Below are 125897 nucleotides of genomic sequence, written 5' to 3'. Positions count from 1 at the left end.
GGGCGCTGCCCAGACACACAGCGAGAGATAATCCCTGCCCCATAGAGTTTACAGTTCAAGATTCAGACAATGTAAACAGCTACACACATGCTTATCACTAAGTGTGTGCTTAACTGTTTGCAAGATCACAATCCCAATAATAAAATGGCTCGATAATTAAAATGAGTAATAAAATGCCAGATTCAATAAGCCAAAAGTGAAAGTGGGGTGCAGTGGGAACCTCGCTGATATCCCAAAAACCATCTTAACACTTTTGTAAAAGAAGTTCAACCCTCGCCACCGTAGAATGTCTGAGAACGAACAATGAAGGGACTCCACCAATAAGCCACATAATCATTCGCTGCTCACCATCACAGCCTCTGAATTGCAGAACAATCCCAACTTTAACATTCTCCCCTAACATTTCAGTGCTGCCCGCTTGCCTGATTTTATCGTGCACCTCAAGATAGCTGGTGTTTTTCTGAAAAGCCCCAGCTCCTGGAATCATGTGAGCAGCTCAGGTTTTTTATTTTAATAAACAGTAAGTTTTTACCTTTCACAGTTATGGAGAAAGACTTAAAAACCTGACCCCTAGAGGCTCAGAAATCAGAAAAAGAACCCATGATTTAGTTTGTTTGGTTCCCCACCCCACCCCCCAACAAAAGATTTCTCAAGATTTTTTTTTTTTTTTTTTTTTACAATAACCTTGTCATTTTGCGGGGCCTGACTCGTTATTTTTAAAAGCATGGGGTTGGCATTAACAAAATTTGCAAACACAGACACAAAAGTCACAGTTACAAATGACTAGGAGATGATGTAGTCCCAATCTTCATTTAGGGGGCAATTGCCAAAATCTCCCTATCATTTGTCCTTTGAGTGGCTGTGTATATTTTAGGGGGCAGTGGTAGCTGAAGGTGGGGTAAGTGAGATGGGGAAACAGCACAGAAGCAGGATTATATGGCAGTGGAAATTAGCTGGATCTGTTGACAGGTTTCTGAGCTTCGGGGATCTCAACTGGGGTAGAAATTCCTTTTGTAAGAACAGGCCGGAGGTGACAGGTGGAGCAGATCTGCCACCAGCTGACTGTGCGGCCTCTGAATGTAAACTCTTTTGGGCAGGGACTCCCTCTCGCTCTGTGTCTGTGCGGCGCCCAGCACAAAACCCTGGATCTCAGCTAGGGCAGAGTCTGTGTCTGTACTTCTTGTCCTATGTTCGGCGGTCATGGAGAACAATGGATTTCCATTATGTTATCGTTATCGGATTGCCATTAGCAGGACATTAACTCTCCCGCTGCAGGGTTTAAGCCATTAGTCTCTCTCTGAGAGATCTAGAATCTATTATAAATCAGGATGAAAACTCATGTGGGTTCTTCCCCTGTGGCAGCTGGTACTGGCCACTGTCAGAGACAGGGAGACTGGAGGGACCTCAGGTCTGATCCAGTCTGGCAATTCCTATGTTCCTAAATTCTAGCAGAGTACAAAGAACAATAAGTATCTAGGCAGCCATCATAAGTCTCCTTAATAAGCTAATACACAAGTTCCAACCCCAGTGATATTTTGCTTAACGGTCAGCATCTTAGAGTGCTAAGTTTCTATCAGCAATAATGCCCTAATAACACTGTATGCATGCAGGGGTTTGGACTAGATGACCTCTCGAGGTCCCTTCCTGTCCTACGATTCTATGTATATTATGGCAGCACAGCAAATGGGTCAAATTAGGCTGGGGAACCCATTCTGTTGGGAGCCGGCTGCACATACAGTGAGATGCAGTCCTTGAGCCAAAGAATGTACCATCTAAAGAGACAAGGTGCTCAAAAGGAGGCTCATTTTGTAAGTGAAGGGACTTTAACCATCTCCTCTCTTCGGAGTTGAAGAGCATGATATGTGTGATCAGGGCATGGTTTAGGGGTCTCCTGCCTAGTGGCCCCAGTTCAGGTGGGGTTGGGACACCTGGGCCCTCCCACTCCACCAGGTTCTGACCCAGGGCTCTGAGAGACCGGTTTGGCTGTGCACCCATCTCTGTCTGGCCTCAGCCTTCAGCCAGCTTCCGTGGATCTCTTCTTACCTCAGTCCATATCCTACCTAGCCCCTGCCTGGGTCTGAGGGAGGTGTCACCTTCAGAGCTTCTAGTCACTGGATGTAGTCGGCTGGATGCGGACTCAGCTGCGGTTCTTCCCTGGAGCTCCCAGGGAACGTCCTCCTCCCTGGCTTGCCAGCCTCAGACTGAGCTCCCTGGCTGGCTTTTAAACCCCACCTCCAACCCGAGCATGCTCGGCAAGGGTATGGGGTGGGGCCTCCTTAGCCCATAGCTGTTCATTGACCTCCTCCTGTCCAGTGAGGGGTTATACACCTTGTCACTGGATAGGCCTTTTCTATCACAATAATACAGCACGCATAGTATTTGCATTACTCACACCCTGCCTTGTGGAAAACCCCGATGTGTTCATCCTCACCACCACCACCAGGGCCATCCTCCTGCCGTCTCCCCCTCTCCCTCCGCATCCTGGCCTGCACCACGGCACGCAGCTTTTATAATGTGCTAAGTGGCGCCCACTGGGGTTCACCCATATTGATGAAGGTTTCCACCCCCTTTCCTCATTTGAACGCCCACACCCCATTACTTCTGGGGTGACCCATTTCTCATAAGCTTAAGGAAGTCGCTAACGTTTCACCCCAGCTACCAATGGTCATCCTGTGATCTCTCCTGAAGATTGTTATCCAAAGCCACACAAAAAGAAAAAGAAAGAGAAAGGAGAGGAAAAAAAGAGAAAAGCACTTCTTTGGGGGGTGTAACAGGGTGCAGACTCACCGGTGCGGCGCCTCCTGCTGGGTGTCCTGGGAATTAGCTGGTCCAGCTCAGGAGCACCCCCTGCTGGCCAGTGTCCCTCCTGCCTCAGGCCCCCGGTGCCCCTTTCCCTGGGGGTGCTGCCCCACAGCAGCACCCCTATATTCTTGGTCTCCCCTCCGAGGGGAACCCCACCCCGCCACAGTGACTACTGCCAGTCATCATCTATCCCCCTCTCACCAGGGCAAACTGCAGTCTGTAATGGCCACTCATCACTGGCAAGGGGGTTGGACCAGCTGCCTCTGCCTATTCCCAGTCTGCCCCTCTGCAGCCCCAGTACCTCCTTAGGCCTCCCTGCAAGGCCTCAGCCTGGGAGGTCACCAGGCGTGCTCCTCTCCTCTCCTCTCCTCTCCTCTCCCTAGCCTAGCCTAGCCTGCCCCTGCCCCTGCCCCTGCCCCTGCCCTTGCCCTTGCCCTTGCCCTTGCCCTTCTCTGTTGAAGGTACCCTGTGCCATCCAGGCCCATCTCAATCCAAGGCTGGAGTGAGACTGACCTGGCTCCTCACTCACAGCCCTTTTATGAGGGCCAGCTGTGCCGTGACTGAGCTGGCCACACCTGTGGCCAGCCTCCCTCAGCTGCTCTCACTCCTTTCCTAATAGGAGCGGGGTAACCGCTACAGGGGGTCAAAAACCAGCAAACATATTCAAAGAAATGAACATTTTCATGAAGATTTTGATCGAGAAAAAAAGACATTTTCTGTTCGAAAATGTTTCTGAATGAAAAAACAGCAGCACCAAGGACTTCTGTCACCAGAGCGCCTCTCAGCTGGACCTGAGAATTGGGCCGTATGTTTCCACTCGTGCATCTAAATTTCCTGTGTGGTTTCACAGTCCCGAGAAGCTGCCAGGACTTCTCGTAAAGGCTGCAGCGGGTCAGTGTCACTCTTGTGGGCACTTAGTTCTCATTTCGATCTGTTTGTCTGAAGGTGCAGCTCCGCTGAGTTTGGGGAAGATGGAGGACGACGAAGGTTACACGGTACTGAACCTCCGACCGAAGAGGGGAAACTCAGCCAGTCCGTCTCCGGATGGACGCCAAGGTATTGACGTAGAACGTCTTCAGTTTGAGACATACCGCCGTTGAGATCTGATTTTTATGCCAAAGGTTTCAAGGAGAGGACGAGTAGAAAGCATTTTCCCTGGGTATGAGAGGCCGTGTGGGCTAGATCTGGGTTCTAATCCTGGTTCTGAGACCTTGGGCATCTCCTTTCCCCCTCCGACTATTTGTCTGTCTTGCTTCCTTATTTTGTAAGCTCTTTGGGGAAGGGATGGGTCTCTTACTAGGAACGTGTACAGGGCACAGCACAATTAGGGCCCCAATTTCAGTTGGAACCTCTTGGTGTAATTATATTACTAACATAATATACAGCTGCAGTGTTCGTGATGACGGAGTTTAGGGCCACTGGTTGTGTGGACAATACTCTGGAGTAGAGAGAGGCCTTACTTGAATCTGGACTCTGGTATTGTCGGTGCTCGATGTGCAGTTATTATTCTGGTCTGAAGGCTTCCTCTTCTCAGGCAGGTTAGGTTTGCAGATTTCCAGTATTTCCCGCTGAAATAATGTGGCAGGGCTATTTTTTAAAACCTCAATATAAACGACCGTCTTACCGACCAGCCGCTGGAGCTGACAATAGTATTTCTTATTGTTATTATTTTGTCTTTGTTTTACAATAGCGCCTAGAGACGCCATCCATGATCGGTACCTTTATGCGCTAGGTGATATACAGATATATAACCAGAAACAGTCTCTCCCCTAAAGAATTTACAGCCTAAAGACAGAATTATTTTCCCTATCCAGATGGGGGGAAATGAGACATAGGAGATTCTACTTGATTCCAATCCCACGCTCATCACCGCAGTACCTGAGATTGAGTGAAGTTGCCCAGAGTGAGACAAGGAATCTTTGGCCCTGGCCAAACAAGGAATTAAACCACAATCCACAGTGTCTTAACCACAAGCCCAGGCGTCCTCTGGCAACACGCTGATTGGCTGCAGGGAGAATTTTGGAACTTATATTCAGGGCCGATGACGACATTTACTTCTGACCTAGTATCTTTCCTATTCAGACCCCTTTGCTAGAGTTAATGAATTAATGATGATGTTTCACTAAATCTTTCATTTTCCAGAGTCGCCTACAAGTCCCCGTTGTTACAAAATCGCCCTAGGAGTTTTGGGGGCCTGGTGTATCATTCTGACGTTAGCGGGGATTACAATCGGCGCCTGGGGTAAGTGTCTGGGATCCCAACCGGTTTTTAAAATTGATCAAATGCAGTCTGTTTTAGATAGATTTCTAGAGTGCTAACACCTTCACTAAGTAACAGTTTAACTAGGTTTGGCAGATTTCAATTGATTTTTATAATTTCGACAGATAATATCAACGTTTATTTTTAATCATTTTTAAAATTTTTCGCAAGCTACATTTTCACAGCTGGGAAAAATTATGGGTATTAAGCTTTTTGTATTTTTATCTATTTAAATGTTCACAGTTGTGGGAAATTATGGGGTGGTAGGACAACAGTGGGGTCAGACAACAACTATTTAATGACGGCAGACGTGATTCTAAAAGTGAAAGCTTTATAACAGTTCACACAGAAATTGTCAATATCACATGTCAAAATATACAAGTAAAATTAGATTATTATCCAAAAATATTTTTTCATTAGTTTGTGTGTATTTGGTGAAGTCAACGTTTACTGATAAAAATCAAATTCTTCCAAGCCTATGTACTACAATTTTTTCTCTAACTCAATTAATTGTGCCAGGAGCTGCACAGACACACAGCGAGAGACAGTCCCTGCCCCAGCTGAGATCAGGACCCCATTGTGCTGGGCGCTGCAGACACACAGGAAAAGACAGTCCCTGCCCCAGCTGAGATCAGGACCCCATTGTGCTGGGCGCTGCAGACACACAGGAAAAGACAGTCCCTACCCCAGCTGAGATCAGGGCCCCAGTGTGCCCGGTGCTGCACAGACACATGGAGAAAAACAGTCCCTGCCCCAAACAATTCACCATCTCGATAGACAAGAAAAACAAAGGAAGGCTCTGTACTCCCATATACAGGTGGTAAACTGAGGCACAGGTTGCACACAGAGATGCAGTGACTTGCCCACAGTCACTGATTCTGTGGCAGAACTAGGAATTGAAACCACACCTTCATCCTTCATCCACTACCTTAACCACAAGACCCACCCTACGTCAGTCAAACACTCATCAACTTCATTGGAAATTTTGCATGAATATGAGCCGCAAACTACCCTTCCTTTCTTTTTGTCCCACCAGCTTTATCCTCTCCAAACACCCAAAAGGAAAACCCGGTACACTAGCCCTTGACAGTTTCAACTGGATATTTAGGCTGGAGCTAGCAATAATCCAAGGCAGGAGAACCACAGATTCCCCCGCACTAAAATATTTAACGTCTGGTCTTCTCCCTCTGCCTTTCTGCCTAACTGACCCTGAGCCACATTGTCTGATGCTTTATTACAATCACACACTGCCAGGCAATTTCCTAACCCCAGCTCTGCTGGATGCTGCTAAGTTTTCCAGGGTCCAGCTCAGGAAGAACAGGCTGGAGCAGCAGAAAACGCATCCCTGGAGGAGCTGGTGTCTCACTTGAGGCAGCGTCTGTGTGACACACCACCCGGCAGCTCTGCAGGTAACCTCACCGCCTTCGGACGCTGGGTTGCTATGCACATTTCACACCACCGGGAAGGGTCATCAGTGGGGTTTGAATCCCAGGTCCTATAGCACAGACTTCTACTGGGTGAGCTAAAGGAGTAACTCCAATAGCTGACAGCAGTAGAAAGTTAGGACCAGTCCTATTTAACATATTCATTAATGATCTGGGAAAAAGGGTAAACAGTGAGGTGGCAAAATTTGCAGATGATACAAAATTACTAAAGATAGTTAAGACCCAGGCAAACTGCGAAGAGCTTCAAAAGGATCTCTCAAAATTGGGTGACTGGGCAACAAAATGGCAAATGAAATTTAATGTTGATAAATGCAAAGTAATGCACATTGGAAAGCATAATCCCAACTATACATATAAAATGATGGGGTCTAAATGAGCTGTTCCCACTCAAGAAAGAGATCTTGGAGTCATTGTGGACAGTTCTCTGAAAACATCCACTCAATGTGCAGCGGCAGTCAAAAAAGCAAACAGAATGCTGGGAATAATTAAGAAAGGGATAGATAATAGGACAGAAAATATCATCTTGTCTCTATATAAATTGATGGTATGCCCAGATCTTGAATACTGCGTGCAGATGTGGTCACCCAATCTCAAAAAAGATATATTGGAATTGGAAAAGATTCAGAAAAGGGCAACAAAAATTATTAGGGGTATGGAACAGTCTCTGTATGAGGAGTTTAATAAGACTGGGACTTTTCAGCTTGGAAAAGAGACAGCTAAGGGGAGATATGATTGAGGTCTATAAAATCATGACTGGTGTAGAGAAAGTAGATAAGGAAGTGTTTACTCCTCCTCACAACACAAGAACCAGGGGTCACCCAATGAAATTAATAGGCAGCAGGTTTAAAACAAACAAAAGGAAGTATTTCTTCACCCAATGCACAGTCAACCTGTGGAACTCCTTGCCAGAGGATGTTGTGAAGGCCAAGACCATAACAGGGTTCAAAAAAGAACTAGATAAATTCATGGAGGATAGGTCCATCAATGGCTATTAGCCAGGATGGGCAGGGATGGTGTCCCTAGCCTCTGTTTTCCAGAAGCTGGGAATGGAAGACAGGGGATGGATCACTGGATGATTACCTGTTCTGTTCATTCCCTCTGGGGCACCTGGCATTGGCCACTGTTGGAAAACAGGACAGTGGGCTAGATGGACCCTTGCTGTGACCTAGTAGGCCATTGTTATGTTCTTATGTTAAAGTTATTCTCCTTTCTGTGGACTCGCTATCGGAGGGGGATGCGGCACACACTTTCCTAGCACAAGGTAACGAATTTCCACTGGGAGGTTCAAAGTTCAAACCGATTCCTTGGAATATTTCTGTGGACGTTTGGCTGCGTCTAGATTTGGCACCTACACCGATTGCAGAGGTGGCAAGGTGGCGTGTCCAGCAGAAATAGGCCGTAGGCCCATAATTGTAATTTCCTCCACCAGCCCCCGTCATTTCTGCTTGGTGTGGCCTGTTAAGAGTCATAACGCATTCTTGGGGCCAGTTTTGTGGGTCAGCTGAGACATCTAGTGGTCACTCAGGATAGTTCTCAGCCTTTACTCACATTTTTCTAAATAAATCAGGAGTCCTTGTGGCACCTTAGAGACGAACACATTTATCTGGGCCTAAGCTTTCGTGGGCTAAAACCCACTTCATCAGATGCATGGAGTGGAAAAAACGAAAGCTTCGGCCCAAATAAATGTGTTAGTCTCTAAGGTGCCCCAAGGACTCCTCGTTGTTTTTGCTGATACAGACTAACACGGCTACCACGCTGAAACCTGTCACATTTTTCTGGTTTTTAGCTAGGTCCTGACCAGAAGCCCCCCTTCTATCCCATCCCTGCATCCCCCCTCTCCTCCAACTCAGCCAGTGCCCCTCAGTCCCAAACTGCAGATCCCTGCTCTCCCAGCCTGAGCTCTCCCCCCAGAATCCTCAACTCCGCTGATGAAGTCCCTGCTTTTATGTCTCTTTCCAGATGGCTCCGGGTGCAAAGTCTGCCCCCGGGACTGGCTGCCTCACAGGGACAAATGCTATTGGGTCTCTAAAGAGAGTAAGTTCTGGAGTGAGAGCTTTAAAGACTGTGAAAGGAGGAAGTCTCAGATGCTGGTGATCCAGGACAGGGAGGAGATGGTAAAGAAACTAAGCTGAGGGTTTAACTTTGCCTGGGGAGGTTTTGTTGTGGTTTACCGCGGATGTTGCTAACACAGCGGATGAGGGTGAATTTCAGAGGTGGAATATTTGGTTTAACAAGCTGGGCTAGACTATCCCATGTCGCCAAACATCCTCAACGGAAAATTCCATGCACCTGATCCCCAGCTGGTTTCAATCAGCTTATCTCCACTGCAGGCAGTAGAGACAGCCTACCGAGGAAGGGGCTTGTGGGTAAATGGGAGGGGCAGAGGACATGGTCTTGCTCCAGGCTGTTGGTCTAAAGAGCCATAGGAATATTGCACTGACTCTTCCCCCCACATGCTCCTGCTTCCACTCTCAGGAGCGAGTATGGCCTTCTGGCCTATCCCTGTGCTTTCCTCTATCCAGAGGGCTCAGAGATGGGAATCTGTTGGAGTTAAGGCTGATCCTATTGTAGTGTGTGGATGCCAGCGTACGGTGCTGTGTGAAGTCACTGCTCCACCACTGCATCCATCTACATCTTTCCAGTCCCATGGGGCTCTCAACGACATGGGCTTCCCATGGGCCATGAGGAGAACACAAGAAACCAGAGAATTATATTCACCCTGATGCATCTGTCTCACACTTGGCAGGAGTTCATACAGAACATTACTCAAGGGACAAACCTTGTTTGGATTGGACTCACCATTAAATCGCCAGAGAAGAAATGGACCTGGGTGAACACTTCCCCATTAGATCAAAGTCTGTGAGTGTTTGTAAGTGGTTACTGGTTTACATGAGGTAGGAAAGTTGTAGCTGTGTTGGTCCCAGGATTTGAGAGAGATAAGGTGGGTGAGGTAATATCTTCTACTGGACCATTTGCTGATGGTGAAAGGTCTTCTTCTAGCAATTGCTAAACTCATTCCTTTTTATGCCTCTCCCTCCCACTCATGGATGCATGAGGAATGCAACAGAGCTAGGCTAAAACTTTCTGCCAAAACTTTTTTGGGCAAAAAAAGAGAGATTCAGTGACACCAAAATGTTCTGCAAATTCATGGAGGCTCCACCTAATTGTTCATTTCAGAAAAGCAATCGATTGATCGATCCATCAAAGCATTCCATTTAGACATTTTCAAAACATTGGGGAATGGTAAATAATGAAGAGGAGAGGTCACTGATTCAGAGCGATCTAGATCGCTTGTTAAACTGGGCGCAAGCAAACAATGTGCGTTTTAGTATGGCTAAATGTAAATGTAGACATCTAGGAACAAAGAACGCAGGCCCTACTTACAGGATGGGGGACTCTATCCTGGGAAACAGGGACTCTGAAAAAGATTTGGGGGTTGTGGTGGATAATCAGCTGAATATGAGCTTGACGCTGTGGCCAAAAGAGTTAAAGTGATGCTGGGATGCATAAACGCGGATCTCAAGTAGGAGTAGAGAGGTTATTTTACCTCTGTATTTGGCACTGTGCGACAGTGGCTGGAATCCTGTATCCAGTTTTGGTGTCCACAATTCAAGTAGGATGTTGATAAATTGGAGAGGGTGCAGAGAAGAGCCACAAGAATGATTACATTATTAGAATACGTGCCTTACAGTGCTAGACTCAAAGAGCTCAATCTATTTAGCTTAACAAAGAGAAGGTTAAGGGGTGACTTGATTACTGTCTATAAGTATCTACATGGGGAACAAATATTTAATAATGGGATCTTCAATCTAGCAGAGAGAGGTATAACATGATCCTGTGGTTTGAAGCTGAACCAAGACAAATTCAGACTGGAAACAAGGGGTAAATTTTTAACAGTGAGAGTAATTAACCATTGGAACAATTTACCAAGGATCTTGGTGGATTCACCATCACTGGAAATTTTTAAATGAAGATTGGATGCTTTTCTAAAAAATCTGCTCTAGGAATTACTTTGGAGCTGGTCTCTGCCCTGTGTTATACTGGAGGTCAGACTAAATGATCACAATGGTACTTTCTGCCTGTGGTACCTATGAAAACAAAATATATCAATTTTTCGGTTTGAAATGACTTTTCATTTAAAAATTTTCTTTAACTTCATGTTTTTAAAATTGAAAAAAGGCTTAAAATGGTCAAAATCGAAACAGAACATTTTGATTTTGTCAAAATGTGTAGTTGGATCCCAACTGACTTTTTTAAATTTTATTTTACGTTTCGCCAAAAATCTCAGCAAGTTTTGGTTTCGGTCCAGCAAGAAACAAATTTTTTGTGCGTGGACTAAATTGCCAACAAACCGGAAAATCATTATTCACCCAGCACTAATTGCAGCCACATTTGGAGCCATAATCTTGACACAATCACTTGTAAGATATTTAGTGACTGAACATGGCGATATTCTGAACAAAAGAAACCCTCAACCATGCTTGTAGCTCATTCAATTGCTTCACACTGACTCCACAGACATTTTAGACTTCAGAGTGACAAACAGGCGATGCTCCTGAAATCTTCTCATATCGATAGTAATAAATCACATTTTAAATCACAGATCTTTTGCAGGTTCCCGGTAACTGGCTCTGCTGAAGGAAACAGCTGTGGGATGATCAGAAGGAGTCGGATTAATTCTGAATCTTGCAACTCTGAATTCAAGTGGATATGTCAGATGGGAGCCATCCTGCTATAAACCTGGTGGTCCCTGCTTGGAAAAAATGAAAGCTTTGTATTTTAGTATATGGGCAGTGATGAGTTTTACGAGTTGGAGTTATACATTTTAAACCCATGGCTTGATCACCACGGGGTTTTGAAAAGGGAGGAGAAAAGTTATTTCAAATATAAGTGGAGGAAATTGTTTGGGGCTTTCTTCTAGAGGGAAACTGGTCTTGTAGGGTGGGATTCAGGAGATCTGGGATGATCCTTTGTGACCTTCTTAACAGTGAGCGTGATTAACCATTGGAACAAATGACCAACGGAAGTGTTGGATTCTCCATCTTTTGATGCCTTGACTGGCTGCCCTTCTGGAAGATGTATGTTGGCCAAACACAAGTAATTGGGCTGGAGAAATTTAATGGCTTGTATTATATAGGAGGTCAGACTCCAGCAAAACATTTTAAGTTTTGTCAAATCAGCATTTTCTGGGGGAAACTCCAGTGAGTGGTAGACTGAGAGGGACTCCAGGGAAAGCAACCAGGGAGTCAATGCTCTGTAACAGAGCAAGGAAGCACCTAAAGGTAGCCCAAAAAGGATTGAGAATTGAGCCCAGAAGGTGGGCTAAAGAGGAGCCCAAAAGGAGCGGAAGAACCTTTTGTTGGCTTGAACTTTTGTTACCCAGGGAGGGGTTAAATTTGTGTAGTGACTTCGCTGCAAGACAGAGTGAAATCGCCAACACAGACCCCTGCGTAGAAGGCCAAGAAGACTTGCCTCAGAGGTGGAAACTGACTCTGAGGCAGGTTTCTCCTGCAGAGGCACACTCCACCAGAAGGGGGCATGATGGGGCAGCCATGCCCTGTGACAGCCTGTTTCTTAAAGCCCCAGCTCCTGGACTCATGTGATTATAGGATGATCTCAGCTTGAATTAAAATAAAAGCAAGTCTCTAACCCAGTGGAGGGCAACCTGCAGCCCACAGGCTGCACATGGCCCATCAGGGTAATACGCTGGCAGGCCATGAGACATTTTGTTGACATTGACCATCCGCAGGCACCGTTTCCCACAGCTCCCATTGCCCGGGAACAGAGAACTGCAGCCACTAGAAGCTGCAGCGGGAGGTGCCTGCGGATGGGCAACATCAGCAAAATGTCTCGCAGCCCGCCAGCAGATTACCCTGACGGGTCACATGTGGCCTGCGGGCTGCAGGTTGCTCACCACTACTCTAGCCCCTGTGATTGTGACATAACGCTTGAAAACAGGGGCCCCTGTAGGCTCAAAAACCAGAAGTCAAATAAAAAGAATTTTTTTTTTTTTTAAGTCTCATGGTTTTAAAATCACACACATGATTTTCAGGACTGTTTTGACTCCTGATTTGTGAACACTTGGGATTGGCGATAGTGGCTAACAGACTCTTGTGAATGCAATCCTGCTTTGTTCTTGATTATTGTATTGATTTAAAGGTCCATATGATCATTCTTTTTCAGTACTAGTAGTACTGTAGCAATGCCTCGGTCATGGACTAGGACCCCACTGTGCTAGGGGCTGTACAAACACAGCACACAAAGATGGTCCATACCCCAAAGAGCATATAAACAGAGGGTGAAATTCTGGCCCCCTTGACATTAACAGCGAAAGTCCCATTGAGCTCAGTGGGACTAGGATTTCACTCTGAACCCTACATTGATGACAACACTTCTGCTCACACTTTTGATTCAATTTTTTTATGGGCTCATAGCCTGGAATTGGTGGGGCTCAGAGATCACAGAAACGAGCAAGGTGTAATACTTAGGGCAGGGGGGTAATACGCTTCTGCTCAGCCATTACTGCCTTAATGAATAACCAAGATAAAAAACATTTCACGGAGCATATATAGGTGCGCACACACCCCCTTTCCCACCCACCACCACCCCCCAAGTAAAACCATCACAGTTCCCCCATTATATTTCACTGAAAATATCAAAATGCTTCATTTCAAAAATGTCGAAACGAAACATTTATCACAGAATCATAGAACTGGAAGGGATCTTGAGAGGTCATCAAGTCCAGTCCCCTGCACTCATGGCAGAACCAAGCACCATCTAGACCATCCCTGACAGGCGTTTGTCTAACCTGCCCTTAAAGATATCCAATGATGGAGATTCCACAACCTCCCTAGGCAATTTATTCCAGTGCTTAACCACCTGACAGCTAGGAAGTTTTTCCTAATCACCAACCTAAACCACCCTTGCTGCAATTTAAGCCCATTGCTTCTTGTCCAATCCACAGAGGTTAAGGAGAACAATTGTTCTCCCTCCTCCTTGTAACAACCTTTTAGGTATTTGAAAACTGTTATCATGTCCCCTCTCAGTCTTCTCTTCTCCCGACTAAACAAAGCCAATTTTTTTCATCTTCCCTCATAGGTCATGTTTTCCAGATCCCTAATCATCCTTGTTGTTCTTCGCTGGACTCTCTCCAATTCGTCCATATCTTTTCTGAAATTTAGATTTGTTTTGTTTAGAGTTTTTTTCTGCCCAAAACAATTCAGAGAAACCAGCCTGAATGTGGGACACGTTTCACCGTCAGCAAATCTGCATTTGTTTGCTGAAAAAAAAATTCATATAAAAAATTTCACCTAGCTCTAGTCAGGCGTTTGACTATGATGTGGGGTAGTGGAAGGCTGGTTTTGTGTATTTGCTAGTGGAAGGACAATTGCTTACTGGCTGTCCTTCAGTAGAATTCTGTGTGGATACACATTTCTATCCGCGGATATCCGCATCCGCAGATAGAAATTTGTATCCGTGCAGGGCTCTATCCATCAGTCTACAATACCCATGAAACTATCATCCCTTGACAATACACATCTCCTATGGATAATGTACATAGATAAAATACTCAAATGTATTACATTTTATTAAACAGTAGAAAAACCCCAAACCTTGCAAACCATACAGCTGTAATCCGGGCCTAAAAAAATTCCTTAAAATGCGGATAAAAGTTCAGAAGGAAGCGAAACGGTTGTTCGTGGTTTAGTCCAAGATCCTGTGAACTGGGAAACTGGACTGTAAGTGTGAGCTGACGTGGAATGAAGCAACAGAGACCGCACCGAGCCCTACGTCCAATAAAGTATTTAAAAAAATGCATCACCAATGTCATAATCACTCTCTGCTTCTCATCAGTATAGCTCACAGCACTTTACAAAGGAGGTCAGCATCGCTATCCTTATTTTACAGATGGGGAAACTGAGGCAGAGGGCAGCAAAATGACTTGCTCAAGTTTGCTCTTTAAGGGGCTTCCTTGCAGTGTCTAGTTCTTAAATTCACAAACTCCTATGGCAGTGCTCTTCAGTGTTTTTAAAGTGGGGGCCACTTTGGCAAAAAACCTTCAATGTGAGAGCCAATGTGTGGGATTCAGTGGTGAGAGCTGCAGGGCGGGGCTGGGATGAGGGATTCAGGGTGCAGGAGGGGGGTCAGGGCTGGGGCAGAGCATTGGGATGCAGGGGGGGTAAGGGCCCTGGCGGGGGGTGCAGGCTCTGAGGTGGGGCCTGGAATGAGGAGTTTGGGGCGCAGGCAGGCTGCCCAGGGGATGGGGCCAGAGGGCTTCCCCCAGCCCTCTCCCTGCCCGCAGCAGCTAGTTCCGGGGAAGGGGCCTCTTTGTCCCCATGCTGGCAGGCAGCACGAAGCTCCATGGGACAGGGCCCTCGCTCTTAGAGGGAACTTAGGGAGCCGCACTTCAGGGTCAATGGGAGCAGCCACTGGCTCCCGGGCCTTGCAATGAAGACAACTGTTCTATGGGGATTTGGCTGTGAACGGCTGGAGCTTCGTGCTGACTCATTACTCCTCGGAGCGAAAGAGTCTGTGACCGCCAGCACTCTGGGAAATTGCTCTATAGATGGCTGAAGCTTCGCTGATAATAGAATTAAACCTGTATCTAGGATTTACCTTCCTCCAAGCCCATATCAACAGTGACAATGTACCTATGCTGGAAGGAGAATATAAAGAAGAAACAAAAGCCATGTGACCTAGAAGCAGCCCAGGGCTAAGAGGCACCACACGCCTCAGTCTGATAGCACCAAGGTGCCTGAATCGGCAGGCAGCATCCCTCCGACTGAGGGAAACTGAGGCATGGCGAGGCTAAAGCCAAAGTCTTGGAACGTAGGTGCCTAAAATTAGGACAATTCTTTAGGTGTCCAGTTTCCAGAAGTGCCGAACAGCTGTAGCTCCCATGGAAGTAAAGGGTCAGTAAAGGGCTGGATAAGGTGAGGGGGGGGATGGTGCGAGAGTCATCGAGGGCAGGACAGGGAGGGGACGGGGGCTGTGTGGGTCAGAGGGGCAGCATGGGAAAGGGACAGGGGGCCACATGGGGGTCATGGAGGGTAGGACGGGAAAGGGACAGAGGAACAACATGGGCATACACAAAGGGCAGCAGCTGTGCCCCGCAGAACTTTTATCCCTGGAGATGCTGTATGGAATTGAGACCCCAGCTTGACTCTCAGATCCCAGAGGCAAGCTTCTGATGCTGGCTGCTAACAGGGGGCATGGGTGTGGGGAGGAACCCCAGCAGCATCTGTTTGCTTGTAAAATGAACCCATCTGATCTGGAGACACCAAGAGATAATAAATCAGTACTCCAAAGGTGCAGTTTTTTGCTCTTGGTTTTCAGAGTCGAACTGTGATTTAAGTCCTTCATTTCTGGCAGCCCCACTGTATGTCCGTGTTACTTTCCCTTCATCTATTACGCATACGGTTTGTTGCAGATCCAGCTTCTCTCGGTGTAGCACCTTGAAGAGCTGACAGCAGTCTCCGTCAGAAATGCGCAGTTTGCATCTCCTCTGACTTCAAACCTGGAAAGAACAGCAAGATATGGCTTGTACGCACCCCTCATGACCCTGCCTCAGTTTCCCTCCGAGGTTCCTGGAAATCAGCCACTCAGCACAAAAGTCTTTAAAACTGTATCGCCGTCTTCTTGGGGTCTAATGTATTGAACATAGTCCGGCTCCCAAAGTCAGCCTCCTTTCACCCACCACTCTAGGTTCAGGGTTTCCACAGCCCTGCTTCCTGGGACTGGGTGGTTCAAGTCGGCCTCTCCAGCCTGCAAACATACTTCCCTTTAGACCAGGGTTTCACTGCCCTCTTTCCAGGGACCAGATGCTGGCGGAGTGCTTTTTTTCCAGCAGCTCAGCCTCTGATTCACCCAAAGCCTCACCCTTATCGCCTGATTGGGTCACATGACCTCCATTTTCCCCCACCCAGGAGAGCTGGCTGCATCACTGGCGGGGTTGAGACACCCAGACACCCAGCGATTTGGCCAAAGCATTATTCTACCATGCAGGCCCCGATCACACACACAGCCCGTGGCAAAGCCAGACATGGAAACCAGACCTCCTGAGTTTCAGCTTTAAACACAGCACAGCCTGACACAACGTTCCAGATGAGCAAAGAAACTCACAGGTTGTTGAATTTGGTGCCGTTTTCCCATTTCCAGTGATGATCGGAGCCCCTCTGGAGACCAATCCATGGATCTGTGGTGCCTTTATATCGCAGCACGAAATCCTTAGGGCGATAAAGAAGCAAAGAGGAAGCTCATTATGCACACAGCATCATTCCACCCCACTCTTGTCGAAGAAGACTATCGTTCCATCACTCTATATCGCCCCATGCCGGAGCATAAAGTGGTTTGGTTTTGTGGGAAATGTCACAATGTCGCAAAGATCCGGCCTTTCTTCAGTCACTCATTTTATTCAAAGTAGTGTTGCAGGCTCTTCAGCCATGTCACCAGGATGGACAAAAGTAACCCAGCGCATCGTGCTCTCAAACTCTCCAGCAACGTGCAAAGGGGACTGTTTCCTGACCCTTGCTGGCACCACATCCAGGGCCACCCCAGAGAGCTGTGGGTTCACGGGACTGAACAAGAGCTGAGAACTTCATCACACAACACCTGATGCAACGCCAGCTGCCACGGGCACTCAGACTGGCGCAACGGTCCTTAGTGGACTCTGCGTGTTTGACGACGACTGTATGTATATATTTTAGAGCAGGGGAAAATGGAATTGCCATCCCGTGGGAAACTCTGAATTTTAGTTTTGTCCCGAATCAGGACAAAAGGTTGAAAGTTCGAAATTCTTCATGGAATGAAATATTTCATTTTGGGAAAATAGGACTGTTTCATTTCAGCCTTATCAAACTGATTCATTCTGATAATTTTCCATCAAAAACTGTTTAAATTGACAAATTCTAGCAAAATATTTCGATGAGCCAGCATTTCCCGACTGTTCTGTTTGACAATTTTTGACCTGCTCTAGTAATATGTGCTTTGCAAAATCAGTTAGTCATGAGCGTTCATCCCAAGGAGGTATTTGGATTATAAGATCTTTGCAGCAGAGCTTGTCTCTCACTGTGTGTTTGTGCAGCGCCCAGCACAGTGGGGGCCTCATCTCAGCTGGGGCAGGGACTGTCTCTCGCTGTGTGTCTGTGCAGCGCCCGGCACAACGGGGCCCTGATCTCAGCTGGGGCAGGGACTGTCTCTCGCTGTGTGTCTGGGCAGCGCCCGGGACAACGGGGCCCTGATCTCTGTGGGGGACCTCTAGACACTAATAAATAATAAGAGTTTTTCAGACAAAATAGACACTTCGGATCAACTTGCGACAGGAAGCCAAAATGCTTTTTGTAGGGAATAAGTGGCAATGACTACCATGCAGGATCCAATAACACACATAGATGGAGTTCCTCTTAAAAACTCTTTGTGGCAGCCACCATTTTTCTGCCCAGCAGCAGCCCTTGCTCAGTTTAGCTACTGCCCACCAAGGGAAGGAGTGGCTGTGTAGATTATTATGTACATGCACAAGGGAGAGGAAACTGGAACAACCTGGCTTGTTTAGCAGGCCTGAGAGGGGATTTGATTGCTCCCTATAAATACATCACAGGATAAAACACCTGGGAAGGAGAAAAAGCCACTGAAGCTCAAAGCAAATGTTGGCACAAGAACAAATGGGGACAAACTGGCCATGAATAAATTCAGGCTGGAAATTAGAAGTTGCTACCCATCAAGGGAGGGAGGCTCTGGAACAGCTGACCACTAGGAGCAGGCAAGGGCAAACACCTAACAAACTTGAAGATGGAGCTTGATAAGTTTATTAACAAACTGGGTTGCCTGTGATAGCAGGTCCTGGACTCAATAACCCTTCCTGTTTTATGTCCTTATACTGAGAGACAGCGTCCGCCCCAAGAGCTCACAGACAAGACAGACAATGGTGAGGATTATTAACCCCATTTTACAGAGTGGGAACTGAGACCCCAGAGAGATCAAGATTTTCAAATGTACCTAGTGATTTTTGGGTGCCCATCGTGAGAAGCCTTAAAAGGGCTCTGATTTTTAGAGGGCAGGAGTTTAGCAATTTCTCCAGATCAGGCCCTCTGAAACCACCTGATATTGGGCAACCAAAAATTAGTCGTCACTTTGGAAAATCTTGGCAATAGGCTTATAATGAGAACTGCCTTTCAACTTACACTTTGAGATCTCAGCCATGACGACACAGATGCCAGTTGTGAGTCGAGCTGCTGAAACGTCCATGCTATTTAGCATCTTTACCATTACAGGGACCAGAGGCTGCTATGAGCTTCACGGCTGGAACCCCGGAATGTGTCCGTCACGAGCATTCCAAACCCAGAACCCCGGAATGAGTCCGTCACTAGCATTCCAATTCCGGAACCCCAGAATTAATCAGTCACTAGCATTCCAAACCTAGAACCCTGGAATGAGTCAGTCACTATCACTGCAGTCCCAGTCTATTGAGATTGCCATATAGAACAAGAAATCAGTTTCTTCCTTACCAGGTCCTGCCAGGTGTCAATCACAGCCAGGGAGGCACCAAGGGAAGAGCAGTTATTCTTGCTGTAGATCCAGTTCCCTTCGGCCTCTGAGAAATAGTAGCACTTCCCTTGGTATCCGACCCAGCCGTCCTCACACGAGGGGACAGAAGGGCAGATTGAACACGAGGCAGCGATGGGGAGTGGGCATGACTGCTGGGTTTTAAATGCCATCACTGGAAAGGAGAAAGAAAGAAACTGATTCTCTCCTGCCCCACTTCTCTGTTCACAGAGTCACGAATCAAAATAAGTCGCCCCAGATTTAGGCTTCAAAGACTCTTCAGCGTCTGGCTGCTGGCTGGAGGGAATGTGATAGGAAAGATCAGAAGTTAAGTCGTCCCTGTGCTCGGTTTCTGGGAGATAACTGGAGCCGGTCCAGAATTATTTGACAAAACGCTTCTTCAATTGGAAAATACCAATTTGTAAAAACTGAAACTTTTCACCAAAGCCGGTCAGTTTTGTTGGGAAGGTTTCTCGGGTCCAGGGGGGAATTTCTGATTAAAACAAGAGACAGAGACACCCCAGAGTAGCCAATTGGTTAGGGCACTTTCAGGTGGTTGCTGGCCCCTTTTAAAGGGAGTCTGGGCCCCGGCTACAGGTGAGCTAAATTAAAGGGAATGAGCCTATCTAGGCAGTTAATGGACTAACAAGCACCTAGGCCTGATAAAAAGCCATCGAGGGCTCTGATGCAGGGAAGTGCTCATAGAAAGAGAAACTCTCCTAAAGAATCCAGCCCAGGATGGGAAACAAACCCCAAGAACGAGGGCTGTACAATCCCCTGAACCCAAGGGGAGAGACTTTATTTCAAGTTTCTTTGGATGTAATAAAGTAGAACAGCAGCAGGAAAATTTTGCCTCATCCTCTTTTGGACTCTGCGTGGAGTTCTCAAGGGGTCCTGAGAGACGAGAAACCGAGACAAGGTGCCTGTAAGGCCATGCCTTGCTTCTACAGGCACTGATCTGGGAGGTGGGAAACCCGGGTTCAAGTCTTTGCTCAGAATCAGGCAGAGCTAGAAGTTAAGCCTGGCACCCTACCCACCGGGCTATTGCACCAGTCTGATTGGAGAGAAGAAAAATTCTAAACACTCAACATTTCTCATGGAAATTCTATTTTGTTTCCAGGCCAGCTCTACTCATAAGTAAAATGGGAATAATAATGCTGCTTTAACTCAAAGGTGGGGGGGGGGGCAGAAGCTGGGAAGACAGGATGCAGGTTTGTAACAGTCCTGTGCAGAGAACAAATACCAAGCTAAGTAAAAGGCTGTTTACTCACCTGCCAAAGAAATGAGAATTACAGCTATGACAATGAAGACTTCAACTACAACTCTAATCCTCCACCTAAAAAATCTGATATGTGCAGATTTACCCTCTGAAAGAGAAAAAGCCATTAGTATCCAAGTATTCAGTGGAGCTAGCCATGCATCAGACTTGCCAAAAACAAGCTGCTTTAGTTTGCAGTTATAGTTACCGTACAGCATCCCCCACCTGTTTTTAAAAGGGGAATGAGAAGTTAAAGATCTAGACAGGCTTCCACTTGACACTATTTATTTTTGATCTAATCTTGATAGCTGCCAACCTCTTGCCATCTCCACTGGCTAAAGCAGGGTCTGGTTGATTTCAGACATCTTTCAGGATCCCTTAGTCAAGTGGTTGTCCAACTTTGGTCTGACAGCCCTTGCTGGTTGTCTGCAGAGAGATGCTTGGTCACATAGCACTGGCTCCTCTTCCTTGTTTCCGGCTACTAAATGACATGTGGTTAAGGCACTAGAATGGGACTCGGGACACTGGACACAATTCCCAGCTCTACTACTGAGTCCCTGTGTATCCTTGGATAAGTCACTTACTCTTTGAGATTTCGCTCCCCATCTGTAAAATAGGGATTATAATCCTCTCTTTCTTCTACCCTCGTCGGTTCAGACTGTGAGTTCTTTGGGGCAGGGACGGCGTGTTTGTGCAGAACCTGGTGCAACAGGGCCCTGATTTCAGTTGGGTCAGGGACTATCTCTTACTGTGTGTCTGTGCAGCGCCCGGCACAATGGGGCCCTGATCTCAGCTGGGGCAGGGACTGTCTCTCGCTGGGTGTCTGTGCAGCGCCCGGCACAATGGGGTTCTGATCATGACTGGGGGCTGAGTCTAGGCCCTATAATACATACTTACATTTTTATTATTATAGGCAGCTAGAAGTACAAACAAGGGATCTATTTTCAAAGCAGTGGGCACAAATAGCAGATACTGAAGCCTACGTCACTACTAACCTGCTGAAAATTAAGCATTAAAGTGTTAGCAGGATTGGGGCCTTCAGACCAAAAACAAAAGGCACAATAAGGTTTCCTTCAACCTGGACCATATACTCTATTCTCTACCAGATTTACTGGCTTAAAATAAGGCTGCAGAATTGCGCCAATTTCACTCAGCTGTGTGGTTTTAAACCAGTACAGCAAAACTAACACAAAAGGTGGTGTGACTGCTTTTATTTCAGTTTCAGAGTATCTTATTTCTTAGAATCATAGAAATGTTGGGCTGGAAGGAACCTCAAGAAGTCATCAAGTCCAGCCCCCTGCGCTGAGACAGGACCAAGTAAACCTAGACCATCCCTGATAGGTGTTTGTCCGATCTGTTCTTAAAAACCTCCAACAATGGGGATTCCCTTGGAAGTCTATTCCAGAACATAAGAATGGCCACAATGGGTCAGACCAAAGGTCCATCTAGCCCAGTGTCCTGTCTTCCCACAGTGGCCAGTGCCAGGTGCCCCAGAGGGAATGAACAGAACAGGGAATCATCAGGTGATCCATCCCCTGTCGCCCATTCCCAGCTTCTGGCAAACAGTGGCTAGGGACACCATCCCTGCCCATCCTGGCTAATAGCCATTGATGGACCTAGCCTCCATAAACATAACTACCCTAGAGTTGGAAAGTTTTTCCTCACATCGAACCTAAATCTTCCTTGCTGCAGATTAGGCCCACTTCTTCTTGTCCTGCCTTCGGTGGCCATGGAGGACAATTTATCACAGTCTTCTTTAGAACATATCTGAAGACTGTTATCAGGTCCCCTCTCAGTCTTCTTTTACAGGTCTGTTCCAGGCGCTAGTTCTAGAAGTTTAGCACAAGTGTAGCCGTTTGTGCTTTCAGCTCTGCAGATCCTTGGTTCAATCCCCGGAGTGTTGGCCAAGATAGCAGCCACCACATGTAGACAAGGCCTCAGGCTTATAAATGGGCTATAACCTTAAGCTTTGGAATTGCCTATCAAATGCCTCCATAATATCAGCAGTTGAGCTGCCCTGGATCGAGAGACGTTTCGCTATATGGGTCATATTATTAGAACAGGGGTCGGCAGCCTTCGACAAGCAGCCCATCAGGGTAATCCTGCACTGCTTCCTGCAGCTCCCACTGGCCAGGAATGACAAACCGCAGCCATTGGGAGCTGCAGGGGGCCATGCCTGCGGATGGTCAACGTAAACAAAATGTCTCGCGGCCCGCCAGCGGATTACCCTGATGGGCCACGTGCCGAAGGTTGCCGACCCCTGCACTGGAAGATAAGTCTGGCTATTCAGGTGTTCCTGGTGTTTCTGCCTAGGTTAAGTTTCAAGGGCTGTTGCTTGGAGTATCTTGGCAACAACTGGCTTTTGTTCAGTAAGAGAAGAAAATATGTCCCAGCCCCACAAAATCGGTGTAGCTCTATACCTTCAATGCAGCTATGCTAATTTACATTGCATTTAATTGCATCTATGGATCTGACCCAAAATAGCGGACCCCTCCTAACTCCATAGCCCTGTCTAGATTAGGATTTTGAGATATGACGTCAGGCCATGCCAGTTAGACTGAGCTAGCTAACCATCTCCTAAAGTTCTAATCAAGGAAAGACAACAATTTGCACTTTAACACATGCTAAGATGATGGAGCTGAAGCCTACAGGGAAGTTTAGGCTTTGACTCAATTAGCTTAGCATGTGTTAACAATACATATGTTCTATGCCACCTCTGGCTGGCTCCTGCTTCCAGGTGCATTCAGCACCTGCAGCTCACACAATGGAAGTTGTGGGTTCTCATAACCTCTGAAAAATCAGCTGTTCAAACCTTCCCAGAGACTCAGGGTCTAATCCTTTACAACACGCTTCACTCCCCATGTCCCCAGAAAGAAAGAGGAAGGAATGGCCATCCGATTACCCTTTTCAAACGAGTTGCAACGTTGCACCTTTTCAGAATGAGAATTCGTTTTCTCCATCTTTCCTCTCTGTCTGGGAAGCGAGCTGTCCGTGTGTCCCAACCAACTCTTTCACTGATATAGAATTACTCCCGATCAGCTGTGACAGTTCTGGCTTCAGGGTCTTTTCTTCCTAAGGTTTCTCCACTTGAGTCACAGTCTGCTCTGTTTTTATACCAGAGGATAAAAGAAAACAGACAAGAGTTCACTGGATGCAATTAATTTAAACTTTCAAGACAAATAAATTGAAATATTTTTGGCAGTATAGAATCATAAGGAGCTGGAAGGAACCTGAAGAGGTCATCTAGTCTAGTCCATCCCTGCATGCTGAGGCAGGAATAAGTAAACCTAGACCATCCCAATAGATGTTTGTCTAACCTATTCTTAAAAACCTGGGGATTCCACAACCTCCACTGGTAACCTATTTCAGCGCTTAACTATCATTAGAATTAGAAAGTTTATCCCAATAGACAACTGAACTCTCCCTTGCTGCAGATTGTGTCTATTATTTCTTGTCCTACCTCTGGAAGGCTTGGAGACCAATTGATCACCATCCTCCTTATAATAATCTTTTACGCATTTGAAGACTCTTAGCAAGTCCCCCCTCAGCCGTCTCTTCTCTAGACTAAACATGCCCAATTCTTTCAACATTTCCTCATGCGTCATGTTTTCTAAACCTCTGATCTTCTTTGTTGCTCTCCTCTGGATTTCTCTCCAATCTTTCTGAAAGTGCAGTGCCCCAAACTGGACATAATACTCCAGCTGAGGCCCCACCAGCGCTGAGTAGAGCGGAACAATTACCTCCCATGTCTTACGTACAACCCTCCTGTTAATACACCCCAGAACTGCATGTTGTTAATACAGCCCAGCAAGAGTCAATCTGTTGGCCGCACTGCCACAATTAGCCAAAGGAGAATTCGGGGGCTGAGTTTAAAGAAAAATGGATTTGTTCTACCAGCAACAATATTTTGTCTTCGTGAGCATTTACTAGTGCTGTTGTAATTGAGGTCGCAAACCTGTTTCCATTCTAATCACCTTTCCCTACCAATTTTCAGTCACTCGTAACTTCTGAAATATTCATCACAGGTGCTGAAATTTTCCTTTACCCCCCTGTATTTGGGAAGAAAAAGTGTGTTTTGCGCAGTGGGAGGACAGACATCTGAGTTGTTCTTTGAGGTCCAGATCTTCAAAGGTATTTAGGTGCTTAACTCATATTGATTTCAGTGGGAGTTAGTAAAAGGTTGGAAAATGGAAGCCCAAGTTAAACGGAAGTTAGGGGCCTAACCCGCTTTTGAAAATACCACTAGGCACCTATCTGCATTTGTAGGTGTCTAAATACCTTTCAAAATCTCTTGCTCATGGTGCCGGTGTCACTTTTGAAAATTTTGCTCTACCTGATTGGTCCAACGGCACACCTGGAGTTTACGGCAGAGTCAAGAAATGAACCCCAGGTCTTTTGAGTCCCAGTCCTGGCCACAAGACTCGTCTTCATCTTGTAATACCTGGCTCTTACCTTCAGAAGATCTCCAAGCACTTTGGTTTCACTACTGCCATTGTACAGAGGGGGAAACTAAGGCACTGAGAGAAGTGACTGACCTGTGGTCACGCAGCAGAGCCCGGAATAGAACCCAGGTCTTGCAAATTCCAGTCTAGTTCACTCCTCGCTAGGCCACAGTGCACCATCCCTCTCAGGCTGAACTCCTTCTTCCCAACCCAGTGTTTTCTCCTTGGGTGCTCGTTAGTACTAAGCTTACCAGTTTACCCCAACATTTCCCTATCACCGGGTTGCAATGCTGGAAATCTCCACTGCGTGTCAGCGTTACACGCAGCTATGTCTCCCTTGCCAAGCAAGAAAGCATCAGAATGTTCTGGATAGTTACATGAAATTGATAAGGCCAGTCGAATATTTTCCATCAGAACTTTTTCCCCCATAGAAACTGGATTTTTGACTAAACAAAATTACCCCCAAAATCTACAGTTGTCTAACTGTCCCCCACCCAAAACTTCCTCTCACCCAGCTCTTCTTTGGATGCTACACCAACTTTCCCACCTCATCACCCTCCCTCCCTCCCCTGCATTTCCCTCTCAGAACTCTTCTTTTCACTCCTCTGCACTCCATTCCCTGCCTTCCCCTCGGACCCCCTCCCCACTGGTCTCCTAAAATAAGAATCATAACTCACCCTGTTTCCTGCAGCATCAACTCTGAATCCAGAGGAACTGCTCCACTGGGAGAGAATTGTGCAAGCTATGTTCAGTCTCACGCTGGTAACTGGGCAAAATACCCTAATTGGGGGAGGAGTTGACATGCATGTAAACCAGCGAGAAAGCCGTGAGAGAGGATTCAACAACACAGCAACCTGCCACCAATCAGGAGTCTACTGTAGTGGTAAATGTACTCCCTTGCCCTTTCGGGAGCACAAGAGAAGGGGAATTGCCAGCCACAGAGGCTGAAACTGAAAAAGACTTTCTGAGCTTGAGCGACATTGGACTAGAAACGCTGATTGAAAACCACAGGAACCGACTACAGCTAGAGCTGGACAAATAACAGATTTTTTTGATTCGCTGGCAATTCTTAAAAAAATCGGGGGGGGATTTACAGATTCCAAGGGCAGAAGGGACCAATGTGATTATCTATTCTGACCTCCTGTAAATCCCCCCCCCGATTTTTTTAAGAACTGCCAGCGAATCAAAAAAATCCTCCACAAAGTAATTCCTTTTGTTTCAGCTCAGCTTGTTTCAACGTTGAACTTTTTTTAAACATTTGATTGACGTTCTTAAAAAAAAAGGGGGGGGGATTTTGAACCCAAAACAAACAAGTTTCAAACTAAACAAATTGAAGTGTGTCCTTTTGAAAAACTGTCAAAATGAAACTTCTGATTTGTTTTGGAATTTTTGGTCCCCACCCACCCAATTAAAACAATTCAGTGAAATCAACACAAATTCACAAAATGTTTCAGGGGCACCAAATCAGATTTGGGAATCCAGTTTGGGAATATTTTAATGAAGTCCCTCTACCTGTGGGTAAGACAGGCATTATATTTCATTTAACTATTTTAGTTAAAAACAATTTTAACAAAAACAAACCTGATTTTAAAAACCTTGAACGTTTAACTAAATTCAAAAATTCATATGCTTGTTGTGTTAAAATATTATGTTTGCTGTGGAAGAAAAAAATCCAGAATACATAACGTGGTTGTTTTAGTTAAATAAAACAATTGAAATGTCTGTCTGGTGATGTTCTCCTCCTAATACAGCCTGGCAAGAAAATCTTCCAAATAATTAATGATTAACCTGTTGAATTGGAGACAGTTCACCTCCCAATGACTTCATAAATATCTGCTTCAATTACCGTTGGTAAATGAAATAACCAAACAATCATTCATTTTCTGAGATAGCTGTAAAACTCTTCTGAAAAGTTTTCAGAATAAATCACGGTTTAAAAATGGATAGTGTGTACCTTCTAAAAATGAAACCTACATCTATCTCTGAGTTGTGAAGAATATGTATTAAGGTTATAACCACCCACAAGAATGCACTTTTATGTAGAAAACCATGATTCAATCGAGTCTTCCTGACTCGTGATTTAAATCAAATCCACCCTGGTATTTTCCAATGAAAAAAGCTGACCCTTAAAAGCACAGCTTTGTAGTTATTAGCTTATTCCGCCCCGCATCAGCAAAACAAGCTGCACCAGTAAAAGCGCCGTTTGGCTCATATAACTGCATCTATGCACCCCGAACCGACAGCTATACCGGCAAAGGTCTGTACTGTAAACATGACTCTTGTCTACACAGAAAATTTTTCCCTGTTGTATCAGTAGAGTTAAACTGATACAGATATAATTTCTGTTGCAGATTCTCTTATTCCAGAATAAGGCCTGGTGTAGTCTTCACAGGCGCCGACTTTCTTCTTTTCCGGTGGGTGCCCCGAGGCCCTGTCCCCACTCCACCCCTTCCCCCAAAGACCCACCATCGCTCTGCCTCTGCCCCTCCCCTGAGGCCCCACCGTGCCCTCCCCCCGAGTGTGCCCTGCCTAGGGATGTAACTAGTGTTTTAAAAAAGTAAATGTCTAAACTCGTAAAATTGTCCCAGTTAAACATTTAACCACTAGGCCCCACTGCTGCCCTGCGACCGGGACCCCGGCTGCCGCGCTGCGTGTCTGGGGCTCTGCTGCTGCCCTCCACCCAGGGTCCCTGCTGCCGGCTCCGCGCCCGAGGTCCCGGCTGCCGACCCCACGCCCAGGGCTCTGCTGCCGCCCCGCGCCCGGGTATTCCACTCGCTGCTGGCCCCGTGCTGGGGACTCCATCGCTGGCCCTGCACCCGGGGTACCGGCTGCCACCCCGTGCAGAGCCCTGGGGGCAGGGCTGGCATCTGGGACCCCGGGGGCAGGGCTGGCAACTGGGATCCTGGCGTGGGCAGGGAGCAGAAGCCTGGATCCATGGCGTGGGGCTGGCAGTGGAATCCCGCCGTGGAGTTTAAATGTTAACCAGAATACCTTACCGATAAGACTGATGCTTACCGGTTAACTGGCTGACTTTTATATCCCTAGCCCCACCCTCGCTTCCCACCTCCCTCCAGCGACTCCCAGCTCCCGTCCACCTCCAAACAGCTGATCGGTGGGTGGCTGTTGAGCACCCACTTTTTTTTTCCATGGGTGCTCCGGCCCCGGAGCCCCCCCAGATTCAGCGCCTATGGTACCCTTTAAACTTACAGTACGTCTACACTGCAGCGGCTACAGGAGTGCAGCTGTCACTGCAGCTGAACCTCGGTACTGTAGACGTTTCCTACAACGACACAAGGGGTTTTTCCATCAATGCAGGTAGGCCTCGCCGCCGAGAAGGGGCAGCTAGAGCGACAAGAGAACTCTTCCACCGACCTCGCCGCGTCTATAGTGACCTAACCACGCCACAAGAGGGTGTGAAATTTTATACATACAAACAACGTAACTAGCTCAACCTAATTTTTATGTGTAGAGCTGGGCCAGGACACCTTTATACCTTGCGAAGCTTGTGATGCTGTAGAAAAGAAACACGATTCCTGTTTTCACCACCGTTGCACAACTCGTGATAAATCTTATGCAAAGTACGCCACGTAAGGTATACATCCAGGCTAGGGTCCCCCACCATCACTGAAGAATGCAAGCGGGAAACTACAGTCTAAAATAGCTTTTCTATTTATCCGTTTGGTGCCAGACGTCGCGAGTCACATATCACTTCTGGAAGGCTCTGCAAGATCAGTGATCCCAAGGGATAAAAACCTGGATAGAATGTTGTAACAAAAGCCTGTGTCCTAACATGTCACCTACCTGTCTGCTATGCAAATCCAACAGTTTTAGAGGCCGCTTTGTTTGTTTAGATAAATTCCAAGAGAGATTTGTTGGCCGTGCCCTCACAGACACACAAGTCCAGGAACGGAAGAGCCAGTTGAATCCTACAGTAGACCTGAGTGAATGGATTTATTTTTTGTTGTTGTTTTGTTTTTGTTTAGGGATTGCCCCCTCTGATATCCCTTCATGTCATGTTCCAGCAGGATGGCCGCCTTCTCGTTCACTGTGTTCTCTCTCATCTATTCCTGTCTCCTTCTTTCTGTCACAGACCATGGCATTGGCAATCATGCCTAGTGATCGGAGCTGGAGTCAGTGCCAAGGGTCAGAGCTAGATTCAGGAACCAAGCAGGGGAGCAGGGCTGAAGTGTACCGGAGCAGGGCTGCAACAAAGCAGGAGCGGGGCTGGGAACGATGCAGACACAAGAGGGATCACAGGTACAGGCTTAAACATTGAGCAAATTCTGGCCTGGGGCTGCAGCTGGGTTTGTCTCCGTTCAGTCCTCCAGTGTAAACAAGGGCTTAAGAGCAGGGGTTCTCACAAGAAATTTTTTTGTGGCCTCGGAGTGCGGCCACTAACTCTTGCTGGTGGCTGCTCTGACAATTTTTCCTAAAATACTTACTTAACTTTAAGAAAAACAAATAAATATGCATATATACATGTCCAAATCATTGTAATTTATTTATGTAGGGGTTTTTTTGCAGACTCAGTAATAAAAAACGTACAGTTGTCTCTACTCTTTGCTGGACCTAAACAAAATAGAAACACGAGGAGCTTTGTACGGTCTTGTCTTTTTTCTTATTGTTTCTTTTGCTTTTTTTTGGGTTGCTTTTTTAAAAGACTTGCTAGCTAGTACGTCTGTTGTGAAAAGTGATATTAACAAACATACAAATATCACTTTTCACGGCAGACTTACTCAGTCCCGGCAAGCCCAGAGACAAATTAAGACCTGGATGGGGAAGTAGTTACGGAGGCAGTGGGGCGATGGGGCCCTGGGGGAGGCAGCAGGAGCCAGGGGTGATTGGGGAGGGTGAGCTCAGGGCCAGAGCCCGTCACCTCACAGTCAGGGAATGGAGCCCAAAGCCCCAAGGGTGGAGCCTGTCATCCACCATCCCACGGCTGAAGCCCAACCCCACCACCCCGTGGAAGATGGAGAACTCACACCGACTGTCTGCTCCTCTAGCTTTCCTGACTCCAGAGGTGGCCAGGGCCCAACCACTGCTGGAGAGGGGCTGTTGCTTTACTCTCCCCTCAGGAGGCTGTGGCCGCAAGAAAAGCCCCTGGTTTTGGGAAATGCTGGCTTAGAGAATTAATCTATCTTCCTCAACATAATTTTCTTCTCTCCACACTGGAAAGAAAAAACAGCATGTTACACTACACTTGGGCCACAACCACGTTTAAAAGTGATTTTTGCAGATGTGTGGAAGAGGGCTATCATGTTGACTTTATACTCTTCGCAATCTTGCATTGAAACAACATTTGCCTGTGGTTTGTGGTTTCAGAGTAGCCTGGATGACTCATTCTTTATCAGCACAGTAAAAAAAAAAGGGGGGGGGGGGAGAGGAAATCGAGAGAACAGTCCCCTGTTCTGAAATTTTTCTCAATCAAAAAAACTTGTTTGGTTTGTCATCTGAACGCAAGATCAGCCTTTAAACACCTGCCACTCCAATCCTGCAATGAGTTCTTTGTAGGCACACAGAAGTTTGCTGATTTCAGTGAGCGCACAGCAGCTTGCTGATTTCAGGCATGAGGGTCCGCTGAAGCACTGCAGGGTCGGAACTTAAGCAGTAAAAACAAAACGCCCACATAAGCTTCAAGAAGGCAAATGACCTTGGGGGATAAATGTCGTAATCATACAAGATTTTAGAAAGCAACCAAATCCAAACTCTACACAAATCCTTTTGCAAGACATAATACATTCCCCTTTCCATTTGGCACAAGGGGCCTGGAGGTCTCAGTTGTATTTCAAGCCATTTATCGAACCAAAGCAGCATCCCACCCACCTTCCTTTTTCCCTTCAGTTTGTTGATTTGAGAGAGTTTGTGTGTGTGTGTGTGTGAGAGAGAGAGAGAGAGCAACAGCGAGATTTTGTTTGAATGAACCCACACTTAGTGGTTTTACTAACACCAAGTGTTTAAATGAATCCACAGTTCGTGGTTTTACTTACTAACACCACGTGTTTAAAAAACATGAAAACAAACATTTGTCCTTCAGTTCATTTGGAACCACAAACTTCTCCTTCTCCCCCCTCTTCTCATTCCTCTTTCTGGGGTTTCCTTTCCCCCCCAGCACAGAGTGCTGCTCACATCTGGATTCCCTCTCTGTTCCAGCTGACGATGGGGAGGTGGCTGGGGGTTGGGAAGAGAGTTCTTTGTTGGAGGGTCCTGAGCAAGTAGAACCTGACCGTTGAGGAAAGGTTAAGAAAACTAGGCACGTTTAGTCTTGAGAAAAGAAGAAGTTTGCAAATATGTTAAGGGTTATTATAAAGAGGACGGTGATCAACTGTTCTCCATGTCCAGTGAAGGTAGGACAAGAAGGAATCGGCTTACTCGGCAGCAAGGGAGATTTAGATTGGATATTAAAAGCAATTTTCTAATTCTAAGGGTAGTTAAGCTCTGGAACAGGTTACCAAAGGAGGTTGTAGAATCCCCATCATTGGAGGTTTTTAAGACCAGGCTGGAGAAACACCTGTCAGGGATGATCAAGGTTTACCTGGTCCTGCCTCAGGCTGGGGGAATGGACTAGGTGACGTCTCAAGGTCACTTTCAGCCCTACATTTCTAAGTCACACCATGGCCCTGGCTTCAGCAGGAAAAAAGGGTTTACCACCATGTTGGCTAACGTTTGGTAAAATACGAGTGTGGACAAGACAGTTGTTGTCACACATTAACTGGTCACGCATTTCCCCCGGGGCTGTTAATGTGTGTGAAAACCACAAACTGCCCACATAGGATTTTACCATGTTAGCTAACACAATTTAAAAAAAACATGCTGTTCCATGCTCTTTACAAATTAGAGGCTGGTTATGAAATGAGTCCCTTTGACTTCCTACATGTTAGTGATTTGTGAATCAGCTGACTGGAAGTGATTCATCTTTTTTAGTGGTGCTTTTGTGGTGTAAACCAAGATTGAAATGACTGTGCTGTCTTCTAAGTGAGAAATGTTGATCATTTACAACATAGGCGCCCACTTCCCCTCTAGCCAGGGGGTGCTCGACCCTCCCCCTCCACCCCAGGCCCTGCTCCCACTCCACCCCTTCTACCAAGCCCCTGTCCCCGCTCTGCCTCTTCCAGCCTCTCCCTCCCTCCCGGAGCCTCCTGAATGCTGCAAAACAGCAGTTTGCGGTGGGCGGGAGGGGGAGGAGTTGATCAGCAGGGGCCGTGGTTGGGCAAAAGGCGCTGGGAGGAGGAGCTTGACTGTCGGTGGGTGCTGAGCACCTGCTAATTTTTCTCCACGGGTGCTCCAGAGCTGGAGCACTCACAGAGTGGGCGCATATGGTTTACAACAAAGGGCATGTCACAAGCGCCCGTGGACTCAAACGTGTATCTTAACGCTGCCTTTCTTGGTTTTCACAAGTCGGAGTTCTGCAGAACTTGATGTTCTGGGAAGGCAGCCAATAGCTTCAGCTCTGCACTAACTAAATTGTTTTTGAACTTTAATAGCCACTAGGTATTTGTAAATTGCACAGCACAAGGGAGACCCCGAGCTCAGCTGGGGTATCTGAGGTACGACCCTCAGCAGATCAGAAGTGACTACAGGGCTCTGGGAAGAAGGGTGAGCGAGTTGGGAGCGCAGGTGGTGCCCTCTTCAGTCCTTCCAGTCAAGGGTAGGGGCCTTGGCAGAGACAGATGCATCCTGGAGGTGAATATCTGGCTGTGAGGATGGTGTTGACAGGAGGGCTTCGGTTTCCTTGACCACGGGATGCTGTTCCAGGAAGAAGGACTGCTAAGCAGAGATGGGGTCTACCTATCAAGGAAGGGGAAGAGCCTATTTGGCTACAGACTGGCTAACCTGGTGAGGAGGGCTTTCAACTACGTTTGACGGGGGCAGGTGACCAAAGCCCACAAATAAGTCCAAAACATGGAGACCTGGGAGAAGGGTCAGAATCTGGGGGGGAGCATGGGCTGTTATAGCAGAAATAAAGGGGGGGGGGATCAAATCAGTATCTTAGATGTCTGTATACTAATGCGAGAAGTATGGGGAATAAGCAGGAAGAACTCAAAATGCTAGTAAATAAACACAACTATGTCATAGTTGGCATCACGGAGACCTGGTGGGATAATACGCCTGACTAGAATATTGGTATAGAACGGTACAGCTTGCTCAGGAAGGACAGGGAGGGGGAAAGGTGTTGCCTTATGTATTAAAAATGTATACACTCGGACGGAGCTTGAGAGGGAAATAAGACACAGGCTTGTTGAAAGTCTCTGGGTAAGGATAAAAGGGGTAAAAACCAAGGGTGATGTCATGGTAGGGGGTCTACTGCAGACCACCTAACCAGGAAGAAGAGATGGGTGAGGCTTTTTTTAAACAACTAACAAAATCATCCAAAGCCCAGGACTTGGTGGTGATGGGAGACTTCAACTCCCCAGACATCTGTGGGGAAAACAACACAGCAGGGCACAGATTATCCAACAAGTCCTTGGAACGTATTGGAGACAATTTTTTATTTCAGAAGGAGGAGAAAGCTACTAAGGGGGAGGCTGTTCTAGATTTGATTTTGAGAAATAGGGCGGAACTGCTTGAGAATTTGACAGTGGAAGGCAACTTGGGTGAAAGTGATCATGAAATGGTTGAGTTCCTGATTCTAAGGAATGGTAGGAGGGAGAACAGCACAATAAAGACAATGGATTTCAAGAAGGCAGACTTTAGCAAACTCAGGGAGTTGTTAGGTGAAATCCCATAGGAGGCAAGTCTAAGGGGAAAAACAATTGAAGACAGTTGGCAATTTTTCAAAGAGACATTATTAAGGACACAAGAGCAAAATATCCCACTGCGTAGGAAAGAGAGGAAGTCTGGCAAGAGACCACCCTGGCTTAACCAGGAGATCTTCAATGATCTAAAACTCAAAAAAGAGTCCTCCAAAAAGTGGAAACTTGGTCAAATTACAAAGGATGAATATAAACAAATAACACAAGTATGTAGGGGCAAAATTAGAAAACCCAAGGCACAAAACAAGATTAAACTAGCTAGAAACATAAAGGGTAACAAGAAAATATTCTACAAATACGTTAGAAGCAAGAGGAAGACCAAGGACAGAGTAGGCCCGTTACTCAATGAGGGAGGCAAGACAATAACATAAAATGTGTAAATGGCAGAGGTGCTTAATTACTTCCTTGTTTCAGTTTTCACCAAGAAGGTTGGTGGCGACTGGACATCTAACGTAGTAAATGCCAGTGAAAATGAGGTAGGATCGGAGTCTAAAATAGGAAAAGAACAAGTCAAAAATTACTTAGACAGGTTAGGTGTCTTCAAATCACCAGGGCCTTATAAAATACATCCTAGAATACTCCAGGAGGTGACTGAGGAGATATCTCAGCCATTAGCAATGATCTTTGAAAAGTCATGGAAGACGGGAGACATTCCAGAAGACTGGGAAAGGGCAAATATAATGCCCACCTATAAAAATGGAAATAAGGACAACCCGGGGAATTACAGACCAGTTAGCTTAACTTCTGTACCCAGAAAGATAATGGAGCAAATAATTAAGCAATTAATTTGCAATCACCTAGGAAGATAATAAGGTGATAAATAACAGTCAGCTTGGATTTGTCAAGAACAAATCGTGTCAAACCAACCCGATAGCTTTCTTTGACAGGGTAACAAGCCTTGTGGATGGGGGGAAGCAGTAGATGTGGTATATCTTGACTTTAGTAAGGCGTTCGATACTGTCTCGCATGACCTTCTCATTAACAAACTAGGGAAATACAACCTAGCTGGAGCTACTATAAGGTGGGTGCATAACTGGTTGGAAAACAGTTCCCAGAGAGTAATTATCAGTGGTTCACAGTCATGCTGGAAGGGCATAATGAGTGGGGTCCGGCAGGGATCGGTTCTGTTCAATATCTTTATCAATGATTTAGATAATGGCATAGAGAGTACACTTATAAAGTTTGCGGATGATACCACGCTGGGAGGGGTTGCAAGTGCTTTGGAGGATAGGATGAAAATTCAAAATGATCTGGACAAACTGGAGAAACGGTCTGAAGTAAATGGGATGAAATTCAAGAAGGACAAATGCAAAGTACTCCACTTAGGAAGGAACAATCAGTTGCACACATACAAAATGGGAAATGACTGCCTAGGAAGGAGTACTGCGGAAAGGGATCTGGGGGTCATAGGGGACCACAAACTAAATAGGAGTCAACAGTGTAACACTGTTGCAAAAAAAGCAAACATCATTCTGGGATGTATTAGCAGAATTGTTGTAAGCAAGACACAAGAAGTAATTCTTCCACTCTACTCTGTGCTGATTAGGCCTCAACTGGAGTATTGTGTCCAGTTCTGGGCACCACATTTCAGGAAAGATGTGGACAAATTGGAGAAAGTCCAGAGAAAAGCAACAAAAATTATTACAGGTCCAGAAAACATGACCTATGAGGGAAGATTGAAAAAATTGGGTTTGTTTAGTCTGGAGAAGAGAAGACTGAGAGGGGACATGACAACTGTTTTCAAGTACATAACAGGTTGTTACAAGAGGAGGGAGAAAAATTGTTCTTCTTAACCTCTGACAGGACAAGAAGCAATGAGCCTAAATTGCAGCAAGGGAGGTTTAGGTTGGACATCAGGGAAAACTTCCTGTCTGAGTGGTTAAGCACTGGAATAAATTGCCTAGGGAGCTTGTGGAATCTCCATCATTGGGGATTTTTAAGAGAAGGTTGGACAAACACTTGTCAGGGATGAATACTTAGTCCTGCCTTGAGTGCAGGGAACTGGACTAGATGACCTCTCGCGGTCCCTTCCAGTTCTATGATTCTATCTCTGTGCGCCGTCATTATATACACAGTAAATCTTCATTCACGACTCAGCACAGCTGTGTTAAAGCAGTGGTTCTCAAGCCAAGGTGCGTGTACCCCTGGGGGTACGCAGAGATCTTCCAGGGGGCACACCCACTCATCTAGCTATTTGCCTAGTTTTACAACAGGCTACATAAAAACACAAATGGAGTCAGTACCAACTAAAATTTCAGACAGACAACGACTTGTTTATACCGCTCTATGCGCTATGCACTGAAACGGACAATACATCTCTGCCAATTGATTTTTTATAATCCTCCGGTAAAAACGAAAAAGGCAGCAATTGTTGAGTAAGGGGGGCAGTATCACTTCAGCGTTTTTATGTCTGATTCGGTACGCAAGCCGTTTTACAGCGAGGTGAAACTTGTGGAGGGGTGGGGAGGGAAACACAAGACAGATCAGCCTCCGGAAAGGGGGACACGGTAGTCTGGAAAGGTTGAGAGCCGCTGTGTTAAATGACTGTGCTAAGTCATTATGCAAGGTAACCTACTTCCCCTTTCAGAGTAACAGCCGCGTTAGTCTGTATTCGCAAAAACAAAAGGAGTACTTGCGGCACCTTAGAGACTAACCAGTTTATTTGAGCATAAGCTTTCGTGAGCTACAACTCAATTCATCGGATGCATACTGTGGAAAGTGTAGAAGATCTTTTTATACACACAAAGCATGAAAAAATACCTCCCCCCACCCCACTCTCCTGCTGGTAATAGCTCATCTAAAGTGATCACTCTCCTTACAATGTGTATGATAATCAAGTTGGGCCATTTCCAGCACAAATCCAGGTTTTCTGCCCCCCCCCCTCACAAACCCACTCTCCTGTTGGTAATAGCTTATCTAAAGTGATACATTATAAGGAGAGTGATGCATCGGATGAAGTGAGCTGTAGCTCACGAAAGCTTATGCTCAAATAAATTGGTTAGTCTCTAAGGTGCCACAAGTACTCCTTTTCTTTTTGCGAATACAGACTAACACGGCTGTTACTCTGAACATTGTAAGGAGAGTGATCACTTTAGATAAGCTATTACCAACAGGAGAGTGGGTTTGGGCGGGGGGGGGGGGGGGGGAGGAGAAAACCTGGATTTGTGCTGGAAATGGCCCACCTTGATTATCATACACGTTGTAAGGAGAGTGATCACTTTACATAAGCTATTACCAGCAGGAGAGTGGGGTGGGGGGCAGAGAAAACCTTCTGTAGTGGTAATCACCCATTTTTTCATGGTTTGTGTGTATAAAACATGGTCTGTATTTTCCACAGCATGCATCCGATGAAGTGAGCTGTCGCTCACGAAAGCTTATGCTCAAATAAATTGGTTAGTCTCTAAGGTGCCACAAGTCCTCCTTTTCTTTCTGCAAATACAGACTAACACGGCTGCTACTCTGAAACCTCTGTTGAAGAATAACCTCCCTTGACCCCCCCCCTCGGGGAACCAAATCCTGCTCTGTTCACTTGGTGGGACAGAGTCAAAACGTTAAACAAAAAGTTGTTGTGGGTGCCTATGTGTTTCGTTTTTGTTGGGGGTTTTTTTTTTGTAGTCTTAGGGTGAAGCAGGCGCGGGAAGCCACAGCAGGCATCAGCCCAGGGCTGGAGGAGCATCCCGGGCTGGGGCCAGTGCGCGTCAGGCCGGCGAGCAGAGGGGAGCCAGCCCCACACAACGCGCCCAGCCAGCGCCTGCGGGGGGGGGGGCACCTGAAGTTATTTTGAACCTCCAGAGACGGAGCCGCCCATGGGTCCAGGACGAGGAGGGCGAGGAGGAGGGGGCCACCCACGGATCCACCCCCCGCCCGCCCCCCACAGCTGGCTCTGACTCGGGAGGTGAGAGGGGGGCGCTGCGCAGGCTGCACCCTGATGAGGGTGAGGGGGGGGGCTGTGCACAAGGGTGGCTCCGAGGCGCCCCGCCCGGATCCGGGGGGGGGCACTTAACACGGGGGTGCGCACGAGCTTTCGGGGGGCAGGGACACCCCGTCCACTGGGAGTGGGAGGGGGGGTCACGCTACCGGTGGGGCACAGCCGGGGGAGGCGGCAGGATGCTGATGGGGGGGCGCCGGGGCTCCTCCGACAACACGCCATCGGGGAGTGGGGGGGGTTGCGCAGCCGGAGACCCCCCCCCGATGGATCCTCACCTCGGCCACGAGGGAAACTCTGGGTAAAATGGCGGCGGCGAGACCCGAAAGTAAAAAAAAAACCAAAACCGCCTCCTCGTACGGCGAGCCGGAGGGGACACGCCGCGCCGCTCGCCCTCGCGGAACCTCCACAGCGCATGCGCGGGGGAAAGGTCCTTCCCCCCCACTGCCCCTTCGAATCGGCTTGGGGGCGCCCCGTAAAGCGGGGGGGGGGATCAAGTGCGGGGGCTGCTCATGGGGGGGGCTCCTCATGGGGGACTCTGAAGTGGAGGAGGTTAACGGGGGGGACACCCAAGGGGGGAGGGGCTGATATGGGGGGGTCAATGGGGGAATCCTAAGTGGAGAGGGTCAATGGGGGGCTGCTAATGGGGGAGTCTAAGCGGGGGGGGGCTGCTAATAGGCCTCAGCGGAGGAGTCCCCCAAAACGACGTTAGCCGCGTGAGAAGCGTTCTTCTGTCGACGTAGCGTCTACGCCGCGTGTTAAACGTTGGCGTGGCTATGTCGGTCTGGGATGTTTGGGGGGGGTCTCCCCGCCCCCCCACGCTTCTTGTCGACGTAGCTATGCCAATATCACTTTCCAGGGTCGACCCAGGCCCTGGTCCCCATGACAGAGTTAGGTCCGCTTCGCTACGGCGCTCCAGGCTGTGCAAAATGTCGTGCCCCGTGCGGTGTCGTGAAGCCGACCCGAAGCTCGCTAGGTGGATGGCAGAATTCTTCTGTCGACCCCGCGGCCACCCCTGGGAGAGGTGGATTTACTACAGAGACAGAAGAGCCCCTTCCGTCGCGATAGGAAATCTCTACGCTGCACTGAGGAAGTGTCTATGCTACAGGGCTGCAGCCGCACATCTGTAGAGTTTCAACTATAGACATACCCCAAGGCGTAGATTGCAAACTCTTGGCGGCAGGGGCTGTCTTCTTTCTTCTGTGTTTTCACAGCGCCTAGCACAGTGGGATGCTGGTCAATGATAATACAAGGAGGAGACAGCTTGGGAGAGTCTCCCTGTTTGTGAGACACCTGTCTCTATGAGCATAGGGCGGGTGGCATGTGCCTCCCTTGTATGAGTGATGGTTAGCAAGTGTAATAAAATGTTTCAGTTTCAACTTTAATTTATAGTGTAATTTATGTACTATAAAATCTGAAATTTTGAAACAAAAACATTATTTCAAAATTAAAAATTGAAACAAAAACTTGACCTCATCCCAAAGAATCATTTTGATTTTTTTTCCTAAACAAAATTTTGGTTTTTTTCCTAAACAAAATGGTCCTGCAGCACATTTTGATTTTGACAAATCAATATCATCTGATGGAAAATTCTTCCGTCGGAAAGTTTTCAACCAGCTCTGATTACTTGTATAACAATAGCCAAAGAGCCTAATCGTGGACCAGCCATCAAATAAACCAGTGCAGAGCCTTTTGTGGGCAGCTGTTTGACTTTAAAGCACCATGGGTTTAACTGAATTGTAATAATTTGTATTGTGCGATGCTGAATGTGGACAAGGCCTTTCCCTGGTAAGATAGTGGTGTAAATTGCACCAGTGCAGCAGGTTTCTTAGGAGTTTGCAAGTGTAGCTACACTAGGGCAATTGTCTCTAATGTATACAGAACAAGGAGTAATGGTCTCAAGTTGCAGTGGGGGAGGTTTAGGTTGGATATTAGGAAAAGCTATTTCACTAGGAGGGTGGTGAAGCACTGGAATGCGTTACCTATGGAGGTGGTGGAATCTCCTTCCTTAGTGGTTTTTAAGGTCAGGCTTGACAAAGCCCTGGCTGGGATGATTTAGCTGGGGATCGGTCCTGCTTTGAGCAGGGGGTTGGACTAGATGACCTCCTGAGGTCCCTTCCAACCCTGATATTCTATGATTCTACAAGGTCTTATTCTGGAATTGGCAGCTGTGACACTAGTTCAGTGTCTTAGCTCTAATCGTGGTAGGTGGCAGGCAGCCGGGGTGCTGTCAAAACAGCGTGGGAGCTGTGAGAGGGAGAGCACTGGGTTACATGCAAGACATGAACTCCCCAAGCTACTGTTAGAGTAGCATTCAGAGCCGGGGTACAACCAGGGCTGGTTGGGGCTCGACCCCTCCAGAGCCCCTGGCCACAAGGGGCTGCAGCCTCTGGTCCCTCCTCTGGCTGGGCGGCTGAGAACCCCAGACTGGGAGGAGCCCAAGGCTGATGGGGGTCACACACACACACTCGCCTCATCACATGCTTTGCACCAGAGAAACGCCCCCAATGAAATCAGCACCCTTAGGTCCCTGTCAGGAAAATTCTGATTACGCCCCTGATCCAGACCAGATTTAAACACGGTATATGATTTTCTGCTTCCTTCAAATTCCCACTGCAGTTTCTTGTGCATGTAGGCAGTTAACAGTTTATGATAAGATTAATTTTTTTTTTCCTGTAGCTATGTGCCATTAACCAGCTGCCCCAGGAATGCCTGCATTCAGTGACTGGCTGAAAAAATCCTTGTCCACAGTGTGCATCATTGTTTCTAAGATATTTTTAGATTGAAGGTGCCAATGCAATGTAAGACTTGCCCCTGCTAAAGCCCTGGCGGTTTGTTTTGGTCACCGTATGGCAATGAATGACAAAACCCAAATGTCCTGACTCTTAAATCTTGGATTTCAGGTCTTCAAATGACAGCAGTTCCTCTTCTAAACACACCTTCAGCCTGAGAGAGAGTTGAGCAGAGCCCAGTGTTCATAGACCATGCATCTCACTCAGAGACGAGAGCCTGAGAATTCTGCTGAGGACCCTCTTAATAACAATGCGGATCAAGAGAGGGCAGGAGAACCAGGTAACCAGAGCCTCGCTGCTCGGGTACAGGGTAGAGGGAGAGATAAATGTAAGACCCACCGACACTGGAAGAATAGCCATGTTTAGACACAGATCTGAAACGTGGTTGTGGCTCTTCTGTGTTATAACAAAACTCTTCTTACCAGTGGACAGGACAAACATGTTTTAGCCTAGATGTGTGGCAGGATTAGAAGAGGCCTTACGGCATGGTTAACCTGCATTTTTTTCCCCCCTCTATCCACACTCTCCATAACACAGGAGAGACGTAACCTTGTTTAAATACTGAGGTTGCCTTTTCAAAGGAGGATGCAGCATTTGCATGTGCAGTCAGGCGTATCTGATCACCCCAAACCCCTCTCCTATGTGTTGTTACCTCATTTTGTACCTAAAAAGAAAAGGAGTACTTGTGGCACCTTAGAGACTAACCAGTTTATTTGAGCATAAGCTTTCGTGAGCTACAGCTCACTTCATCGGATGCATTCAGTGGAGAATACAGTGGGGAGATTTATATACACAGAGAACATGAAACAATGGGTTTTACCATACACACTGTAAGGAGAAAAGGAGTACTTGTGGCACCTTAGAGACTAACCAGCTGCCAGGATATACTGCAGGTATGAGGTGTGCATACCGATGCAGTACGGATGCTCACAGGCGAGTTGGAAAGCACAGGCTTGCATGCCCGAGTACACAGACCCGGGTACCCTATGCAGTAGAGACATCCCCAAAGTGAACCAAATTCCTCTTTTGTATGTGCAAATGCAGAATACTGGGCTCGCAATGCCTTGGGTGGATTAACCACATCCACTTCTGTCTTTGGCCGTAAAGAGGGAAAGGAGAGGGCAAAAAAGGACACTAAACTTTCTAAACTACTACAGGCTACAAGGGGCCACAGCAATGGTTCCCTCAACCCACCCAGCAATATTGTTAACCTATCCAACTATACTCTCAGCCCAGCAGAAGCAGCTGTCCTATCTCGGGGTCTCTCCTTCTGCCCCTCCACCCCCTCGAACATGATACAGTTCTGTGGTGACCTAGAATCCTATTTTCGACGTCTCCGACTCAAGGAATATTTCCAAAATACCTCTGAACAACATAATGATCCACAGAGGCCTGCCTACCAACATTACAAAAAGAAGGATTCTAGGTGGACTCCTCCTGAAGGTCGAAACAGCAGACTGGACTTCTACATAGAGTGCTTCCGCCGACGTGCACGGGCTGAAATTGTGGAAAAGCAGCATCACTTGCCCCATAACCTCAGCCGTGCAGAACACAATGCCATCCACAGCCTCAGAAACAACTCTGACATCATAATCAAAAAGGCTGACAAAGGAGGTGCTGTTGTCATCATGAATAGGTCGGAATATGAACAAGAGGCTGCTCGGCAGCTCTCCAACACCACTTTCTACAAGCCATTACCCTCTGATCCCACTGAGAGTTACCAAAAGCATCTACAGCATTTGCTCAAGAAACTTCCTGAAAAAGCACAAGATCAAATCCGCACAGACACACCCCTGGAACCCTGACCTGGGATATTCTATCTACTACCCAAGATCCATAAACCTGGAAATCCTGGGCGCCCCATCATCTCAGGCATTGGCACCCTGACAGCAGGATTGTCCGGCTATGTAGACTCACTCCTCAGGCCCTACGCTACCAGCACTCCCAGCTACCTTCGAGACACCACTGACTTCCTGAGGAAACTACAATCCATTGGTGATCTTCCTGATAACACCATCCTGGCCACTATGGATGTAGAAGCCCTCTACACCAACATTCCACACAAAGATGGACTACAAGCCATCAAGAACACTATCCCCGATAATGTCACGGCTAACCTGGTGGCTGAACTTTGTGACTTTGTCCTTACCCATAACTATTTTACATTTGGGGACAATGTATACCTTCAGATCAGCGGCACTGCTATGGGTACCCGCATGGCCCCACAGTATGCCAACATTTTTATGGCTGATTTAGAACAACGCTTCCTCAGCTCTCGTCCCCTAACGCCCCTACTTTACTTGCGCTATATTGATGACATCTTCATCATCTGGACCCATGGAAAAGAAGCCCTTGAGGAATTCCACCATGATTTCAACAATTTCCATCCCACCATCAACCTCAGCCTGGTCCAGTCCACACAAGAGATCCACTTCCTGGACACTACAGTGCTAATAAACGATGGTCACATCAACACCACCCTATACCGGAAACCTACTGACCGCTATTCCTACCTACATGCCTCCAGCTTTCACCCTGACCACACCACACGATCCATCGTCTACAGCCAAGCTCTGCGATACAGCCGCATTTGCTCCAACCCCTCAGACAGAGACAAACACCTACAAGATCTCTATCAAGCATTCTTACAACTACAATACCCACCTGCGGAAGTGAAAAAACAGATTGATAGAGCCAGAAGAGTTCCCAGAAGTCACCTACTACAGGACAGGCCTAACAAAGAAAATAACAGAACGCCACTAGCCGTCACCTTCAGCCCCCAACTAAAACCCCTCCAACGCATTATTAAGGATCTACAACCTATCCTGAAGGATGACCCAACACTCTCACAAATCTTGGGAGAAAGGCCAGTCCTTGCCTACAGACAGCCCCCCAACCTGAAGCGAATACTCACCAACAACCACATACCACACAACAGAACCACTAACCCAGGAACCTATCCTTGCAACAAAGCCCGTTGCCAACTGTGCCCACATATCTATTCAGGGGACACCATCACAGGGCCTAACAACATCAGCCACACTATCAGAGGCTCGTTCACCTGCACATCCACCAATGTGATATATGCCATCATGTGCCAGCAATGCCCCTCTGCCATGTACATTGGTCAAACTGGACAGTCTCTACGTAAAAGAATAAATGGACACAAATCAGATGTCAAGAATTATAACATTCATAAACCAGTCGGAGAACACTTCAGTCTCTCTGGTCACGCAATCACAGACATGAGGGTCGCTATCTTAAAGCAAAAAAACTTCAAATCCAGACTCCAGCGAGAAACTGCTGAATTGGAATTCATTTGCAAATTGGATACTATTAATTTGGGCTTGAATAGAGACTGGGAGTGGCTAAGTCATTATGCAAGGTAGCCTATCTCCCCTTGTTTTTTTCCTACAAACCCCCCCCAAGACGTTCTGGTTAAACTTGGATTATTGCTGTGCACATTGTAAGATGAGCTATTGCCAGCAGGAGAGTGAGTTTGTGTGTGTGGTTTTTGGAGGGGGGTGTGGGGGGGGGGTGAGAAAACCTGGATTAGTGCCGGAAATGACCCACCTTGATTATCATGCGCATTATAAAGAGAGGTTTCAAAGAGGGATGGGCTATTACCAGCAGGAGAGTGAGTTTGTATGTGTGGGGGGGGGGGGGGGAAGGGTGAGAAAACCTGGATTTGTGCTGGAAATGGCTCTACTTGATGATCACTTTAGATAAGCTGTTACCAGCAGGAGAGTGGGGTGGGAGGAAGTTTTGTTTCATGGTCTCTGTGTGTATATAATGTCTTCTGCAGTTTCCACGATATGCTATGCATCCAATGAAGTGAGCTGTAGCTCACGAAAGCTCATGCTCAAATAAACTGGTTAGTCTCTAAGGTGCCACAAGTACTCCTTTTCTCCTTACAGTGTGTATGGTAAAACCCATTGTTTCATGTTCTCTGTGTATATAAATCTCCCCACTGTATTCTCCACTGAATGCATCCGATGAAGTGAGCTGTAGCTCACGAAAGCTTATGCTCAAATAAACTGGTTAGTCTCTAAGGTGCCACAAGTACTCCTTTTCTTTTTACGAATACAGACTAACACGGCTGTTACTCTGAAACCTGTCATTTTGTACCTGCAACTCTATGCACAGCTGTGGGAACGTTGTGGGTTATGAAGGAGGCTCACGTACATTTCTGGGCTGGAGCGTATATTGCACCTGCACATGATGATTTGGCCCTGGTGCCCTCTCCTTTCCCTCTTTACGGCCAAAGACAGAAGTGGATGTGGTTAATCCACCCAAGGCATTGCGAGCCCAGTATTCTGCATTTGCACATACAAAAGAGGAATTTGGTTCACTTTGGGGATGTCTCTACTGCATAGGGTACCCGGGTCTGTGTACTCAGGCATGCAAGCCTGTGCTTTCCAACTCGCCTGTGAGCATCCGTACTGCATCGGTATGCACACCTCATACCTGCAGTATATCCTGGCAGCTGCATCCTTACTGGGGATGCACTGACACCGGTCAGACACAGTGGCTTCTGGGGGCGCGTCCCAGGGTTCCTAGTGCCCGGCTAGCTAGAGCTGTTCTAGGGCTTGGTTCGTGGTGTATTATGGGAGAACGTCTCTGTCCATCCTGCGACACACTGGTTGATAGGCATCTTCTCTGCTTTTTTAACAAAGTAGGCGGAGCTGTGTTTCAAACCAAGTCGTCTGTGTGGCAACGGAAGGTTAAACCCAGGGCGACTGTATTTGAGCCAGCAGGTTGCTTCCAGCTCATGGGAGACAAGTGGGAAGATGGGAGACAGAAGGACAGGAACATGCAGACCCCAGGAATTGTGGGACAGCTTGTCAGACGGTCTGAACACAAGCTAGGCCATGTGAACTTGGGCTACATCAGCAGCAAAGTCGGCAGGGTTGGGTGTGCGCAATAGTGGAACGCAGGTTCATATCCGCACTGCTGGGCGAGCCAGCCAGCCCCTCTTGTGAGGCGTGTGTCTTTCGCTCACAAGAATCTTAGGTCTGGCTTGCAGCACTAGTCTCTTCAGAAAATTTTTGGGCAAATGGTGGCGTTTTTTAAACTGACACCTCCCTTGAATGCATGGCTGGCTATAGAGCAACCTAGGTGCCTTGTGTTGAAGGTGCTGTAGAGGAGGAATTTACAGGTTCATAGATTCGAAGGCCAGAAGAGATCGTTGTGATCATTTAGTCTGACCGCCTGTATAGCGTAGGCCCGAGAACTTCCCCGAAATAATGTCTAGAGCAGATCTGTTAGAAAAACGTTCAGTCTTGAGTTAAAAATGGCCAGTGATGGAGAAACTGCCATGACCCTTGGTAAATTGTTCCCATGGTTAATTACTTTCACTAGCAAAAATGTACACCTTCTTTCCAGCCTGACTTTGTCTACCGTCAACTCCCAGCCCTTGGATCGTGTTGTACCTTTCGCTGCGAGACTGAAGAGCCCGTTATTAATTATTTGTTCCCCTTGTTTACCAAGTGATCTAGATCGCTCTGAATCAGTGACCTGCCCTCTTCCTTCAGAGAGATCTGGAGCGCTTCGTAAGCTGGGGGCAAGCAAACAGTAGGTGTTTGAACACAGCACAGTGTCAGCATATACATCTGGGAACAAGGAACCCAGGCCATGCTAACTGGATGGGGGACGCTCTCCTGGGAAGCAGGAGCTCTGAAAAAGATGTGGAGGTCATGGTGGATAAACAGCTGAATGTGAGCTCGCCATGCAAGGCTGTGGCCAAAAGGGCTAGTACAATCCTGAGATGCAGAAACAAGGGAATCTCAAGTAGGAGATGAGAGGATATTTTCTCTCTCTATTTGGCACTGGTGTTTCTGGTCTATTGTGTAAATGCCTTCTAATGCAGGATAGGTGTAAATCAACATCGTCTATCAGACTGTAATGGCTGCAGTCCCTGTAATATGGAATGGGAACATTTTCCATCCTGTAGCAATTTCTCTGCTCATTAGGGACACTAGTACCAAATGTATACTGCTTCTCCTCCTAAGGGAGTCAAATTTCCAGTCTCTCTTCCCCCCTCCCCCCCCCCCCCCCGCCCCCCATGGCTTGTCTCAGAGCATCCTGACTTAATGTAGGGCCACTAGGTTTGTGGGCTTGACGTCTGAGAGAGAGTCTGATCTCCTGGATAGGGGGCACAGGCAGAGAAGAGACTGCAGAATGAGACACATTCCCCTCCCCTGTTAGTTGGGAGCCAGTCAGCCCTGGGATACTCGGGATCACAACGCCAGAGAGCCTGGACCGGAACAACGAGCAGAAGGGAGAGAAAGCAGGAGCCATTTAACTAAATGCCCTATCTGACAGCTGACATGCTGGTATTAATAACTCTGGGTCCTCACATCCTCCTCCTCCAGGAGAACTGACAGCTTTCTCTCTTTCAGGTGCTCAGCGTTGGGCCAAGCCCTGGAAACACTGTACACGTAAATTCCTCTTTATACTCTTGACCATTGCTATCATTGCCATCGTGGTTTTGTCAGGTGAGAGTTCAGCGCTCCCTGCTCCATTCTGTTTTCCATTCGGCCCAGGAGCGGCCGCAATCCCACGGTTTTCTCTCTTCTTGCCTCAGATAGTTGGGCCATAGTGGATTTATACAAGACTCTTGCTCCAACTGCCCTTAACATGACTGCCTCATTTGCCCTTCAAACCATCTCTGTGATATGATTCACGGGCGCCAGTCCCTAAGCCTCCTTTTTTGCCCTGAAAGGGTTAAAATTTCAATGAGCTCTTTAGTTTTGTTACTTGGTCGTCTTTTATCTGATGCGATATCCAATAAAGAGGCCTCTGAATGAGTTAAAACAATGGTCGGCCACCCATCAGGGTAACCTGATTGTGGGCCACAAGACATTTTGCTGACGTTGACCGTCTGCAGGCACCGCCCCCCGCAGCTCCCAGTGGCTGCAGTTCTCTGTTCCCGGCCAATGGGAGCTGTGGGGAGCGGCAGCCAGCACATTCCTGCGCCCCTTCGCCTGCAGGCGCCGCTTCTCGCAGCTCCCATTGGCCAGAAACAGAGAACCGCGGCCACTGGAAACTGCAGGGGGCAATGCCTGCGGACAGTCAATGTCAGCAAAATGTCTCGCGGCCCGCAATCAGATTACTCTGGCGGGCTGCAGGTTGCCCACCACTGAGTTAAAATCTTTCTCCGAGCCAGTCAGTGCAAAGTTTTGTGATGAGACTCTGGTGCCCTCTTGTGGCTGGACTTTATCTAGTTGTTTTTTTAATAATGCAGGCTACCTGCATGTATTAAACAATGTTAATAAGTGCAAAGTAATTCACCTTAGAAAAAATCAGTCCCAATTATACATACCAAATGATGGGTCTAAATTAGCTGTTGCCACTCAAGAAAGATCTTGGAGTCATCTTAGCTAGTTCTCTGAAAACATCCGTTCAATGTGCAGTGACAGTCAAACAAACTAACAGAATACTAGGAACCGTTAGGAAAGAGATTAGATAATAAGACAGAAAATATCATAAATGGCACGAAGTAAATCTGTGGTACAACCACGCCTTGAATACGGCGCTCAGTTCTGGTCACCTCAACTCAAAAAAGCTATATTCGAATTGGAAAAGGTACAGAGAATGGTGACAAAAATGATGAGGGGAATGGAACAGCTTCCGTATGAGGAGAAATAAAAAATGACTGGGACTGTTCAACTTAGAAAATAGAAAACTAAGGGGGCGATATGAGAGGGGTCTGTAAAATCATGACTGGGGTGGAGAAAGATAATAAGGAAGTATCGTTTACCCCTTCACAGAACACAAGAACTAGGGGTAACCTGATGAAATGAATAGGCAGCAGGTTTAAAACAAACAAAAGGCAGTATTTCTTCACACGACGCACAATCAACTTGTGGAACTCCTTGCCAGGGGATGTTGGGCAGGCCAAAAATCTAATGGGGTTCAAAAAAGAATTAGATAAGTTCATGGAGGATAGGTTCATCAATGGCTATTAGCCAAGATGATCAGGGATGCAGCTCCGAATATCCAACGGCCGGAAGTGGGGACTGGACAACAGGGGATGGATGACTTGATGATTCCCTGTTCTGTTCATTCCCTCTGGGGCACCTGGCATTGGCCAATGTCTGAAGACAGGATACAGGGCTAGATGGACCATTAATCTGATCCAGTGTGGCTGATCTTGTAGTCTTCTGCTGTGACTTTCAGCCAGATGCTTTTCTTCTTAAAAATAAAATCCTTTTCTCCACTGAATCAAATATACAGACCTGAGCGCTGGGCACAGGATGGCTGCGTTAATCTCAGGGGGAAAGCTTATGTGTGACATTCTTACTGCTGCGTATAATTGCATAGGAACAGATGTGTCTCTGTCACCCTGTGTCTGTTACTTTCTCTCTTTTTCCCCCAGGGGTAGCACTGAAACTTGTTTTTGATCCTCCGGGCTCTCCTGCTGTCCCTTGGTGCCCTGCTGGCTGGGTTGGGTACCTAGGGAAATGTTACTATTTCTCAGAGGCCGAAGGAAACTGGACCTACAGCCAGAGCAACTGCTCCTCCTTCGGAGCCTCCCTGGCTACGATCGACACCCTGCAGCAAAAGGTGAGACGCCTCCAGACTATAAAATGGGCCTGGAGCAGGGACCTGAACTTGGGTCTCTTCGCAGGTGAGTGACCCAACCGCCAGGCTAGAGAGTCCGTCTCACACACTCTCGGCCCCAGCAACTGTTCAAGTGTCCTATGCAACGTGGAACAACTTCAGCAGGAGACAGGGAGGGGGACCCACCCCGAAATAACGTCTTCCTTTTTTTGTTCTACAAAGGCTTTCATGCTGCGCTATAAAGGCCTTTCCGAGCACTGGATCGGCTTGCGGAGGGAAGAGGGCAAGCCCTGGAGATGGGCGAATGGTGCAGAATTCAACAACCTGTGAGTCTTCTCTCTTTTTAAGTGTTGGGACACATGTGACTCGAATAAGCATTGAATCTGAACCCGTCTAAGATTGGTAGGAAGACAAAACCACCGGTAATCTTTTTCTGGCATTAAAAAGACTGGACATGGTATTTTGGAACTCCTAGTCGGTGCGGGATTGGGGGGCGCTGCGCTGTTTAATGGGGCTGGCTTTGAGGGGATCTTAGGTTTTCCGTACGTGGGCGTTTGTTTGCACTGTTGTAGCAACGTTATTGACTGATGTCCCCTGTGTCACCGATCTGGTCCAAGATACCTTTTAGGAGTAGTAATAGAATTGATGTTGGTATTATGGTAGCACCCAGAGGCCCCAGCTGAGATCAGGGCCCCGTTGTGCCGGGCGCTGCACAGACACACAGGGAGAGACAGTCCCTGCCCCAGCTGAGATCAGGGCCCCGTTGTGCCAGGCGCTGCACAGACACACCGCGAGAGACCGTCCCTGCCCCAGCTGAGATCAGGGCCCCGTTGTGCCGGGCGCTGCACAGACACACCGGGAGAGACCGTTCCTGCCCCAGCTGAGATCAGGGCCCCGTTGCGCCGGGCGCTGCCCAGACACACCGCGAGAGACCGTCCCTGCCCCAGCTGAGATCAGGGCCCCGTTGCGCCGGGCGCTGCACAGACACACCGCGAGAGACCGTCCCTGCCCCAGCTGAGATCAGGGCCCCGTTGTGCCGGGCGCTGCACAGACACACAGGGAGAGACCGTCCCTGCCCCAGCTGAGATCAGGACCCCGTTATGCCGAGCACTGCACAGACACACAGCGAGAGACAGTCCCTGCCCCAAAGAGTTCACAGTCTAACTAGACAAGACAGACCAAGGGTTGGGGGCAACAGAAGGTACAATCAGATTGCATAGCGTGAATGGCTGGAAACATCCTACCTTTGGTCTGATCCCCATCCGGCCTGACGTTTTGCCTGCATTAGGGACATACCACTGCTAACCCCAGGGCTGCGTGCTCCACATGAGAGGACATCATGAAATGAACCGAGTTTGATATTCAAACAAATCACAAGGGGATGCTGGGCCCCGATGCAGCGGGCAGGCAGCGTGGGGGAGAGCAGGGGAGAGCGGGGTAATTAAGGCCCCGTTGCTGCTTGCTTTCATCGGCTGCGCCACGCAGAATGCTCCGCCGTGACTCACGGCCCCGCGGCGCTTATGTTGCAGGTTTGAAATCCGAGCCGACGGCCGCTGCGCCTATCTGAACGACAAGGCCGTCGGCTCCTCGTGGTGCCACACGCTGCGCAACTGGATCTGCGCCCAACGCGACGCGCGCCCGAAGGGCTAGGGAAAAGCCGGCGGGCCACGGCGCTCGGTGCCCGACGTGGGTGGGACTGGCCAGGCCAGGCTTGTTGGACTCCCGATCTGCTTTTGCTACTGCGCTATCTGCATATATTGCGACGGGAGGAGCCAGGTCACTGCTGCGGTCACCTGTGCTGCTGTAATGTGACAGCGCCACCTGCCGGGCGCCGATAAGATGGCTGGCGAGTTCCAGACTCCGGGCTGCGGTTGAAGGAAGCATTTCCTTGCTGCCGAAGGGCTGCTCCAGGAGAAGAGCAATGCAGAGCTGACTCTTCGGTGCTACGTTGGGTGCTGGTGGCCGGGGTGCAAACGGTGCCGCTGAGTGATTTGCTGCTGATCCCTTCTCTGAGGATATTTACATCACAGTGGCACCCGGAGGCTCCAATCAAGGTCAGGGGCCCCATTTTGCTGGCTGCTGTCCAAACAAACTTCAGTAAGACTCGCCCAGAGAACCTCGCAGCCCCAAACAGGGGTTGCCGGGGAAAAGGGACACAGCATCCGAGCAGAATGGCTGGGGCTTCCTACTGCCGCATGCTTAAATGCAGCCCTTGTCTCTGTTTATTTCTTAATGTGTTTGTATCCTACACAGCAGAGTCCGATCTCTCCTTTCTAGAGGTGATGGGTTGATTAACCTCAGTAGGAATTCGTTCCCGAAAGGGTTATCCAGTCATTTAAAAGCCTTTAGAAACTCCCATCCAAGTGTCTTAGAACCTGGAAGTAATGTCTTTTATTGGACCAACTTAGAATATAAGAACAGCCACACTGGGTCAGACCAAACGTCCATCTAGCCCAGGGTCCTCTTTTCCGACAGTGGCCAATGCCAGGTGCTTCAGAGGGAAAGAACAGAACAGGGCAATCATTAAGTGATCCGTCCCCTGTCGCCCATTAACTTCTTTAAGCTTTGCTTCCTTTTTCCTTCATGTTGTGGAGTTTCCACAGAGGCGGCAAAATTCGATATCTTCCCTTGTCGCGTGTTGTAGCTGTGTTGGGCCCAGGATAAAAGACATTCCCTCCCCCACCTTGTCTCTCTCAGAAGTTTGAGACTGAGTGACAGCGAGAGAAGGAATTTGGCCGGGGGTGTATTTGATCGACCTCTCTGAGGGAATTCTTCTGTCAAGCTACATCTACAGCCGACCGTACTACAGTGCACAGGGTGTAAAATTTTTCCCAGCCCCGAGCGATGCCGCTAGGCTGATCTGATTTGTAGATACAAACCCAGTCTTACACCCGTTCTGCAGTGGTGTAAAGTAGCTGTTTAAGGAAATGTAGGAAATCAGGGCGTTCGCAATAATGCCGAGACCAAACTGTGAAAAGGCAGGAGTCAGGGCTTAATTTCACCATCCGTCATCCCAGCGAGCCTCCCACAAGCTGCCTATCTTGGGAGAGACTTTGGGGGACTCTCCCTATTTCGCCCTGGCTCAGTGAACCCACTAATGGGCTACAGTATTCTGTATACTTGAGAAACGCTTGTGAATAAGAATACAGGCGCTGCTTAAACCTTTGTCTGTAAATCCATGTTTGTACTCTTTTGCACTTTGTGTAAATAAATCTCATTGCAGGGTCTGTGGTTTTGTTCTGTCTTCTTCCCTGCGTTCGCTTCAGTGCCTCCTCGGTGCCAGCAGGGCTGTGTCCAGGTGGAAGGAAGAAAAGGGGATTTTCTAGCAGCTGGCCAACTAATTTGGTGCGGGGAAGAGTCTGAGTTGCCTGATCAACTGCAGAAGCAGCCAGCGCCACCCAGCCTTCCCCTCCTCACCTGGGGTGGAATCTGGAGCGTGGGATGGTTCAGAGCGGCCCTTAGCAATGGACTTGGAGGTGGCTTAGGTGACAGGGCAGGGGTGGGAGGAGAAATAGACGTTAAAGATAGTGACTGTAGTAACGAGGGCTCAGTATTAAATACATTAGATTAAAAAAAAAAAGAGAGAGATTTAGGTTAGACCTTTAGGAAAAAAACTTTCTAACTGTCAGGGTAATTAACCACTGAAACGAATTACGTAGAGAGATTGTGGAGTTTCTATCATTGGAGGTTTTTAATAACAATTTGAACAAACACCTGTCAGGGATGGTCTAGATAATACTTAGTCCTGCCTGAGTGCAGGGGACTGGACTAGATGCTCTATCGAGGTCCCTTCCAGTCCTATATTTCTGTGATTCTATCTCTGCTTCCATTTCCCCCTCCACCCCTACAATAATGGTGATCACTTGCCTTTTGTAAAGCACCGAGAAGGGCGCTACATGCTAAGGATGATGGTTATTGGGGTTTGTCACGGATCCACATGCCCAGTGCTTTAGAACAGTCCCTGGGAGGACTCCTTGGGTTCCAGACTCCCTTAGGGTCTCACTCGGTCACCAGGGTCAGCCCTTTGGCTTCACCACCTCCTTGGACTGAACCTCGAAGTCTCCAGCACTGCTACTTCAAGCTGTGAGCTCCCTTCAGCAAGGCCACCTGAGATGGGCATCGGAGGGAGACTTGTACCCCCAAAAGGAGCCATGCACCCCTCCTTCAGCATCTGCCATGACTCCCAGCCAGAGTGGTAAAAGCAGGAGGGTTTATTAGCTATCTGGAACACAGTGTAGGGAGTCCTTGGTTAACATAGAGAAAAGAAAGCTGCAGCAAGGTCCATTCTGGTTGGCCCAGAGCCCCAGCCAAGTGATATGTCCCCAGCTCCCACTCTGTCCTCTTTGGTCAAGTTCTCAGGCCAGTCCCACCGGGCCCCTTCTCAGTCCTTTGTTGTCCAGCTGCTCAAACACAGCTGGCTTCCGGCGAAGAGGTGGGCCATCCATGGTCCTGGGGGATTGGCTTTGCCATTGTCTTCATGGACTTCCAATCACATGGGCCTCACACTCGAGACAGGCGTCAGCCACCCCTGCATAGTAGCCTGCCTGAGAGTGACCAGCCCTTTTCGACCTCCTAGGTGATGATGCAGCGTACAGGGGAAACTCAGGCACGCACAGGAGTCATACAAAAATATGACAGAAAATTCTCACTGTCACAGGGGTAAGCTGAACCTTTCAGAGGACTGGGAGTAGGGTGACCAGATAACAAGCGTGAAAAATCGGGAAAGGGGGTGGGGGGTAATAGGTAGGGTGACCAGATGTCCCGTTTTTAAAGGGACAGTCCCATTTTGGGGGACTTTTTCTTATATAGGAGCCTATTACCCTCCACCTCCTGTCCCGTTTTTTCACAGTTGCTATCTGGTCACCTAGTAATAGGTGCCTATATAAGAAAAAGCCCCAAATATCAAAACTGTCCCTATAAAATCAGGACATCTGGTCACCCTAACTATGAGGAGCATGTAGCTCTCTCCTGTCAGCTTTTTACCACTGGCCTTTGTTATGCAGGAGGTCAGAGTAGACAATCAGAATGGCTTTTCTATCTAGGAATCTATTATTTCTAAGGATACTGCCTCCCTACTGTCATTGCTTAGATCAGGGCGGCTTCTTTCTGACAAATCCACTTAAATTCAGCGCTGCACATTTCCGAACGCATCTGATTCCCCTTTATCACCCCACAACTGTTTCTCACAGCTGGACCAGATACCGGAAACCTGTGGAACAAAGGGGAGGGGGGAAATAATCCGTGTTAGTGTCTAGACTTCTCAAACAAAGATCCAGAGAAGAGTATCTTTGTATTAAATCTAATGGCCTACTCAGCTGTAGGTATTCCATTATCTCTGCATTTTCCCCTGCAAGGTTATAAATGTCCCAAACCTCCCACCACGTCTGGTCTCCATGTGGGCTATTGGGGACTGAACTCACCACTCTAGCCTAGAGGCGGCAGTGGGAAAGCATGTGTTGGAAGAAAGCTTGCCAGGCTCTCTGCGGAGTGTGGCTCTTTGTCTCCTCCTGGTCAGTGGTTGGGCCACAAAAGTGCCTAAAGTCCAGTCCTTTCTCTCAAGCAGTCGTGTGCATGCTTTGAGACCCGGTGGTCCCATGATCAGCCTGAGAATCAAGGGGAAGTTGCCTCCCTAATAACATTCAGAATCACCTTTAATTCCTGAGAGGAGGGGACTTTACTTATTGTTAGAAGAAGCCGGAAAATTGAATTTCCATTCCATGGGATAGTCCAAAAATATCGGGAGGTTTGGTGGTGGTTTTTTTGCTGTTGTTCTCAAATCAGAGCACAACGTTGAAATTTACAGCAAAATGAGGTTTCCAAAAATTTCGTTTTGGAAACATCTCAACAGACATTATCAAAATGTTTCAATCAGGTCAAAATCTTTCGACTTTTATGCTGTCATGTAATATACAATGTAATCAAATGGATGCCGCTGAAATAAATGGCTGCGATCATTTTCCATCAAAAATTGAGAAAACCCGATACAGTCGCAGGCAACGTGTCAATTTCATGGAATCGGTGTTTTCTGAGACCTGGTTTTCATCTAAAAACTGCAGTCGACCTACCTACATCTCTCAAGGCTGTGAAAGACGTTGCACCCTGTGGACGTCGTTCGGTTGACCTAACCCCTGGCTGTAGATGCAGCTGGGTTAGCGGAAGAACGCCTCCATCAACCCAGCTGCTGTCTCTTGGAGAGGTGGACTAGCTACAGCAATGGGAAAACCCCCTTCCGTCGATGTAGGAAGGGCCCACAGTTTGGTGCTACAGCGTCACACCTGCTGCACTGTTGGGCATTGTTTCCCCTGGCTCTCTGTATTATGTGTGTTCTAGTAATGCCTAGAGGCCTCAACCAACATCAGGACTCCATTGTGCTGGGCGTTTTATCTATACACTTAGCAAGAGGCAGCTCTTGCCTCTAGAGGCCTGCAATCTAAATACACAAAGCAGCCAAAGAATAATTATTCCTTAGGACAGATGGGGAGTGGAGGCCCAGAGAGTTTAAGTGACTTGGCCGAGGTCATGCAGGGGGTGTGTTTGTAAATCCAGATTGCCTGAGTCCCAGTTCAAGGCCAGCCTTTCTCACCGACTCAGCAAACATCCCAAGTTACTTAATGATAAACTTTCCTCAAGACACATGAAATATTTAACAGCAAGAAACACTCACAGATTTTGGTTTAAGATGGAGCCGTCCACCCAGGTCCATTTCTCTTCTGGGGATGTAACATTAAGCCCAATCCAAATGGGATATTTCCCTTGTGTGACATTCTGTATGAACTCCTGTGGAGAAAAGCAGGAGTGTGAATTTAGCCTGGGGGAAAAGCAATCATTACAAAGGTTACCAGAGAACTTAATCCACAATCTCTAAAGAGGCCTTCAGTTGGACCCAAAACAAGCAAGGGAATTTTTTTTTTTTCTATGGACCGGCATATAACACTTGTTAGGACACTAACTACTAGGTCTCAAAATGTAATTGTAAACAGGGAATCGTCACTGAGCGGGTGTGTTTCCAATGGCATCCCACAGGGACTAGATCTTGGCCTTAAGCTATTGGAACATTTTTACCAAGGACCTGGAAGAAAAAATAAAATCATCACTGATAAAGTTTACAGCAGACACAACAATTGGGGGCGCAGTAAATAATGAAGAGGAGAGGTCAAGCATACAGAACGATCTGGATTTCTTGGTAAACTGGGGGCAAGCCAACAGTATGTGTTTTTAATAGGGCTAAATGGAAGTGTATATAGCTGAGAACAAAGAATGCAGGATGGGGCCTCTACCCTGGGAAGTCATGACGCTGAAAAAGATTTAAAGGTCATGGTGGATAATCAGCTGAACTTGAGTTCCTAGTGGGACGCTGTGACCAAAAGAGCTAATGTGATCCTGGGATGCTTAAACAGGGGAATATTGAATGGAGTAGAGAGGTTATTTTACCTCTCAATTTGGCCCTGGTGTGACCATTGCTGGAATCCTGTGTCCAGTTCTAGTGCCCACAGTTCAGGAAGGATGTTGCTAAATTGCAGAGGGGTCAGAGAAGAGCCATGAGAATGATTAAAGGATTTGAAAACCTGCCTTAGAGTGATAGACTCAAGGAGCTGGGTCTATTTAGTTTAGCAAAGAGAAGGTTAAGGGATGACGTAATCATAGTCTGTAAGTACCTACATGAGAAACAGATATTTAATAATGGGCTCTTCAATCTAGCAGACAAAGGTAGAACGTGATCCAATGGCTGGAAGTTGAAGCTAGACAAACTCACACTGCAAATAAGGTGTAAGTTTTTAAGAGTGAGGGTAATTAACCATTGGAACAATTTACCAAGGGTCATTGTAGATTCTCCGTCACTGACAATTTTTCAACCCAGATTTAAAACAAGAGGCATTTTTCACACGCCTGCGCAACATAGCTAGGTTGACCTACATGTTAGGTGTAGTTTGCACACTTTATTTTTTACATTACCATCTCATGCTGGTCCTGGATCACCAGGATGTGAGACCTCTTCCTTGGGCAGTCATCACGGCTCCCATTCCAGTCCTTATTCCCTTTAGAGAACCAATAGCACTTTCCTCTGTGTGACAGCCAGTCCATGGGGCAGAGTTTGCACTCAGAGCCTCCATCTGGGGGAAAAGGACATGGCATTCATGGGGCTGAAGACACTTCATGGTTCAACACTTTCCGTGTTTAGGCACTTGACTGCGAGTCAGGTGATCTGGCTTCAATTCCCAGCTCTGCCACACATTGTACTGTGTGACCTGGGAAAAGTCACGGCAACCTGCCATGCCTCAGTTTTCCCACCTGTCATAGAGGGATAGTACTACTTTGTTCATCTGTCTTGTAAGTTCCTTGGGGCAGGGACTGTCTCACTGTGGGTCTGTGCGGCGCCCGGCACAACAGGGCCCTGATCTCAGCTGGGGCAGGGACTGTCTCTCGCTGGGTGTGTGGAATGATGGCTAGACACCTGTGCCTTCATGCCATGTCCCAGCGCAGCCTCTGCTTTCTTTCTCACTCTGTTCGAGCCCATCCCTTCCCCTCTCGCTTTCCTGGGCTTTCCCCCACTGTGGTACTGCATATACTGAGAGCTACCCTGACTGGCCACTAGGTGTCACTGCTGCTCCCCACAGTCCCATCTGAAAAGGCTTGTGGTTAACCGCACTCCTGGTACCCAAAGCAGAGACGCTCTGGAGGGCGGGTGGGTGGTGGCACATGTGGGCCCAGTAGCAGGAAGGGACTTTCCTAGGAGGAGCTCTGACAGATGCATTAGAGCAGCCTAACGAGCTAGATAGGCGCACGGCTCAGGCATGGAAGGAGCTGAGGTTACCTGCTCTGCTATGTGTTTGCAGATCGCACAGATTCTGTCTCAGATGAGCGAGGACGTCCTCTGGCCTGCTGCTGCCTTCTGCACTGTTTAAGCTTCTCCACCCAGAATCACTGTCCGCAGGGGTGTTTGGGGGTGTTCCGGTCGGTCCTTTGTGAGAGCCGCCCTGGAAAACTTCACCACACAGCATCCGTGTGAATAGAGGTTAGAGAACTGCCCGGCATGTGTGTATAATAAAGCCCTGAATAATATGGATCCCAGTCAGTCACTTTGGAGAAAGAAACTGAACTATTAAAAAATCCAGAGGCAAATTCTATTATGTTCCTACAGTATTTAAACTCAAAAGTGAATCAAGCATGTCTCAATATTTACATCCCCTTTCCTATTAGATGTAGTAATCTCTTAGGTACTTTCCCATTTCTCTCCCCTCTCTTTCCAGCTGGCCCTGCAGTTCTTTTATTTTGAATGATTTTCCCCGGGCTCAATGTGCCTCTGCCTCATTAGTTTTTCTTTGGCATCAGCATCTTTGCTTATGTTATCAGTAGAACTGGTCAAAAAAACCTGACGGAACAGTATTCTGGGGGGAAATTAAGTTTCATCAACATGGAAACATTTTGCAGGAATTTGTCTGTTTCAATGACATTTTTGATGAGGAAAAAATCTAAAGGAATTGTTTTGACATTCTCATTTTGTTTCAAAAATGTTTCAAAAAGTCAAAACAAAATGATTTTTTTACCTTAATCGTTTTGATTCATTTCATTCCAACTTGTATGTTGTAGTAAATATTAATTTTCATATATTACATTTTATGTTTAATATTCAGTGTATTGTATCTGTTATTATTATTATAATGTTTCAACATAATCAAACTGACTTGATAGTTCCCAGCCCAAAAAAATTGGAATTTTTATCCAGTGGGAAATTCTGAAATTTTGGCTTTTCATTCCAATTTAGAATGAATACAAATTTCAAATGGTCAGAATTTCCCACAGAACCAAAATTCCAATTTCCAGCCAATTCTAATTATCGGTGATAGCAGCCCAGTTCTGGGAATATGGCCTATTACGTCAATTTGTTCGTCCATAGCTATTGGGGTCTGTAGCATTCAGCATAAGAACATTGTAAAGACTTAAGGCAGTTTTTCCCAAAAATGGGGGGTATGGACAGACTACTGAGTTGTTCTCCAGAGCTGCTTCTAAGCCAGTCTCTAGCTATTATCATTGTGGGGGGAACCCTAAAAACGTTGACCAAAGTGTAACTGATCCAGCAACTTCTGCCTGAGTCTGCAGAGAACCTGAAACAATTGCCCTGATATATGAACTGCCCATCCATTTTAACAGATGCTGACTTACAGTCTAAAGAAAAGGAGGACTTGTGGCACCTTAAAGACCAACCAATTTATTTGAGCATAAGCTTTCGTGAGCTACAGCTCACTTCATCGGATGCATGTAGCTCACGAAAGCTTATGCTCAAATAAATTGGTTAGTCTCTAAGGTGCCACAAGTACTCCTTTTCTTTTTATTGTAAGGAGAGTGATCACTTAAGATGAGCTATTACCAGCAGGAGAATGGGGTGGGGGGAGAGAAAACCTTTTGAAGTGATAATCAAGGTGGGCCATTTCCAGCATATTTCCAGGAGCAAACAAGAACATCTGAGGAACAGTGGAGGGGGGGGGGGAGGAATAAACAAGGGGAACTAGTTTTACTTTGTATAATGACTCAACCACTCCCAGTCTCTATTCAAGCCTAAGTTAATTGTATCCAATTTGCAAATTAATTCCAATTCAGCAGTCTCTCGTTGGAGTCTGTTCTTACAGTCTATGAGTCTCAGGCCAGAACGGACCATCACGATCGTCTAGTCTGGCCTCCTGCACATTGCAGGCCACAGAATTTGTATATTAATTATGGTACTTTAAATGTTCACTTTGCTAGCTATTTCACTGTGCAACATGGCGTGTGAGAAAGGAGAGGGAAGATCATATTTTGAAGAAACTCCAGCCGATAGGACCAGAAGCAGGGACTGCTGCAGTGAGGGGAGGAGAATAACTGGGGAATAGCAGGCTAGGAATGGGGAATAAAGAGGCTAGGTGGCAGTTACAGTGGATCATAAATGGAATATGAGTCAACAATGTGATGCAGTTGCAAAAAAGGCTACTATCATCCTGGGGTGTATTAACAGGAGTATCGTATGGACAATAAAGGAGGTGATTGTCCCGCTCTACTCGGCACTGGTGAGGCCTCACCTGGAAGACTGTGTCCAGTTCTGGGTGCCACACTTTAGGGGACATATGGACAAATTGGAGAGAGCCCAGAGGAGAGCAACAAAAACGATCAACGATTTAGAAAATCTGACCTAAGAGGTAAGGCTAAAAAACCTGGACCTGCTTAACCTTGAGAAAAGCAGACTGAGCAGGGACCTGACAACAGTCTGTTCAGGGCTGTTATAAAGAGGAGGGTGATCAATTGTTCTCCATGTCCACCGAAGGCAGGATGAGAAGTAATGAGCTGAATCTGTAGCAAGGGCAATTCGGGTTCGATATTCGGAAGAACTTTCTAACTGTAAGAGAAGTTGAACTCTGGAACAGGCTTCCAAGAGAGGTTGTGGAGTCCTCATCGCTGGAGGTGTTTAAGGACAGGTTGGACAAACGCCTGTCAGGGATGGTCTCGGGGTATTTGGTCCTGCCTCGTTGCAGAGGGCTGGACTTGATGACGCTTATTCCCCAGTTTGTAGCTGTGCATTTGATTTTTTTTTTTCTTCCTAAGTATAGCAATGTGCGCTTGTCTTTATTGAATGTCATCATCTCAGCATCAGACCAATTCTCCAATTTGTCAAGGTTGTTTTGAATTCTGATCCTGTCCTCCAAAGTGCATACTCTCCACTCCATTGTCCAAAGTCACTAATTACTTCTGAAAAGTGTGGTCTCGGGTCTCACAGGGGAGGAAAAACACTCTTCAAAATGTAGAAAAATGGGATTGTAAATCGAGCTGGTGGAAAATGTTTTTTTATTAAAAATTTCAAAAATATAAAAACTCTCTGTTTTCACACTAGACATATTTTGTTGAATAAAATTTGTCCTGTTTTTTGAAAACCACAGAGCCTCTTGTGTAAGACACAACAGGAGGGTATCAAAAATTGACATGCACATTCATCGTATCAAGGAGTCGGATTAAAAACACCTTGGGGCAACATATTACAACCTGCGCCAATCAAAATCTACACTGTGGGAAACCAGAAACTGAAATAATTTTGACAAATGGAAAAAAGCCCAACCGTATTTTCACAAACAGAACAAAGCACTGGAAACATTTCAGTGAAAATGTTTGTACAACTGACAAGTTGCCAGAACCAAAAAATTGTTTCCAGATAGACAAGTTTTTTTTTAAATGAAAAAAATGGTTCACAAGAGTTTGACCAGCTTTCATTGTAAATGGTCTGACGGTCAAGAGAGCCCAGCAGCGGTGATATTTTTAGCTTGTTTTTTTTTTTTTTAAATTGACTAGATTTAAAGGTGATTGTCTTTTTAAGGACCCTAATCAGGAAACCACTGAAGTACATCCTTAATTTCAAAAGCCTACGCAGGTGTTTACCTGAACTGGGGCCTACCCATTTCCTGCTCAGGGGCCATTTCTTTGTGATGTTACTAGCGCTGTGGTAACTGAATATAGGACAGCAGTTCTCAAATTGTAACCCATGATGAACCAGTGAGCTCTTGTTGGTAGTAAAAACTGGCCACAGAGGGCTAATCTCCTTGCTTTTACCTGCTAAATTCCTTTATACAATAGCAACAATTACATTATTTTCCTAATGTGACTCTTTCCACGTAAGCAATAGTTGTCATTGGCACAGGGATTATAAATATAAGAGATTCTGTTATGTGGACCAGGGAATCTGTAATCCCCGCTTCCCACAGCTTCAATTGGCCGGGAACGGCAAACTGCGGCCACTGGGCGTTGCGGGCGGCTGGGCCTGCAGACGGTCAGTGTAAACAAACTGTCTCGCGGTCTGCCAGCGGATTACCCTGATGGGCCGTGTGTCAGGGCAAGGTTCTGGCAGGGAGGAGGCAGTGGGGTGAGGCTCCGTAGCAGGGAATTGCCAGAGACTTTCCCCACTGATGGAGTCTTTCCCTGCCACGGGTAAAGGGCTCCAGAGCAGGGAGCTGCCGGAGCCTTTCACCGCTCACTTCCCATTGCCAGAGTTTTTCCCCACTTCTGAATCTTCCCCTTTGGTGGCGAAAGACTCTGGCAGTGGGACGCTACACTGTAAAACAGAAATGTAGATGGGGGAGACACTGCTTGGGTGAGTAGAGAGCTGTGTGTGTAGGGTGCATACCTGAGTACGTATTCTATTCGCCTAAGCCTATTCGCCTAAGCAGTGCCTCACCATCTACACTGCTATTTACACCCAAGTTGGGGGGGCATGTGGTGTACGTACTCTACACACCCCCGAAAAGAGTGTGCAGTGTAGATGGACCTTCACAGGTGGACTGCGCCATGGAAAAATTTGAGAATCCCCAGTCGATTACTAAGAAAATAGTTAAGCTGAATTACTAAGGCATAAGAAACTTCACAACCCGCATATTTATGAAACAGACGGGATCCAGACACTTACCGAGGATAGTCAGAATGATCACGGCTAATGTCAGAATGATGCAAAGAGCCCCCAGAATTCCTAGCATGCATTTGAAGCACTGGGAACTCAAAGGAGAATCTGTAAAAAATGCAAAGTTTGGTGAGACGGCTTCAACCTTATCTTTGTCTTTTAAAATATGGTCTCACGTTATGTCATGAGGCATCGTTAGTCAGATAATGTCCATAATGCAATACAAACGGATATTTCTAATGCAACCCTACATGTGGTAATTTACAGTACAGTTGCATAATCAGGCTTGGCTTGATTTTCAGAAAGCACTGAGCACCCGCCCTCTGAACCCTCTGCAGATTATCAAGATCCTTCTTGAATTGTAGATATCGGAACTGGACACAGTATTCTAGCAGCAGTCACATCAGTGCCAAATACAGAGGTAAAAAACCCTCTCTACTCCTACTCAATATTCTCCTGTTTAGGGATCCAAGAATCACCTTTGCGGTTGGTTTCAGCCCCACACTGGGAGCTCCCGTTCAGCTGGTCGGGAATTTGTCAACAAACCTGGTTTTGTCGGAAAATGCCGATTCCTCAAAACTTCTCATGGAAGCGTGTCAGTTCCACCAAAGTTTGCTCGGGTTCAGAGGTGGTTTTATCATTTCCCCTGGGGTGTGGGGGAGCCAGGCTCAAGTCCCTGCTATAACAAAGGATCTTATTTTTGTTCTGCTGCAGAATTAAAACAAATGTCGAGACCGCTACATTTTTCAAAAAATGGAATTCCTGTTGTCCAGTCAGGCCTAAAAATCAGCAGCTTTGAAAGCCAGAGCCTATGGGAATTGAATGTCCAAATCCCATTTATTTTGATTCAATTTGGGTGTCCAAATCTCTTAGGCAGCATTACAAATCTCAACCGTCAGGTGCAAAATATCCATTTCTGAACGGGAACAGGGAATGTCTGGTCACGAGGTCAAAGAAAAGCCTGTCCGATATTCATCAGAATAATGGCGCTCTGCACTTATGCTCTTCACTCATTCTCTCCTTGAGACATGCTCCTGAAGCATACCTGTCTAACTTCCATACCTTGGATCCTCCCTGGTGACAGGCGGATGGTGGTTTTCTCCTGGGGTCGGAGGTTCAATACCGTGTAACCTTCTTCATCCTGCATCTTCCAGGCTTGCCCAGAAAACGACGAGAAGAGAAGAAACCAAGGACCCTCCACAGACTCGCCCTGTCCGACTGAGGGCTCAAGGCTGCAGAGGAAGTGCTAGCCCCATCTCGAGCTGTCAAACCACAGAGTTGACGCAGATGCAAGAGCCCGGCCAGCCTGCTAGCGAGCTGCACAGCTTGGCACTTTGAAAGGGCAAGAGGATTAGAGCCTGGGTCAGAACATAACCCTAAGTGAGGGAACCTGTAAAGGGAGTAATCACAGGGCAAAACTGGATCTGATGCCCTGAAATAAGTCACAGGGAAGATGAACAGCCAAGGCACTGGGGGGCTACACTTGAATCTGTGCTCACGCCATGCTGTGCCTCTCAGCAATAAGAAACACATCTCTAAACATGCAATAAACAATGTCACAGGCCCCGTCCCCCGTCCCCTGGTGGTGTAAACTGCTATAACTCTTCTGAAGTCAATAAAGCATCACTGATTCACACCAGCTGGGATCTGGCCCCATTGAGTCCAGTGGAGCTACGGCCAATTGACACCAGCTGGGGGATCTGGCCCCCAAAAATGTTGGTTTGAAAACACAGTGATCATAGAATATCAGGGTTGGAAGGGAGATCATCTAGTCCAACCCCTTGCTCAAAGCAGGACCAATCCCTAATTTTTGCCCCAGATCCCTAAATGGCCCCCTCAAGGATTGAACTCACAACCCTGGGTTTAGCAGGCCAACTGAGCTATCCCTCCCCCGTACACTGATGAACGTGACCGTGTTAGACCCAAATCTTGCAAACACGGAAGCATTTGCTGAGCGCAGGTGAGTTGTTTGCCGTGACTGGTTGGACTGTGAGCTCTTCGGGGCTGTCTTTTACTGATGTCTCTTTGGACAGCACCCAGCAAAATGGAGCCATATTATGACTGGGCCTGGGGCCTGGCATTATGGGCTTGGTAGAACTGTGCTGCCATAATGCAAATAAAAATAACAGCCAAATGGGAGTCAGTAGGGCTAGTTCTGGGCGTAAAGTTAGCCACGTGCATAAACGTCTGCAGGACTGGGGCCTCTTAAGGAACGTTGCATTTGCTGCAATTGCTCAGTGGATTTTAAAAGATCGGTATGATTCCCGGACACGACCTATCGTGCCAAAGTTTGTTTTGGATGGGGAAGACCTTGTTAAATGTCTGATCTATCTTTCGAGTGGTGCATTAGTCTTCTGGTCACGTGTAGTTTTCATGTTCCTCCCTCCCCCATTTCACTCCCTTCCTCCCCTGTGCCCCTCTGATAGTCACACACGATCTCCATCCCCAAATAGCTACACTACCTTCCACACACACACACACACACACACACACACCAACCCGATCTCCATCCCCAAATAGCTACACTACCCTCCACACACACACACACACACACCCCCGATCGCCATTCCCAAATAGCTACACTACCCTACACACACACACACACACACACACACACACACACACGCTCGCTCTCTAAGGTGCCACAAGTCCTCCTTTTCTTTTTGCAGATACAGACTAACACGGCTGCTACTCTGAAACCTCTCAAATTTATGTGATCACCCCCCCATTCTGTGTGGCTGGAGTAGTTTATGTCCCCCTGCCACACATGTACATATACCGATAAAAAAAACCCAACACACAACTCTCCCGAAATATTCAACCCAGCAAGGCGTTGATTGAAACAGAGCCAACGAGCCATTGTAACAAAAGCAAACGCCAACCTGCGGCAGGTCCATGCCTAGAACTCCCGACCCATCCAACCACCTCTGCTCCCTGCCTGCCCTGACCCCTCTCCATACCCCCTCCCCGTGAGAGGCCCCCCCAAACCACCGACCCATCCAACGCCCCCCACTCCCTGCCTGCCCTGACCCCTCTCCATACCCCTGCCCCAACAGCCTCCCCCCAGAAACCCCGACCCATCCAACCTCCCCTGCTCCCTGCCTGCTCCGATACCTCTCCATACCCCCGTCCCCTGACAGGCTCCCCCGCCAGAACTCCCGACCCATCCAATCCCCTCCCGCTCCCTGCCTGCCCTGACCCCTCTCCACACCCTCGCCCTGACAGGCCCCCCTCAGAACCCCCGACCCATCCAACTCCCCCTGCCCCCTGACTGCTCTGATACCTCTCCACACCCCTGCCCCCTGACAGGCCCCCCCAGAACCCCCGACCCATCCAACCCCCTCCGCTCCCTGCCTGCCCTGACCCCTCTCCACACCCCCGCCCCGACAGGCCCCCCTCAGAACTCCCGACCCATCCAACCCCCCCCCGCTCCCTGCCTACCCTGACCCCTCTCCACACCCCCACCCTGACAGCCCCCCCCCCAGAACCCCCAACCCATCCAATTCCCCCTGCCCCTGACTGCTCCAATACCTCTCCACACCCCCGATCCCTGACATCTCGGACTTTTCTACCTTATAACCAATTCCTCCCGGGCGGCTGTTTCAAGACGAAAAAGCTGGACATGTCCGGGGAAATACAGATGGATGGTGACCCTAGCTATGGGTTTGGGATTGAAGGGCATTGACAAAGCTGGGAGGGCAAACCCAGGGCTGGGATAGCAGGAGGGCTGTGGGTCAGGATTGAGGGGCACTGACAGAGGGAGAGCCCAGGGCTGGGGTAGCAGGAGAGCTGTGGGTCAGGATTGAGGGGCACTGACAGAGGGAGAGCCCAGGGCTGGGGTAGCAGGAGGGCTGTGGGTCAGGATTGAGGGGCATTGACAGAGGGAGAGCCCAGGGCTGGGATAACAGGGGCTGGGGGCTATGGGTCAGGGTTGAAGGGCACTGACAGAGGGGAAAGCCCAGGGCTGGGGCAGCAGGGAGATTGAGGGGTCAGGATTGAGGCGCATTGGCACAGCTGGGATGGGGGGTGAGGCTAGTACAGGAATACACTGGTAGGTAACGCTCCTGGTCAGCCTCTCTGTGGCACCAGACAACATGCCTGCGATTGACGAGATTAGTAACAATGTCCTGGCCACTGAAGGTCTTACCTCTCTTTATTTCTGTTCTGTTCTTTTTAGAAAATTCCCAGCCAGTGTGTCTTCGCTGCCTGACAGTTGTGACTCAGATAAAAATCCCATTTTCTCAGTGAAACTGACCCAATGCCCACAGTTCGGTAGGGGATGTTTCTTCTTTCTCACCAGGCTCAGCTCAGAGGCCGGCTCTGTTGGTCCCAGCAGACGATAACCTGGTGAGTGAGCTCCCTTCTGCATCATCCCTGGGGGTTTGGGGGTTGTAGCAGGAGCAGCTGCTGTTGTTAAACTTACAAACCAGTTGCCATTAGAACCTCCTGTTTCCAGATGCTCAGAGTTTTGTAGCTTTCCCAGAGCAGGGATGTGGCAATGCTCAAGCGGGATGCTTCCTTCCAGAGACTGGTTGAGTTTGATCCTGAGCTTGTCGCTGGGATCGTGTCTAATTGACAGAGAGGGAGACTCTGGTCTGTAGGAGATGGATCGGTCATTCCGATGAGTAGGTGAGAGACATGATCCGAAATGAATGGCTGGTCTCATGGCTAATGGAGAAAAGAGTCTGTGTGAGTGGCACTGATGGCTGAGAGGGTAGAACGTAGAGCCTGTCTCTTGGTGGGTTGTGACATCTCCAGGTGTGTGTTGAATGGGCGGGATTTGAACCAGCTTTATCCCCAGTGTTGTTGTCAGGTTGGAGGAAGTACACGAAACAGTCATAGAATCATAGAATCATAGAATATCAGGGTTGGAAGGGACCCCAGAAGGTCATCTAGTCCAACCCCCTGCTCGAAGCAGGACCAAGTCCCAGTTAAATCATCCCAGCCAGGGCTTTGTCAAGCCTGACCTTAAAAACCTCTAAGGAAGGAGATTCTACCACCTCCCTAGGTAACGCATTCCAGTGTTTCACCACCCTCTTAGTGAAAAAGTTTTTCCTAATATCCAATCTAAACCTCCCCCATTGCAACTTGAGACCATTACTCCTCGTTCTGTCATCTGCTACCATTGAGAACAGTCTAGAGCCATCCTCTTTGGAACCCCCTTTCAGGTAGTTGAAAGCAGCTATCAAATCCCCCCTCATTCTTCTCTTCTGCAGACTAAACAATCCCAGCTCCCTCAGCCTCTCCTCATAAGTCATGTGCTCTAGACCCCTAATCATTTTTGTTGCCCTTCGCTGGACTCTCTCCAATTTATCCACATCCTTCTTGTAGTGTGGGGCCCAAAACTGGACACAGTACTCCAGATGAGGCCTCACCAGTGTCGAATAGAGGGGAACGATCACGTCCCTCGATCTGCTGGCAATGCCCCTACTTATACATCCCAAAATGCCATTGGCCTTCTTGGCAACAAGGGCACACTGCTGACTCATATCCAGCTTCTCGTCCACTGTCACCCCTAGGTCCTTTTCCGCAGAACTGCTGCCTAGCCATTCGGTCCCTAGTCTGTAGCGGTGCATTGGATTCTTCCATCCTAAGTGCAGGACCCTGCACTTATCCTTATTGAACCTCATCAGATTTCTTTTGGCCCAAACCTCCAATTTGTCTAGGTCCTTCTGTATCCTATCCCTCCCCTCCAGCATATCTACCACTCCTCCCAGTTTAGTATCATCCGCAAATTTGCTGAGAGTGCAATCCACACCATCCTCCAGATCATTTATGAAGATATTGAACAAAACCGGCCCCAGGACCGACCCCTGGGGCACTCCACTTGACACCGGCTGCCAACTAGACATGGAGCCATTGATCACTACCCGTTGAGCCCGACAATCTAGCCAGCTTTCTACCCACCTTATAGTGCATTCATCCAGCCCATACTTCCTTAACTTGCTGACAAGAATACTGTGGGAGACCGTGTCAAAAGCTTTGCTAAAGTCAAGAAACAATACATCCACTGCTTTCCCTTCATCCACAGAACCAGTAATCTCATCATAAAAGGCGATTAAATTAGTCAGGCATGACCTTCCCTTGGTGAATCCATGCTGACTGTTCCTGATCACTTTCCTCTCATGTAAGTGCTTCAGGATTGATTCTTTGAGGACCTGCTCCATGATTTTTCCAGGGACTGAGGTGAGGCTGACTGGCCTGTAGTTCCCAGGATCCTCCTTCTTCCCTTTTTTAAAGATTGGCACTACATTAGCCTTTTTCCAGTCATCCGGGACTTCCTCCGTTCGCCACGAGTTTTCAAAGATAATGGCCAAGGGCTCTGCAATCACAGCAGCCAATTCCTTCAGCACTCTCGGATGCAACTCGTCCGGCCCCATGGACTTGTGCACGTCCAGCTTTTCTAAATAGTCCCTAACCACCTCTATCTCCACAGAGGGCTGGCCATCTCTTCCCCATTTTGTGATGCCCAGCGCAGCAGTCTGGGAGCTGACCTTGTTAGTGAAAACAGAGGCAAAAAAAGCATTGAGTACATTAGCTTTTTCCACATCCTCTGTCACTAGGTTGCCTCCCTCATTCAGTAAGGGGCCCACACTTTCCTTGGCTTTCTTCTTGTTGCCAACATACCTGAAGAAACCCTTCTTGTTACTCTTGACATCTCTTGCTAGCTGCAGCTCCAGGTGCGATTTGGCCCTCCTGATATCTTTCCTACATGCCCGAGCAATATTTTTATACTCTTCCCTGGTCATATGTCCAACCTTCCACTTCTTGTAAGCTTCTTTTTTATGTTTAAGATCCGCTAGGATTTCACCATTAAGCCAAGCTGGTCGCCTGCCATATTTACTATTCTTTCGACTCATCGGGATGGTTTGTCCCTGTAACCTCAACAGGGATTCCTTGAAATACAGCCAGCTCTCCTGGACTCCCTTCCCCTTCATGTTAGTCCCCCAGGGGATCCTGGCCATCTGTTCCCTGAGGGAGTCGAAGTCTGCTTTCCTGAAGTCCAGGGTCCGTATCCTGCTGCTTACCTTTCTTCCCTGCGTCAGGATCCTGAACTCAACCAACTCATGGTCACTGCCTCCCAGATTCCCATCCACTTTTGCTTCCCCCACTAATTCTACCCGGTTTGTGAGCAGCAGGTCAAGAAAAGCGCCCCCCCTAGTTGGCTCCCCTAGTACTTGCACCAGGAAATTGTCCCCTACGCTTTCCAAAAACTTCCTGGATTGTCTATGCACCGCTGTATTGCTCTCCCAGCAGATATCAGGGAAATTAAAGTCACCCATGAGAATCAGGGCATGCGATCTAGTAGCTTCCGTGAGTTGCCGGAAGAAAGCCTCATCCACCTCATCCCCCTGGTCCGGTGGTCTATAGCAGACTCCCACCACTACATCACTCTTGTTGCACACACTTCTAAACTTAATCCAGAGACACTCAGGTTTTTCCACAGTTTCGTACCGGAGCTCTGAGCAGTCATACTGCTCCCTTACATACAGTGCTACTCCCCCACCTTTTCTGCCCTGCCTGTCCTTCCTGAACAGTTTATAACCATCCATGACTGTACTCCAGTCATGTGAGTTATCCCACCAAGTCTCTGTTATTCCAATCACGTCATAGTTCCTTGACATCACCAGGACCTCCAGTTCTCCCTGCTTGTTTCCAAGGCTTTGTGCATTTGTATATAAGCACTTGAGATAACCTGTTGATCGCCCCTCATTCCCAGTATGAGGCAGGAGCCCTCCCCTCACACTCAGTCACACTCTTAGCTAAAGATTCTGTCCATAAATGAATGCATCCGATGAAGTGAGCTGTAGCTCACGAAAGCTAAAGATTCTGTCCATAAATTGTTAATGGATGACGAGTAAATACCGTAAGCATGTTACAGAGATGAGTAATGGTGCTACAGAGACGACTAGATGCCGAGCAGTAAATGACTAATATTGTTTCACTGTTCCCTTGTTCTCCCCCGTCCATCTGCCTGCACCCACCCATTGTCTCCTCTCATACTTAGATTAGAAGCATGGATCATCCTTGTTCTATGTTTGTCCAGCACCTAGCACAAGGGGATCTTGGTCCACGACTGCGACTCCTACTTGCTGCTGCAATTTCAATAATAATAAAGATGCCGTGGGGCTTATCTACGTGAGAAGGTTGAACTGAAATCAGATTAAAAATTACTCCAGTTTAACTAAACTGAAAACATGCTTTTACTTGCTCTTTTTAGAGTTTGAGTGGCTTGTTTCAGTTTGTCTCAGATCAGATAGGAATAGGTTTAAGATACCTGGAATGAACTGTCCTTAAACTCCAAACCAGTGTCCATGTGGGGTGGGGTTGGGGATGTGCATTTACCAAATCAGTTTAGAAACCAACTTAAGTTAGGTGCAACTTGAGTTGGTCTTCACTAGAGAGTTAGGTCGATGTAGCTATTTCGCTCAGAGGTGTGAAAAATTCACCCCCCAGAGATACATAATTAAGCGAGCCTTACTTCAGGCGTAGACAGCCCTACGTCAACAGAAGAATACTTCCGCCGACCTAGCCACCACCTCTCGGCGAGGTGGATTATCTACCGCTATGGAAGAACCACTTCCGTTGCTATCGTGCCAAGACAGCCGCTGCGCCACTGTAGTGTTTCTAGTGTAGACGTACCCTTTCTCATGCAGACAAGGACTTAGTTACATCTGTGCAACTCAGAACATAGACAAGCATTCAGCCTCGGGAGCTGACTTTGGCTTGTGACCTCACAGGGCAGGATCTCTGTAATTGGGATCTCTGCTGCTGTCATTGGTGGGTTTTCTGTATGTTGCGACTCCGTCTCCAGGGTCCCGTTTTGCGTTTGGTGGCTGACATGTTTCTTTTCTGATGTTGCCACATTACACACATCCGGCAGGTCAGTGTGCTCTGAGGGTGTTCTGATTTTTGTTACAAATAATCAGCGGTTGTCAAGTTAATTACTGCTAAGGTGCTTCCTCCTGGTTGCTCTGGGGATTAGCTCTTTCCAGGTCCCACGTTCCCTTCCTCCGCTCCTTGTGCACCTTGCCGCCTCTCTCCCTCAGTCTCTGAGATACCGGGTGCTCTCCTTTCCTGGCTCAGCCCTCCGGCCAGGTCACTGTTTCCAGGACATCCAAGTCTTTGCCTGAGACAGTTTCTCTGGAGCAGGGGTGGGCAAACTTTTTGGCCCAACGGCCACATCTGGGTGTGGAAATTGTATGGCGGGCCAGGAATGCTCACAAAATTGGGGGTTAGGGTGTGGGAGGGGGTAAGGGCTCCAGCTGGGGTGCAGGTTCTGGGGTGGTGCTGACAACAAGGGGTTGGGGGTGCAGGAGGCTGCTCTGGGCTGGGACCGAGGGCTCAGAGCATGGGAGGGGGATCAGGGCTGGGGCAGGGGGCTGGGGCGCAGGAGGGGGTCAGGGCTGCAGGCTCCTGGCAACACTTACCTCAAGCAGCTCCTGGAAGCAGCGGCATATCCCTTCTCCGGCTCCTGTGCAGAGGTGCAGCCAGACGGCTCTGTGCGCTGCCCCGTTCGCAGATGCTGCCCCTGCAGCTCCCATTGGCTGTTGTTGCCGGCCAGTGGGAGCTGTGGTGGCAGTGTGCGGAGCCCCCTAGCTGCCCCTGCCCGTAGGAGGCAGAGGGGAGACGTGCCGCTGCTTCCGGGAGCCACATGGAGCCCCGGCATGCATGGAGCAGGGCAAGCCCCCACCCCACTCCGCAGCTGGAGCTTGAGGTCTGGATTAAAATTTCTGAAGGGCCAGATGCGGCCCCCGGGCTGCAGTTTGCCCACCTCTGCTCTGGAGCCTTCTCATTCACTGCCCAGGCAGTGCCACTTCCCCTGTGGCCGGGAGGGGAACCCGGGCCCACCCTCTATTCCGGATTCCAGCTCAGGGACCCTTTAATCAGCAGCAAGGAGGAGTGCACTGTCTTAAACCTTGCTGCCCTTTCCCTCAGCCTTTTCCTACACCCTCTCCCCTAGGTTCATTCCTTCTTTCCCTCTCTAATGTCCACAGAGTGGCTACAGGCTCCTTCACTGTAGCCCCTTCTGCTACCAGCTTCCTGGATCTACATCAGCGCTGCCTCTTCCTTCTCAGCTGGCTCCATTATCATTCAGCCCCCTAATTCCCCTCAGCTGTGGTCTATCCAATTAATTGCCCCCTTCCCAGCCTCATTAACCTGCTTCTAGACTAGCGTAGGGGAGAGCACCCCATCACAAGGCCCCAGTCCTGTGAGGAGCTTTGCCTGTCCAGAACTGGCTGGAGAATTTGGGCTTCTGAGTCTAAGACTGACGCCTCGCACCTCAGCTGGATGGAAACCAGCCTTAGCTCATTTGAGGAGGCGGGGGGATTTCTGATTTATCTGCTACATTTTTCCTTGGAAAGAGCAACTGCTGCTTTTGGCCACTCACATTGAAACAAGGGCTTATTGCACTGAAAGGCAGGAATCAGCTAAAATTCTTCAGAAAGTCCTGATCGCAGGGCATCGAGTTTAACTGATGGGGCTGATATTAGAATCATAGGTTTCAGAGTGGTAGCCGTGTTAGTCTGTATCAGCAAAAAGAAAGAGAAGTACTTGTGGCACCTTAGAGACTAACAAATTTATCTGAGCATAAGCTTTTGTGGGTTAAAACCCACTTCATCGGATGCATGCAGTGGAAAATACAGTAGGAAAATATATATAGATAGATATACACACACACAGAGAAGGTGGAAAAAATGGGTGTTGCCATCCACACTATAATGAGAGTGATCAATTAAGGTGAGCTATTATCAGCAGGAGAAAAAACCCTTTTGTAGCGATAATCACGATGGTCCATTTCCAACAGCTGACAAGAAGGTGAGAGTAACAGGGGGGGAGGAGGGGCAATAAGCATGGGGAAATAGTTTTACTTTGTGTAATGACCCATCCACTCCCAGTCTTTATTCAAGCCTAATTTAATGGTGTCCAGTTTGCAAATTAATTCCAATTCAGCAGTCTCTCATTGGAGTCTGTTTTTGAAATTTTTTTTTTGTAAAATTGCGACTCTTAAGTCTGTAATTGAGTGACCAGGGAGATTGAAGTGTTCTCCGACTGGTTTTTGAATGTTATAATTCTTGACGTCTGATTTGTGTCCATTTATTCTTTTGCATAGAGACTGTCCGGTTTGGCCAATGTACATGGCAGAGGGGCATTGCTGGCACATGATGGCATATATCACATTGGTAGATGTGCAGGTGAACGAGCCTCTGATAGTGTGGCTGATGTGATTAGGTCCTATGATGGTGTCTCCTGAATAGATATGTGGACACAGTTGGCAATGGGCTTTGTTGCAAGGATAGGTTCCTGGGTTAGTGTTTTTGGTATGTGGTTGCTGGTGAGTATTTGCTTCAGGTTGGGGGGGCTGTCTGTAAGCAAGGACTGGCCTGTCTCCCAGGATCTGTGAGAGTGAGGGATCATCCTTCAGGATAGGTTGTAGATCTTTGATGATGCGTTGGAGAGGTTTTAGTTGGGAGCTGAAGGTGACGGCTACTGGCGTTCTGTTACGTTACTTTGTTGGGCCTGTCCTGTACTAGGTGACTTCTGGGTACTCTTCTGGCTCTGTCAGTCTGTTTCTTCACTTCAGCAGGTGGGTATTGTAGTTGTAAGAACACTTGTTAGAGATCTTGTAGGTGTTTGTCTCTGTCTCAGGGATTGGAGCAAATGCGGCTGTATCTTAGAGCTTGGCTGTAGACCATGGATCATGTGGTGTGGTCTGGATGAAAGCTGGAGGCATGTAGGTAAGTATAGTGGTCAGTAGGTTTCCGGTATAGGGTGGTGTTTATGTGACCATCGCTTATTAGCACTGTAGTGTCCAGGAAGTGGACCTCTTGTGTGGACTGGTCCAGGCTGAGGTTGATGGTGGGATGGAAATTGTTGAAATCATGGTGGAATTCCTCAAGGGCTTCTTTTCCATGGGTCCAGATGATGAAGATGTCATCAAGTGCAAGTAGAGTAGGGGCATTAGGGGACGAGAGCTGAGGAAGCGTTGTTCTAAGTCAGCCATAAAAATGTTGGCATACTGTGGGGCCATGCGGGTACCCATAGCAGTGCCGCTGACTTGAAGGTATACATTGTCCCCAATTGTGAAATAGTAATGGGTGAGGACAAAGTCACAAAGTTCAGCCACCAGGTTTGCCGTGACATTATCGGGGATAGTGTTCCTGACGGCTTGTAGTCCATCTTTGTGTGGAATATTGGTGTAGAGGGCTTCTGCATCCATAGTGGCCAGGATGGTGTTTTCTGGAAGATCACCAATGGACTGTAGTTTCCTTAGGAAGTTAGTGGTGTCTCGAAGATAGCTGGGAGTGCTGGTAGCGTAGGACCTGAGAAGGGAGTCTACATAGCCAGACAATCCTGCTGTCAGGGTGCCAATGCCTGAGATGATGGGGCGCCCAGAATTTCCAGGTTTATGGATCTTGGGTAGCAGATAGAAGACCCCTGGTCGGGGTTCTAGGGGTGTGTCTGTGCAGATTTGTTCTTGTCCTTTTTCAGGGAGTTTCTTGAGCAGATGGTGTAGTTTCTTTTGGTAACCCTCAGTCGGATCAGAGGGTAATGGCTTGTAGAAAGTGGTGTCGGAGAGCTGCTGAGCAGCCTCTTGTTCATATTCCGACCTATTCATGATGACGACAGCACCTCCTTTGTCAGCCTTTTTGATTATGATGTCAGAGTTGTTTCTGAGGCTGTGGATGGCGTTGCGTTCTGCCCGGCTGAGGTTACTGGACAAGTGATGCTGCTTTTTCAAATGCAGGGCTGGAAGGGACCTCAGGAGGTCAACAAATCCAGCCCCTGCGCTGAGGCAGGACCAAGGTAACCTAGACCAGCCCTGGAAGGTGTTTGTCCAACCTGGTCTTAAATACCTCCAAAGACGGGGATTCCACAACCCCCCCTGGAAGCCTGTTCCTGAGCTGAACTCCCCTTAGAGTCAGGAAGTTTTTCCTAATATCGAACCGGAATCTTCCTTGCTGCAGATTAAGCCCATTATGCAAAGAGGCACCACTGGAACCGGTTAAAGGTCCCAATTAAAATGGCCTTCCGAGTTGTAAGCAAGGTTAAAAAACGTCCCTCTCCTTTTCCTATATGCTCTTAGCTGATTCTGATGCAATAGGGAGCATGTTGCAGGTGTGCCAGCCAGCTGCAGAGGGAAAGGACTGTTCTAGATTTAGCGCTAAATGTGGGGGGAAAAGAAACTTTTTTTCCCCAAAAAGAAATACCCGTATCGATCCCAGATGACACCAGCTGTTAAGCTGAGATGAGGAGGCAGAGATGGGGAGGGGAGGGGATGGAACAGTGCACCAGTGCAGGGGAGAGAAATGGCATTTACAGTGTCGTGGGCCCTTGCAATGGTTTTTTCTCCGCGGGTGACAGGATTTCAGAGGGTGCTGGAGCTCGTCTGGCAAAGCTCCGAGCTTTCTCATAGGAGGGGAAGGGGGAGCAGAGACAGCCCCCCAGCTCAGGGCAGCTCTGCTTTGCCCCTCCCCTCCTGTGAGAAAGACAGACAAGGGGTCCTCTGTGTCTCCCCAGTTCCCCTCTGCAACACCCAGCCTGGGGCCAGGGATAGGGACCCTGCTGCAGCCCCCGCCCCCCCACCTGCCTGGGTGTGTGTGAAGAACTTCAGGAGGTGTAGGAGAAGCAGAGGTTAGGATGGGTGGGGCAGGGCATATGCGGGGGAGGCAGCACTGAGCTTGGGGGGCAGGGCAGAGCTTCGGGGGGCACGGCAGATGAGGGGGCAGCACTGATCGAGGGGCTGAAGGGGCAGGGTGGATTGGGGGGCGGGGTAGATTTAGGGAGCAGCATTGATTGTGGGGGCAGGGCAAATGTTGGGGCGAGGGAGCTGGCCTGATCTCGGGCCTTGGGGGCAGAACTGATGTAGGGGCCTGGAGGAGCAGGTGGGATTGTAGGGTGGGGGGAGGATTAATTGCTGGGCAGGGCGGATGAGAGCTGAGAGCCCCACCTGGCGGAAGGGTTACCGATAAACAGAAAAGGACTCTCAAATTCGAATCAAAGGCGCCTGGATTTTTCCGGGCAGGGCTTTTGTGTTGAAAGGAGCTAGGGCAGAGCGCGGTATTTGTTTTGTCAGCTTGTTAGAGATTGGCATCTACCTTCTCCTTTCCCCCCAGACTAGTCACTCCCGTGTGATTGCGTCCGTGTGACAAGGCAGGGACAGTTTCTTGTACACACGAGCCGCCCACCCCGCCTGAGGGGGACAGGATTCCCCTGCTTGTCATGTCGGCAGCGATTATTCTCTTATTCCTAACCCACCTCGGAGCTGGGCCACATGGTTGGTTGAGAAGGAATCCGAATAGGCATTACTGTCTGCACGCAGAGGGAATTTCAAAGGGATTATAGAGCCGGTTTGGATTCAATTCCTTTCACTTGTGCTGAGCTGCGAAGGAAACCCAGCGGGTGTGTGAATCCGAAGCACGAAGGGGGAATGTTTAGCGTCTCTGGCAGGTAAATACCTTGTAACCAGCTCTGGTGTCTCATTTTAACGGGACTTACTGCAAACACCTCACCTGCGTGAACTCACCTGGGCCCTGTACCAACCCAGATCAAAACAACAGTCCCTGCCCCCAGGGCTTTAGGGTCTCAGAGTCAGCGAGATTCGGGTCTGTCCTGGGGCACCGTCCCACCTCGCCCTGCCTCCCGCCCGTGTGAACGCGTTTCCCAAGCTGAGGAGCGCAGGCGGGCTCTGGAAGCCGGATTGCTCCCGTGGGAGCATCGCTCCGAGAGGGCAGGGCTGCGAGCCGCGTGGCAGGCGGCGGGGTCCAGCCACACGCGTGCCGGGGGAACCGAGTCTCCGGGGAGCGGAGCGGGGCCCCTGGGGGGGGGGAACCGATCGGCACTTGAGCAGCGCAGCGCCGGGACCGGTCGCACCCAGGAGCGAACTGGGGCCTTCCAGGCTCCAGGCAGGAGCGGCTGCGGCTGGAGGGAAAGTCCGGGGGGGACTTTAGCAAAAGGTCCCCGGCCCAGCGCCCGCTCCCCGGGGGTTCACACGTGTTCCCGGCACCGGGGGAGCAGAGCGAACCTGTAAGTGTTTCCCGCTCGCCCCCCCCCCCAACTCTGATTGGAGGAGAACTAGCTCCACCCCCAGCCCCCCCCCCCCCCAGCTTTCCCTTCCCTGCCGCTGAGACCGGCCCCCAGGTCAGCCCGCACCGGAGCGTCTCCCCTTCACCGCGTTGCGAGCCGGGTGCCAGGTGAGAGCGCTGGGGCCGGGGGTTCGGATCCCGGGTTGGGGGGTGTCTGAGCCATAACCGGGGCTGCTCAGGCTCGTGGGGGGCAGCTGGGGCCGGGGCTCATGGAGCCTGCAGACAAGCAGAGCTCCCGGGACACGGGGGGTGGGAACCCTCCTTCCTCCTGCTGCACCGGGCGCCCGCAGGGGGGTGGGCAGGGGGGGCTGGTGTGTGTGTGTGTGTGTTGCGGGGGGGGGAGCGATTTGCCCGAGATGCTGCGAGGCAGCCCAGTGTAGATCCAGACTGGAGAGCGGGTGGCGGGTGCATTGGGGCTGGAACTAGAGGGGTGCCGCCCCCCCCCCCCCCCCCCCAGGCTTGAAGCGGTTTCCATCACAGACAGGGTTTGCTGTTTGGTTCAGTGGCTCTCAGCACCCCTGGGCGGTGGGGTGGGGTGGGGAGATCACGGGGCGCTCTCAGCCCCGAGGCTGGGGTCCCTGGGCAGTGAGGCGGGGTGCGGGGAGGGACGGTGTGGGGGATGGGAGAGCATCGACTTGGCACGTGGCTCCCCTTGGGATGGCCCAGGAGGTGGTGGGGACGCACTGAGTCCTCGTGTGGATGCTCCGGGGGAGCCCCGGGTAATCGGGAATGAGTTGGTGAGACTGTGAGTCATGGCCCCCGGTCTGGGGGGGAAACCACAAAGTGGTTTCAATATAAAGTGACTCAGACAAGCCTTGACCCCCAAATCTATTATCAGATCAGACAACAAGGGAATCGTCTCCTCGTCCCGCAGGAAAAGTCTGCCCCTTGGCCTAGAAATGCTGTATAAACCCTCATCCAGCACATGGACACTGCTGGGTCCAGACACCCGCCCATCCCCATCCCTGACCCTCTCAGGTTAATAGAGAACAAGTGCTGTGCTGGTCTGAGACCACCAGAAAGGGGGTGGATGAGGGGGGAGGGTGCAGAACATCACCAAAAGCAGCATCCCCATAGCAGGATCCAGCCAGCCTCTGGCTGCGAACCTCCTGCCAATTCTCCTGTCTCATAGGATAAGGAATATGCCCGTGCACCCTCCAGCTCCAGACCCTGGCTCACGTTGGCCGTATCCTGCTGTCTTCTAGTTCAAGCTCATGTATGAGACTCCAAAGACGCTGTTTGTTCTGTTGCATTCAGTGGCAACAAGGGGGGTGGGGGGGAATCTTATTTTAAAAAAAAAAGAAGTGGTGAGGATTTTTTTTAATCCCAAACTAAAATTTACACTTGGAAATTTCCCGCTGGCAAGTTTTGTAAAAATGACGCTTTCTTCCCAAACCACCACCACTGCCCCGTTAATTTTGGACCATTTGGATCATTTTTGGGGTGGAAAACACAGTGATCAGAAATATTTCAAGCCGTTCTACTGGAGGGGGCGTTTGGGCCAGTGGGCTGTGCATCGAGGGAAGTCAGGGGTGCAGCTGTCATCTCTGTCTTGTGTTTTCCTGGGGGAGCGCTCCTTGCCCTATGGGAAGGGCTGTCTCGGGGGGCGGGGTGCATTTTGAAAGTAGCTTTTGAGTAAGCCACTAAGGAGTTAAGACAGGCCACTGCACATCTGGCCTCTTTCCAGTTACTTTGTTCTCTTTCGTTTACTGCCCACAGAAAGTTCTGGTTTCAGTATCTGGGAACATATTTCCTTTTCAGTCCTGGGAATTGCAGCTGTGTAGAAGAACTTGATAGCTAGTTAGTGGATAGGAGGGGGGCGTGAGATGGGAGGATTCAGTAGCATAGCTGAAGGCAGTGTGTGTGTGTGTGTGTGTGGTGGGGGGCTGGGAATGCATGGGGTGGGGTTGTGTGCAGGGGGCTCCTGTGTTGAAGAGAAGAGGGCTGTGCACAGGGCAAGGGTCCAAAGTGGGGAGCTTAGTCCCACTATGCTGAGGTATCAGGGCTTAAAGGCTCCACTGCGCACTGAGACAGCACTGATGGGGAAACTGAGGCAGGAGTGCAAGGAGAGCCTGGTGCTTTGGGTCAGGTGTCCTTCCCTGCTGCACCCCTTTCTGGGCACCGGGTCTCCCCCAGAACAATCCTCCTAGCCCCAAAGCTCCCCCCACAGCCTTGCTTCCCCCTCCCACCAGAAGAGTGTGCGGGGGGGGAGAAATGACTATGTGTGAGGGCATAAGGGGCGGGAATATGAGAGGGGTAGGGCAGGGCTGGTGGGGAGAAGGGCTGTGCTTGGAGAAAGTGCTGGGGTACGATGCAAAGGGAGAACCTGCATCTGGGGAGCCCAGTCAGAGCTCCCATATGCTCCTGCCTCACTTTCCCCTGCCTGTGAGTCTGAGGCAGCAGTGTCTTGGGGAGCAGTTTCAACCTAGCATGTGGCCTCAGAACCTTTTAAAGAGCTGGGAAAGTCAGGTCTAGTAATCTACCAATGGGGACTTCCCATGCCCTGTGTCCCAGGTCGATAACAGCAATGACTCCGCGACCCACCTAGTGACGATCCACAGAAACTGCCCTTTACGTATTCCGGCTGTTCCCTCTTGTATTGCAGAGCAGCCACGCGCTGGAAAACGACGGGAGCCAGGAATCTCTCCAGCCGACCAGGACTGAGTCCCTGCACCGATTATAGCAGGAGAGCGAGGAGTCCAGTGTGTGCCCGTGTGTCCCGCTGAGACGGGAGAAAAGAATGGATCCCTCTGGGCAGAAACCGGGGTCAGAGTTTAATCCTGATATCCCTGGAAACCCCGAGAGCGGAGCCAAGCCAGGTAACTGAAGCCTGCTTCTGAGCTCTTAAATGGGGTCTCTAGTTTCATCATCTGTAAAGCCAAAAGGGACCACTCTGATCACCTGTTCTGACACACACACCCCCTGGGCCCCCACACCCCATTGCTGCATAGCACAGGCCATTGACTCACCCTCTGCCCCCTGCACCCAGCCCACGCCTGCTGGGAAGCTAGCGCTTGTTAAAAAACATGGAAACCTCTGGCTATGTACAGACGTGGCTCTGCCATTACCAAAGGGCGAGTGTAGGAGGTGTCTCACCTTTCAGTGCCTATGACTAACACCTGTGGGGGTAGGGGAAATTTCTGGGGTATCTGCTTTGCCTTAACGACGACTGTGGAAAATGCTGGCTAAGGACACGTGGGGAGACACGTGTTCTCTCAGCCCCAGACGGCCTGGTGCCCTGGCTTTATTCCCCCTGGGTAAGCAGTTTGCCCAGATCCCAGGCCATCCGGCTCCCACCAAATCAGGAGGTTGTTCAGGGGTGTGTGTGCGCACATGGGGTTAGGGGCACGGGGAGAGCAGGGGCCCTGGTGTCGGATGTGAGACCTCGCACACACGCATCTACCCGCCCCATTGCAAGCCTTAAGACGCTGATCTGCCTCCAGCAAGCTACAGCTACATGCTCAGGTGCTCATCAAACCCTCTCTTATCCCTTTTGACCCAAGCGACTCGCCAAAAATGTGGCATCTTGCAGTTATGAGGAGAAACGAACAGTGGGGTCTGGTCCCCTTTCATACAGTCTGGCTTATTTACAAAGTACAAAGTCGTGTTACCCCAAACACGGGAGGAGTCAAACGATGGGAGACAGTTTCCTTGCTCGTAGTTCCCAGCCTCTTTCAGCCAGCACTGTGCCCAAAAGCACCCTCTCAAGATTTCTTCTCAGGGTCCCACTGCCAGCGTTTCTGTGTCTGGCTTTCTGGCTGCCTGATCCCTCAGCTTCTCTGGTGCTTTTTTCTTCTCTGTCTTGTGCACACACACATACACACATCTTCTCACAAACAATACCCAGGCAAGCCCCTCTCCTACGTAGCTCAAACTCCTGAGTAGCCCACATGTGCCTCTCTGTTGGGATAGGGGTGCTCTGATTTCATAAAGGAGCTTAGCTGTAAGAAAGAATTATTGTAAAGGAAGGGTGGTGGTTACACCCAGCAGCTTCAACAACAACCACCTAGAACGTGAGCAAGTCTCTTTGGGGGTCTGCTGAGCCTAATAAGGCTGCTTGTTAGTGATGGTTGTCACAGGACAAGCCAGACCAGTGTAGCCAAGGTGTTAGAAGAAGCCAGTCCCCAGGTGTCTGTCAGAGGCAGGTATGCCCCACCCAGGATGGGTTCACATGCAGCGTTTGGGGGTTGAACCCCTGTACCCCGTTACCGTTGCTGTCATTCCTCTTCTGGTGGCAGGTCACTCTGTAGTACGATGTCTCCAGGGTCAGCCTTGGTTTTTCCTTGTTGCTTTTCAATGAGACTTACTACAGTTGAAGACAATGTCTGTCACTCCCTGATATGTGGGACACTGCAGTGAAAAATGCCTCTGTCACATCTAGTCCACAAAAAGAAAAGGAGTACTTGTGGCACCTTAGAGACTAACCAATTTATTTGAGCATGAGCTTTCGTGAGCTACAGCTCACTTCATCGGATGCATACTGTGGAAACTGCAGAAGACGTTATATACACAGAGACCATGAAACAATACCTCCTCCCACCCCACTCTCCTGCTGGTAATAGCTTATCTAAAGTGATCATCAAGTTGGGCCATTTCCAGCACAAATCCAGGTTTTCTCACCCTCCACCCCCCCCCACACACAAACTCACTCTCCTGCTGGTAATAGCCCATCCAAAGTGACCACTGTCACGGAGTCCCTGGGCGATGCTCTGGAACTGCTCCCCATGAAGCCAGTCAGGACTCTGGGGCAGTCGCCTTTCTGTGAGCAGCCTGTCTTCAGGACACACAGCTCACACAGCTTCCACCTTCCTGGGTCTGACCTCGGAGCATTCAGCATCCTCTGCCCCTCCGTGCGCTTCCCCCAGCGAGTCCGCTCAGGCAGGGCTCCTGGGGAAGCCAGAGGGTCCTGTACCCCAACTCCGCAGTCAGACTTGACTCTCAGCCAGCCAGTAAAACAGAGGTTTATTAGATGACAGGAACATGGTCTAAAACAGAGCTTGCAGGTGCAGAGAACAGGACCCCTCAGCTGGGTCCATTTTGGGGGGCAGTGAGCCAGACAACCACGTCTGCCCTTCACTCCATGTCCCAGCCAGCCCCAAACTGAAAACTCCCTCCAGCCCCTCCTCCTCTGGTCTTTGTTCCTTTCCCGGGCCAGGAGGTCACCTGATTCCTTTGTTCTCCAACCCTTTAGCTCTCACCTTGCGGGGGGAAGGGCCCAGGCCATCAATTGCCAGGAAACAGGGTGTTGGCCATTCTCTGTGTCCAGACTCCTGCACACACCTGCCCTCTAGGGCTCTGCAATGACCATACACCCTTACCCCACCCCCTAGATACTTAAGAACTGCATAGGGGAAACTGAGGCACCCCCACAATATTCGGAGGAAACATTAAGAACAGTCCCACTTCGTCACAACCACTCTCTTTACAATGTGTATGATAATCAAGGTGGGCCATTTCCAGCACAAATCCAGGTTTTCTCACCCCCCCCCAACCCCCCTCCAAAAACCACACACACAAACTCACTCTCCTGCTGGTAATAGCTTATCCAAAGTGACCACTCTCCTTACAATGTGCATGATAATCAAGGTGGGCCATTTCCAACAGTACCAGGGAACCTGCTCAGGTTTGTGGAGGGGTGTGTGCTGTGGGGATAGGGTTGGGTTATTTGTTGTTGTTGTTTTTCTGTTGGGGATTTTGTACCACACCCAGAGCCATGGTCCCTGATTGTTAGGATCTATGGTATAAATTAACAAAACAGGATGTTTTCACTGAGAGTAGGTGGGGGAATTGTCAGTTAAGCTGTTTTTTAAACTTAAATGACTGAAACGGTCATCATATTCCCCGCTTCACTAGCTCAAAGCTCGCACGAGTCATGTTCTCCAGTGGAACACAGGCAGAGTTAGGTAAACAGGGGAGGTGGCGAGGAGACTAAGGTGTGTATTTTAGGGCTGAGCTGCATGGGAAATTTATACAGGGTATAACTTCCCATGTGGACATTCTTATTCTGCAGTAAGTCTGGCTTTTTTGGTTTAGCTTGAACCCCTTCCAAAGCAATGTTAGCTGACCTAAAGGCCACTCGTATACTGGAATAAGAGCCTCCCCATGGGAGGCTGAACGGGTATAACTATTGGTTTAAATTCCCACCTTGGCTTATACTGGGATCACTTTCCCATACAGACAACTCTTTATACTCCAGTGGATGGCGACCGGTGGTCTGACGTTTGTGGCTGTCTCCTTGGGTAGGAAGAGCTGAAAAAAGCTGGTTCGGAGGAGACTTCTGGGCATCAGACAAAATCTGCCCTCTGCTCTCCTCGTTGGCTTTAGCTGAGATGGCTTTAGATGAGCAGGCAAAGACCAGTGCCACCTAAGGGATGATTTGAAGCACCATGAAGGGGCCTGATGCTCTTTAGAACTGGAATTTGGGAAGGAAATAAAAGGAACCTAAGACAATTGCCGAGGGAGGCTGTGGAATCTCTGTCATTGGAGGATTTTAAGAGCAGGTTAGACACACACCTGTCAGGGATGGTCCAGATAAGACTTAGTCCTGCCAAGAGTGCAGGGGGCTGGACTAGATGACCTCTCGAGGTCCCGTCCAGTCCTACAATTCTATGAAAAGAGACTGACACAGCAAATCACCAAAAAGCAAAGCCCGGCACGCCCCCTCTGGGCCCTTTGTGACTTCTACTCTCAGCCCACGCCCAGTCACTGGACTTTGGCAGAGTTTTCCAGGCTCTTTTAGCCTGACCATCTTAACTCGAAAACTCAACCATTTCGGGGAGCCTGAAATATGTCAACAGCCTTTCAGTTTTCCCAGCATGCTTAGTGGGACTTGAGCTAAGTGTCTTCAAGCTTCTCCCCAAAATTCCAAGCTAATAGACCGTGCTCCAGAGGCCTCAAATCCATTGGGGTCTTTTTCACTGTCTCCTGGAGGCAGGAGCCACTGAAACAGAGGACGTCCATGATGATAATCCCCAGCTCTGACAGCCCTTGTCATCAGGAGATCTCAGAGCACTTTACCAAGGGAAACCAGTATCGCTCTCCCCGTGTTAGGGAGGGAAACTGAGTCCCAGAGAGGGGACGTGACTTGCCCAAAGTCAGGCAGTAGCAGAGTTGAGAACAGAACCCAGGCCCCCAGTATCCCAGGGCAGTGACCTGACTTAAGCAGGTTGCCCCTAGTGAAGCACTGGGGATAGGTGGGTGTAGGACCCTGCCCCCAGCTTAAGGAGAGAAGCCACTGAACCCAGGCTTTCAGCTGGTCACTGTGGGGACAACAAATGAAAAAACAGGGATGGGAGTGAGGGTCACAGATTCAAAATCCGGGATTCAGAGAGGGACACCGAGAAAAGAACCCAGGACAGCGCCCATCGCACCTCACTGGTGTCCTGGGAGCCATTGGACACGGCGCAGAGGAACTCTGCCCAGAGACGTGACTTCAGGAGGGAACAGGTTGCAGGTGGAGCGATGGGCTGAGATTCCCTTCTCCATTTCCCTCGCTCTCTCTGACTGCTTTTTTCCTGCTCCATTCACCCACCCCAAATTCCATGCTGTCCTCTGCAGACCCCTCCAGCAGAGCAAACATCTGTATGCACCTTAGCAGGGCTGCAGAAGTGGGGTGCAGGGGCTGGAAAGGGGCTCTAGTGAGGGGCAGCCAAGCAGGGAGGTGCCCTGAATTTCACTGTCTAGCAGATGAAGCCAAAACCGACCTTTAACCATCTCACTGTTAAGTTGGGATCTGGGGTTTTTTTACAAATTTTGGGGTTTTTTTAAGTTTCTAACTCGTGACAGTTGCTAAATAAAACTAACTCGAATTATATGAATAGCAGTTTAAGAGGGGAGAGGAGGGGAATTTATTACCCGCCCACTGATTGCAAATGTACTGTAAGTGCCCTATTTTGATTTACCTTAAATTAGTGTTTGGGTTTTTTAATTGGGTTTTTTGAAGTGATTCATTTGCTAATCAAAAGAGGACACAACTCTTAACATCTAAACTAGGATTGTCACTGCACAGACTTGCCAGAGAGCCAACACAACACGAGGGGTGGGTGCAAGTTTGTGTGTTGACCAGTCCCCAACTCTGCAAATGCCTAAGCTTCTGTTTAAGGGACTGTCCGTACTGCAGCCAGGGGCGAGTGTTTGCAGACCTGAGCTAGCTTTCATTTAGCGAGTGGCACTAAAAACAGCAGCGGAGCAGTGGCCCGGCTTTCAGCATGGGCGGTGTGAGCCCCTCTGACCCCCCCCCACGTATGTACCTGCCTTCCTAGCTCGCACCAAACCCTGCACTGACACTGCTTCACTACTAGATTTTAGCGACACTCACTAGATCCGGCACGTCCACCCGAGCTGCAGTCACACCTGCCGACTGCAGTGTAGACGTCACCTGGTCCCCTCCACGCCAAGGTCTGGCTGACGCTGGAGGAGGGTGAATGAGCAGCGGGAGGGATCGAGGGCAGGGAGGATGCAGCGGTGGGTGGGGAAAGGGGTCATCAGCCAGTGGATCAGCAGTGGTTAGGAAGGGAAGGTGTCAGCTGTGGGTGGGAGAGATGTGTGTGTTGGGGGGGCGGGAAGCAGCAGCGGTGGGAAGGGAGGGGAGGAAGCAGCGGGGTGGGACAGGAAGCCAGTAGCAAGGGGGGAAGGTGTACGGGAGGGGAAGGGGCCAGCAATGGATGGGGTGGGGATGATGGAGCAGCAGTGGTGGGGAGTGGGCTGTGACTATGGGGGAAGCAGGGGGCCTGCAGTGCTCAACGGAGGGGGATTTAGACCGTGAGCAGTCAGGAAGGGGATGTGGTAAGAACGGTGTAGTGTGTAGTAAATCGGAAAAGCGTCGATGCCAGCTGCTTGCTTTTGCGGTGAAGTCTTTCCCTGCCAGTGCTCTCCAAACCTGTGGGCGATGCAGACTGGAAACCTCTGAGCAGCGTGACTGGTGCATAAAGCGATCACAGGGTGTCACACGCACGCCCATGCCCTACAGGAGCGTTGGAGCAGTTCCTTGCTTGTGACTCAGTGTTTCTAGCATCTCGGTCCCTGTGTAGATGTCGGTGCAGACGGCTGTTAGCTGCGGCTCTGGGGCTGTGACACTCGGACGGCCTGGGAAAGCGGGGAAGGGAGCTGAGATACAGCAGCCCCTTGACCGCCATAGAGAGCCAGGCAGCGAAGGGGAACCGGCTCGCTGGAGCGTCCCTGGCTGGAGAGAGGCTGCGGCTTGCACAGGTGGGGTTCTATTTTCAGCGTTGGCTGTAAACGGCCAGGCCCTTTGGGGCAGTGGGGAGCTGATCACAGTTATGAGCAGGGCAGCTGGTTTGCACTCGCAGCTGCTATATCCTGTGTGTGCATCTGGGATCAAGGCCGTGTCCTGGGGGGGGGGGGACTTGGCAATAGCCCCTTGTCTCCCTTTATTCTCCTGCCTTCCCGATCCTCTTCCTTCTGTTGTTGAGGGTGAGATTTTCACAGGTGCATCCACCCCAGTGGGCCCCTACAAGCCTGAACAACCAGCTGGGATTCTGACTGGGGGGAGTGTGGTGGGGAGGGGCGGAGCAGATATATCCTGCGGGGCCTCATCTTGCACCCCCATTTGAAGATCGTCCCTGTCTCTCTCCCTTCACCACCTCATGTTCCTTTTTCCTGCTGTTCTTTGGGGCCAGTTTTTCCCCGTCCGTGTGTGTGGACACAGGCGGTCCTGCCGCATGTTTCCTGTTCCCGTGTGTTACGAACCCCCCTGTGTGAACCCCACCGTCCTGCACAGCTGCTGGGACTGCAACTCCCTCAGCTCATTGTGCACTCCTGACTCTTTGTAGCTGTGAGTCACATTGACTGGGGGGCAGGTTTTTTTCCCATTCACCCCAGCGCTGACTGTTGAGGGAAGGGTGGCCTAGTGGTTTGGGGGCTAGGCCAGGCGTTGGAAGACCTGGGTTTGATTCCCTGTGTGACCTTGGGCAAGTGTTAGTCTCTCTCTGCCTCAGTTTCCTGTCTTTACAATGGTCAGAACAGTAATTCCCACTCTCACAAGGCTGCTGTGTGGGTAAATTCATTAACAGACTGTGAGGTGTTCACATGTTGTGGAGGGAGGGGCCAAAGAAGACCTTACCTAGATAAGGCAGGAGATTTTTTATGTTGGGAGCTGATCTAGTTCCCCCAGACCCCGAGGACTCCTCTCCCCCAGGGGCTGCCTGGGTTCATTCCGTCCATATCTGAGATCATCATGAATCATCAGTGAGCAAAGATTCAAAACTCCTTCAGAGGAAATGAGTAAAGCTGGTGGGAACATTTTCCATCAAAATATGTAGCTTCATTGAAGCTAAAATGTTTTGCATAGTTGTATCAATTTTGATGGGAAGGTTTCTGAGGTCCACAGTGCTCTGGTCACTTCTGAAGAGAGAGAGGAGATATGTCTACACTGCAGGAAAAGGTGTGTTCTTAACTGGGGTGGGTAACCCGCATTAGCTCACTTGGGTGAAAATAGCAGTAAAGACATGGCAACTCGGGCTAGCAGCTCACATTAAAGCCTGAAATGGAGCCTGGGGTTGAACTTGGGGGGCTAACCCCAGTTGCTTTAAAGGTCTTTGCTGCCATTTTAACCCGAGTTAGCTCATACAGGGTAGCCAACCCCACTTCAGAACACCCCTTTTTCTTTGCAATGTGGACGTACACAGAAAAAGGCACTTTTGAAAAATTTGTGGTTTGAACTAAAACATATGAAAACTATTTTCCAAACTGAGAAAACTATCACAAAAAGGAATGGACATCAGCTGGCCAGCCCAAGATAGGTTTCTTGAGTGAAGAAAGATACTCATTGCTGTCTCTGGAGCAGCCCAGCCTCTTAGGCACAGCTAGGCATGCAGACTTAGTGTCTGGGAGAGGGCACAGGCTGGGCAGGGGCACAGACTGCCAAGTGAGGGTGAGTCCCACACTCCTTTCTCCCGTGTTCGCTTGGAGCCAGTCGCCCTTGGGACATTCTGCGTGCCAGCTCTGGGAGAGTCCGGGATGGAGCAGGGAGTGGAATTAAACAGCCCCATTCATCATGTGGCACAGGCCCGGCAGCTGGGCTAAGTAAGCCACCATCTGTGCGGTCATCCCTCATGCAGCCAATGAAACTGTTGCATGCAAACTGCATATAGAGTAAGGATGGCGATTGGTTGAGTCACCTCTGACATCACAATGGTCGAGGCCAGAGGTGCATTCGGGATGGTTATTTTTTATGGCCGGGAGCGCTCTTCCCCCGGCGATAAAGCGACACTACACTGCCCACGTCACAGCGCTGCCGTGGCCGTGCCCTACCATGGGCCCTGAGGCCCCCCCATCATGCTATAAAAACTCCACGGCCCACCAGTGCCACGACAACTGTTTTTCCGCATATAAAACCCAGGGCTGGCATTAGAAGGTAGCAAGCAGGGCGGCTGCCCGGGGCCCCAAACCACAGGGGTCCCCCAGGCTAAGTTGCTCAGGTTTCTGCTTCAGCCCCAGGTGGGAGGCTCAGGGCCCCGGGCTTCAGCCCTGCACAGCAGCGCTTGGGCTTTCGGCCCTGGGTCCCAGCAAGACTAACGCTGGCCGTGCTCGGCAGACCCCGGAAACCTGCTTGCGGCCCCCAGGGGGCCCCGTATCCCTGGTCGAGGACCGCTGGTCTAGGCTCTGGGCATGGCATAGATATATCCCTTACTGTAGCTGCACGGTGTAATCTGTAAAGTCTAAATGGCTGAGAGCTTAAAAAGTGGGCGGTAGCAGGCCGGGGATGTCAGTGGTGAATGAACCTGGTGATATTCCGAACAAAAAGAGCTTTCGGCCATATTAGTAGCTACTTCCATTGCTTCCCAGTGACTCTGCAGACATCGTAGGCTCCAGAGTGACACAGACAGACAGACTGACACTCCTGGGGTCCTATTCCATCGATCGCTAAGGGCAGCCGTTCAGCGCGATGCTCCTTGCACCAACGCAGCTCAGACCCTGGTGCCGCTCCTGACTCTGGGTACCCCGCTCTCAGGAGGATTAAGGGCTTTTTCTCTTTCAGGTGATGGCCGAAGCTGCAGGCTCAGGAAACGTGCTGCGTGGACAGTCGCAGTGAGCGTTGTACTTGTCATTCTGATGGTTGCTGTTGTGGCTCTGGCAGGTGAGTGGCTAATCCCGGGGCCTGCGTGTTCCATTTACGTCGAGCCGGCCACGCCGCTCAGGGCTGTGAAAAATTCCATGCCCGGAGCACCACAGTTAGGTCAACCCACCCCCCGGGGTAGACACGGCTGGATCGACAGAAGGGTCCTTCCATCAGCCTAGCTACCGCCTCTCGGAGAGGTGGGTTAACGACCGCGATGGGGAAAAACCCTTCTGTTGATGTAGGACGTTTCTACGCTCCGGCACTACCATGGCACGGCTGCAGCCGCGTAGCAGTGCCATTTCGTGCAGACGTACCCAGAGTCACAGGCTGTCTCCTCTCAGGCATCAGCCGTGGGGGCCAGGAACGCATCCTCAGACTCTCCTTCCTTCCTGCTCCCTTCTGGAGCCTTGTTTGTGATGACAAAACTGGCCCTTTACACTGTCTTCCTGGGGAAGTATGTATCTTTGTAACGAAAGGGAAAAACGTCAGTTCCTGAGATAATACAAACAGGAAAGGAATTTCTCCTCCAAAGAGCCTCCCGTGTCGGGGATGTCTGCCCTACGGAGACTACACTGGCATAGCTGTGTCGCTCTGGCTATGCCGGCATAACACCATAGTACAGACCCAGCCTACGCTGACAAAGATTTTCCCTCGGTGTTGGAAAACCCCCTCCCTGAGCAATGGTACCCACATGAACACCAGCCCGAGCATGGGACAAACCACAGGTCATGCCCCGAAAATCATGAGATCGGCTTAGAAATTATGTAACTTTAAAAAATAAATTTGGGTTTCAACATCTGCACTGCAGTTTATAGCCCTGCAGGCCGAGCCCCATGGGCCCAAGTCAGCTGATGTGGGCCAGCTGCGGGCGTTTTACTGCAGTGTAGATAAATGCTAAACTGCAGCTCCAAGAGTATGTCTACACTGCACTGACAAGGAACAGCGACAACTAAAGGCCTGTTACATTGATTCTGGGTTTGACCTGGACTCTAGAAACTCCCCTGTACTTATAGTGTCGCCTAGTGGCTGGTTAGAGTAATCCCAGAGGTGAATAAGACAGATCTCATGACCTTTAATATTGCCTCACCATCACCAGTACGGATAGAGGATTATGTTCTCACCAATGTAGAAACATTCACATACTTGGGCAGCACCATCCACCATCAGTGGAACAAGCCAGGACATCTGGAACAAAATCAATAAAGGCAGGAACACCTTTAGGAGCTTACATAAGGTCTGGAAACAACACCAAAACCAAACTCAAGATTTATCAGAGCTGCATGCTTTCAACACTACTTTATAGTGCAGAATGCTGGGGAATGAGAAAGTATCACATGCCCAGACTGTCTTCATTCCATACGACCTGCCTCAGAAAAATCCTCCATATCTTTTGGCCCAGAACAATCTCAAACCAAGGTCTATTGACGCGGTGCAGCCAAGAGGATATGAGCACCATCATTGCCAAGAGGTGTTGGAGATGGATCGGCCATGTGCTTTGGATGGAAACTGATTCCATCACCAGAGTAGCAATAAGATGGACTCCTGAAGCAAGCGAAAACGAGGCCACCCGAAAACAACGTGGCAAAGAGCTGTGGAAGCCGAGCTAAAAAACCTGGGGCACAGCTGGGGAACCATTGAAAGACTTGCCAGAAACATACAGGCGTGGAAGAGCTTTGTCACGGCCCTAAATGCCAGAGGCGTAATAGGAACATGATGATGATGAACTCCCAAAGCTGATTTCGGTATAGAAAGGTGGTAGGTGTGTGTCTCATTTCTAGCCTGCAGGGGACAGTGGGCCAAGCTCAGCTTTCCTGTTTAACAGTGGGCGTTTGACTGTGATGTGGGATTTTGGTTTCTAACTGCCGTATCCCCCAGATTTCCTTTTCTACCTCCCCACTCTCAGGGGAGCAGCCAGATTTTTCAGGACTGTGGACCCCAGATAGGGTGACCAGACAGCAAATGTGAAAAATTGGGACGGGGGTGGGGGGTAATAGGAGCCTATATAAGAAAAAGACCCAAAAATCAGGACTCTCCCTATAAAATCGGGATATCTGGTCACCCTAACCCCAGATGAATTCATCACACAACGCTGCCCTGTTCTTTGCACACTGAATGAGGCAGGGGTCCTGTGGAAAAACATAACAGGTGACCACACATAGTATCATAACTAGTGCCCTGTCAAATTCACGGTAGTGAAAAACATGTCACGGACTGTGAAATCTGGTCTTTTGTGTACTTTTACCCTTTGCTATAAAAGTCCCCTATACTATATGGTAAAAGTACACAGAAGTACACAGCGTTTCTCAAACTGGGGGTCCCACTCCCAAAGGGGATTGCAAGGCTATTGTGGGGGGGGTCACGGAATTGCCATCCTTACTTCTGAGCTTCTGCTGGTGGCATCGCTGCCTTCAGAGCTCAGCACCCGGGCACCCACCTCTGCACTCCGGCCACCCAGCTCTGAAGGCAGAGCAGAAGTAAGGGTGGCAATACCATAACCTCCCTACAATAGCCTTGTGCCCCCCTTTTGGGTCAGGACCCCCAGTTTGTGAAACGCTGAGTCTTAAGGGCTTTACATGTTTATATTTTGCCATTTTTAAATACATATTCATGTTTTGTTGCAACACCATGAAATGTAAGTTTTAAATATCTGAAACCGTGAAATTCAAGATTTTTAAAATGCTGTGACCATGAAATTTAGGAAAATGAACGGTGAATTTGGTAGGGCCCTAATCATAACTGATACACATAAAAAGGAAGGAGCAGGGAAACCTTTGGAGCCTTTCCTCATTTCCGTCTTGTGGGTATTTGCATCTGGGGGAGGGAAAGGATGAGCTCTTACCCTTATGTTGCTCTCTCAATTTCAGTGCTGGTACTTAAAGCACAGCCCCAATTCATGGCCTGGTGCCCGGACGGCTGGATCGGATACCAAGGGAAATGCTACTATTTCTCCAAGGCTGAAGAGAACTGGAACAACAGCCAGAGACACTGCTCTGCGCTCGGCGCTTCCCTGGCTCTGATTGACAGCGAGCAGGACCTGGTGAGAAGAAAAACAGACCCATTCTGGGGGCAATAGGCTATGCTAGAGTTATGGTCAAGGTCTTCAAGGCGTTCCGGGGCCTGGGCCCAGGGTGTCTAAAAGAGCGTAAGGCTCCAGGATGAAGACCTTGGTTGACAGCTCTGCTCCTCTGGCACCATTTAAGGGCAAAACTTCTCAGTGAGGGAGATGGAGCTTCCTTGGTGGCTGGTCCTAGTTTGCGGAATGGACTCCCCCAGGAACTAAGGATCCTCCAGAACCTCACCACCTTCTGCTCCGAGAGCGAGGTGCACTTTGTGCTGTCTTCTTGGATATCAGTGTAACCCACTGGTGAGTGTCTCACTGGTTACACTCTGCTCGTCCACAGAGGATCTGTGCTGACTGGAGAGGGTTGCTTCGTCAACTCCAGCGGGCGTGACTTGGGCTTTTTCTCTATGGAGGTTCCCAGTGTGTCAGCCAAGATGGCCGCCTTCACATAACCACGTAGCGTGTACACTTCAAATAGCAAAACCCTACCAAAACAAACTGCTCCCCACACACACACCAATTCTCCCCCTTAGGGGAGAGAACGAATCACATGTAACTTGTTAATCGTGTCACTTAATTCATGAGTGGAAGATGCTCAACTACAAGGGGGATGGGGTAAGACCCCACGTAGAATAGTGCAGGCACACGGGATGATGCATATTGTTAAAATTGCCTAAGCCACTGGTCCCCAAACTGTGGGGTGTGGCCTCCCCTAGGGAGGTGCGGAGGAATGTGTGTGGGGGGGTGTATGGTGGGGCTTGAGCCAGACCCCATGGGGGGCGGGGAGGAAGCCCCAGCCGAGGTCTGGCCCCAGCCGCAGGGCCGCCCCGCCCCTCAGCGGCAGCCCCACCCCTCAGCCGCTGGGCCACCCCATCCCCAGTCCAGCTCCGCCTCCCAGCCACAGCTCCGCCCACCCCGCCCCCAGTTCCAGCTCCAGCCACAGCTCTGTCCCAGCTGCAGCTCCGCCCTCAGCCTAGCTCCGCCCTCATTCCCTCTCCTCCCCCAGGCCAGTTTTGGCCCCAGCTGCAGCTCTGCCCCGCCCCCAGCTCCTCCCCCATCCCCAGCTCCGCCTCCCGCTCAAGCTCCCCTTCCGACAGATTCCGTCACTGGGACGTGGGGACACGACAGGAAACGTTTGGGCACCGCTGGTCTAAGCAGTTCCATTTTTCAGTTGCTTATAACTGTGCCCCGGGTTTTCCTTTTGTGTTCTTTGGGGCAGGGCAGGCAGGGGTTCTCTGAACTTTACTCTCTCGAGGGGAGGTTTTTTCCTGAAAGTTTCAGCAAATCCACTTGATTATTTTTCTCGGGGTCGCACCTAGGAACTCCAGCCCACAATTTTTCAGTGAATTTACAAGTCACCAAAAACTTGCCCAGCTCTAACTGGAAATAAGTCAAAGCTCCCAAGTGCCACCTTAACTCTGGTTTTCCTTTTCCTTCTTTTTGGTGTGGATCAGTTATGATCCAGTCTTTAGTTATGTGATTCCCCTGCTGTGTTTTCCCATGGGACCCCTGCCTCATTCAGCAGGCAAAGAATGGGGCAGGGTTGTGGGATGAATTCCTCTGGGATCCGCAGCTTCTTGCCACGTTCGCTGCACCAGTTGTACGAGGTGCCGTGACTGAGACGGGGCTGAAGGGATGGGCTTGAGGTTAAGCCACTAAAGTGAAACCCAGGAGTTCTAGTTTCAGCTCCACACTTTGCTTTAACTAACTTGGGAAATTTTCTGTATAACGTGACTCTGTGCTGCCCGGAGCCCTGTGAGCAGCGCACGTGGAATCCAACTCTTTCCTTTTTCTCTGTTACAGGCTCTCATGATGCGATACAAAGGCGTCTCCGAGCACTGGATTGGCCTCTGGAGAGAGCAGGAGGGGCAGCGCTGGAAATGGGTGAATGGCTCTGATCTCAACAGCTCGTGAGTCCTTTTTCTATCTGTTTAGGTTCTGAACACTAGGTTGTAGGGCTGAATTCAGACGGAGCCAACATTCACCATGTAAACCTCAACAATCTCCCCCTTTACGGGCTGGGCTCCCCAACTGGACTACAACTCCCATGGTGCAGCATGGCCAAGGGACCCCATGATGCATCACCTCCCCTCACCAGTAGAGATCGGGGGCACCATGGGAGATGTAGTTTGGACATGGAGCTCGGCCTATAGAGAAGAATGGGAGTCTGAGGCAGTTGCACTGCATCTCCCATGATGTATTGCCTCCTCTTGACCAGTAGTGTGACCATGGTGCACCCTGGGAGATGTAGTCCGAACGGGGAACCTGGCCTATAGAAGAAAAGGGGAGCACGAGGCACCTGAACTACAGCTCCCATGAGGCACCACGGCAGCCTTTCCAAATTGAAATATTTTAAGTTGTGATTTTTTTATTTTTTTTTTTGGTCAAACTTGTCCGGGCCAAATCCACCCACCTCATTTCCTCCCACTCAGACTCCAGTCCCTGGAGAGCTGCAGGCCCGATGCCTTTGGAGAGTCTAGAGGGAGTCGGAGGCGGGAGGAAAGGGGTGATACCTGGTCCGGGGCTGTACGTTTGACACCCGTATCTTAGACTGAGACAACGTTAAAAAGAGGGAGCAGAGTTTGCGTGTGCGTCAGGATGACTGAACACAAAAGCGACCACCTGTCTCCACAGACTGCAGAGTCCTGTGAGATTCAAGGGAAAGCAAAAGGCACCACAGTGAGTCAGTTCCACCACAGCTAACAGACCTCACGGTTTGAGTTACTCACATGGCGGCGACCGTCCATACGAAAGGAGCTGCAGAGAAACCCTCCTGAGTGGAGACTGATTCCCATGCTCACAGCCACACGGGGCCACCTTTAGGAATTGGGTTGCTCAGTGCAGCCCAGCTAGGCCAGGTCCTCCATGAGCCTGTCACATACCCAGGAGCACAGGAAGTCCCAGGCTGGTTCTGACCAAAGGTCCATTTGGCCCCATCTCCTGTCTCTGACAGTGGCCAACGCAGGCTGCCTCAGAGGAAGGTGTATGATCTAGAGCTGTCGGAATGAGCGATATTGCCGTTCGCTGGCTGAACTGAAAATTGGGAGCAGAAGAACCTGCATCAACCAGAAACTAAACATTTTCAGTTTTCTGGGCAAAACAAAGAGCCAAAGATTTTACTTTCACGTCAAATGAAATTTCTTTTGTTCAACCCGAAATGAAATGTTTCGTTTCAGTTTCAGGCATTTTTAAACTGCCCCCCTTTTTTTTTTTTTTTTTTTTTTTTAATTAAAAGCAAAGGAAATTTGGAAGCACCAGGCACAAACCCAATGGTGGTGTCCGTCCTCCATCCCCCGTACTCCCTAGCCCCTGGTTAGGGCACTCCACCTGGGTCTTCTGTATCCCAAATCAAGTCCTCGCCCTGTCTGATTCGAAGTAGGGACTTGAACCTGCGCTATTCTCATCCCAGATAAGCAGGCTAATGACCTGGTGGCTATCGGGTTTACCACCCCGTCTTTCTCCAGTTTTGTGAAGGGCACCCAAGTCCCCTTGTCAATTTAGCCTGAAGAAAAAATTAATTTAGGGCCAAATGTTTCAGGAGACCTAAAATTCCATTTTTCGGTGAATAAATTCTTCATCTGAAAAACGTTACCTGGCTCTAGCTAGAAAATCCTTCCTACACGCACCTGCAAGAGTAGATGTGGGCTCATTTGGCCCCCCTCACACACTGGGGAGAGCTACCGTGGTCCAGGCTGCAGGTGTTAGATCAGCAGTTCCCAAACTGGGGGTCGTGCCGTCAGCAGATGGGGGGGTGGTGACCCCTAGTGTGCAGCGGGTGCCACTTTGCTCCACACGGCATCCCCTCGCATGTACAGTTCCTGCGAGGGCACGGTGCATGGAGGACGCCATTTTGCTCTGCAAAGTAGCATCCTCCACACCGCATGACCTTGCATGACCTAGGCTTCAGCTCGCGCTGTGGGGCGGATGCCATTTTGTAGAGCAAAATGGCGTCCTCCGTGCAGCGTGACTTTGCACAGGAGACCACGCTGTGCCATAGGTGCCGAGTTACTCAGATCCCGGGGGGTGTTCAACCCCCCCGTTCTGCCCCAGGCCCTGACTCCACTCCTCCCCTGCCTCCCCCCATCCCTCTTCCTGCCCCTGCTCTGTCCCAGGCACTGCCCCCGCTCACCCCTTCCCCCAAGCCCCCAGCCCGGCCCCTCCCCTGCCTCTTCCTGCGGCTGTTCCTCCCCCTCCCCGTAGTGCATCCTGCACACCGCTGAGCAGCTGATCCGCGGTGGGTGGGAGGCGCTGGAGCTGATCCCCGGGGCAGGCAGGAGGCGCTGCGGGAGAGGCGCTGATCCGCAGGTGGCTGGTGGGTGCTGAGCACCCACGATTTTTTTTTTCCCCATGGGTGCTCCAGCCCCGGAGCACCCACCGAGTCAGCGCCTATGCGCTGTGTGGAGGACACCATTTTGCTCTACAAAATGGTGTCCTCCATGCTGCCTGGGAGGAAATAATTCATTAACATGGGGTCATGCTGGCAACTGTGTCAGGCGCATTCTCCAACTGGCAGTAACAGGACAGGCCCATCTGCTGGCTGACAACGGCTTCGTTCTCTCTCGTTGCAGGCTCCTGATAAGAGGAGGAGGTGACTGCGCGTACCTGAACGACAAGAACGTCAGCTCTTCCAGGTGCATCACCGAGAGAAACTGGGTCTGCAGCAAACCTGATGCGTTTACAAGCCAGAAAAACGCAATACAGAGCAGTCAGGAGCTGAAAAACCTCACGACGGACTATTAGAGAAACTCTATCTCGCACAACCGGTCTACAGCCGAGCTTATAAACAAGGATTAAAAAATAAAATAGCAAAATTTCCAGTGGACCCTGAATTATTAGGTTAATCAAACTGAAAAACAGGAGGAACTTCAGCAGGATCTAGCCACGTGAGGGGAACGGGCCACCCACTGGTAAATGAAATAGTCTGACAAATACAGATAGGGTCCAGTGGAGGAACAATTGAGGATTACTCATCCCTCTTCCTAGCTTCTAAAATAACTACAACAGCTCAGGAGAAGGAGCAGGGGTGAACTGCTGACCCCATTGAAATTTATGAGCATTTTCCCATTCAATTCAAGGAGGCCAGCATCTCACCCAGGGGTGTCATTGGAGATCGCCCAGCGCAGACCTCGGCTGAGCGTGCAGCAGCTGACAACAAAGCAAACAAGATGTTGGGGTACGTAAGGAACGCACTAGGTGAGAATACAGAAAATTCTCTGATGTCATTGTATGAATCAAAGGGACACCCGGATGGGGAACACTGTGTGCAATACGGGTCACCCATCTCCAAAAGGATGCTGCAGAGCTAGAGGAGGTTCAGAGACTGGTGACAAGAATGATGGGAGGCCACGTGGGACTTCCGTGTGCCGAGATTGGAGCAGTTCTTGTCAGAGAATAAGGGGACGTGAACAAGGGGAGAAAAACAAAGACTGGGCCGGGGAAGGTAGATTGGGGTGCTGCTATTCAGTCCATCTCTTGATACAAGAACGGGGACACTTAACAAAATTGAAAAATCAGCAAATTTGAAACTGATCGAAGGACCTATGTTTTCCCACAACGCACAATTAGCCTGCGGAACTCACTGCTGCAAGATGTCATTGAAGCCAAGAGCTTGGGAGGATTTGTTTTTAAAAGGACTGGTTCATTAACTACTGTTCTTCATACAAGAGAGGAAATGAACAGGAGTTTGGGAAGGGATCCAAACCTTCTTTCTTCAGGGCATGAACCACCATCTAAGTAATGAAGATCAGGAACAAACTTCTCCATTTGGCCGGTTATTCCATCACTGTCCACTAGGATTTCTCTTGACCTGTCTTCTGAAGCCGCTGGTGCGGGCCACGAATGCACTACAGCTCTGAATTAGTCTTGCACTTACTATGTTAATTGCCTCGACCCCGTGACCTTGCCCTTTAATAACCGATGGTTTTTTTTTTCCTGAGCCAAAGACTAGTCGTGCTGCTTTTAGATGTGAATTCAGCGTTAGTTTTGCTTCCTGGGGCAGGACCCCTGGGCTGTGTGGATTTTTGCCGAGCAGTGCGGCTGGATAGCACCAGATCTTCCGGATGTCCTGAACGAAGCTTCCAGCCCTGGGGCTCCTTTTCAATAGAGCATTTTCCCTGCTGGAGCTGCCCAGTGCTTGGGAAGGAGCATTTAAGAGAGTGCTCCTAAGCTCCATGGTGGATTATGCATGATGGAATTGCTTCGTTTGATCTCATTTAACTTATTTATTATTAGGGTGACAGTTCTGAATAGCTGATAGACGGTTTGGAAAACAGGGTTGGTTTCACTGAATCTCCTGACTCCAAATTTATTGGGGGAAAAATATTTTGAAATGTTCAAAACAAAATGTTTTGACACATTCAAACCAGAATGTTTTGGGGCTTTAGAGCCGGAACGATGTTTTCTTTTGACATTTTTAGGAATTTTAACTGTGGGGAAAAAAAATTACAATGGAAACATTTTGAAATTATCGAAACCAGCGGTTTCAATGGACCCAGAATGAATTTTTGGTTTGGTTTATTGACTCTTGACAATTTTCTAGAGTTTGACTCTTCACCTTGATTTGGGATGGGATAAAATGTTGAAATCTCCCAAATTCTCATGCATGGGAAAGGAGTTTCCCACCTAGCTCCACTCCAAAGCCACACAGATGCTTTTGAAAATCACATCCTCTGGGCCCACTTGTGTAGAACGAGGCATCTCCAAGCTCTGCCTATACACCAGCTCAGCTGAGTCTCCAGTGTTGGCAACTCCTGCAGTTTATGGCACTGTATTTGTTGCTTTTTGGCAAAGCCTGGTTCTTGGAATGAGCTGATCTGAGAACCTCAGCTTTCTGCTGTTATTTTTTTAAGCAAGTTTTTAGCCCACAGCATCATGGCGAAAAGCTTAAAATTGTGACTCGAGTTCTCCCTAAAGACTCGCAAACCAGAAGGCAACGAAAAAGAACCCAAAATTTTTAAAGCAAATTTCATTTTTCATTATTTTTGTACATCTGGAGTTGGCAGTAGTGGGTCTCGGGCTGTCAGAGACTTGTAGATTCCAAGACCAGAAGGGATCTCTGTGAGAATCTCAGATGACCTGTGTAACACAAGCTGTACCACTGCCCTGAATTAATTCCTGTTCGAACTAGAGCAAATCTTCTAGAAAAACATCCAATCTTGATTTTAAAAATTGTCAGTGATGGTGAATCCATTGCAATTCTGGGTAAATTGGTCCAACGATTAATTATCCTCACTGGTAAAAATTTGCATGTTCTTTCTAGTCTGAACTAGTCTAACTGTTACTTCTTTACACATTGCCTTCATTGTACTATGTGTTTGTTTGATTCTGAAGTGTAAGGAATGGATAACTGGGTTACTACTATGCAAATGTTATTTACTGTTCATAGCCTTTATCCACGTGTCTTTACCTCACTGTATATTCATGTGGGTATTCATAGAATCATAGAATATCAGGGTTGGAAGGGACCTCAGGAGGTCATCTAGTCCAACCCCCTGCTCAAAGCAGGACCAATCCCCAATTAAATCATCCCAGCCAGGGCTTTGTCACGCCTGACCTTAAAAACTTCTAAGGAAGGAGATTCCACCACCTCCCTAGGTAACGCATTCCAGTGTTTCACCACCCTCCCAGTGAAAAAGTTTTTCCTAATATCCAACCTAAACCTCCCCCACTGCTACTGTATTGCCTTTCGTTACCTCCTTGACACAAAATAAAATTAAATCCTGTTTGTAACTGCGTGGCATCCACCTCTCACCTCACCTTCTAGCCGGAAGGGTCTGCAGTCTTTCAGTTTGTGATGAGCCCTGTCGGTGATTTCTCAGGCGTTTTTCAGTGACTCAGCCCCCTGGCCGAGTCTCACTCACCGTCCGGGGTATGCAGCCCACCAGAGGCCTATACCACTACCCCTCTGTTGGTATCGCTGTAGCCCTCCCTGGGATACACTGAAAGGGTTAAACTTCAGCCATCCACTGACTTGCATGGTCATCTTTCCCGGCTGCTGGGTCTGAGGAGAGCAAGGTCTCACTGAGTATAAACTGGCTTGGGTTAGAGCCACTCTCAGAGCAGGTTAGAGCAGTTCCCAGAGCAAGCCACGATTATGAAAACTTGACATTGGTTACACAGCTGAGATCCCAGCCAGTCATGCTGACCACGATTGTCCCATTGTTTCTTTGTACTCCCCCTGTCTCTGTCTGTCTGATAGATTCCAAGGTCAGAAGGAGCCACTGTGACCATCCACTCTGACCCCCTGTATAACATCGGCCACACAACATCCCTGAATTAATTCCTGTTGGAGCCAGAGCAGATCTGTTAGAAAACATCCACCTGATGTCTCTTGTCTTAGATTGTGGGGCAGGGACTGTCTTTTTCTTCTGTGTTTGTCCAGCGCCTAGCACAATGGTGTCCTGCTCCAGGAGGGGGGCTCCTAAGCACTGTGGTAATACAAATAGCTACTAATCATTATAATAATAAAATCTCCCAGCCCGCTGCCACTCCTGAAGTTCTAGCGCCACCCTGTGCCCATTTCATGTCACTGGGTCTAAATTACAGCCTATTTCTTGAGAGACAAAGTGGGCGGGGTCTATGAGGGTACGTCAACACGGCAACTAGACACTGCGGCTAGCCCGGGCCAGCCGACTCGGGCTCGCGGGGCTCTTCCATTGCTGTGCAGATGCCTGGGCTTGGGCTGGAGTCTGGGTTCTAGGACCCTCCATGGTGGGAGGGTCCCAGAGCTTGGGCTCTGGCTGGAGCCCAGATGTCTACACAGCAATGAAACAGGCCCCAGCCCGAGTCGGCTGGTTTTTCTTTGTTGTGTAGACATACTCATAATGGACTCATTTTGGCTGGTGAAAGAGTCAAGTTCTCGGGGCCAGACCTGATCCAGACCTGAATAAGAGCTCTGTGGATCCTGAAAGCTTGTCTCTCTCACCAGCAGAAGTTGGTCCAATAAAAGATATCACTTCCTCGACCTTGTCTCTCATATCCTGGGACCAACACGGCTATAACCCTGCAAACAGCATATATCTGATCTCTTTCCCCTCCCTTTTATGCCAGGTTCCGCCCTGTGCCTACATAGCTGAGGTCCTCTTAATATACGCAATTATCATATAAACCACCACGTCCCTCGACTGCCCTGTGGTACTAAATCATTGGGCTGTCTCTCCAGGGCACATTTCTCCTCAAGTTTAGATCCAGACAAACCTGTTTCATCACTACTTTTTTTCTTTAACAAAAAAACGGCTTTTGGAATCAAATGATATTTTTGCGAAAAAGAAGTTCAATTTCTTTTCAAAGTTCTCAGCCCCGCCCCTGGCCCTGCCCCCACTCCTCCCCTGCCTCCAACCCCCCTTCCCCCATGCCTCCAGCATCAAGGGAACAGTTCCAGACCAAACAGGAAGCAGATGAAAGTCTCCAGAGAGCTTGGATGGCGGCACGGAGCAACCCACTGCCTCTCAGCTCTTCTAATTGATCCAGGTTTCTTGTAGAAAGAGGACTTTTATACAAGGAAACTCTATCCGGTGGACACCAGGAAGACTGGCATCCTCAGAGACAGTTGGTAGTTCCAACTAAGTACCGGGTCAAGCTCTTGAGCTTAGCCCATGATCATCCTAGTGGCCACGCTGGGGTGAACAGGACCAAAGACCGTTTGGGGAGGTCATTCCACTGGGAAGGAATGGGCAAGGATGTTTCTACCTATGTCCGGTCTTTTGAGGTATGCCAAAAAGTGGGAAAACCCCCAAGACCAGGTCAAAGCCCCTCTCCAGCCACTCCCCATCATTGAAGTTCCATTTCAGCGAGTAGCTGTGGATATTCTGGGTCCTTTTCCAAAAAAGACACCCAGAAGAAAGCAGTACACACTGACTTTCATGGATTTTGCCACCCGATGGCCAGAAGCAGTAGCTCTAAGCAACACCAGGGCTAAAAGTGTGTGCCAGGCACTAGCAGACATTTTTGCCAGGGTAGGTTGGCCCTCTGACATCCTCACAGGTGCAGGAACTATGGAAAGCCTTTGGGAAGCTCATGGGGTAAATCACTTGGTTGCCACTCCTTACCACCATCAAACAAATGGCATGGTGGAGAAGTTTAATGGAACTTTGGGGGCCATGCTACGTAAATTCGTAAATGAGCACTCCAATGATTGGGACCTAGTGTTGCAGCAGTTGCTCTTTGCCTACAGAGCTGTACCACATCCCAGTTTAGGGTTTTCACCATTTCAACTTGTATATGGCCGCGAGCTTAAGGGGCCATTACAATTGGTGAAGCAGCAATGGGAGGGATTTACACCTTCTCCAGGAACTAACATTCTGGACTTTGTAACCAACCTACAAAACACACGCAAACCTCTCTAGCCCTTGCTAAAGAAAACCTACAGGATGCTCAAAAAGAGCAAAAAGCCTGGTATGATAAACATGCCAGAGAACGTTCCTTCAAAGTAGGGGACCAGGTCATGGTCTTAAAGGCGCTCCAGGCCCATAAAATGGAAGCGTCGTGGGAAGGGCCATTCACGGTCCAGGAGCGCCTGGGAGCCGTTAATTATCTCATAGCATTCCCCACCTCCAACCGAAAGCCTAAGGTGTACCATATTAATTCTCTAAAGCCCTTTTATTCCAGAGAATTAAAGGTTTGTCAGTTTACAGCCCAGGGAGGAGACAACGCTGAGTGGCCTGAAGGTGTCTACTACGAAGGGAAATGTGCTGGTGGTGTGGAAGAGGTGAACCTCTCCATGACCCTTGGGCGTATGCAGCGACAGCAGATCCAGGAGCTGTGCACTAGCTACGCGCCAATGTTCTCAGCCACCCCAGGACTGACTGAACGGGCATACCACTCCATTGACACAGGTAATGCTCGCCCAATTAAAGTCCAACCTTACTGGGTGTCTCCTCAAGCTAAAACTGCTATAGAATGGGGGATCCAGGATATGCTACAGATGGGTGTAATCCGCCCCTCTGGCAGTGCATGGGCATCTCCAGTGGTTCTAGTTCCCAAACCAGATGGGGAGATACGTTTTTGCGTGGAATACCGTAAGCTAGATGCTGTAACTCGCCCCAACAACTATCCAATGCCACGCACAGATGAACTATTAGAGAAACTGGGACGGGCCCAGTTCATCTCTACCTTGGACTTAACCAAGTACTGGCAGGTACCACTAGATGAATCTGCCAAGGAAAGGTCAGTCTTCACCACACGTCAGGCTGTATGAATTTAACGTACTCCCTTTCGGGCTGCGGAATGCACCCGCCACCGTCCAAAGACTTGTAGATGGTCTCCTAGCGGGATTAGGAGAATATGCAGCCATAAGGAACGGGCCACCCACTGGCAAATGAAATAGTGTGACAAATACAGATAGCGTCCAGCGGAGGAACAATTGAGGATTACTCATCCATCTTCCTAGCTTCTAAAATAACTACAACAGCTCAGGAGAAGGAGCAGGGGTGAACTGCTGACCCCATTGAAATTTATGTGCATTTTCCCATTCAATTCAAGGAGGCCAGCATCTCACCCAGGGGTGTCATTGGAGATGGCCCAGCGCAGACCTCGGCTGAGCGTGCAGCAGCTGACAACAAAGCCAACAAGATGTTGGGGTACATAAGGAACGCACTAGGTGACAATACAGAAAATTCTCTGATGTCCTTATATGAATCAAAGGGACATCCTGGTGGGGAACACTGTGTGCAGTACGGGTCACCCATCTCCAAAAGGACGCTGCAGAGCTAGAGGAGGTTCAGAGACTGGTGACAAGAATGATGGGAGGCCACGTGGGACTTCCGTGTGCCGAGATTGGAGCTGTTCTTGTCAGAGAATAAGGGGATGTGAACAAGGGGAGAAAAACAAAGACTGGGCCGGGGAAGGTAGATTGGGGTGCTGCTATTCAGTCCATCTCTTGATACAAGAACGGGGACGCTTAACAAAATTGAAAAATCAGCAAATTTGAAACTGATGAAAGGACCTATGTTTTCCCATAACGCACAATTAACCTGCGGAACTCACTGCTGCAAGATGTCATTGAAGCCAAGAGCTTGGCAGGATTGTTTTTAAAAATGGACTGGGTCATGAGATACTGTTGTTCATACAAGAGAGGAAAGGGACAGGAGTTTGGGAAGGGATCCAAATCTTCTTACTTCAGGGCATGAACCACCATCTAAGTCAGAGGTGGGCAAACTGCGGCCCGCAGGCCACATCTGGCCTGTGGGACAGTCCTGCCCGGCCCTTCAGCTCCCAGCCAGGGAGTGCTATTCCCCCTCCCCCGCAGCCTCAGCTCGCCGTGCTGCAGTGCTGTGGGTGGTGGGGCTGCGAGCGCCTGCTGGGCAGTGGGGCTGCGAGAGTTGCCAGCCTGCCCCGGTGCTCTAGACTGCGTTACGGCACGGCTGGCTCCATCCGGGCAGTGCGGCTGCCAGTTCTGGTGCTCTGAGCCGCATGCTAAGGGGGCGGGGGGGTGGGGTTGGATAAGGGGCAGGGGCGTCCGGGGGTGGGGGGGGAAGTCAGGGGGCAGTTAGATGGGGTGGAGGTTCTGTGGGTGGGGGGGCGGTCAGGGAATGGGGAACAGGGGCAGTTGGATAGGCGTGGGAGTCCCGGGGGGCCTGTCGGGGGTGGGGGTGTGGATAGGGGTCAGGGCAGCCAGGGGACAGGGAGCAGGGGGGGTTGGACAGGGGGTGGGGTGCTGTGGGGGGCATTTAGGGGCAGAGGGTTCCGGGAGGGGGCAGTCAGGGGACAAGAAGCAGGGGAGTTTGGATGGGTGGAGGGTTCTCAGGCGGGCAGTCAGGGGGCGGGAAGTGGGAGGACGGGGATGGGGGCGGGGGCCAGACTCTTTGGGGAGGCACAGCCTTCCCTACCCGGCCCTCCATATAGATTTGGAACCCCGATGTGGGCCTCAGGCCAAAAAGCGTGCCCACCCCTGCACTATATACTCGTTTGATTCCGAGGAGTAAGAAGTAGGTAACTAGCTTATTAGTATGCAAATGTTAGTTACTGTTCATATCCTTTATCTATAGTCCTACTCGTGTCTTTGCCTCACTGTATATTCATTTGTATTTCCATCAGTTGCCTCTTTGAAATTAAATAAAATTTAATCCTGTTGTTCACAATGGACTGGGGAGTTGTGAATAAAGCACACTTCACGGTCACACTGACTCCACTTTGACTGCCTCTGCACCTTTGTCATTATCAAAATTGGACTGAACCATTTTTTGCCTTTGCTTAGACTTCACCAGAAAAAATTCCCCTTTAGGCAAGAGCTCAGACGTGACCGTTTTCAGCCCAAAAGGCACGAGGAAGAGTTCGGCAGGTGGTGAGCTAGAGGAGTCAGGGATATGCTCATGAGCTCCGTCAACAAAAGTGAACTCTGCCCATTCCGCATGCCAGAATGAGAAGCCACTCCCAGGAGCTGGTGCACATGTTCAGAAGGTGACCATGCATGATCCTTGGACTCCCTGGGTTTAGATAAAATATATTTTTCTATAGACTTGTTTTAAGTGATTACAAGTAATGAGGCATAAAAGTCAGAATTGGTTACAAAGCAAATAAGATAAACCGCATGGTAATACTTAACTCAACAAGCTAAATGAACTTAAAAGCAAAGCATTTCTCTCACCATAAACTTACAGCTGTCTGGCTGGATTGCTTCAGCCAGGACCTCCCACACAGTTCAGTGATGCTTCCTTTGTCTTTCAAACATTGTAGCTGCCATGAGTAGAGATGAGGGGAGAGAAGTAATTTGTGTTGTGTGTGTTCTCTATTTTTATACAATTCTCCCCTCTTTGAGGATTAGCTCCAGCTGGCATTCAGGCGACAGCCCGTCTGTTTACACAGGATGTCCAGCTGTTTCCGTTGCCAATATGTAAAGTTCTTGCTCACACCATTCTTCCTGCCATAGAATGGCCGCTTAACTAGCTGATAGTCCATGACAGTTCATTTGATTATGCCGATGCCTGCCTGGGGCACCAGTGTGTCTTTGTCTCTGAAGAACAGGTTTGGGCCTGATTGTCTAACTCTGGAATATGTCACAGCAATGTTATACAGTAGAATCTCATAAATTTACAAACAACGATACTGCAAATATTTTACCTGGACAATAATGTTCAGCAGATTATGAGTTCTCAAATGATACCTCACAAAAATTATCATTAGCTGGTAAAAAGGATGAACAGTCTGTCCTACCCATTATTAAGCTGGCTGCACCAGATCAATAATCATCCTGTGACACTCTCAGACTCCTGGAACAAAGCTGTATACTGTGGTCGTGGACATTCAGCGCTATGGACCTCCGCCATCTAAGTGTATTGTTGTTGTCAATGTCCCCCTGGAAAATCCAGAGCCAAGCCAGCTTCCCGGTATTATTATGTATATTACTATAGACCCAGATACCCCAGTAAAGGTATGGGTCCCATTATGCCAGGTGCTGCCCAGACATACAGTGAGACAGTCCCTGCCCCAGCTGAGATCAGGGCCCCAGTGTGCTGTGCTGCACAGACACACGGAGACACAACCACAGTCCCATCTCCTTCTGCATACAGCACCCACATATGAGCGTTCTAATTCCCAAAAGGTTAACATGCTTTGAGCTGTAGATAACACAGAGCTGTGTTGCAATTTGACTATTTTCTCATTTAATGCTAGTTTATGGCATTACATTTGTGAGAGCAGTGAAATCTGGTGGCTATGCAAGGTACTACAATGTATAAAATGCAGTAAAATAAGTCTTTTTATTTGCTAATTTGCTGCTTTGTGGTGTAAAGGGCTTGGCAGTTTTAATTTTTTTTTTTTGCTTTGTCTTAAATAGATCAGCAATATCAATTTTTGTAATTTTTAAAAAAGTTTTATTTGGTCAATATTTTTGAAATATAAGTTGGTTTGTTTGGGGGAGTTTTTGGTCAAAAATGACCTTTTCTCAACATCAATATTTTTCATTAAAAATAATTTCTTTTTAAAATTTTCCCCCTATTTTTAGCAAATTTTCCCTTGAGCATTTGTTGTTTATTGCTTTCCTTTTGCAAACAAATTTTTACAAAAAATGTGAAATAATTAAATAAAAATCCACCATGTGCCTAAACTGCCAAAAACATTACAATAGCCTTATTCTGAAAATGAAAGATTATAAAATGTTGATAATTTATTAAAAATGGGAAATGAAGAGAGGTGGTTAGAAATTACAAATGATTAAAAATTCACAAAAATCTGAGAAACGCGTAGTTGTGGTTAGCAACGTTCTGATTTTTTTTTTTTGTCAGAAAATGCCAACTCCTCGAAACTGAAACTGTTCGAGAGCCATTGTCAGCTTTCATGAAACACGTGATTTGAAAAACATTGGGTTAAAAAGGTTTCAAGGTTGTCAAGGAGATGCCGAAGGAAGGATAGTCAGAAAAGCAGGAGAAGACCCAGGAGAGCTGAGGAGATGGCAGAGAGACCAGATCCAGGAGAACAAGGATGTGAAAGCGTCCCTCCCACTGAGCTAGGTGGAGAACAAGGGAATTAAAGTACCGGGCGTGAGAGCCAGAAAGCAGAAGAGGCAACGGGGGTGAAGGAGGAAGGGGTGGAGCTAGGGAATCGATGATGGTGGAAGGGAAGACAGTGGGAGGAAGAGCTGTGTTCTTGCTGGGCCAGAGTCAGTGATGCAGTGTTCACGTCCATGAGATGCGCCTTTGGCCTTGGGCCTGCTTTGCACACGCATTTACCTGAGCTGAAGATACACATAGCTGGTTTGAGGATGCACGTACATGTCTCCTCAGGCACATCCGGTCCTGAAAGTCTGGCCCGAAGACTGAAACCCAAGGCAGTGTACCAGTCTGTTACAGGAATGAGTGTCCCTAATGCCACTGTTTATAGCGGCATGGCTTCCTTCTGGCAAATCCATTTGAATTCAGCACTGCAGGTTTCAGAGTGAATCCGATTCCCTTTTATCACCCCGCAGCTGTTCATGTCGGCAGGCCCCGTTACTGGGAACCTGTAAAACAGAGGAGAAAGGAAGTCAATGAGCCAAATTCAGACCCTCTGTAACTCTGCCGAAATCAATGGAGTTGATTACATCAGGGACAAATTTCTCCTTATGTGCTTCGATTAAACGAAAGGAACCTAAAGTAGTGGGGTCTTCATTCTAATCCAAAAGGGCAGTTTGAATTCTTTCATGAGCTCTGTGTAATCCATGCTCACGCAGGGTCTCTCTTTGTCCCTGTCTAGTGGCTACACCACAGACAGAGGCTTATGAGGCTGCTGCCAGAGCTAAGCAAATCATTGATTTTTTTTCAGTTTGGGAGCTGACCTGAAAAATACAATAAAAATAAAAAATTTGTTTGGTTCAAACCAAAACTGATTTTTGCCCCCTAGGTTTTTCTTTCTGGAATGAAAAACTGAAGAGGGAAAAAAATCATTGCAAGTTGAAAAACAACCCTACATTAAATGAAATGAAGATAGATATATATTAGTCTTTGTTTTGTTTTGGGAACTTTTACATCTTTTCTTTTTAATACACATCGCTAAATTTTGAAACAAAACATCATTTCGAAATGAAAAGTTGCAACACTGCATTTCAAACAGTCAAGCAAACCATTTAAACATTTTTTGAGGGGGGGGAATTGACAGCCAAAACTATTGGCTAATTTGTGTTGACTTCACAACTAGGTTCATTGCCCCGAAAAATACATTATTTTTTCCAGTGAATTTACTGGTCACTGACAAACATTCACCGTTGTAGTTGCTAGAGTCCGTGCGCTCACAGAGTTGGCCCTGGTGCCGAAGCAATCTTGCAGTTTGGTTTGTTGAGATGCACGGCTACATGTGCTCAAGGCCGAGGAATAGCTAAACCAGAGGGTACCATTACATATGCTTTTTAAAAAAAAATAAATAAAATAGCAACCACTGGGCAACACTCACAGAGTTTGGTCTAACATGGAGCTGTCCACCCAGGTCCAGTTCTTCTCTGGAGATGTAACCCGGAGCCCGAGCCAGACATGATATAGACCCCGTGTGATGTTCTGTATGAACGCCTGTGGGGTGAAGACAAAGGGTGAGTGCAACCTGCTAGAGTTCTAGGATTCTTTGCTTCAGCCAGCAAACTTGGCAGACTGTTCTCAAAACAGGCACTTAAGTATTTAGGCCCCATCTGCACTGGAAGTTCTTCTGTTGTTATGTCCCAGCATTTCTACCATCTGTGTAGCAGCACCGTAGGAGCGCTCATGTAAACGGGGCTCAGGGCTAGATGACACAAGTGTCTCCGGGAATTAGGAGCAGAAGTAACCGTGACAGTCACTTGTCACCCCATTGACCGGGACTGATGCTCCTAACTCCCTTTTGAGCTTCTGAAAATCACACCCAGAGTGGTTAATATACCTCTCTACCTCCCGCCTTGCTGTTCCCCATGCTTGGATCCTGATGGGGAAGGAGCATCCATCAGCTTGAGACAGGACGAGGAATAAGCGGAGGCAGGGGGACAGATGGGGTTGGGGCTCTCCCGGTTCTCCAATCCCCCCGTTGATGGGGAGCAAAGCATGTGGGAGCTATGCCAGCTGTAATGCTGCATTAGCATCCTCAGGAAGAAATCCCCTTCACCTCTGGCACATCTGGGACCATGTAACCAGTGACCCACTCCAGCAGAAGTCTAGCCCCCTCTGTTTTACTTTACCATCTCCTCCCCGTCCTGGATCACTAGCTTTCGAGAGCTCTTCGCTGAGCAGTCAGCACGGCTCTCGTTCCAGGTTTTGCTGTCTTTGGAAAACCAGTAACACTTTCCCCTGTGCGACAGCCAGTCCATGGGGCAGAGTTTGCAGCTGGAGCCGTCTGCAGAGAGATGTGGCAAGACAGAGCATTAATGATTGTTAGCCCCAGGGAACATGCTTACAACAGCTCAGAGAGGGTACAAATCCCACTGAGTTAGGCACTATCGGTGATCCCATCCAGAGACTTTCTCAATATTTAACAATGAGAGCTGGTCAGAACATTTTCCTCAAAACCCTTTTTCAGTGCAAAAGCTGTTTCAACAACATGTTCTCACGAAACCGTGTCAATTTCGAGACATATTCTCACAGAAAAAGAAGTTCCAGAAAAACAAGTTTTTTTTATTGTGGGAAATGTTCCGTTCCGAACATTTCAAAATTTCACTTTGAAGTTCATTTTATGGATTCTTAATTTTATACGATTGGTATAATTCTTTACATTGTTTCATGCCGTGTCATAATAAGTTGAAAGAGTCTGTGATTTAATTTTATAATTCCTTAAGGGCAGCTGCTACCTTGTGCTGATCAAAAACAATGTTGATAAACTGCAGAGGGTTCAGAGAAGAGCCACGAGAATGATCTAAGGATTAGAAAACCTTTTGCACGGCGATAGACTCAAAGAGCTAGAGCTACTTAGCTTAACAAAGAGAAGGTTAAGGGGTGACTCGATCACAGTCTGTAATTATCTATGTGGGAAACAAATATTTCATAATGGACTACTAGCAGAGAAGTATAATGTGATCCAATGACTGGAAGTTGAAGCTAGACAAATTCAGATTAGAAATAAGGTGTAAATTTTTACCAGTGAAGGTAATTAACCATTGGAACCATTTACCAAGGGTCGTGGTGGATTCTCCATCACTGACCATTTTAAAATCAAGATGGGATCTTTTTCTGAAAGATCTGCTCTAGGAATTATTTTAGGCAGTTCTCTGGCCTGTCATACCGGGGGTCAGACTAGCTCAGGGGTTCTCAAACTTCACTGCACTGCGATCCCCTTCTGACAACAAATATTACTACACGACCCCAAGAGGGGGGACCGAAGCCTGAGCCCTTCCCAGCCTCACCGCCCCGGGAGGGGGGACCAAAGCCAAAGCCTGAGACCCATCACCCAGCGCTGAAATCCTCAGGCTTCAGCCCCGGGCGCTGGGGCTTGGGTTTGGGCTTTGGCCCTGGGCCCCAGCAAATCTAACGCCAGCCCTGGTAACCCCATTACAATGGGGTCGCGATCACTTCAGGGTTCTGACCCCCAGTTTGAGAACTGCTGGACAAGATGATAAGAGTGGTCCCTTGTGGCCTTGGAATCTACGAATCTATGCTTGAAACATCTGGTTGTCTTTTCTTTTCTAGATCAACAGGTCTCCGGTTTGCGTTGTAATGAAGCAGTCTGGCACTTTGTGTCAAACTCTTTTCATTGCATGGCAAAGAGGAGACACTTTGATCTCACTGGCAAACTGTTTCACTGTTTAATTATGACACAAAGTGGAACAGTTTCAACAGGAGAGATTTCCCCTACAAGACTCAACAGCCCAGGGTTTGGAGCACTCAGCTGGGAGAGCTGGGTGCAATCCCCAGTTCCAGATCAGGCAGCATTCAAACCTGGGTTTCCCACCTCCTGGCAGAGGGCTGTAAGTGGGCGTAAGAGAGACGCGCTACCAGCCAAAATCCTGCTCTGTGCAACCCCAGCTGTCCTTTATGCTACTCACCTACAGGGTTAAGTGGCAGCTGGGAGTGGGTGTTGAGGATCTCAGCAGTATCGAAATGTTGGACTTAGTCTCCTCGATGGCAGTTAATCATCTAAGTCCCTTTGTGGATCTAGCCCTAGGGTCCTCGCTCAGCATTACGCCCGTCACTATCGCTGCCCCCTCGACCGTCACCCAGAACCACCCGGGCATTCCCAGCCCCAGGCATCAGCCACAACTAGCCCGACACGCTCAGCCTCAGCCATACCCGGCTGCCTCCGCGCTGCCCCGATCTCTACTCCTCTCGCAGGCCGGAGCAAAACCCGAAGGACGCCCTCAGCCCCGACAAAGCAGATCCGCTTGGTTCCCAAACCAGGGGCTGTGTAACAGGCAGACGTGCTGCTCTGTTGTTACAAGAGAGCATCTGAGGTCACTGCTCAGGTTTCTGTGTGAGGGTTGGGGGAAGCTGGGATGCCTAGGGCTTTCTGGTAGCCGCTGGAGGTGGGAGTGAAGGCCTCAGAGACCGCTGGAGTGTGTTTCTGACAGTGCTGTAGGCAACGTGACTGTGCCTTTGGGTGGATGGATACTGAGTACCCCGATGAAATCTTTACGATCACTAAATACAGTCTTTCTTGGAATTCATTATACTAGTATCATAGAACAACCTGTCCTGCTCACTAGAGCTGGGGGAAATTTCAGTAAATAGTAAAATTGCCAAATTATGCATTTTTTTTGCACTCAAGCTGTTCACAATTTTGGATTGAATTCTTCCACCAATCGTTTTGGCCCCCTACATTGTTTGTTTTCCGAAAAAAGACAAAATGGTTCATTTCAGCCATATCAAAATGTGTCATTTCGACCTCTCATTTTGAAACAGTATTTCAACTTCCAAATTTGGCTATTATAAAAATAAATACATTTTAAAAGGACAAAATACCCCTGAAAAATGAAAAAAATAAATTAGTGTTAGGTTGACAAAATGAAGCTTTTTCATTTTTTTCCAATACATTGAAAATCTTCCAAAAAACGCAGTTTTGGTTTGAACCGTTGTTTATTTTTTCTCCCTCCTGCCCCCCTTAGCCCTTAGTTTTCTTGGTTCAGCCCCTGTAACGAAAAATCAATTATTCGCTCAGCAATCCTGCTCATCCTGAGAATTGCCCTGACTGACCCCTAGAGGTCACTGTGCCCCACAATCCCCACTGAGAGGTGTCTGACCAGCAGGGCTAGTTGGCCAGCAAACATTGTCCAAGTTAGATCACAAAAGTATTTGCTTGTCTGTCCGTAGCCAGCACTTCCCACCTTCCCTTGACGCCTCCAGACAAGGAATTCAGGCACCCAGTGTCTACCCTACCTCCGGCCACTGCTGGCACTGGGGAGACTTGGAAAGAAATTTCCTTCCTCTGAGCCCACTTGGATGGGGGAGGTCGGAAATGGCCGTGTCTCCTACCCCTGGCCAGTGCTTTTTCTGATGGCCTGGCCTCACTGGGATCTGGTGCCAGATGCTAATATCCATGTTTCTGCTCCACCTCCGGCCTCCCTCCCGTTGCTGGGGAAGGGGAAAGATCCCCCAGGCTCATCTTCTCCTGGTCTGAGGTTGGCGGAAGGAGACTCTCTCTCAGCAGCACCACTTCTCACAGACTCATAGAAATGTCTGGTTGGACGGGACCTTAAGAGGTCATAAAGTCCAGTCTCCTGTGCTGAGCATGACCAAGTAAACCTAGATCATCCCTGGCAGGTGTTTGTCCAGCCTGATCTTAAACACCTCCAGTGACTGGGATTCCACATCCTCCCTAGGAAGCCTGTTCCAGAGTGTAACTCCCCTCAGAGTTAGAAAGTTTTTCCTAATATCTAACCTGAATCTCCCTTGCTGCAGATGAAGCCCACTGCGTCTCATCCTGCCTTCAGTGGCCACAGAGAACAATTGATCCCCGCTGTCTTTATAACAGCCCTTGACGTATTTGTTATCCTTGGAGGAAAGATGGGAGAAGATCCCCTTCTTGCCTCCCCCATCCACAGTGCCCCCCCTCTGGCCTCGCTGAGTGAGAGAAAATCTCCATGGCCCCCTGAGAACTGGGATGGGAGGAGGAAAGAGGCTAGCAGGCTGGCCTGCCCATAGCCTGCCTCCTTCAAACAGGCCCCTCTCTACCTGCACGGTGCATGGAACATGCCAAGGGGCTCAGAGCCACCGCGAGCCGCAGTTACCTGCTGAGGGGCTCTGGGCTGAGTGACACAGACCCTGCTTCAGGCGAGACACCAAGTCCTCCAGGCTCCTGTTGCATTCTGTGCCGGGGAAGTGTCTCTGAGCGACACTGCTGCTCTCGGGGACCGATGAGACGGCGCCAGTGTCCGTCTGCGGGGAGCGGCCCTGGAAAACTTCCAAGCAACAGCCAGGTGAGCGGTCGTTCCTGTTGCCGTTATGGCTGCAGGAGCTTGGGTTGTGCACTTGAACGGTCACTGATGTACGAGCTCCCAGGGGCCCCTGGAGTCCCAGGGGCCCCTGGAGTCCCAGGGCTTTCCCGAGGTCCCTTGTGCTGCACAGCAGCTGCCCCCAAAGAGGGCTAATGGCCAGGGCACCCATCCAGACCATGCAGTCCTAGGTGAGCGGCTTGGACTATGGGGGTTTCCCCAGGGCTGAGGCAGGAACAAGGAACAGGGTGAGAGTGCAAGAGACAAAGAGGATACCTGCTTTTTGGTGACTGGCACTGGGGCTTCTGCCAGGGGGCATTGCGAGGGAGCAGTTTATGACCAGGAACCAAGATATCTATCTATCTATCTATCCCCACGCACACCCTATCTATCTATCTATCTATCTATCTATCCCCACGCACATCCTATCTATCTACCTATCTATCTATCTATCCCCACGCACACCCTCCCTGTCTATCTATCTAGTAAATAAACAAATTGCACTAGGAAATACCCTGGGATCTGCATTACCAATCTCTCCTCCAGACAGGAAACTGACCTGTCAGACCCTGAAATCTGCCAGCGCCCCGCAAAGGGGTAAGGAATTGGAATGATCATCACGATTTAGGGATCTGAACAGTGAGAATGTGATGACATGAAAAATCACCAAGGAGCGTCTGTTGACCCTGGTAGGGACAGAGGTGACGGCGTGTGGCAGGAAGGAAGGAAGAGCTTTGCTCCTGATGAATATTCTAATCCATTCCATGTTTTCCTTCATATCGTGATGTTGAAAGTCCTCTTCCAGGGGGTGTTTGACCCAAGGACAATCAGTGGCCTAATGAAAGCCAGTGGGAGCCAAGCAACCTCCTTCAGGCTCAACAAGAGAAGCAATTAAGCCCTCTTCTATGGCAGAGACAGCTGCAGGCAGCAGAGGTTACCACCCATTGCAACAGGCCACGTGGGAAATCAGAGCTAAGCCAGGTGGGCGGAGAGGTTTCCTGGTTGGAAACGCAGGGGCTAAGTTATCAGTTGTAGCCTCCATAGGCGCCGACTCCATGGGTGCTCCAGGGTTGGAGCACCCATGGGGAAAAATTGGTGGGTACTCTGCCCCCCCACCTCACCTCAGCTCCACCTCTGCCTCCTCTCCTGAGCGCGCTGTGTCCCCACTTCTCCTCCCAGCGCTAGCCGCTGCAAAACAGCTGTTTTGCGGCATCACAAGCTCTGGAAGGGAGGGGGGAGGAGCGGGAATGTGGCGCACTAAGGGGAGGAGGCCGGGAAGAGGTGGGGCCAGAGCGGGGATTTTGCGGAAGGGGTTGGAATAGGGGCAGGGAAGGGGCGGAGTTGGGGCGGGGACTTTGCGGAAGGGGTTGGAATGGGGGCGGGGCGGGGTGGGAGGGGCAGGGCGGGGAGTTGGGGCGGGCCCATGGGCAGAGGGGGGTCAGGCAACCACCGGTGCCAGCAGAAGTCGGCGCCTATGGTAGCCTCTATGTGTTGGGGATGAGAGGGAAGCCAAGGAGAAGCAGTTGTGAGCATGACCCCTGAGAGGAATCACAGGGACAGAAATTCTTGGGCACAGAGCTCAGTGGAGAGGCAGGCTTGGGGATTTCTGAGCAAGGAGACTTCCTGCTGCTGTTTGTTTCTCCTGTGATTAGAGAAACAGGACTTTATGCACATTTTTTGTAAATAAACAAGATGACACGAGAACAGACCTGACTCATACTGATTTCTCCTAACGGCAACAGCCCTGCAAGGCCATGAACAGCAATAAACCATTCGAAGCAAAGGGGCAACAATATCTGACAAAGATCAAATTTCCCCCCAACTGGATGACCTGAGTTTCAGGAACCAAGCTCAGTCTGGACCTTGTTCTTGTAGCACTTTGCCCAGGCTGTGATGAAGCGTCCAGTCATCTACTGACAAGTGGAGCAAAACCTCAAGGGCACCATGTCGGGACAGGAGAATTGGGGCTACATCGCTGAAGAGTTAATCAGCAAACGGATTCTCCGTTTCCAACATTTAGAAATTTGTTTCCATTCTGAATTGGAATGAAAAGTCGAAATTTTGACAAAACTTCCCGCAAAATTTTGACGAAATTTCCCGCAAAATGGAAACTCTAAAAAAAACTCCGTTCAGAAACAGTTGTTTCGATAATGTCAAAAGGTTTCACCGTGGTAAGGTAAAAAGGCATTTCATTATGACAAGTCAAAACATTTTCATATCGTATTCAATATGATGTTAAACGTGTAACATTCGGAGATATAAATATATCATTAACATTTAGCTTTTTATGGACTATAAATGTAGAAACAAAATGAATCAAAATGGGAAAGTCAAAACGAAACATTTTACCTTATCGGAATGAAACATTTTGAGCTTACTGAAACCAAATAAGTCAAACTGAAACATGTTTACCTCATCAAAACAAAACATTTCAACATTATTGAAACCCAAGGAGGAAATTTAAAGATTTATTTGGATCGTTTCCTGGTGACAATTTTATTGACACTGACGCATTCCCCCAAAACTCGTTCGGTTCTGATGCACCTGCATTTCCCAATGGAAAGCCGATCCAGTGAAAATTTCCCAGCCAGCCTCCGTCACAAGGGACCTGTTCCAATGGATAGCAGGCCATGAGCTACTCACCCTGCAGCCCCAGTGCAATTACCGCTGTAGCCAGGATCACGTCGCCAGCCAAAGCAATCCACAGAACGAACCCGGGCCAGTGTGAAAATCCCCGGAGATCTGTGAGATGCAATATTTAGTGAAGCACTTTCTGTAGCTACTTAAACAAAGAGGCGTATGTGCTTATCTGGCTTTCTGTCTCTCTGGCCACACGGGGGGATGTCTACACTGCAAACAAAAACGCGCAGTGCCAAATCTCAGAGCCTGGATCGATTGCCTCGGGCTCGTGGGGCTTGGGCTGTGGGATCAAAAATAGCAGTGTAGACGCTCTGGCTGGATCCCAGGCTCTGAGACCCTCACAGGATTTCAGAGCCTGGGGTCCAGTCCAAACCTGGATGTCTACACTGCAATTTTTAGACCTGCAGCCCGAATCCGTTGGTCTGGACACTCAATGCCATGGGTATTTCTTTGCAGTGTAGACATACTCCTGACTTTAAAGGCAATATGCTGCTGGAGCCCGTTGTAAAGCCGTCAGACAGGGATATGCTATTCTTAGGAGCCCCCCCATTGACCAGCTGGCCAGAGTGTTTGACCGGTATTTCCAGAGCAATGTGAAACTATTGGAGAAGTGGGTCAGATTTCAGCGAGGGTTTTAATCTTCCTGTCCCCACCGCAGTCCCGTCCGGTCAGCCCAGGAGAAAAGCCGCCGGCACCAGAGTGATTTGGGGCTATCTACCAAACAGACATATGATCCATTGCAGTTCATGGGCCAGATCTGAATTGTATCCAAACATACTGCTCCTGATGCATGCTCAGCATTCCTGCTTGTTGGCTTAGTCCATGCTTTCAGCGCTGGGCCACGAAGCAGAACCCTTCAGCCTCTGTTCAGACTCCTCATGTCCTTCTCTTCGCTATGGGCTGGCTCGACTTGCCATCACTGGCAATGCTGAACATAACAACTTGGCTCAGAGGTGAGAGCTGCTCTGGCAAGGAGGATAGGTACTCCTCGGGCTGAGCCTCCCACACAGTCATCGGGCTAACTTTGTTGTGAGTTGTTGTCAGTTTCTGGTGGTGTGAACCCTGATGGAAATTCTGCTGTGGGAACAGGTGGCAGCCGCACAAAACATCCTCCCCCACTGGTGCGAAGGGGTGAATGCACACACACACACACACGCACGCACACACACACACGCACATGCATGCACACACACACTCAGAGACACACGCGCGCACACACATACACACACAGGCAACAGGCTTAGCTGGCAGGGAGAGAGACACTTTAGAATTCCCTGCCCCAACAGTGATGAATTTGGCCCACTGCCCTACGATTAACGCGCTCTGGATTTTCTTTGAGCCTTTGAGCTGAGAGAACTAAACAGTTTCTAAATCCAGTGACGTTTCACTTGCTAGTAAAAGGGAAGAGAGTCATTTCTCGGCAGCCGGTTCAGATGTGAACACATCTAATGGCAGCCACTGGGATAACCTCACTTTGTCCTTCTGGTCCTTCCACCCTTCTACACAACTTCCATCCATCCCAGCCCCTGCCGGACTCCCTAGCTAGTTTTATTTGCAGCCCCAAAGCCTGTCTCTGCCGCGCTCGCCCTGCATCACCTTCCGCTGGCTCCTGATTCGGATCTCAGTTGCACTCACTGAATTCAGAACAAGAAGTGAGAGCAGAACCTGGGCCTGAGTCTGAGGACTGCAGTGGGGTCACCGGGTTTACACTGGGCTCACCGACATCAGGAACTTGGCTCCTCCCTCCAAATCCAGTAATCAACTTCTGCTCACTGAGTCTCCCAGGGTGTTTGTGCTCAATTGCCACCCTGAACTTGCCCCTTCCTTCTTTTCTCACTCCCAGCTAAACCAGCCAGAGGTCCATGGGAGACAGCAGGCCTGATCCCCAGCTGGTGTATCAATATAACTTACTGAAATCCCCCAGAAGATGTATAAAAGCTATTACATTTTACTGCCTTGGCATGTGAGTGTAAATGATGAACAAACCAAGTGTTCTGTGTTATGCCAAAGAATGGCAGATACCAGGAGAAGCTTTTCCTATGGCAACGAGCAGCGCCTGGCAGCTAGAAAATTGCTCTCTGAACTCTGCCGGCTAAACTTTAATAAACGCAAAACGCATGTGTGGAAAGCAGAATCCTGAACTCAGGACAAATAGGGGGAGAATAAAATCGAATACACTTACTGTGGTGCTTAGGGGGAGAGGGTTGGCTGGTGGGGGATGCGTCTTCCAGAACATTTATATCAGCGTAGATAATTTCCTCAGTCATGGTCCAGGCAGCAAACGAAGGCAGCACCCAGCAAGGGATGCTGTGTGGAAGGCCAGCCGCTGAGATATACGTGCACACCAAGGCGAGCGATGCCTCCAAAATCAAGAAGTAGCATCTGTCAGGGGCTGGTGGATTTCCTTCCTATCTCTGCGCTGGGGATTTCCTTCATTAGCAGGTCTCACATCCTTACCCAAGAGCAACTGACACCAGAGGGAGAGGCAGTATTAGAACCTTCGGGGTGCCAACAGAAAGCCGTCCAGTTGGGCAGCGAGCCCCCGGCACGAGAAATTCTGCCTTCAAAATGGCCGTGACAATAAAGTGTTCAAAGATTCAGTGGCGGTTTCCTGCTGGGCTTGGCCATCTTGAATCCAGACACGTTGCCCTTTCTCCCCCAACGGGTTTGGGATGGCCAGGCCCATGCATTGATGCTCCCTTGTCTACACAGCTGGTGCGTTCGAGGGACGCTGGGCGTGAATCCCCCTTCGCAGGGGCGGCTGCTCTGCTGGAGCGAGGTGAACTTGAGCGTGAGTCACAGCCGTGTAGAACCAGGTGTTAAGTCACCGGGTTCCCACAAGCAGCGGGGGCTGAGTTTTGAGGGGTCCTTCTCACCTTTATACGCCCCCGAGGGCCCTGCAGCCGTCCCCGCTCATGTCAGCATCGTGACGACTGACTCGATGGCCACCCAAAAACAGCAGGGGTGGAAGTTCAAGTTAAGTTTCCGTTGCACCTAACTCAGCCACCGCTCTGCTGCCGCTGGGCCAAAGTGTGGCTTGGAAGCGAAGAGGCCAACGACTGGGCCCGTCCTGTGGAGAGAACGATTGTTATTTCATCTTTTCCCCAAGGCCCTGGCACTTGGCGCTCCCCAGAAACGAGCTGTGCCCCTGCCTGCCAGCACTGGCCACGTACGCTCGGCTGTGAGACACCGAGCGAGGGTCGCCCACGGGCCCAGGCGAGAGGAAGGATGAGGGTAACACTAACAGGTTCCCACAGTTGCTCAGTGTATGTGTGAAGGTCGTTGCTTATGCAGCTGACAGCCCAGTGAGCTATTAGGAGGGCTTAGAATGAGGCAACCTGGTGATGGGGTTTGGCCACCATGCCCCAGGCATAAGGGAGAAGGTATGTTCGCGGCCACTCCCCTCCCTGCTAACTCAGTGGTCCCAAAGGCAGCCGGCTGTGGGAGCTGCTTATGTTCACAGCTACAGGCCTTGGCAAACCCCTTCTCTGCTCAGCTACTGGACCTGCCTGCACCCACCTGCTGCTGGAGACCCCTCCACGGCTTTCGGGGAGAGGGGAGCATGGACGAAATGAGCAAGAAAAGACAAGAAGGGAGGAAAGGCAGGAAGGAGAGAGAGCAAAGAAGACTCCAGACTCCTTGATGAGCCGCTGTTCCATTTCCAGCCTGCAGGGGAGCCCCAGTTTGGGACAAGCGAGCTTGGGAAGGGGGTTCCCCAGAATTGGGAGTGTCCCGGAACAAGAAGAACTCTGGGGCGCAGGGCAAGCTCATTAATCCGTGCAGACCGCATTCACCCCACAGGGGTAGGTAACTCCCTGGGAAAGAAAACTACGCGCAGAACATGAATGGCGTTACCAGCTCTCCCAGTGGCAGGACTGGACTGAGGTGCCTTGGCAGAAATGTGGGTGAGATGACCCAAGGCTGAGACAATGGGGGGCCTGTGCATTGGGATTGATGGGCGCAGCAAAGTGACATTTGTGTGGGAGAAGCTGGCATCTGCCAACTCCCCAGGCTTGGTTCTAATCAGCCCCTGAGTGAATTCACTCACATGAACATTTTAAGAATAAAATGCAGATTTTTTCAGAGGCAGCCCTGCCAGTCACTGGCCAACAGGAACTGTGGCATCAGCAGCCCAGATTTTTTCTCTTATCAGCCAGAACTCATTCTGCTTTCCATGGGAGGAAAGGCGCTGATCCAGGACGCAAGGGATCGAGGTACCCATCTCTGCCACAGGCTCTCTTTGTGCCCTTGGGTGAGACACTTAAAGTGGGCTGTTTCCCTTTAAGAACATAAGAACGGCCATACTGGGTCAGACCAAAGGTCCATCTAGCCCAGTATCCTGTCTGCCGACAGTGGCCAATGCCAGGTGCCCCAGAGGGAATGAACGGAACAGGGAATCCTCAAGTGATCCATCCCGTCACCCATTTCCAGCTTCTGGCAAACAGAGGCTAGGGACACCATCCCTGCCCATTGATGGGCCTATCCTCCATGAACTTATCTAGTTCTTTTTTGAACTTGTTATAGTCTTGGCCTTCACAACATCCTCTGGCAAGGAGTTCCATGGGTTGACTTTGGCAGCATTAGAAAAAAACCCGCCAATCTTTGTGCCTCAGTTTCCCTTCTGTAGACTGGTCCTCCTGTTGAGAGAAAGTGTGGCCTGGTGGCTACTGGAGAGGGACTCAGGAGGCCTCAGTTCTGCCAGCTGGGTGACCTTGGGCGCCACTCTGTGACTCAGTTTCCCCATCTGTAAAATAGGGATAATAACACTGGCATTCCTTTGTGAAGCGCTTGGTGCTCTATGGATGAAAAGTGCTACCTAGGAGCGAGGGATTATTATCAGTCTATGTGAGAGGCTTAGATAGTACAGTGAGAAGGGACTGAGTCTGTTCTTGCGCCTTCGGCCTGGCAATGTGCTTCCATACTAGTCATTTCCCTAGCGCTAAAAGCAGGCAGGATTTTTAGAACAGACTCAACTAGTCTGCTTCAAGGCCTGTTTCTATGCAGGTATTGGTCAGTGAGCGCTGCAGTCTGTCTGGAAATTACCTTACCACACACACTGCAACAACAGCGATTGACCCCGGCTAACCCACAAATGACCTTATGGGCTTGGTTTTTTTCCTGTGCTCTGTGCACCATCCTTCCACTTGCAATAGGTGAGGAAAGATGTCGTCTCTCAGATCTAGCTTGTGATGGCAGCCCCCTGACTTGCACCCTCTTGATATGTGGACCTGCCTCAGAACGTTGTTACTCTGTGTCCGCACTCGACAGCAGCCCCTCGGGGTGAAGACCGTTGCTGGGAAATGGTTTTCTTTTACCTCTGTGGAAATGTCAGGTTGGTGAAAAAAATCAACCCCCAAAATATTGAAGAGTCCCAAATGTCGCTGCAGTGCCTCGTGAGACCTGTAGTTCCCCATAATTCAGAGATTTCAGAGCCAGAAGGGACCATTGTGATCCGCTATACCTCTGGTATAGTAAACACCATAGAGCTTCCCCAAAATCATTTTGATCTGAACTAGTGCAGGTCTTTTAGGGCTAGTCTACACTAGAAGTGCTACAGTGGGGCAGCTGTATCTATCCTGACAGGAGAGAGCTCTCCCGTTGGCATAACAAAACCACCTCTGCGAGAGGCAGTTGCTATGTCGGTGGGAGAAGCGCTGTCATACACTGGTGCTTAGGTTGGCGTAATTTATGTTGTTCGGGGATGGGGGCGGGGAGGTGGCTTATTCCCACCCTGAGCAACATAAATAATACCGACATAACCTGTAGTGTAGACAAGCCCTTAGAAAACATCCAGTCTTGATTTAAAAATTGCTAGTGATGGAGAATCCACCGCAGCCCTTGGTAAGTTGTTCCAATGATTAATTACACTCGCTGTTAAATATCTTGCACCTTATTTCCAGCCTGAATTTATCTAGCTTCAACTTCCAACCACTGGATCTTGTTAGATCTTTTTGCCTGCAAGATTGAAAAGCCCATTATGAAATATTTTTCCCCAGGTAGATACTCACAACCTTCTATTTGTTAAGCTAAATAGATTGAACTCCTTGACTCTATCACTATAATGATATGACCCAGTTGCAACTATGTGGACGAATCCAGACAATCACTGTGCTGTCTAATGAACTCACACAGGAAAATGTTAAAAAACAAAAACACCCCGTCACCTGTGGATGAACACTTTTCACAGAGTGATCACTCCATATCTGACCTCTCAGTGCTCCTTCTCAAAGGAATCCTGCACAAAACCTTCCAAAAAAACGAGCCTGGAAGCTTAAATTCATTACTCTGCTTGGCTATGTCTACACTACCGCAGTGTGGACCTAAGTTATGCCACTCCAACTATGTGAATACGGTAGCTGGAGTTGACGTAGCTTAGGTTGACTTACTGTGGTGTCTACACCGCACTGGGTCGACAGGAGACACTCTCCCGTTTACTTACCTTACTCTTCTCATTCATGGGGGAGTACTGGGGTCGATTGTAGAGCGATCTGTGGGTGATTTGGCAGGTCTTCATTAGACCTGCTAAATCAACCCCCGGTGCATCGATCACTGGAGCGTCGATCCGAATGTAGTGTAGACATAGCCTAGACACTAAAAATCCTGGACTGAACAGAGACACTGGATTTATGGCTTATTACAACAATTGGTAACCCACTAACCCCGTAACTGCCTTTTTTGTCCTGTGACTGCAGAGGTGTTAATGGGCCATTCCACCTTGAATAGTCCCTTTCAATATATGCTAACTAGTTATGCTACTTATGGACAACAGAATGGCAGCTGAAATTCAATGTTGATAAATGCAAAGTAATGCCCATTGGGAAACAGAATCTCAACCCTACATAAGAAATGATGGGGTCTAAATTAGCCGTTACCACTAAAGAAAGAGATCTTGAAGTCATTGTGGCTAGTTCTCTGAAAAGATCCACTCAATGTGCAGCGGCAGTCAAAAAAGCGAACAGAATGTTAGGAATCATTAGGAAAGAGAATAACACAGAAAATATCATATTGCCTCTATATAAATCCATGGTACACCCACATCTTGAATACTGCTTGCAGATTTGGTTGCTCCATCTCCAAAAAGTTATATTGGAACTGGAAAAGGTTCAGAAAAGGGCAACAAAAATTATTAGGGGTAGAGAACAGCTTCCATATGAGGAGAGATTAATAAGCCTGGGACTTTTCAGTTTGGAAAAGAGACGACTAAGAGAGGATATGATAGAGGTCTATAAAATCATGACTGGTGGAGAAGGTAAATAAGGAAGTTTTATATACTCCTTCTCATAACACAAGAACTAGGGGTCACCAAATGAAATTAATAGGCAGCAGGCTTAAAACAAAGAAAAGGAAGTATTTCTTCACACAATGCACAGTAAACCTGTGGAACTCCTTGCCAGAGGATGTTATAAAGACCAAGACCATAACAGGGTTTAAAAAGGAACTAGATAAATTCATGGAGGATAGGTTCATCAATGGCTATTAGCCAGGATGGGCAGGGAGGCAAAACCATGCTCTGAAGTGTCGCTAGCTTATTTTTGCCCAAAGCTGGGAATGGGCGACAGGGGATGGATCACTTGATGATTCCCTGTTCTGTTCATTCCCTCTGAAGCACCTGGCATTGGACAGTGTCAGAAGACAGGACACTGGGCTAGATGGATCTTTGGTTTGACCTAGTATGGCGGCTCTTATGTTCTTAATCTGTTGCACCCTGCATTTTGCTATGACACTCGGAGAACCTTTCCTAGCCCTGAAGAAGAACTCAGGGTGCCTCAAAAGCTTGTCTCTCCCCCCCAGCAGAATTTGTTCCAATAAAAAAATACCAGCTCACCCACGTTGTCTCTCTATCACTCTCTGGCAGGTTTTCTAATCATTCTCGTGGCCCTCCTCTGACCCCTCTGCAAGGTATCAATGCCCTTCGTGAATTGTGGGCACCAGCACCGGACACAGGAGTCCAGCAGCAACGGCACCAGGGCCAAATCCAGAGGTAAAACCATTTTCTATTCCTACTCACGATTCCCCTGTTCACGCATCCAGACATCACAGGGTCGCACTGGGAGCTCGTGTTCAGCTGATTATCCACCGAGACCCTCCCAGGACTTTTTCAAAGTCCCAAGATAGAGCCCCCAGCCTCTCGGCAAGGCCTGATTTCTTTCCTCCTACATGGATAGACTTACATTTTTGAAGCATTATCATTAAGGGACCGAGCTGCAGGTTGGAGTAGGAAATTCCCTTTGATCAATAAGCCCTGTGGTATGTGGGCAGTGTTAGTATTTGCACTACAAGGCATCCTGCAGATCATATGAGCATTTGAATATAGGTCGATGCAGGAAGCAGTGGGTGGGTTACTGCTGATGCTGCTTCCTGTCATTCTAACTAATATTGTCTCAAAAAGAAAAGGAGGACTTGTGGCACCTCAGCGATGAACAAATTTTTTGGAGCATAAGCTTTCGTGAGCTACAGCCCACTTCATCGGATGCATGATGAAGTGCGCTGTAGCTCACGAAAGCTCATGCTCTAATAAATTGGTTAGTCGCTAAGGTGCCACAAGTCCTCCTTTTCTTTTTGCGGATACAGACTAACACGGCTGCTACTCTGAAACCTAATATTGTCTCGTTTCCTTGTAAACCTCCCTGCCCCACCCCCATCTGTCTGTATCCACCTCTTATCGCTTGTCTTAGAATCATAGAATCAGAAGGGACCCCAAGGGTCATCTAGTCCAGCGGCTCTCAACCTTTCCTGGCTACTGTGCCCCTTTCTGGAGGCTGATTTGTCTTGTGTACCCGAAGTTGCTCCTCACTTAAAAACGACTTGTTTACAAAATGAGACAAAAAACACAAAAAGGTGTCAGCCTCTATTATTGAAAAAACTCTGCCTTTCTCATTTTCCCCGTAGAATGATCAAATAAATCAGCTGGAATATAAATACTGTACTGACATTTCAGTGTGTAGTCTATAGAGCGGTGTAAACAAGTCATTGTCTGTATGAAATTTTAGTTTGTACTGACTTTGCTAGTGCTTTTTATGTAGCCTGTTGTAAAACTAGGCAAATATCTAGATGGGTT

At 48.9% G+C, this 125897-nt stretch overlaps 5 protein-coding genes across 14 annotated transcripts; 2 read left to right on the top strand and 3 right to left on the bottom strand.

Moving 5' to 3' along the window:
- Positions 1-14068: 14068 nt before the first annotated feature.
- LOC102937385 (C-type lectin domain family 2 member B) lies at positions 14069-37758 on the bottom strand. Of its 3 annotated transcripts, none has more exons than XM_037915116.2 (6): positions 37700-37758; positions 23207-23408; positions 20318-20413; positions 19010-19221; positions 16629-16732; positions 14069-16023 (listed from the first exon to the last, which is right to left on the bottom strand). In XM_037915116.2, exons 2-6 carry the CDS (start codon positions 23262-23264, stop codon positions 15915-15917), a joined length of 579 nt encoding a protein of 192 aa, XP_037771044.1. In that variant the 5' UTR covers positions 23265-23408; positions 37700-37758; the 3' UTR covers positions 14069-15914. The 3 variants fall into 3 exon arrangements, with proteins under 3 accessions (XP_037771044.1, XP_027689604.2, XP_043384245.1); XM_027833803.3 differs by lacking the exon at positions 37700-37758 and adding an exon at positions 25424-25873; XM_043528310.1 differs by lacking the exon at positions 37700-37758 and adding an exon at positions 24840-25229.
- LOC102937843 (C-type lectin domain family 2 member D) lies at positions 37039-52005 on the top strand. The gene is made up of 6 exons (XM_037915128.2): positions 37039-37391; positions 40325-40493; positions 46615-46710; positions 48594-48781; positions 49001-49104; positions 50308-52005. Exons 2-6 carry the CDS (start codon positions 40406-40408, stop codon positions 50426-50428), a joined length of 597 nt encoding a protein of 198 aa, XP_037771056.1. The 5' UTR covers positions 37039-37391; positions 40325-40405; the 3' UTR covers positions 50429-52005.
- Positions 52006-53726: 1721 nt separating this feature from the next.
- Positions 53727-63469, bottom strand: LOC102937614 (killer cell lectin-like receptor subfamily F member 1). The gene is made up of 6 exons (XM_037913420.2): positions 63249-63469; positions 62196-62294; positions 57591-57761; positions 56732-56889; positions 55443-55555; positions 53727-53987 (listed from the first exon to the last, which is right to left on the bottom strand). Exons 1-6 carry the CDS (start codon positions 63331-63333, stop codon positions 53864-53866), a joined length of 750 nt encoding a protein of 249 aa, XP_037769348.2. The 5' UTR covers positions 63334-63469; the 3' UTR covers positions 53727-53863.
- A 12877-nt stretch (positions 63470-76346) lies between these two features.
- Positions 76347-101629, top strand: LOC102948177 (C-type lectin domain family 2 member B). 6 transcript variants are annotated; one of them, XM_043528270.1, is made up of 7 exons: positions 76347-76640; positions 79881-80094; positions 89274-89372; positions 92219-92391; positions 94219-94325; positions 95050-95094; positions 96984-97165. In XM_043528270.1, exons 2-7 carry the CDS (start codon positions 80016-80018, stop codon positions 97153-97155), a joined length of 675 nt encoding a protein of 224 aa, XP_043384205.1. In that variant the 5' UTR covers positions 76347-76640; positions 79881-80015; the 3' UTR covers positions 97156-97165. The 6 variants fall into 6 exon arrangements, with proteins under 6 accessions (XP_043384205.1, XP_043384206.1, XP_043384204.1 ...); XM_043528269.1 differs by lacking the exon at positions 76347-76640 and adding an exon at positions 77245-77383; XM_043528271.1 differs by lacking the exon at positions 95050-95094 and having other exon boundaries at positions 76359-76640.
- Positions 101630-106730: 5101 nt separating this feature from the next.
- LOC102947949 (killer cell lectin-like receptor subfamily F member 1) lies at positions 106731-125104 on the bottom strand. Of its 3 annotated transcripts, XM_037915102.2 has the most exons (7): positions 125011-125104; positions 119022-119909; positions 116843-116941; positions 113996-114166; positions 110021-110175; positions 109273-109385; positions 106731-108346 (listed from the first exon to the last, which is right to left on the bottom strand). In XM_037915102.2, exons 2-7 carry the CDS (start codon positions 119104-119106, stop codon positions 108223-108225), a joined length of 747 nt encoding a protein of 248 aa, XP_037771030.1. In that variant the 5' UTR covers positions 119107-119909; positions 125011-125104; the 3' UTR covers positions 106731-108222. The 3 variants fall into 3 exon arrangements, with proteins under 3 accessions (XP_037771030.1, XP_043384200.1, XP_043384202.1); XM_043528265.1 differs by lacking the exons at positions 116843-116941; positions 119022-119909; positions 125011-125104 and having other exon boundaries at positions 113996-114618; XM_043528267.1 differs by lacking the exons at positions 106731-108346; positions 116843-116941; positions 119022-119909; positions 125011-125104 and adding an exon at positions 108560-108661 and having other exon boundaries at positions 113996-114618.
- Positions 125105-125897: the final 793 nt, after the last annotated feature.

The sequence above is a fragment of the Chelonia mydas genome, chromosome 14, assembly GCF_015237465.2.
Source record: "Chelonia mydas isolate rCheMyd1 chromosome 14, rCheMyd1.pri.v2, whole genome shotgun sequence".
NCBI classification, from domain to species: Eukaryota; Metazoa; Chordata; order Testudines; family Cheloniidae; genus Chelonia; species Chelonia mydas.
The sequence above is the reverse complement of the archived record's forward strand: the minus strand, read 5'-3'. Positions and strand labels throughout refer to the sequence as shown.

Bases quoted from the DNA above. Each gene is read 5' to 3' on its own strand.
- LOC102937385 (XM_037915116.2), bottom strand. From the start codon at position 23,264: ATGGAGAAAACGAATTCTCATTCTGAAAAGGTGCAACGTTGCAACTCG. The intron at 19,222-20,317 runs GTGAGTAAACAG...TCTCCTTTCCAG, and splicing joins AATTCTCATTTCTTTGGCAG to TGATGGCATTTAAAACCCAG. The intron at 16,733-19,009 runs GTAAGGAAGAAA...TATCGCCCTAAG, and splicing joins TTGACACCTGGCAGGACCTG to GATTTCGTGCTGCGATATAA.
- LOC102947949 (XM_043528265.1), bottom strand. From the start codon at position 114,380: ATGGTCTGGATGGGTGCCCTGGCCATTAGCCCTCTTTGGGGGCAGCTG. The intron at 110,176-113,995 runs GTAACTGCGGCT...ATCTCTCTGCAG, and splicing joins AGCCCAGAGCCCCTCAGCAG to ACGGCTCCAGCTGCAAACTC. The intron at 109,386-110,020 runs GTAAAGTAAAAC...TTCACCCCACAG, and splicing joins TCCAGGACGGGGAGGAGATG to GCGTTCATACAGAACATCAC.
- LOC102937614 (XM_037913420.2), bottom strand. From the start codon at position 63,333: ATGCAGGATGAAGAAGGTTACACGGTATTGAACCTCCGACCCCAGGAG. The intron at 57,762-62,195 runs GTAAGTGTCTGG...TGTGTGGTGAAG, and splicing joins GATCATTCTGACTATCCTCG to TTTTCCAGGGCGGCTCTCAC. The intron at 53,988-55,442 runs GTGAGTGTTTCT...TTTGTTCCACAG, and splicing joins TCCATCTTAAACCAAAATCT to GTTTCCGGTATCTGGTCCAG.
- LOC102948177 (XM_043528268.1), top strand. From the start codon at position 86,305: ATGTCGGTGCAGACGGCTGTTAGCTGCGGCTCTGGGGCTGTGACACTC. The intron at 86,483-89,273 runs GTGGGGTTCTAT...TTTCTCTTTCAG, and splicing joins AGAGGCTGCGGCTTGCACAG to GTGATGGCCGAAGCTGCAGG. The intron at 89,373-92,218 runs GTGAGTGGCTAA...TCTCAATTTCAG, and splicing joins TGCTGTTGTGGCTCTGGCAG to TGCTGGTACTTAAAGCACAG.
- LOC102937843 (XM_037915128.2), top strand. From the start codon at position 40,406: ATGCATCTCACTCAGAGACGAGAGCCTGAGAATTCTGCTGAGGACCCT. The intron at 40,494-46,614 runs GTAACCAGAGCC...TCTCTCTTTCAG, and splicing joins AGAGAGGGCAGGAGAACCAG to GTGCTCAGCGTTGGGCCAAG. The intron at 48,782-49,000 runs GTGAGACGCCTC...TGTTCTACAAAG, and splicing joins TCGACACCCTGCAGCAAAAG to GCTTTCATGCTGCGCTATAA.